The following is a 139,711-nucleotide window of genomic DNA, read 5'->3' as shown; positions in this document are numbered from 1 at the left end:
CCTTATTATACGTAATTGATATTCCATATATTAAATTTTATAAATTGGAATACTTTTACATAAAATGACCCATCACTTGGATGAGAGTTTTACTTAATTTAGCTTTTAAAAGATTAGCTATGATGCTTAAAATTTTTTAACTAATTTTAAGTATATATAAGTATAGACAATTATTTATTTTCTTAAGATGATGAATATGTTTTTTATTAACCATATGATAATAAGTGATTGAAATATTTTTCATACATTTTTTAATATTTTCTTTATAATATATATAGTATAGTAACTTAAGAATTAATAAGCATTTTACCACTTTATCCTTATATTATTTTTGACATTTTCTTTTCTACTTCTATTTAATGGATTGGTTACAACTTTAATATATATGGATTCATGAAAGCAATTGATGATTCATTTATTAGGTATAAAATACAAATGTAAAAGTAAATTTCTTAATACATTTTATAATAAAATGTTATCATTAATTATTATTTTTTATTTGCAAATACTTATTTAATATTACATATATGATTTAATTAAATACAACATATTATCTATATCAATTAGTTGGTCATGGACTGTTTTCGTGTTATTATTGATCGAAAATAAGTTAGGTGAAAAAACTTAATTTTTACCTAAATTGTGCCATGATACGTTAATGTTCTTATTCAAAACATGTTTTATACCACCACAAAGAAATGTTGTTGTGCAGCTGGAGATTCAAAATAGTCAAAAGTGGTATCCATTCTTTGAGGTAGTTGTTATACAAATTAGTAAAATTACATTTGATTTCTTTATATTATAATTTCATCATTTTGAATTACTCCTCATAATTGTATCGGAGTTATAAACGGAACACATGTGCCTGTTTGTGTCCCTGAAGAAAAAGAGTTTCTTATTTTGATCAAAATACTGATATTACACAATATGTACTCGCTACTTGCTCACACAATATGATATTTACTTATGTCATGACAAGTTAGGAAGGTTCAGCATATGACTCGAGAATTTTTTGCTGAGGCTGTAACGCTAGCGTTATTTCCCCATCCTGTAGGCGGTGAGTATGGGCTAACTAATTTCAGAATATCCTAACAAGTTTTAAAATTATTACGTAATTAATTGTAATTATTATTATTTTTGCGTAACAATATTACGTAGTCGATGCAAGATTTCTCAATATTCCCGGATATTTGGCACCATACAAGGGGAAACGGTATCATTGAAGTGATTTCGGTCTCAAAAATCCTCCGACAACAAAGAATGAGTTATTCAAATACCGGCACTCATCTGTTCGTAATGTTATTGAACGGCATTTTGGTATTTTAAAGAATAGATTTGCAATATTGAGATTTGCCAAATTTTCACATACAAAACCATGGACGAATTGCCCTTGTTTGCTTTATCTTATCTTGCATAATTTTATTCGACTTAATTTTTACCACGATAGTTTGTTTGAAGAGTACGGAGATGCTTGGGTAGAGCATGATGAAAGACGAAATCCTCCTCAACAACTAAGAATACGAATTGAAGTTGATATGAACAACACTGAAATGAATGAAGTACGAGACCATATTATAAATCGATTATGGCGGGTGGAAACAAGACCCTAGTGAGCTGGACTTTGTATTTGAAATTTGTATTAGCAATTTATTTTAAAGTACATGCAATTAACGTACACATCTGTTACACTTTGACTCCAAAATAGAAAAGAGAAGGTGCAAAGAGAGTTATTTGTCTTTTAATGGTTGGAGTGGGAATAGAATGTAATTTTTTGAATTTCACTCTATTGCCAAACACAACCACCTTCAATATTCACAACTTTCCTTTTGTATCCTTAATATTCATGAGAAGAATTGATTCATTTATTAGAGATAAAATACAAATATAAAAGTTAACTTTTCTAACCCATGTTTATAATAAAATGTTATTATTCATCATTTTGAATTTGCAAATACTTATTTAATATTACTATTTGAGAGAATCAAGATAATAATTGATTTGATATTTTTGGAGATTATGATTTTAGGAGATTGTGATATTTGGAGATCGTGTAGAATCTTCGATATCTCTGTATTACATCTATAAATAAGAGAACTATCTACATTATTAAGTGTATGAGACAATATAAAAAAATATCGAAATTTTACACTATCACCTAAAATCACAATCTCTTAAAATCATAATCTCATAAAATGATATCAAATCAAATATTATCTTGATTCTCTCCAATAATTACATATGTATATATATAATTTAATTAAAAAACATATTATCTATATGAAATAGTAGGTCATAGACATGTATCGCCTTGTTATTGATTGAAAATAAGTTAGGCAAAGAGTACTTAATTTTTACCTAGATAGGACAATGATACATTAATGCTCTTATTCAAAACATGTTTTATACCACCACAATAAGGTAGTTAGGTTCTTTTCATATGTAAAATTATGTTTGACTATTTTAATTGTCCTTTAATATTCACGACTAATTACCTTTCCTTTTATATCCTTAATATTCATGAGAAGAATTGATTCATTTATTAGAGATAAAATACAAATACAAAAGTCAATTTTTCTAACACATGTTTATGATAAAATGTTATTATCCAAAATTTTTTTAATCCATTATTGTTTTAATTTGCAAATACTTATTCGATATTACATATATAAATTAATTAAATAAAACATATTATTTGTATCAAATGGCAGGGACATGTATCGTGTTATTATTGATAGAAAATAAGTTAGGCGAAAAAACTTATATCTAAATAGTACCATATAATATTACCGGTGTTATTAATATCGGACAGGACTGGCCGATTGAACTGGTTAGATTGGGAACTGGCACCTTGTCTGGTCCAATTCTGCTGGAGGAACCAATATGCATGTAAACCCATACAACCCACCAGTTTTTAGGCGAACTCATCGAATCCAAACAAACTAGACCGGTTCTATGGCTTCTCTTTATTAGAAAAAAGCTTGAGGAACCAATACGCATGTTTGGACCGGCAAACACATAGAACCAGCCGGTTCTATGGTTTTTCTTTTCTATGGTTTTTGTTTATTAGAAAAAATGAAATGACTTGAACACAACACCTTAGCATCCGTCAACTACAATCCTGATGCCATAAACCATTTATGCTAAACCTGATCCTTGTTTGTCTTTGTTCATATTTTAACTTTTGCAGTGAGATATACAATTGACCAACCAATTACAGAGGAGAGAAAGGGAATTGGTGAATTTTTTTTATTAGCTAAGAATAATTATTTAAATAATTGTGTATTTTTTTATTCACCGTATCTTTTAATAATTATGTATTATTTAAGTTTTAATTAAACGGGCAGTTGGACCCGTCGAATCCCTTGTTGGACTCGTAAATCTGTGAATCCATACCTTGGCCGGTTCAGTGTCATGTCCAGTTTTAATAACACTAATTATTACCCTTATTAAAACATGTTGTGGACCACCGCGTAAAGGTAATTAGGTTTTCTTCATATGCAAATATTTTTTTTGACTATTGTAAATGTCCATTAATATTCGTGATCAATTATGTTTCTTTTTATATCCTTAATATTCATGAGAAAAATTTATTCATTTATTTGAGATAACACACAAATATAAAATTAACTTTTTCGAAGACATGTTTGAAATAAATTGGTATTATTCATTATTTTTTAATTTGAAAATACTTATTTAATATGACAAATATAGTTTACTAAAAAGTAAACTATATAATCTATGATGAATAGTCCGGCAGAAGCATTTGTTGTGTTATTAGTGATTGAATATATAAGTTAGGCGCAAAAACTAAATTTTTACCTAAATAGTACCATGTAAAATTGGTAATCTCATTTAGAAGAACAGGTTTTGTGCCACACGTATAGATAATTAGGTTTTTTTATTTAAATAAAAGATTTTGTTTCAATCAGGATAAATGATGACATATTGAACATTTAGTTCATGATTTAGCACACATCTTTCATTCTTTTATTTTATTTTAAATGCAATTTTTCTTGTTTGACTATTTAAAATAATGCCCTTTAATTCTGTACCATTTTATATCCTTAATATTCTGAGAGAAATTGATTCATTATTAGAGATAAAATACAACTATAAAAATTGATTTCTCTAATACACTTCTAAAAATTTTAAATAATGTTACTATTCTTTTTTAATTGAAAATTACTTATTCAACATTACTTATATAGTTCAATAAAAACAAAACAATTATTTATAGTAGGAGATGAGTATTCATCATATTATTATTGATTGAAAATAAGTTACGTAAAAAACACTTAATTTTTACCCAAAATAATGCCATGACACGTCAGAACTCTTATTCAAAACAACTTTTTCAATCAAAAGATGACGTAACATAGTAGCACATGCCCTCGCCTGGTAATAAAGATATTTCAAATATATATACAGTCTACTTGTGTCCCTTTATTAGTTATTAGGATTTATATTTCATTATACTACACCCAAGAGCCTCTATTGTGACCGAAAAATAACTTTTTCACCACCACAAAAAAGATAATTTGATTTTGTCATATGTAGTTGTACATTTTTTTGTTAATAATTTAGTACAAATCTTTCATAATTAAATTATCAAAATTTTATATTTCATAGAAAATAAAAATAAAAATAAATCTGCGATGGAGTGCATGACCTTCCACTAGTTTTTTTTTTCGATGTGTATCATGGTATTCGGAAGCCGAATAAGCGCCCGATTAATCCAGTCGAGCTAGGTCGACTCATTAAGGAATAAAACTCTGTCAGCGTAGATTTTTTCAATTTACAAGACTCGAACACGAGACTTTTTTTAAGGAAAGTTTTGAACAGTTTAAACCAACTCACGTTGATTCCACTAGTTTATTTTAAATAAGTGGATAAATTTCTAATAGCACAATATATGTTAAGATATTTTATTTCATTTTAATTTTTGGTTTGTAGAGATGTTTTGAGTTTTTTTTTCTCTTTTTTGGTAAAACACGGGCAGAGATGCTATAATACTTATTCTTTTACTACATGTGCGTTGCACGAGTTCTTTATATATATATATATATATATATATTTCTCAATTAGTGTGCAATTGTATATTTATTTAATTGTTTGTATAATCTCGATTATACATTTTTTTAATTATGAAAGACACGACATATTTATTCAAATATTTAATTTTTATTTTACATTATTATAATTTTATATATTATAATGATTCTAATCTTATAATAGATATTACGCTAATAGTTTATCCTTTTAAAAGATTATTTTAACAATTTTTTTTATGATGGATTGTTTATTACGATAAGAGTCAATTTTACTTATAAATATTTGAAAAAAAAAGAAGAAGAAAGCATATAACAGGACGTGGACAAAAATGCAAAATACAGAGGGCCGCAGAGGAGGCGGCCGCGAGGTGGTTGAGAATTGCATGTTTGATGAAGAGTTGAGGGTATATTGGTACTTTGAGTTTCTATTACATGTGCGTAATTCCAACTACATATTTTGTAGTAGAGTATGGGAATCAGTCATCTGTAATAAATACGTAATCGCGATTACAGATACCGACGAAAAGTAAACTAATCGATATTATGCACATATTACAATCTTAATGTGATCGCAATTACAGCAAACTAAACACCAACACTAACCGCCAAATCTTCATTTCTATTTTCTTGCCTTACTTGTTCGCGAAAATATTGGATGAGTAACATACAGTCAAGTAGTTGTGTAAAATTTCATATTCGAATGACACATGTAAAGGAAGAAAGAGCGAGAATTGTTCAATAGGACACTTATCATTTGGAGATGAAATTTTACATAGTCACTTGACTGTTTATTACTCACTCAATATTTTCCGTCATCTCCAATCTAGCCATTGCACCACTGGTAAAGTGGCAAGATCAAATGTGGGGATCTAATTGCTTACGGGCAATTACACTCCTCTCGACAAACCTTGCCAAATGACTAATCCCTCATCTTTCTCATCTTTCTTTCTTGCTGGCCATGTAAATGTAAGTTACTAACCTCAATATGATTTATAGCAATTTTCTTTTTTCCACTGCAGTCAAGTCATCAACTGTTTTTCCATCATAATAGATCAGTTTGTACTTTTGGTTTAATTTCTAATTTATCGACCATTTCATGCTATTTAGCACTATCCTGTGGTTGATTTACTTTTTCCGTTCAGAGTGGGTTTGTGAAATTTCCTATCCATATTTTTTGACCATTCGGGAAAGTGGCTCAAGCAACATATCCATCTTTCTCAGATCCTATTTCGTGTTTCACTTGTTCAATTTCCCTGTTGATTATAAGTTTGCTCGTCTCTTTCCAGTAACAAATTTTTTGGGGTTTTAGGCGGTAGTAGAGAAAGAAAACCTGCGCTTCATAGCAGGATAACAACTTTAATTAGATATTATTTGAATCAATTAAATACTGCTCAACTCTATGAATAAACTTATTTGTTTATTTAATATTAGAAAGTAATGTTATTGTTCCACTTTACGTGATTATATATTCATTTTTGTATTTGATGAATTATTCTTTCGAATTATTGACTATTTTTCATAAACCATATAATAATGTGCATGAGTTATGAAATCCTACGCACTGAATTATATTAAAAATATATATTTAAATTTCAAGGAATTTCAATTTAAATACTTAGCTTTACTGAACAACACTTTGGAATTAATTGACTATAATATAGAGTTTTTAATAGCCGAGTTCACTTTGGTCAATGTTCTAGTTGCTACTAGATTTCCTGCTTTATATGTGGATTGGATTCGAGTTTCCATAACCTCCCCTTGGTTTTCTGTTGTTGTTAATGGCTCACGAGCCGGGTATTTCAAAGGTGGAAAAGGTGTGAGACAGGGAGACTCATTGTCTCCGTACTTATTTGTTCTTGCAATGGAGGTATTCTCCCAACTCTTGAACGATGCTGCTGCCACAAGGAAAATGGGATATCATCCGTGTTGTAAGGGTGTTCAACTTACTCATCTATGTTTCAATGACGATCTCCTTGTATTCACAGATGGTTCTATTTCTTCTTTTGAAGCTCTGATGCAAGTTCTAGGGAACTTCTATTCTTTGTCCGGTTTGAGGTTAAATGTTGAATTGAAAAAACCAAGTTATTTTGCGCTGGTTTTAGCGAATCTCAAGTCTCCTTCTATTGATGACATGATTCTAAAAAGGCACCCTCCCAGTAAGATATTTCGGTCTTCCCCTTATTTCTGGACACCTCTATGCTAAAGACTGTGAGTCATTAACTGATAAGATTACTAGCAAAATCAGAAGTTGGTCCTCCAGATATTTGTCATACTTCGGGCGTCTCCAACTCATCAACTCCGTTTTTTTTTTCAGTATGGCGAACTTTTGGTGTGCTAACTTTATTCTTTTCAAGAAAGTAATCAAAATGGTACAGCAAAAGTGTTGTGCTTTTCTCTGGAAAGGTACTGAAGGTTCCGGAATAGGTGCAAACGTAAGCTAGCTTGACGTTTGCCTTCCTAAATCTGAGGGTGGCTTAAAGAGTTAGAACTTTGGAACCCTGTTTGCGTTTTGGGAAATATTTGGTTGATCCTTATAAGTTCTGGTTCACTTTGGGTTACTTGGGTATAGAAGTCTCTTTTGAAAAAGAGAAACATATGGTCTGTTAATCCCTCTAGCACTAGCTCTTGGAGTTGGAGGAAGATCTTGAAACTTCGTGAATTTGCCAGATCTTTTATAAGCCACCAAGTAGGGGATGGACAAAATATATATTTCTGGTTTGATAAATGGATGTTTGTTGGCCCACTTATTGATTTTTGCAATAGAGGTGCCCAATCTTTTCCCTCTATTGGCATTTTCAAGAAAGTCAATCATATTTTCAAAGAGGGCGTATGGAGTTGGCCGAGATCCTGTGGTTCCCAAGCTGGAGCTTTACAAAACTTAACTTCTCAAGCTGTTCAATATGTTAGCTCTGATATTGTGCTTTGGAATTCTCATCCTCATTTTGTTACGACTCAAGCTTGGCATGATTTAAGGCCGAGGAAGCCAAGAGTTCCTTGGTACAAACTGATATGGTTCTCAAGACATATCCCACAAGTATCTTTCATCTCTTGGCTTGCAATCTTAGATAGACTTGCTACAAAATCTAAATTGTTGTCTTGGGATGCTTGGAGGGATCATCTTTTTATGAATTATGTAATATTGAAGTGGAAACTCATAACCATCTTTTCTTCTCATGTACTATCACCGGAGAAGTTTGGGCTAGTGTCCAACATAAATTGGAGCTTGTTACTTCTTGAAAGGGAAGAACACTGGACATTATTATCAAAAAGTTATGTCGGACTTGTTACATTTATTTAATATGGAGAGAGAGGAATTCTAGGATTTTCAAAGGCAAGAAAATGGATCATAAAGCCTTGATTCTTCATATTATAGATGTGGTTTGCCAGAAAGCAATTTCACCACCTAACTTTACTCACAAAATCAAATTCTACTGTTTAGCCTCTAATTTGGGTTTTCATGACCTGATGTAATTAGTAAAGCACTTTGTTGACTTGTACTTTGCATATTCAAATCCTTGAAGTATTAATAAAATTGCAATTATTCAAAAAAGAAGAAGATTTGATTCGAAAAGAATAAATAAAAAACATAAATTTTTATGATAGAGTGGTCAAATACCATCGAGAATGATATATTCAAATTTTTATGTTCCTCGTAAAGATGAAATTATGAACGCTGATACTCATGCTACATCAAAACCTTATTTGATTAGCAAATATTTGATAATAGATGAGAGAATACAAATATTATAATAATTAGAAGATAATTACATTCTTTTGTATGATCGCATCTCTTTTACATTCTATCTCATTATTTCTTATTTTAAATGGACACCGATAAGATGATCTATCATGTAAAAAATAGTCAAAATGACGAGAAAAAATAGAAGGATTAAAAACTTAATAAAGAAAAAAACTAACAACCAAAGATAAGGGAGAAAGGTTAGTTCTGATCCACTATTTCACTATTTCGAGGTAAATTCATTTCAAACTATTTCAATTAAAATTTAAATAGCAACAATCAATGTGGTTTGGTTTGGATTGTTCAACAACTCTTTTCATAAGTAAGATTTCGAGTTCAAGTCTTTTAATGGAGAAAATCCACTAATGGGAAAGTTTCACTCGTTACTTGACTGCATCTCATACATGCAGATTTGTCGAGACCTGTTGAACTACCTTATACCAAAGAGCACATAGATAAAAAATTGAATAATGAGAAAAGGGACAAAAATTTTAAAAGTTAAAAATTTAAAATAAATAAATAGTTATATTTAGAAAAAAAAAAGAGTTTTTTTCGATGTGGACTTTAATATTCGGAAGTCTAATTGGGTCTTGACTAATCCAGTCGAGCTGGGTCGGCCCACTAAGGGATAAAACTCTCCTAGCTTGGATTTTCTACATCCACAATTATTCGAATCCGAGATCTTGTTCAAGCGAAACAAGTGCCAAACCATTTTAGTTTGAAAAAAAAAAGAGTTTGCGGTTGAGAAAAATTTCCCAATTCTCTACTTTTTGCCCATGGACCAAGTAGCGCATGGAGAAGAAAAAATTAAATAACGACAAAAGGGACAAAATTTAAAAAAAATAAAAAATAAATAAATAAAATATATTTTTTTAAAAGTAAAAAAAGAGTCTGCGGGATGGAAAAAAAACTTCCCAACTGTAATTATATTTATAAAAAGAAAAAAGAGTTTGCGGTTGAGAAAAATTTCTTAATTCTCTTTTTTTTCCCATGGACCAAATAGTTCATAGAGAAAAAAATTAAATAACGACAAAAGGGACAAAAATTTTAAATATATATATATATATTTTTTATTTTATTTTTGAAATAGAATAAAAGAAAAAGTCTGCGGATGCAAAAAACTTCCCAACTCTTTACGTTGTGTCAATGGACCTATTTTTATTTATTACTGTAATGTTATATATCTTTCCAAAGTCGTTAATTGGAGGTACGGGTCTAGAAATTTAATTTAAGAGGGGTAAAATTAAAAAGAAAACAAAGATATATCAAATCGTAAAGCTAAGAGGGTATAATATGCAATTTCATATAAAAAATGGCAAACTTGACGGGTGTATAAGAAATTCGTAGTTTTTTTTCCAATGGGGCGGCCGCCCTTAGATCCATGCCTGGTTACCTTGGCAAATTGGAAAATATATACTTGCTGAATTCAGTGACCAACGTGTCGATCGTATAATAATTTTTAATATTCGACCTCCCGAAATTGCGTGAGAAATTTTTCTTAACCAACAATAAAAACATCTGGCCCATGCTTGCATGCTTGCCACAGCCCAGCAGCTGTCTCTAGAATTCAGTGACCAAACATTTGGACCATGCATGCATGCCTGGTGCCGCAGCGCAGCAGCAGTCTCTTTCATTTAGAGCAATTGTAAGATAGGTGGCACCTGTAAATTATTACAGATTTATACTCTAAATTTACCCACGCATGCATGCTGGTATATGGAATATCTCTAGGTCATGTAAATGTCACTTTCATTTTTTTTTTTTTGTGTGAATTTTGATATCCGAAAGTCTAATTGAACTTCGATTAATTCAGTCAAGTCGGGTTGACTTACTAAGAGATAAAACTCTCCCATCGAAGATTTAATATCACTTTCGTTTTGATTCATCTTATAGTGAAAGAAAAACCGTCAAACAGAAACTAAATATTGCTCTACCGTGTTGTACTAACAAAGGCATGCGTATGTTTCAACCGAAAAAAAAAAAAAAAAAGGCATGCGGATGTTTACTTATAGAGTTCGAGCATGCAAACCGAGGATCGCAGCCATTTCACTCGGTCAATCGTTCGAGCTCTTTTTTTTTTTTTGAATCCTCATATTCGAAAGTTTAATTATGTCTTAATTAATTCAATCTAATCGAATTGGCTCACTAAAAGGTGAAACTCTCCAAGCGTAGATTTTATGCATTCATTAAAATTCAAACTCGAGATCTTACTTAAGTGAAATAAGTGTCGAGCCTCTCGAACTAACCCATTTTGGTCGTTCGAACTTTTTTAGATCCAGATGTTATCGACACCGAGATTCCCAGAATCGACAATAAAAAATACATTTGTTTTGACGAGGTACCAAATAAACAATCAATAAGTTATATATCTTTATGTGAGGAACTGATCCGAGTTAGTGCAATACCACAAGACGACAATACAAAATCAAGAGGTTCTGAATTCAATTTTTATTAGTGGGATTTACATATCTTATTATTTCTTTTTATTTTTTATTCTTATAGTAAGCCGTAAGCCTCCCTTAAGATCAAAAAAAATAGTACGTAAATTTATTTGTACTGCTATATAAAGAGAATATGGTGCATAGTTATTTTTGTTGTGATTTAACGAATTTACCCTCAATAACTCTCATTATAGTGAAAAATAATAATAATAACATATTGAATGAAAGGGCAGAATAATAAAACCCTTTATACTCATCACTCCTTACAAATGTTTTCCTTGGTTCCTCTTTTCTCGTCACGTATACATCCCACTTCCCCTTTCACCCTCCTCTCTCTGTTTCTACACGACTCACCCTCCATTTCCTTTGTTTTCCCTTTTCTTTTTCAGTTTCATTTTTAATGTATTTTCTTTTTTTTTTCTCGAAAGATTTTAATATATCTTTAATTAATTTCTATGCCACGCGTAGCAAGGACGGAAGCTCTACTCTAGATTATTCTATATGTGAAATGGAGGCTGTTTGTGTAATTTTCGTAATTCCAAAATTACCCATTAAAAATTAAAAAAAAATAGCAAATTTGTGAACCATTCGATTAAAAGATACTTGAGCATAAAAAGTTAAACTAACATAATTTCTATCTACCTTCTCTCGGGTGAATTTGAATAAAATAAATCTAAGAGAGTGTAGCAGTAGCACATTTCGTCGTCTCGTAACCGAGATATTTCAGGTTCGATGCTCGGTGGGACTACACGTGCCTTTTTATTAGTTATTAAGAATTCTATTTCATAATATTTGGTCCGTTGACTCCCTTATAATAAAAAAATTAATAAAATAATAATATTTTTTTATTTTTTTGGGTGAATATTTTCTTTAGTTTTTCCTCTCTAGTATTGCTGTTATTTAAAATTTAATTACTTTTAATTAAAAAAATTTCATCCTTGTAAAAAATAATTAATTTCATGTGTAAGACAGAGCAAGCTATGTCAATAATTTACAAATAAGATAAAATTACGTTTGACACCGTGCGTAACACAGGCTTTTCTCTAGTGTATATATAAAGGGAATGGGAAGTGTTCTCATGCAGCAGGACGAGAGAGGGGGGCGGAGAGAGCTCTGCCGGAAAGTGCTTTTCCAACGGCGGAGATCAAGGAAAAGTGGTATGGGAGCTTACTCTTAATTACTTTGGCATTTATTTATTTATTTTTCTTTTGGGATGCGATGAGGTCCTAAGCCTGGAATTACTTATGCGTGTGTTTTGATCATGTCATGTTCCTCTTCGTTTGTTTTTATAATTATCTCTAATTATTACATCATTAAGCCCATCTCAACTTCAAACAGGCAAAGTGGAAAGCACCTACTACTACACCCAAAACATGGGAGCTGATGGAACAATGTCTCCTGTCCTAACCAAAAGAAGGCCCGACCAAGAGATCAACAAACTCGACATAAAGCCTAACCATGAGGTCGACATTGCCCGAAGAGCCCCTCACTCGAAGCCGCCCTTCACCTTGAGCGACCTCCGGAGCGCAATCCCGCCGCACTGCTTCCACCGCTCGCTCCTCATGTCCTCATCGTACCTCATCCGCGACTTCGCCCTAGCCTTCCTCTTTTACCACTCTGCCGTCACTTACATCCCGCTCCTTCCGAAACCACTTGCCTGCATGGCTTGGCCGGTCTACTGGTTCTTGCAGGGATCGAACATGCTCGGCATCTGGGTCATTGCCCACGAGTGCGGCCACCAGGCTTTCAGCAATTACGGCTGGGTAAATGATGCAGTGGGCTTCTTCCTCCACACATCGCTCCTCGTCCCATACTTTCCATTTAAGTACAGCCACCGTCGCCACCACTCCAACACCAACTCCGTCGAGCATGACGAGGTATTTGTCCCGAGGCACAAGGATGGTGTCCAGTGGTATTACAGGTAAATTTGGCAACATTTTTACTTAGAATGATTATTCCAGCTGCCTATTTTAATTTATTCATTGTATTTTTGCTCGATATATCTAATAATAGTATTAATGATGATCGTCATGCTGTCAAGATCGCCTCTTTATCGATCTTAATATAGTTAAGTGAACCGGAAATGGTACTATCATCATATGTTAAATTTGTGAACCATTACATTTGCACAGGTTCTTCAACAACACCCCTGGCCGAGTTCTAACCCTAACGCTGACTCTACTGGTGGGCTGGCCATCATACCTGGCATTCAATGCGTCGGGTAGGCCCTATGATGGCTTCGCATCCCATTACAACCCCAATGCTCAGATATTCAACTTGAGAGAGCGGTTCTGGGTCCACGTCTCGAATATCGGGATTTTAGCCATCTACTACATCCTCTACCGGCTAGCCACCACGAAAGGCCTCCCATGGCTTCTCAGCATCTACGGAGTCCCAGTCCTCATATTAAATGCATTCGTGGTGTTAATAACCTTCCTTCAACACTCTCATCCTGCACTCCCCCACTACAACTCAGACGAATGGGACTGGCTGAGAGGGGCACTAGCCACAGTTGATCGAGATTACGGTTTTCTAAACGAGGTTTTCCACGACATAACAGACACTCACGTGATCCATCACCTCTTCCCAACAATGCCCCATTACAATGCCAAGGAGGCTACTGTGTCCATAAGGCCAATCTTGAAGGACTACTACAAGTTTGATAGGACGCCCATTTGGAGAGCATTGTGGAGGGAGGCCAAGGAGTGTTTGTACGTAGAAGCTGATGGCACTGGCAGCAAAGGGGTGCTATGGTTCAAGAGCAAGTTCTGAATGAGTGTTATTAGAATCGAACCTAATATCGAGCCAGTCGAGATATGAGTTCATAGGTTCAAGGGTCCAACTAAGGTTCAATGGATCAAACCGTATGTTTTTGTTAAAAATCAAATAAATAATTTATATTATTAAAAAATTATGAAAGATAATAGTAAGTAAACATATACAATAAATTCAAAAAATGGTATGATAATAATAAAATAAACTAGTGCACTTACCTGTGCATTGCGCGGGGCTTTTATATTTATAAATTTAAAGTAATTGTATAATATAAATTAGGGATATAATAAACTGATAGCTTTGTAGCAAGTTTGTTTCATTGTTCGATGAGATAGCTTTGTAACAAGTTTATTTCATCGTTCGATGAGGCTATTTGGATTTTCAAGAAATGAAAACCTGAGAAAATGTTAAATCATTTAATAAGCTCTAACTATCTATTAATAAGTGACATGAATTGGAGATTAATCACGAGCTAAGGGATTTTTTTTGGAAGCGCCTCATCGTTCAAATTGAAGGTTTTTGGAAACTCCTCATCGCTCGATCGAACAGGAAGCTCTGGTGAGAATATTTTAAATTATATATATAGATTATTTGCGCCCAACCCATCTGTCACGAAATTAACTATCTCGCTCTCCTCATCCATTTTATCAAAATATAAAGTGTGAACTTAATTCAACAAAGCAGCATTAATAGCCCAGTGGTCAATGTGTGTTCCTCGATATATGCATGTCTCCAGGTCCTGCGTTTGAGTCCTTATACTAACCTATTACTTTTGCTCATAAAAGGAAAAAAATAAATAATAAGTAATATACCCATTGAACCGGCCGATTTGTCCAGGTTCCATGCCAGTTCTCTTGGAAACCAGCCGATTTTATGGGTTGAGTGGCTAAATTATGCATATCGGGTCCTGAGACATAACGGAACCGATCATGGTGCCAATTCCTAATCAAGCCGATCAACCACTTGTTTCGGTTCTTAACAATGGTTTTAATGTACGCCATTAACCAATATTGTATCAATTGGAACGATTCCAACTGCTATACTAGCTAGGGTTAGACCGCGGTATTTTTCTAATTAGTTTCCAGAGTACCCGTACAAACAATATATAGAAGATGAGAGCTTTCTAATTTTTTTTTTCCATATTATGATGGGGTTGTACTCTTTGCTTAATTAATGGGTTTAACATCTATCTATCTATACTAAATAATTGGAGAGAAAATAGCTTAGTGGAACTTTCTTTTTCTAAAAGGTACCCATTGCAAAATAAACATTCTTAATTAAAAGTTATAAGATTAAGAATTCGTTTGGGAGTGCCGTGAGAACTTTCATAATCACTTTTCCTAAAAATTTTAAGCAAATTTGATGTTTTGTGGGAGTTTTTGAAACCACAATTTTGATCGAAATTGCGGTTGCAAATGTGATTTTCTCAAGCCATTTAATGGGTGCTTATGAAATCTGCTCTGCTTATTCCATTTCAAAAATTAATAATTATCTCTCTTACTTTCAGTAATTTTTCATTTTTTTTTCAAATATTTTAACTTATTCTAAAATCAGTACTTATTTTTCAGTAATTTTGTTTCATTACTTTTCCACCAACAATAACATTCCCAAATCAAGCCTAAGAAGAAGTTAAAAACTTAAAAGGGTATGATGGTAATTTTATTTTATCTTTTTCTTAATCACTCTTCCACTATTCTCTCACTCTCACTCTCCCCCTCCTTATCTCCTTCTCTCCTTCTCTCCCATTTCTCTTTCTTTCTTCCTTCCTTCTTCAATTCAATTATACCAATTATTTTTATTATTTTATCCAAAAAATTACTTTTATTACAATTTAAAAACTCCTTTTCAATTCTGTGTAAAAATTCTTGTCAATTTGAAAAATGGTAACAAATTAATTTTACTTATACCAAAAATATCAAAATAAGGTGCATTTCATAATAAGTTAATATTTAAGATAACGTACGTCTCGCCTGGTGACCAAGAAGTGATAGGTTCAATACTCAGTGAAATTACCATTACCCATTTATTAGATATTTAGAATTTTCATTTAAATGTACTAGGCACATATGCATTCCTTATAATCGAAAAAGAAAATATTTAAAATAAACATGGAAAAAGTATTTCTATAATATGTCACGTAGTGTGGATACGATCTGGTGATATATAATTAATGATCTAATGCTTTTGAGTACTTCCTTTCTATATCAATAAATATTTTAATGCATATGTCATCATGCTGCATGCGTAATTTCATGATGGACCGGACTTAGAACGGCTATGAACATAGCATGAGGTAGATATCTTAAATTTACATATGCGAACAATGATATCCCGAGCCTTTCCATTTGAGTGAGCTCTTATCTCAAACTATACTATTGGTCATTGAAAGATATTTTTATAAAAAAAATTTATGTCAACATTGCATAAGAACATCATGGAAAATTCTACACAATGGTAGTGGTTTCGTACCCCTGGATCAAGGTGCAAAACTTTTATTTTCAAAGTAGTAGTTTTCTTAACCTTCTCAATTTAAACTCCCAAAGAAAGAAAGAACTACCTACTAGACTCCGATACTATTAGAAGAAATGACGCCCTGCGAAATAAAATTCACACGATGATATTACAAAAGAAAAATCATGAAATTACAGGGATTGTTCTATGAACCCGAGATCTCATAGAGATAGTGTTCCTTCCTTCATTATCATGCCTGCCTCAACCTCTCGTACTCATTAGAGTAGAAAGAGAAAGTAACAAATTCAAGATTTGGATTTGCCCTCGAGGAAGACCTCCTCAAATTCACTCTGTTTTAGAGTCAATTTCTCTATATTCCAAAAGGGCTTTTCTATCTTCTCATATAGTTGTTCTACCTTGGCATTTGAATCAATTAACTGATCCGCTATAGAATTGAGTAATCCAATAACTGGATCCCTGCTTCTCCATGGTTTGGATGTGGGCACGAGAGATTAGGATAGGGTTCCGACTATCAGAATTCTCAAAGTATTGTGCCCAAGCACCAAACCTTTCAATTTTCTTCAATGGAGCCTCTCAATAGTTAGTTGAACACGGTGCAATCTATTCTTAGAAATACATCTTGCCCGACCAACCTTATCTATATACTATTAGATTTCAATTTCCCCTTAGGGGTATTCAACGTAGATAGGGTCCCACAGTACATCATTCAACTCTTCCACAATACTTTGATAAAGAATAATTCCCGTCACTCGAACCAGGTTAGAGGGCATAAATGATTTCATATTGTTTATAAACATTACCTTAAAAGTTTCAGAGTCCACTAAGCTTCCGCCTCTACTTCAGGCTAGTTACCGGCTATTGTGAAGGTTCTTTTGTGCTATGGCTGCCTCGCTCGCTCGCTTTCTCTGGACAACACGACTTGCTAAGAGCACTCCTCGCATTCTTAGACCGTTTTGACAATAGGGAGAGAAAGGATTTGAAACACACTTCGCTCTGCCTCCTCGAACTTGCCAAGAGAGAGCCTCCATTTAAACAAGAGTTGGTGCCTCTAGTGCCGTTTGGCCAGCTTAGCACACTTATTACGCCACGACATAAGCTAAAAATAAGCTTAAAGTTACATGTCCTCCATTTCTACTATAGTTAGATTATCAGATGTTCTCACACTGATTGCACCCCACACACTAGGCATTATTAATGCTCCGATAAAGTCTAGCACTGTTGTCTCTCTCTAGCAGAGAATCTATTCCCTTGCATGTTGCATATTCTTGCTGATGTCATGCTGACATCTGGCCAGTCCATCAAGACTTCGGCTGTTGGGCCTTTTAGGCTTTCGCCTTTTGGACCGTCTCGAAGTGCTCGTCTTGGAATTTCGCGATTTTTTTCCAGAATTTGAAGTCTCGGGCCGGATCCTGGCTGTGTTCTCATACATGTAGGTTGCATCTCTAGCAGGGACTGAGACAATCAATGGTCCATCACTATTCACTGGATATAGAATACTCTCGCTGGTTGGAGAGTAAGTCTTCTAAGACAGCCTTTAGAAACTCAATCCGCATAGTGTTTTATTTAAGTTTATGGACTTGGTATGTGGTCCAGTAAGCCTCCGCAATATGTCTGAGTCTGACCATCATGGCATGAACAAGCCTATAGCTTTCATAGGGTTGAGATCCCAATACTGATATGATTTGTAGGTCTCCTCACCTTCTTGCTCCTTACTGGTAATGTATATCAAAGCGATGACCAACCTTAGGGGCTACTGCAAGCAACACAGCGAACTCCTAATCAAAGTAGGCAACTGGTTACATAACGTGTGGTCAGATCTGTCCATCTCCACTACATCTGTCAGGCTTGCCTCTATGAAAGGGAGACCTATTTTCATCGAGTAGCGACTAAATCTCGCTCTCTGCTATTCTCCTACTTCCCAATGAATGCATGATTCTGAAAGAAAGTTTCTTAGAATTGTGAATCTATGGGATCCACTTCCTTCGAGTGTTTTGCCCATTTTATTTCAAAGGGAATAAGACGTTTAACGTCTTCCATGATGTGTTGCCTCTGACTGTGTTTTCAAGTAATCGTTCCTCATCTAATTCACGATACTGAGACGTCCTTCCAAGGTCCAGATCCTATAAAGGGCTTCATTAATGAAGAAATTCATTTGTCCAAAATCCTTCTTTATCAGTCCTCCTCTCAGTCTAGTGTCGATCAGGTTGACTCTTTTAAAACAAAGAGCCCTTTGTAGTCGGGATCAAAGCAATATCCTCGATAGTCTTCTAGAATTTCTCCCCCGTGGCCTTTGTCATCAACCTTTCAGGTTTTTTGTGACTTTCGTCACCAACGAATTTTGATTTTTCGGGACTTCCATCCTCATATCCTCATCCTGTAGGAACTAGGGGTGTTGTCCGATAAAAGAAAGGAAGAGCATTATATTTGATGTAATGGTAAAATTTTTCGAATGGCTCTCCTAATAGTCCTCAAGTTTCTGCAGTATTGAGCATCATAGCATGATCCATTATATCATCAAGGAGGTTATACTCCTCAAGAATTTCTTCCCCAATTACCTCTTTCGAGGGATTAATCTGGTAAATCATGGTCTTATCATTATTGTCGTTGATGACGGTGGCATGAGACTCAAGTTCGTGTCCATTCTTAGGATGACACCGACGCGGGGGAGGAAGGAAAGGTAACCTATGACACCGGGAGTTGTGCTTTTTTTCTCGCCTTAGCTTCGCGAGTGGGAGGAGGGCGATCGACCGCTATCTGAAATAAGAGTTTAGTTCTTCTATCGAAAAAGGGCAAGGATATCTTCTTCTAAAAGTTCGGGTTAATTGGGTTTTCTTCGGCTTTTTTCTTCCTAGCCTTCTTGACTTCTGTGTTTGAGATAAGCCTTTCGGGTCTGCTGTCTCTATTCTTTATCTTCAGACAACCTGCTGCATAGCGTCCCAGTTTCAAACATTTACAATGTGGTGCTCCCAGCCCTCTATTCTCCTCTTCTTTTTAGGAAAATCTCGACACTACTAAAAAAAGGCCGATTATCTACGAAAATTATCGAAGGAATTTTCGTCGATAATTTTTCCTTGCAAAGTCTCCGGTAAGTCGCAGATAAGGCGCAACAAATTCTTTCCGGTGAGTCGTCGGCGAGTTACCTGCAGAAAAATCGAAGCTAAGTTACCAAGGAAATTTTCCTCGATTCTTCCTCGTTAACTATGCAAAAAAAGAGGGACATTTTCACTTTCCCAGTCAAAGCTGCTTTAATCAGGTCCTTTTCTCTCCTGGGTTTTGACCGTTAGCTAGCTAACGCATAGATCTGTCTCTCTCTTTCTCTCTACTGTTTCTCTCTTGCAAGCAGATCGATTTCTGACCACAGCAGTTCTTTCCTCAGCTCGCGACCACACTCTTTGAAGCAGCAGCGAACTGGAGCTCCGATCGACCGACCTTAAACTTGAGTTGGCTCAACCTTTGACCTCGCTCCATTTGTGTGTCGTCTGCCCTCTCTCTCTCTCTCCATGCATAGCACTGGCACTATGAAATGGGCTAGCAGCAACGCAAGGTTGCACAAACCAAATCAAAATCACAGAGAGCAGAGCGCCCAAGATCGAGAGAGCTAGCTGGTGTATCAATTAAAAGTTGTAATTTATTTGTAAATTTTGGATATAATTAAAATTGCTTAATTTTTCGATTAAAATTTTTAAATATATATTTACAAATTAATTTTGAATAATTATGAATCCTAAAATATTAAATTTGAAATTTAAAACTAATTTTTGATGGATAAATAATGTTGATTAATTACTGAATTTTTTACCAATTAATTTGTTGTTTTTATTATAGGTACGGTGACTAGTGGAATTCCCTCTCGAAGTGTACCTCATTCACCGTACGTATCAGTTATCGACAAAAAATTGTGAATGTTACATATAGCATATTAAATGTTTCAAGTAACATATCAGTAGATTGTGCATGTTGTACTCATGAATGACACATTTATATGATATCAATAAGTAATAAATTTTATTTAATTTTAATAGAATAATATGTAAACAAGTTTTTGTCGATAAACAAAAAAAGTGTTGAAAAATAATTCGACAGATTAATTGCATTGAAGAACATTAATAAATACAATTGAATGCATTAATTCATCACAAGGAAGCACATGGTGTGGTGGTAAAGGCCGGAGATGCCAAGGGGAGGCCCCGGTTTGAATCCCCCATTGCACATTAAGAGCCAATTAAATTGGGGGAAGGGGCGGGGCGCACGTGCGGTGTGGTGGTAAGGGGCGGAAAAAAGTCTGTGGACACCACCCAATAATTTCGAGGGCCTTTTTTGCGAGGAAATATTTTCCTCAATTATTCGCTGGAATACCACCGGAAAGCCTATGATTTCGACGGATTGGGTAGTAGATAATCAATAAGCTTTTAGTAGTGCGATGGGAATGTCCACTTTCTTGCACTCCTAGCATACCTTATTCTTTAGGTTGGTCTTGATTCCACCTGCAAGACTAGATAATTCACGAGAAAAGGAGCCAGTAATTATGTTTTTATCGGAAAGGATATATTCTATATTAAACTTATAATAATAGCTAAACCATTCCTAGAGCCTTAAGAGTTGAGTGCTATCAAAAATTCAAATATAGTACATTTTAAAAAAAGTAAACATCCATTTTTCAATATAATACCTCGATAGTTTGGAAACAATACATTAATAGCTCATATCTAAGTTTTGGTGCCATATCTTCTAGGAGTGTGCGGATCCAAATACCTGTTTTTTTATGATACCCGAACCTTACCATGTAAAGATCAGATTCCAAGATTTTGGAATCGAACCCAACCATATTAGAACTTGGAATCGAAAGCTACTCGGAATCAAAATTATATTACAGGTTTCAGGTACCCTATTGAAACCTGTAACTTTTTATTTTATTTTTTCTCTTCAAAAATAATAAATAAAATTGAAAAGATCTTATTCACAATCACGCAAAATAGATAAATGTCGACATAGATTAATCAGATGTCATCCATTCATCCGTCCATAAAACTAAAGGATTATGTAGGTCTCCTCAAAATTATGTAGTAGGCAAGGCAAATAAGTAATTAAAAGATTATGTGGCTATTTAGTAAAAAAAAATGATGATGTTACTCTCTTTAATAGACAAAGCAAATAAATTATTCTTAGGATTCTATAGATACTGACGTCGCACATAAAGGATTATGTAAATATAACATTTTTTTTTCAAAAAAACATATAGGTTTCGAATACCAATTCCATGGATACCTTGTACGTTGGAACTAGAACCGAAATCTATTTTTACAAGTCCCTTAAATTACTACTAGTATCCTACCCCATTCTCAATTGAAGTTACCTGGACCCCACCCAAACAAATAGGTTTCAACTGGTTCTGGTTATACTTGGTATTCATACACACCCCTAATATCTTCTCATTCTAATAAAGTTAATAACATTCTATTATTTTATATGTCTAGATATCTATTGAAATATCTAAAATTTCTTCACCGAAGAAAATCCTAAAATTTAAGTTCTTGACACAAAAGAGAAAAATATAAATAATGATCACTTACCCATTTTTGAAAAAATATGTGGTGTTGGAAATCTCTTTATTCAAATTGAGAATAAATTAATATTGAGCCTCATAGACAATAATGAATTAGTTTGTGTTGCAACTTTATAAAAATTGAAAAATAAAACAATAATGAGTATTATGATATCATTCTTGAGATTGATATCGTATTCATTAAATAACATGGTATCAAATATAGAAAAATAGAAAAAGAAAAAAGTATCTATAATTATAAATTCTTCATGAAAAGCTATAAGGTAAAAATGAAGAAACAAAATTAAAGATTTCAATAGATACAAATTTTAAAGCATTACCTGATATTGTAAAATCTCATTGAAGGATCACGTCTTCATATTGGATAATTTAAAATAGATTAGATGCTTCTGTCACGGGCTCACTGTTTGATGCTCGTGCGGGCGTCCAGAGATACAAGTATCGAGGCTCCCCGGACCAGCCCTCCCCAGGATTAACTGGCTAACACAGATAACCGACCGATATAAAGTACAACACCCGAAGTACGTACCTGTGATAGAGCAGCTCATACCCACGTACATTGAAGGCAATCAGTATACAGTCATAGGAACTCCATTATCGCACTTGGGGAGGGACTAGGAAGTTGGCCCGTGACATTCTCCCCTACCCAATCCGCAAACGTCCTCGTTGCGGGCTTGTCCGTGTAGCAATCCTAACGCCTTACGTCGCCTTCACCCCACACCACAACCCTCGTGGTGTCAGTACCTCAGCAACAACACTGCCTTCACCCCACACCACGTCATAATGGTGTCAGTTCCTGAGCAGTTCGACTCCCACTACACAAACTCCCTCACGAACAAGGACATAAGGACACATCAGGCTCCATGACTGTTTACGCCTTCGCTAGTTGTTGTATTATGTGTCTTCCCTAGCCAGGTAACCATTGGATCGTCCCAATGAGACACCATGACCAGCTTACCTGCTGAACAAGGACCGGCGACTCTCGACACCCAAGCTTGGAGTCTCCACACTTTCCTCTCGTAGGAAAGCACTCCCCTGCCTGAGCCGAAACGTCACGATGCTTATCGTTGGATCCTTGTCGACCCTGCTTCATCATGGCTTACTCTCACCAAGACTAGCTCTGATACCACTTGTCACGGGCTCACTGTTTGATGCCTGTGCGGGCGTCCAGAGATACAAGCACCGAGGCTCCCCGGACCAGCCCTCCCCAGGAGTAACTGGCTAACACAGATAACCGACCGATATGAAGTACAACACCCGAAGTACGTACCTGTGATAGAGCAGTTCATATTAGCCCACGTACAATGAAGGCAATCAGTATACAGTCATAGGAACTCCATTATCGCACTTGGGGAGGGACTAGGAAGCTGGCCCGTGACACTTCGCTGTTAGAGCTATGACAGAGCTCCTAAAGAGGGACTGAGCTATTAAGTATTGGCTATGCTGATAGAATAGCTAGGCGGTCAATTCTTTTCCCATGCCTCGCAATTCTGTCGGTTCCTGCCTTTTGGAAAGAATGTCGAATTAGAGGAATTTAACCGAAAAGTAAGAACAATAAAGATGGGAATATATGTGGTAAAATCCTCACGATGAGAGAAACATCCACAGACAAGGCAAGAAAATTTCACTAGATAGATAACCGGAGATTACACACTTAAGATCACACTCGTGTTTTCCAACTTCCGTTACAAGATCCAACATAATTACAAGATTACGTGGTTTCCCAATCTCACACACATTATTGTCTTACAAGGCTCACCCCGTATTTATAGATACAACCTAAATATTCCGAATTATATCCGAGAATCCCCTAGAATATACTCACTTTAATGTAAGAAACAAGATACAAAATATCTCACCCGAAGATATCCTGAAATCTTGTTGTTTCAAGCTGGACCGACCTTGTGATTGCGGTTTGCCAATACCTAACTGCAATCACCACCCCCTCATCCATTGTAAATGTGAAATTGAAAGGAGAAAGACATATTTATAATCAATGGAAAAGAGATTCAAATTTAATAAGAAGAAACATAATATTTAAAATTTTAAACATATATAAAATTGAAATAAGAATATATGTATATATTCTTTTACAATTTATATATAATTCAAAATAGTTAAAAAGTATTTTAAATATAAAATTTACCATGATTAAATCCTATTGAGTGCTCAACATAATATTTACATTAAAGTGATAAGGTCTTGTAGCAAAAAAGGAAAAAAAAAACTGATTAAGTGGGTTTCGACTTTCGAGTGACAAATGTATATGTGTATAAATATTTCTCTTGGGTAAGAACTTTGTTCCTTTTCATTTCTCTTTTCAAAACACAGTTTTTCTATTATTTTTGTTATTTATATGTACGGTAAATATATAGAATTTATATACTGAATCTAACGATAGCTGAACGTATGAGAACTATGATTTTATGCTGACTGCGCATTCCATAGTGCTTGCTGAAACAAGTTGCAAATGAAATTGTTCTTTCGAATCTTTTTTTTCTTTTCCCCTTTCTTGTGATTAGACTTAATATTAGCTTATATTAAATTTGAAATATATGCGTTTAAAGGACAAATTGCTAAAGTCTATTATAATTAGACAAGAAACTCGAATAAATGAAATCCGCAAGTACGAGAGCTTGAGCGGACAATTCTTCATTGGACAGTAAGTTTAATCCAGGTGTTATACCAAACTATATAGTATGGCATGGAAGCTATATTGTATGAAGGTCATGCTAACCGAATTCATGATCGGTTGGAATAGCCAGCAAGTAGGGTAAAACAACCACATCAAGGTAAGATGATTGAGGCTCTCCTGCTGACCAGAACCCGGAACTGAAGACAATCAAAGTCAGTGTATCGTCCCCTCGGCGTACTCGCAATTGCAACTAGGTGCTAGCTTCTTAGGGAAGTCGTCGATTAATCGCAGGTTCCTAAATACGTAATTTTACAACAGATACCCTCCTTACTGAAGCATTCTTAAAATCAATTTTGCTGATGCCACCGCTGGATTATATTGCTTACCTTGGTTGCTAAGAACAGAGCTGTATTTGTTGCATAGACCAAGGGATCGAATTTCTAGCCTTTGATTCGGGTGAAAACGATCGGTTATTCAATTAACATGGTCTACCCAAAGGTATACCGTCAGTTCAGTATTCCTTACCATGCAATCAGAACGGCTCATTGCAGTGGGATGAAACACTCCATTAACTATTAGCCTTAACACTTCAAGTTCCTTAAAGAAGTCATCTGAACTTACAAAAAGTTTCCCACTCAAAAAATATCTGTCTATATAAATCTAATCTAACCTATAATGCAAAAAAGTAGAACACCGGAGAACAGAACAAAATTATTCTACTAAACCCGGCTCAAAAAAGCTTCTCGAACACTTGATTCTGCATAGTATCTCATCCTGAAGATGCATAGTATATTGTCAGCCGATATCCATCACAGTTCGAACTAAGCTGCCAAGACAAAGTGAAACATGACTATTACATCGTTTCATATAGAAACCGCATCGAACCAACTGAACTAAGGATTATAAGGTATATATATGAGAATCTGAACGCTTCCAGAAGTGTATTATAAGAATAATGCAAGTAGCTATTTAAAGATACGAATCTATTTAAGCAGGAGCTATAGAGCAAGAATGGCCGGTTCACTCAGAATGCATGAATCGAGAGCATACATCTTATTCACTTGCTGATCTAACCATTCTGAACTCAGTCGGCTATGTTTCAGGTTTCTGGTTGGAACAGTCAGTTCGACTCTTTAAACTACGCTCAACAACAATAATAAAAGGTTCACGCCATACCTTAAAAAGAGTATTCCTTCAAGTCGGCTTTCGAGTCGTCCAAGTCCAAATCAGCCAAGCACTCTTCTGCAGTAAGGGGAGGGAGGTTTCGAGCCTTTCTCTTAACATTGTGCTTGTGCCAGTCACTCTTGAAATGTTCTCTATATTGCTTCGAGTCACCCACGACTGTATTGCATGTGCTGCACTTGTTCTGCTTTACCTCGCCCTCGGTGCTTGCCCCCTTTCCGGAAGAGATAGTTTGTTTCTGCATTTTCTCTCTCAGCTTGAGCACAGAATCATCGGAATCAGGAATTTGTTGTGGGGCTTCTTCATGTTCATCATAGTGCTCCACTTGCGTGTCTCCCTCTGCATGGACAGAGTATGCTAGCACTTCCACTCTACCCTGCAGATTTCTCATCAAGGTTTCACAATCTCGATAGAAGCCTGGTTCTATTTCACATATCTGCAGGAGATGATGGATTGGAAATTGCAGCAGTCAATAAAACTTCCGTTGCAAAGTACAAAGAAGCTTCTCAGCAAGTAGGCATATATAGCTCAAATATTCAGCAGCATGGATATTATTAAGTTCCCACAATTAGATGTGCTATCTATCACATGGCACACTTAGTTCTGTTGAGAGTTGTAAACACATATCTAACAAGTATGCTCTTCAACACACTAGCAGGAAACAGCCCTCTTTAAATTTTAAATGTGAATGATCCCTGTTGTTGATTGGAAATTGAAACTGGTATTCAATAGAAACTACAACTTAATTACAGTACTGATTTCGAAATTGGATATTTTGCAGTAACCGCATTGCGTATTGTCCAACAAATTGTTTATCAATGACTGGAGAATATGAACTGTGAATTTATGATCGTCACAAATTGAATTATAATTAAATTGCTTTGGGTAGTCAAAAAGTTCATTACTGACTTTTTGTCACAGGATAAAAGGCCCAGACTACACAGACAGAGCAAATTAAGTAGATGGTAATTCCCCATTACTGGAGTTGAGGCGAAGCAAAGAATCACTCATATGACTGATTCAACTACAGCTCTTTTATGGCCAGGCAGCAAAACTAATCCCAGATATATGTATATTCACAAGAGAAGGTAGGAAAGATGGATATAAACTTACAAGAGATATTTGATTTCCATTTTCATCTTTTGAACTAATGCTGGCATTCCAAGTGTCGAGCTTTTCGAGGAGAGAAGAAAAATTATGTTCGGCCACTGTGAATCTTAGCCTCATAGGCGCTCTTTTTATTGGGAAGTGTTTCTGAAGCTCACGGATAACTTCTAGCGCCTGCAGAAAAACAGTGTCATGGTCAAAGGAACGACTGGCAGACAGCTGCAAAATTTGCACATATTTGCTACAGGTAATCAATCAGCTCCAATCTACAGTAAAACGTATGGGCCCTAGAAAATGTATATATACCAGGATTTGATACATCTATCCAATTTAAGAAATCGAAGTAATAGCACCAACACAACAGATATCATTTGGAGCTAAATGAACAAGTCAGTTTAGCTACTTAATCGACTTCATATAAAAGATGCAACAATATGTAAAGTACGAATAGCATCATTGCAATTATTAAGAACACTGCACTAGCAATTGCACTTCAAATGACATTAAATGAGAATAAAATACCTGCTTCTTTGAGTTGCTATTTGGATCAACAGCGAAATGAATCTCATGCATGAGACGCTCAATCATGCTAATCGTATAAGGGTGTTGAGTTTCAGGATTAATGGTTCTCTGCATAACAATTGTGGCAATATCCCTAAACTGACTAGCGAATTGGATCTCCCTTTCCTTTCCTGCAACTTGCAGCTCTCCCTTTTGCAAAATCTACATAGACAAAAGTTAATAATCGCAGTAAAATATATATCCCTGAAAAAAAGAAAAAACCCTAAGAGAAAAGTTTTTTTTTCCTTTTTCTTTTCTTGTTTCAAAGGCATCCATCGATGGATGACACTAACCTCCAAACAAATTCTTGTTTGATCATCAGTTCCAAATGCTTTCTTAAGATCCTTCGACTTCGCCAGAACTCCTTTTGACACGTTGGAATAAACTGTATGAGACTGCAAAACCTCATCTATATCCTTCTCCCTGTTCATAAGTTACCATCAAGATGTGGCCTTATAAGTAAATGATTCTCCACACACAATCAAGAGGCAGACGACAAGCAAAGGATCACCGACAACAGGAAATTCGACTGCCCCGAGGAACTAAGCTGTAGTTCAGCATTGATCTCCCAGGGTTTTCACAAATGGCTAGTGTTCAAATTACCCAAATTCAAAAACAAATACTTGTCTTCACCCTCCCCCAATCCACACAAGCATGCATTGTGGCATCTATAGCACGAGCACGAATTCTATACATGATCAAACTAATCATGTCTTCTTTACTTTACTCGAAGAACTGCAACACGGAGTATGAAGAACTCCAACACCAGCGACACCGCAACGGGTTCAAAAATGTTCTATCGGAAAGTGGCAAAGGCACCAAAAATACGAGTACCACGACACATCTTCTGAAAGCATGGAACTTTCGGAAGATACAGGAAATCGCAGCAGAATTTCGATTAGCCTCAGGAGAAACACGACGACTCCCCAAAATTAACCACAACAGTATACAAAACAGTTCGTACCAATGGCATCAATACTCAATCAAGACAGCCCGGGGGGTGGGGGGGAGGGAAGGTGGGGGATGAAGAGGGAGAGAGATAGGGGGGCTTACACTCCAGAGCGCCAGGAGAGGACCTTGTTCTTGTAGCAGGCTATCTCGAAGCGCATCCCATGCTTCTTGAGCCGAACAACCGCGACGTTCGTCAGCCTCTTCTGCCCTATGGGCTGCACCAGCGTCTTCGACATCTCTCCGTCTCGCCACGCTCGTGGATGAAATTGGCCACTCAAAATTCAATGACTGTCACACTGCCGGGTCGTGGAACAGACGAGGAGAACAACCTACGATCAGAAAAGTAAAGAGGTAGAGAGGAACGACGATTCCGTACAGAGGAAGAGAGGGTTCTTGGGGGTTCGAGCTCAGACAGGTCCGACGCCGCCTGGAAGCGGCAACAAGACTTTCTTTTGCTTTATGCGCTCCTGAAATTTTATGTAATTTCTATTTGGGTCCGAATCCTTAGGAATTGTTCTATCTCGCACCATTGTTTTCTCCGCTGTCCATGTTGCACCTTAAAGTTTTCGTATTCGTATTTTGCACCTCTCTTATTCTTCGAAGGTTATAAAGAAATCCAAAATTTTCATATTTTATCAATTTTGGCATGAAACTTTTTTCTTGGCCTAAAAATACACAAACTATCAATTTGATATCATTACTAGTACGCATCAACTTTTCTTTTAATTTAAATGGGATTGCTGGCCATCGCCAATCGATCAGGGTAGTCAACGGACCTACAGTGGCAGTGATAGCCTCCGGTGATGAGGAGACGATTTCTGCTGCGTGCATGAAGAATTATGATCAAGAGAAGCCCAAACTCCATAAGCACGAGAGGAAGAAGTTCGAGAATAAGAGGCCCAAGTCCAAGCCTACCTGTGGTGGCCCACATGTTCAGCCCAAAGGCCCAAATAAACTTATACGGTTGGGAGAAGAAGCCAGACATGGATTGAGAACAAAAGCTAGCTATTCATTTCTTACGAGAATTGATTCCAAAAGGGGTGTAACGAATTAGTTGGTTGTCATTTTGGTGCTCTAAAGTTCGGAATTAGGGAGAGGCATTTATTGTATCCATTTATTTTTAGTTTTCAAGGGAGAACTTATTATTTCTACTTGTTTTTCTGATATGGTTGCATTTAATGTGGGGATTCTTAGGTATGTCTATATATAATGATGTACTATGGAGTTAAAAATCAAAATGAATGAATATTTTGCTATCTTCTCTTTGAAGTCTTTCAATTACGAGCTTTGTGTCAAGTTCGTGCTCTTCTACTCTAAATACAGATTTAGGCTTGTTCGTGATCATCGCTGCATCATCCGGTGAGGCCCTCACATAGAATTTAAGATAATAAAGAAGTAATTTTGAGAAAGAATGGAAGAGTGGGGTCGGCAGTGGGTGCTTTATTGGAGGGCACAACCCCCAATCGAGGTCGTTGGCGACGTCTATCATTAAAAGGGACCCCAATTGGGGTTGGGTGGCCGCCGTTGAGGTCCCCACCGATTGAAAAGTTGTTAACGTGTTAACATTAATATCAAATAGATATTTTATGCATTTTTAGGTTAAGAAAAAGTTCATGTTAAAATTGATAAAATATAACAAGTTTGGGCTTCTTTTTAAGAAATTAACCCTAAGAGGAGGCCAGAGAGATTATCATGTACTAGCCCTAGTGAAACTATATAGATTTAGTCGAATTCATAGGAAAAATATATATATTTAGTCGAATCCATCCATTATTAGAATTTTCAAAATCCTATAATATTCAGATGGAAAATATGAGAATAGCCAATTAATAGGGAAAATTTTGGCTTTTTATTTTTTATAACCATTGTAACATCTTTTCAAGTTTCGATCATTCAAGATCAGAACTATCTCTACAAATTAATCATAATTAAAAAGAATGATATATTATCTTATCCTAGTAATGGAGCCCGTGCGTTACATGTAATAAAATGTTTTCTTCACTAATTTTATTATATAGAATATGTGTGAAATATTTTTTGTTGAGTATAAAATATGTGTTATAAAGTATTTAAAATAATGTTTTATAATTAATAACACTATACAATTAAATATATAAGAGTAGCGGTAATTTGATTGCACGAATAAGATAAGGAAAAAATGCATAAAAGGAGAGAGTCCAATATAATTCTTGAAAAATCCAAAACTGTCAAAATTATGCATAAAAAACAAAAAAAAAATGTAAGTTCCAACTATGGCAGGATGAACTTTTATCTTCAATATTGTCAAGATTCATATGTGTTATATCGTGCTTTATGTTAACTTCATACATAAAATTAGAGAATTCAAAAAATTTACAAAATTTATGAGTGAGAAAACGTAAAAAATAAAATAAAATGAAAAACTCACCTTCAAAAGTCTAGTTGTAGGCATACTAAAATAAACTCACGTGCATCATAAAAAATTAAAAAACTCTAGTGATAACAATATTTTTCAGAGCCGAATCAGTCATAATTTATGTATGGTACATTCGCTATTTAAAACTTATCATATAGAATATAATATACATAATATGTCATATCTATATTTATATAAAAAAAATTATCTGATTTGCCTTTTGAAAGCAAATATATAAAACATCATATCTATAAAAATATGATATGATATGAAAAGCAAATATGATCTTATATGATTTGTTTTATTTGGATCTTTTCATAAAATATTTATAATTTAAAAAATTCAAAAATGAGAAATAATGACTGACCCATAAATCTATATCTTAAAGTTTTAAAGAATTTTAAATTTTGTTTTTCAAAAAAAATATATTATTACGTAAAAAAAATACAAACATAAAATTCATTTGTAATTCATTAAACTTAAAGAATTATTAGAAAACCCATAAGTATTATAAAAAACTCAAAAATCATATAAAATTACAATAGGTAACTGATCGTTATGAGGCCATTTGGTTTGGACCCACCACAACTTTGTTTTGTATATAGATATATATGTATAGATAGATACAGATATATTTGTTATCTGTATACCATAAAAGGGGAAGGATGGCTTTCCTCTAAATTTTAATTTCCAAAAAACCCACAGTGAAATATCAAAAATCAATAATAACCACATAATTAAGGTCACAATGGTAACTGCATTTTAAATAACTACTCAATCAATATATCAATATATAATAATACATAAAAGCCGAAGCATAGAATGTAAGAGCTCTATTTGAGCACCTTCAACTCTTTATTCAATATTGTTAGTAATTAAAATGAGCCCGTTCGAAAACTCTCAGCTTATCGTTCATCGACTTATCATTTGCCTATTGAAGATAACTTGGCTCATAAGAAAAAGATAGTTATTCATCTCTGTCTCATCTCTCTCGATTAGCAAATAAAAAAAAATTATTAGCTTTAATAATTGTAGGTCAACCATATCTTCCCGCCGTATCGGACATAATTTTCCACAGTGAGGAGGGCCTTTAACAAAATATTTTTATTCACCCCAAGTTAGAAGAAATTAGGTCAAAATCCGCTCATTGTACAGGATATTTAGAGCTAAAAGTATAAATTATTTCCAGTAATGGTAAAATTGAATATATATATATATATATATATATAAAATACTGAATTATAATCTCTCCAATATATCATTTATATATATCATGCACGAATATATAAGTTTAATCCTGCTGTTTTATGTAATATATTGTATAAAATTACCACGATATATTGAGCAACCTGGCTTACATCATCCATAGGATGCAAAAAATAATGGAGAATATTACCATAGCATTTTTTTTTACGTAATATCACTTGTCATGATGGTTTTACTAATCATTGAAAACGAACATTCATCCAAAAGTTTTACTATCAGGCTTTGAAACATATTCTTCAAAATATTATATTTGACAAACATTGTACTTATTTCACAAATATTCTTCAAAATACCAAAGAGCATTCAAAAAAATACAATATATATATATATGTTTCTCCAATAAATAGATAATTACACATTTCATTTATGAAGTTGTATGGACAACGCGAAATTCCTCACCTAATAGCGGTAACGGTTACCAGAATTCAAATTCGAACATCTTTCCAGGTGCCAAAGGATAGAAAACGTTTATAAAGCCAAAGGATAGAAACCATTTATAAATATTCTACAAGTATATAATTTTCTGGACAATTCATTCGTTCATTCTAATTTCGATTACTAATTTAAGCATCGGAGAGAAAAATCGGGATTTCTTCCCGATATTCCCTTTCTTATAGGTTACTAAAGCATGGAGTCCTTCCCAACGATATCCGACACTCCCGTTCTCCGATCCACATCATTGGCTCTATTTGTGGGACTTGAGATGAAAAGGCCGAAATCCGGCAATCTTCCAAGAGATTTCCCAATTGTCAAATTCTTGATTCTACATGTTTGAGGCGGAGAAGGATATTGGGCTGATCATTGGGAGGAGAAATCTCAGAGATTCAGAGAGAATCTTGGTCGAAGGAGTCGAAGAGGATGGGAGAGAGCATGTTATATGTAGAGAGCAATTGACTTTTGCCATGGTCGACGAAATTAAGGCGAGTCTTCAAGATGGCCGCCACAGGCTTGCGAACGCCGACTAGAAATATGGAGCAATTTTGACGTGGGATTGATAGCCTCAAAAGGGGCTATTGCGTCTACAATCAACAACAACACGAGGGTCCCATGACCACAATCGATTATTGGCATGATGCACTTGCACATCAGTACACCCGATTGCACGATCATCTTGAGATCATTGTCGATGACCAAAGCAACAGGATTATGTTATACCCTACACTACACTTGCCGACACTTAGCGACTAGTGGGAGATATAGAGAAGGATGATGCCTTATAGCACAATGTTCAACGCCAAGCAATGCCCCGAATCTAGATAAGCTTTTTTTTTACATATCGGTTGAAATGGTTGCTTGGGAGCACAACTTTGCACCATTGAATTTGATTAAAAGAGATAAGATATTTCATTGATTTTGCCTCTAAAGCAATCGATACTGGGAAGATGGTTACAGTCAGGGATCGAAAAATTGACCTAACCCGACCGGTTCGACTTACCATTTTGGGTCCACCTTGATACACCCAAATTGGTAATTAAATCCTAGAAATGATATTTCTCTACTTATATCTATTGTGCATCTATTGATATCCTTGATATATCTCTAGATTGTTCTATCAATAATTTTATCAGATGTTGTACTATCTCTAACCATATATTTGGCAAATATATCTACTTGTATTGTACAACTGAATATGCGATACAAATTATGATATTCTATTGGAGATTTGCTACAATCTCTATAAATACCATTTCAGGTACCCCTAAACTCGAAGTTCAATCATTACTTTTATGTACACATTCTCATTTAAGCATGTGAGAGGGAGATCGAGACTCCCATCGATCCTCCCCTTTTACAGGTTGCTCGTAGAAGCTCGAGGCTTGTAACCTGCAAGACTCGTGACTTGCACGAGATCAAGACCCGATTTTTCACGACTCCAACATTGGTGTTGTCTATGGGAAATGGCACGAAAAGTCATATGCATTTGTTGTTTTCCACCACCACACCGAGAAGTAACGATTTTAATCACCGAAAGCAAAGCGAACCACAAGCTAGGAATGGGGGGCTGCATACCCCTCACAGCAAGGTGCATGGACCGGCGGTAGATTGCGCAACAAGGCTACCTCATGACGATCACGAATCTCCTCACGAAAGATATACAATTCTTCTATCCTAGAGATATCACAAGCTAAGTCATTTAAATCCAATTAGTTTTTTGAATTGAAATTTTGAATAAGATTGATTACATAATAGTTTGAACAATGAACGCATCCCCTTCAAGAAGCTAAGCCATCAAATTTCTAATTGAGCTTTGTATTTAGGATAATTGTGAATAAACATTCCCCGTTGACCAAATTCAATTGGAGAGGCTTTTATTTGAAGATTTTCTTTAAAGGTTCCTTGCAAGATCATGAAGTTACTTCTTAGTTTATCTGTGTGAGATAGAGTTGTAGGAGATTGTGAGGTCGGAGGCCTAATTTCAATCCGTGGCAAGTTTTGATTCTTTGATTGTAGTTTGCATGGGCATGTTGCTCCAGCTAGAAGCAAGAAAAGTCCGAAGCTAGTGAACATGCAAAGCGAGAGGCATGAGGTTTCTTGAAGTTAGGTACTTAGAATCCCTTGCATGTAAAGGCGACCAAGATGATTAAGATGCAGCTCTAGAGACCCTCGCCACAATAAAGTGAGGTGAGTCCACAATGCTGCATCGAATATGTGAAGCCCCCACCGTTGAAAAAGGATAAGTCTTTAGGTAGAAAAAGGATAAGTCTTTGGGTAATAATTTATATCGATATTGTAGATTTTACAAGGCTTTTGGCTATGATACTAAACATTGGCATGCGGTCAAATTTGAGAGATTGAGAAGCTAATCCGACAAGGACACCTCAAGTCCTTTATCCAAGGTGAACCCATTCATGATCGCGATCATAAGGATGTGCGCGAGGATACTCTAAAAGCGACACACTTGAACATCTCTCTTCTTTCTAGGACTATGCTTCTGGCAATGATAACTGGGGGCCTATGCTTCTGACAATGATCATGCCCGATAACTAAGGGTCAAACCTGATAACCAAGTGTCTTTATTGTGCCTAATAATGACAAGCAAAACCCAATAACCAAGGGTCTTGATTGAATCCGATAACCAATGACTATATCCCGATAACCAATGGATGAATAATATCCGATAACTAAGGATGGAGCGACGCTTGATAACCAAAGGCTAAGTTGAAATGAGTCCAATAACCAAAGACCATGTCCCGATAACCAAGGGACCAATAACGCTCAATAACTAAGAGCAGAGTCTTCCATCGCGGAAGCGAAAACACTTGGTAATCAAGAGTAGAGCCTTCCTTCGTAGAGGCAACAATGCTTGATAACCAAGAGCAAGGCTTTCCTTTGTGGGAGCAATAACGCTCGATAACCAAGAAAGGAGTCTTCCTTGCGGAAGTGACAACGCTTGATTACCAAGGGCGAATTTTCTTTTCAAAGATTGAAGGAGTGATAAAAAAATCTACCTTCACACCAAGCCATCGCTTGCGACGCAATAACAACAGTTGTGAATCGATCAACTTCCTATGACCTCTCGAGCTCACGAGAGTGGGGATTATGTTAGGGATCGAAAAATTGACTCGACTCATCTGGTTAGACTTACCATTCTGGGTCCACCTTGATACATCCAAATCGGTAATTAGATCCTAGAAAGGATATTTCTCTACGTATATCTCTTGTACATCTATTAATATCCTTGATATATCTCTAGAATGTTCTATCAATAACTTTATCAGATATTGTACTATCTCTAACCATATATTTGGAAAGTATATCTACTTATTATTACAACTGAATATTTGATACAGATTATGATATTATATAGGAGATTTGCTACAATCTCTATAAATATCTCTTCAAGTATCCCTTAACTCGAAATTCAATTCATTACTCTGCTACACATTCTCATTTAAGCATTGGAGAGGGAGATTGAGACTCCCCTCGATCCTTCCATTTTACAGATTGCTCGTGGAAGTTTGAGGCTCGTGATCTGCAAGGCTCATGGCTTGCACATGATCAAGACCCAATTTTTCATGACTCCAACAGTTACCTTATTTTATTCCCGCAATCAGTCTCTGTTTCATCACTTTTGCTCACCATTTTTATCTGATCATCCTGGCATTCTTGTGGTTGATTGTTTGAATCATGAGTCAAAGCATATCATCACTCTGTTTATTAAGCGGCTTTCCAAGATCATCTACTTTTTGCTTCAAATGATTGGTGTTTGTTTTTTACTAAACTAAATCTTCGAGATATGCCTTTATCTTTATATTTCACAAGTTGAAAATTAGATCCATGATATGCACAACTTGAGCCATTTTAGGTAATCATATACATGCATGACGATATTGAAATGAATAAAAATGGCGTCTAATAGCGAAGCAGTAAACGCCATAACATGTCAAGGACAAGTCTACGACACCAACTTGCGAAACACAATGGTGTTTAATAATGAGAACGATGAGGATCAAGAACGATGGTTGCAAGAGGTGAGGTGCGAGACTCCTAGGCAAGCGAGGTGTTGCATCGCCCAACATCATGTGGCAGCTAAGGGTCACAATCGAAAATTAGAATAGGCTTCAACAACAAAAATTTCTCCATTAAACTTGCCCTCCAGTCTTGAGTAAGATATGCTCTTGGAGAAGTGACACAAGAGTGCACTCAAGCCGAATGAGTGGGACAAAAAAAAAAGAGATAGCTTTGCATAATGGAGTAGCGAAGGAGATGGCGAAACATGACAAGCAAAGAAAAGGGTTTAATTGATTCTACAAAAAATTCTCTAAAAAGAACAACAAAAATTAGATGGAGAGGAAGAATATTGACAACATAGATGACGAGGGACAAGTTCCCCTTACGCAAATTCTATTTCAGATCAGTAGTCAACGTGGACAGGGCAACAACAACAATGATTAATAAATTATCATTGCCATCACGAGAGCATGGATTGTCAACACCACAAAAGCATGGAATGAGTAAGCGAATTCTATCAGAAGAACCGTCAAAGAAATTATATTGATTATTGAAGAATGATGATTTTGAGGAAGTTGAGGGGAATTATCTAAGAGGACAGAACTTCGGCTATTGATCATTTTGACCAACCTTTAAATTTGAAGTTGCTTGGCCACAGTGTGACGCCCATTAGAAAAGCCCCCTCATCGGCTTCGCGGCTTGTCTCTTGCGGTCTCTCTCTAATCGAGCCAAGCCCAAGGCTTGTATTACACATTAAACAGAGTTCGCCACTCATATCAAGTTGTCGATCCTATAGCTCTCACATCTGCAGAGCATACCATTCGCGTTGACTGGCAAATTCAACATTGACGCTAATCATATGAACTCACAGCCTTATGCAACCATCGACACTAGCAAAATACTTCCACAACTGAATAGGCTAAAGGAGACGATTTATGGATATTGAAGCTACGAATGTCTACAATAGGTTAATGGCTTCTTGAGAGCCATGGATGTCGAGAATTATAATTGTTCGACTAACTCCAAATACATAAGCTCGAGTCAACGCCAGGAGCAACATCAATTATGAGTGTCAAAAAAGATATGAAAGGGAGAAATGTTATCTATTAAATCAATGTGTTATTTACTAAATTCATGAGGTTGTCGAAGCCTACAAGGCTGTCAAAGTCATGAGGTTATCAAAGCCTACTAGCTGTTGAAGAAATGAGGCTGTCGAAGCCTATAAAAGGTCATGGTAAATCCCCGTAAATTGATAATGTTTACCAAGCATTAGGAGTTCACTTCTTTAAGTGATACTATAAGAATCATCCTCCCTAAATAGTATGTTGCGATATTGACATGACTAACCTAAAAACGTGGTTAGTGAAAAAGCCTCGCATTAGTAGGAGGTGACTTATAGGTGCGCCGGTACGAAAAGTGGGACGCGGATACAATGTATTTACGGGCTAAACTAGTGAAGCCCAGACATAGGAGTGACTGACGGGGACAAGCTCGATGAGGAAGTCTTGCAGCACACCCCACATCGAGGTGAACTCACGACCCAGGCCTAAGTCTATGATAAAGTGTATTAAAAGGAAATATAAGTGCATGAAACTTACCATAATACTTGTGGACACCTTCCTTTCTCCAAACCAAATTGACAAGTCAATCTTGCCTAAAGGCTTTATAGCAAAGCTCAAGCGAGGCGAAGGCTATGCTACTAGGCAAGGCAAAGGAATCAAATGGAAGATAAACTTGCGAAGCTACAACGCAAAGCACATAGTCTATGTGAAGTAAAGAGAAATAGTCATCAAAGCAGCCTTGAAAAATTCCAGAAACCAGTTCGTAAAGTATGCAGTAGTCAAAGTCGCTTAGAGAAATCGAATTGGTCTATGCAGTTTCGTGAAATCGAAGTGGTCAAAGCAGCTTGGAGAAATTGAAGTAGTTAAACTCGGAGTAGTCAAAGCAACTTTGAGAAATCGGAACAACCTTAGAGGCTTCGAGAGATCAAAGCAGCTTCAGGAAAAGCTTGGTGCCAAAGTAGCTTCGAGGTACCAAAGCAGCTCCGAGGTACCAAAGCAGCTTAGAGGAAAACGCAACACCGTTGCATTTTAGAAAACGAGAACTACGAAGTGACTCCAAATGCTGTAAATGTATCAGCTGAATGTCTTGCCGAGAAATAAATAAAGCACAACAAATGTGAAGCAAAATACAAGGCCAGTGCCAACAAATATATCGACAAGCATGCAACGCCAATGATGTGGCACGTCGAAGCATGAAGTGAATTTGAAGAACAACGCGGCAAATAGAATACTAGTGAAACAACACATGAAAAGTGAAGTAAAACAAAGAGCGAAAAGATAAGCAAAGTACTAGGCTTTTTACCTTCTACTGACAACTATAGATTTATTACACTGATGGGGCAATTATAGTGCTCTACAAAACATCCACAAGAATGCTCAGCATAAATGGAAGAAACATGTAGCCAGCCATATGTATGAGTATGCGCCTTCTCCCACCTTGCGAGAAAAGACGCTAGGGGGGCGAATGCTGGGTCGTGAAATACGGACTCTTAAAAGTCCATTTAAAAAAGGAGTCCATAAAGTCCAATATTGAAGCCCACAATCTAATGGCGGTAACGGTTACCAGAATTCAAATTCAAACCTCTTTCCAGTCAACCTCTAAGGGATAGAAAAAGTTTATAAATATTCTACAAGTATATAACTTTTTGGACAATTCATTGATTCATTCTAATTCGATTACTCATTTACGCATCGGAGAGGGAAATCGGGATTCCCTCCCGATATTCCCCTTCTTGTAGGTTATCGAAGCATGGAGTCATTCCTGACAATATCCGACACCCCCATTCTCCGATCCACATCAAAACCGAATTATATTTACCGCGTGTAGCATGGGTTTTAAATCTTTACAAGAAAAATGAGAAGCGAATGCTTCAAGTGAAATGGGCCGGGCCAGTATTGTTGAGCTGGTCCGGCCCAGTACTCTGAAGTACCCGATTCCATATAAAAAAACACGCTCAAGAAAACAATAAAAGGGAGAAGAAAAATTCGGACTGAGCTTCCTTCTTCCACAGTGTCTGAAAGTAAAGAGACCATCTCCGATGCTCGGAGGATCAGGACGTCCGTCTGCGACGCCGTAGCTCTCGCCGTTAATGGCCGTTCCCGGACTGATACATTCATTAACATGTACAACTACAAGCTAGCATGCTTTACTCTGGCATACACCATGTCGGCGCAGAGCTCTATCCCTCACAGCCTCAGAGGCGCGGGAAGCTCATTGCGGAGGTTCCTTTTCCTGCTCCCGTGCTCCGATGGGAGATTCTCTGTCGCAAAGCGATGCTTTTCGAGTTACGCGGTGGAGCAGTTCTCTGACGACGAGTACGAGTGCGACTTCGATGGGCATAAGGTAGGTCTGATTCTGTCTGAATTGGATTCAGCCATAGTTGATTTTGAAAGTTTGAAAATTTTACTGAATTAATCACCACATGTGTACCCAATTAATCGCCTTTTGCCTCATTTCCTCATGTATGAGAAATCTGCGGACAGCCAAAGCATTTCCCATAACAATTAATAATCCTAGTAATGTGGTATGGTTGATGCAATATTGGGGATAGGAAGAGGATGTGAATGCCCTGGTTTCAACCAAAGGGTGAAAGCTTATAGACTGGGATTATCCTATTATATGAAGTCTATATATGTGAATGTGATCAGTGTGAGATGTTATCCGATTGCTGATCGGAACTTGGCAATGGAGTCCGTATATATGGACAGTGAAAGGAATTATATTCGAGCAGACGTAGAGATTTGGTCTGGAAATTATACATTTTGAACCCATTGAAAATCGTTTTACTTTCTGCCTCTAACCTTGCTGTTTAGTTAATTCATATGCAACTGTAATATGTATTCCATAAGTATTATATCATCTAGGTTTCATTGAAACATTCTACATTAATTGACCTGATAGGCGTCGTCGTCTGTGGCCAACATCGATGAGTGGAAGTGGAAACTCAGTCTGCTTTTACGCAATGAAAAGGACCAAGAGATTGTGTCTCGAGATAAAAGGGATAGAAGGGATTATGAGCAAATTTCTAACCTTGCAAAAGGAATGGGGCTTTACAGGTTTCTTATAATACCTACTTTGATTGTTCTAATTTTGTTGTTTCAGATTAGATTCACCTGGCGCATTTTTTGATGCTTTCGCAGTGAGATATATGGGAAAGTGGTGGTTGCTAGTAAGCTTCCTCTCCCAAATTACAGGCCAGATCTTGATGATAAACGGCCTCAAAGGGAGGTAATGCTTGTCATTCTGAGTTCTGACTATGCACAGGTGGGGCTATGTTTCTGAAATTAGAACCTTAACGTGAGGCATTTGCTTTAGGTTGTTGTCCCTTTGAGTTTGCAAAGAAGGGTAGAAGGTTTACTCCAGGAACATCTTGATAGAATTCATTTAGCTGCTGGGAAAGAGGGTGAGAGTCCAGATGCCGTGAAGCCCATTGATCCAGCTGAAGATGGCAATTTAGATGAAAATCTGAATTCTTTCCTAGATGGCTCTGTCATGGAAAAAGTTCTTCAAAGGAGGAGCTTGCGAATGCGTAATATGCAAAGAACTTGGCAGGTGTTGGGTGAACCGTGATCTGCCTTTTCTTCTTTCCATTTTCACTCATCTTTCTGCGTACTCAAAGTTTCACTATTCAATTGGCAGGAATCACCAGAAGGCAGGAAAATGATGGAGTTTCGGAAGTCTCTACCCGCATTCAAGGAGAAGGATCGGTTATTACAAGCAATAGCAAGAAACCAGGTTTCACAGCATAACGACGAGCCCCTTGTCTAAGTTTTCTTGCTGTGGATTTTGTGTGAAAAAATAGCTCTCATCCTTCAAAATATAACTCATTTTGAAGGGGTAAATATTAAGTTCTCTTTGCCTATATATTTATTTGGGTCTTAAAATGATACTATGTTATTAAACTTTCTAAAGGGAGCTGATTTCTGGTACCTGGGAAATGTAAAGCTTGCAGACGCATAAAACCTACTGTACTTCTTAGGAACTGCTACTTATTCATCAGATGAGTGTAGTAGATGAATATGTTAAAAGAAAAATATGGCAGTAATATACAATGCTTCAGCAAAGGGCAATATCCTAGATATGGGAATGGTATGTCTAGACATCTGTATTATGTTGCAAGTTTAATAGTGTATTGCCCAGTTGCACATCGGTCATTGTCACACTAATTACATTTATGAGAGAAATCACACTTGTTTGTGCCATGCTAGGTGGTTGTAATATCTGGGGAGACTGGATGTGGTAAGACCACCCAGCTGCCGCAGTATGTATTAGAGTCAGAAGTGGAATCTGGCCGAGGAGCATTCTGCAGCATAATTTGTACTCAGCCTCGGAGAATATCTGCTATGGCAGTTTCAGAAAGAGTGTCTGTAGAGAGAGGCGAGCCTCTTGGCGAAACGGTAAGACCTGCCTCAGTTCAAAAGAATTGTGGTTTTTCATTCTCTCCATAGTAATTATCGCTTCAGTTTTAAGTTCTGTATTTGTTCTGTTATACGACAACAGAGATTTCTTGCTAGGTTGGATATAAAGTTCGGCTTGAGGGAATGAAGGGGAAGAATACTCACCTGCTCTTTTGTACCAGTGGTATCCTCCTGCGGCGATTATTAAGTGACAGGAACTTGACTGGTATAACCCATGTATTTGTTGATGAGATTCATGAGCGAGGCATGAACGAAGGTGCTGATCATGGGCAACTTATACTCCCTTTTCCCCCATCTCCTGTTGAGGTAGCGACGAGAGTCTTACTCGCTATAAACTCTGTTTATGCCTTCTACAGACTTCCTATTGATTGTCTTGAAGGATCTTCTTCCACGTCGTCGGGATTTGAGATTAATTTTGATGAGTGCTACACTGAATGCTGAACTCTTCTCCAACTATTTTGGAGGAGCACCAACTATTCACATCCCGGTTAGTTATAGCCCATTCCTGATCAATAGTTTTGGTGCATTTAGTTTCTGTTGCATCATACTTCCCGTTTAGTTCTGGGGTAATTGCTGTTGCTGAAACAAGTGAATCACATTAATGTATTCCAGGGATTCACTTATCCTGTAAGAGCTCACTTCTTGGAAGATGTACTGGAAATTACTGGGTACAAGTTAACTTCTTTCAACCAAATTGATGATTATGGTCAAGAGAAGCTATGGAAAACGCAGAAGCAGCTAGCTCCAAGGAAGAAGAAAAACCAGATCACTGCTCTTGTAGAGGTATAACCTGCTCAGAATTTAATTATCGTCTAGGTTTTTGAATTTTAGAGAATAGCTGCTCCACATTCCAAGCTTTAGGACTATGAATTTCCAGAACTTTGGCATTCTCTTTGAGTTGTGGAATGTAATTTACTCGATGCCTCAAAAGTTAAAGCATGGTCTTTATCTTACCATTTGTTTTCAGGATGCTCTGAGTAAATCAAGCTTCGAGAAGTATGATTCTCGGGTCCGTGATTCTTTATCATGCTGGAATCCTGACTGCATAGGATTTAACCTTATTGAAGCAGTGTTGTGCCATATATGTCGGAAAGAAAGACCTGGTGCTGTGTTGGTTTTCATGACTGGTTGGGAGGATATTAGCTGCCTGAGAGACCAACTTAAATCTCATCCGCTCTTAGGGGATCCTAATAGGGTCTTTCTTTTAACTTGTCATGGTTCAATGGCGACATCTGAACAGGTAACCAAACTTCTATGATCTTCAGTCCGGCATTTGTCTCATTTTAATCTTATGTATTAATATAATCTCTGCTGCAGTATGATATCTGTGCAAATTATGCTTTTTGGGTAATCTGATCAGAATATATCATAAACCTTGTACCGGATGATTACTTTGGTCTGGATGTCCATATATATATTTTTGAGACTCTTCTTACAATATTTTCTGCAGAGACAAATATTTGATAGACCGCCTCCTAATGTGCGTAAAATAGTCCTTGCAACAAACATGGCAGAGGCGAGTATTACAATCAATGACATAGTGTTTGTAGTTGACTGCGGAAAAGCAAAAGAGACAACCTATGATGCATTGAATAATACACCTTGTCTTCTGCCTTCTTGGGTATCAAAAGCATCTGCTAGACAGGTATGTCTATTTAAACCATGTAATGTGTTCACTGAAGTGTTTGGGATTAGTTTCAGAAAATCAATCAACCTGAAAACATAACTGAATCAACAAGCAGGAAAGCTTGGCCAATCTTCAACTGTTGGTTCCATTCTCTCTCTTTTTTTTTTTTTTTTTTTTTTTTTGAAGTTTGTTTGAAGATATTATTATTATTATTATTATTATTGTTATTATCATCATCGTTATCATTATCATCATCATTGTTCTTATTAGCCCAACCAAGTAATTCTCCTTTTGAAATCAAAATGCAAATATACATCCATTTGTTTCCCTTTTCTTTTCCCTTTATTTTTTCCCCCCCTAATCAAGTCTTATTACCTGTTGATAGTAAAAATCCTCACACTGTGTTTTTCTAGGACCTGGGCCTCCTTTAGTCTTTGACCATGGGATGGGGTTTGGGCTACAAAAATATCCGAAGCCTGAATTTTCGTTTCTGCATTAAACTTCCCTCAGAACACCCTAAATGGGAAGCATATTTATGTTCGACACTTTCATCATCCAATTTTTAATCTTTTCTTCTGTATCCTGTATGACTATTCTTCATGTAAAACATTATGACCACGGCTGCGAATTGCAGAGAAAGGGTAGGGCTGGTCGTGTACAGCCAGGAGAATGCTACCATCTATACCCAAGATGTGTTTATGAAGCTTTTGCTGAATACCAGCTTCCAGAACTTCTGAGAACTCCTTTGAACTCCCTTTGCTTGCAAATAAAGAGTCTGCAGGTTGCAAGCATAGGGGAATTCCTTTCAGCTGCACTGCAGCCACCAGAAACCCTTGCTGTGAGTATTTTATTGGCTAAAGTCTCTCACTCTTTCTGATGGGATACCTTTCATATGAGTTTCCATGTCAGCTGACTGTTCAATCCTTCGGATGGAAGATCTCAACTATTAAACTAATGTTATGCTACGAATGGGAAAAAATGGAATAACTGCTGAAAGCCAATCCCTTCATGTCGTGGATATTGATATCTCTACTTCTTTCATTTCTTATATGCACTTCCAAAACCAATAATCAACAAAAGTTTGATGAGCATCGCATCATTCTTGTGATAGATTTTCGCTTGGTGATTCCACTCACATTTAGAAGAGTGGGCTACAAAAGCTTGTCCCAAGAAATTTCAATAGGATAGTTAGCATTCTATCATCACTGTTGCAAGTCTTACCTTCTTACTTTTGCCGTCTAAAAGGATAGATAGGGAAAAGGGTGGCGGAAAGAGTGCAGACGTAAAGCATTGATATGTTGCATAGATTGTACATGGGGAGTTCTTCAATATACGTACTACAACAGGATAAAAACGTTGCACCCAATATGATATGTGGTCTATATTTGAAATCAACTTTTTCTGTTTTGCATATTAACTTAAGAAAATTCATGACAGGTCCAAAATGCAGTTGAGTTTTTGAAAATGATTGGAGCCTTGGATGCGAGGGAAAATCTCACAAATCTTGGTAAGGGTGCCAAGAAATGAACTAGAGCAGTCCTCTTCTATAGGGTTTGTTTTATCAACTTTTACCTATTTTAAATATGCTCCCTCCTCCACTCCCTACCAGGAAAGTTCTTGTCAGTGCTGCCTGTGGATCCAAAGCTGGGGAAGATGCTAATTATGGGTGCCATTTTTCGTTGCTTCGATCCTATTCTGACAATTGTATCAGCACTTAGTGTGAGAGATCCTTTCCTCTTGCCTCAAGATAAAAAGGATGTAAGTGAATTAAGCACTGTCGTAAATATCCTATTGTTTCCTCTTTTCATTGGCATCTACTTTTGGAGCCATCTATCTAGGAAATTGAAGTAGTAAATTTTGGATGTAATATGATCCATACAATGCTTTTCAAGAAACTTCACAATCCTATATCTGTGATTTAATGTCCATGAAAACTTGCGTCTCTTCTGCACGTCTCCTCATGTTAACATTTTCTGATGAGAGAGACAATTCTCTAGTGTGACTCTTCACTAAAGGCATGAGAAACAATTCTCTAGTGTGACTCTTCACTAAAGTATGCCTATTATTGCTATTTGAGACTACCTGATGTATTATAGTGGCTATTCTAGTCTGTGAACTCTATCACCTGTCATTTAAAACATTATGACAATTTAAGTGCTTGAAGTTCCTTGGATATGTAAGTAATTTGTTCTTTGATACTGTCCTCTATTTTATTAAGTAATTTGTTCTTTGATACTGCTCTCTATTTTATTTAGTTGGCAGGGACAGCGAAGTCTAGATTCTCGGCAAAGGACTACAGTGATCATATGGCCCTTGTCCGTGCATATGAAGGATGGAAAGACGCAGAGAGAGAAGGCTCAGCATACGAGTACTGTTGGAGGAATTTCCTCTCTCCTCAGACCCTGCAAGCTATCCATTCTCTCAGGAAGCAGTTCAGCTTCATCCTAAAGGATGCGGGCCTAGTAGATGCGGAGACAAGCACTAATAACAGATTAAGTCATAATCAGTCACTTGTGCGTGCAATCATATGTTCAGGCCTCTTTCCTGGAATCTCCTCTGTTGTGGTAGGACTAACAAAAAGGAAATTTTCTTTCAGAAGATTATTGAAAACAGATTTGTCTATTAACATTCCTAATTTCCGCGATGGCTGCAGCACAGAGAGACATCAATGACGTTCAAGACCATGGATGATGGTCCTGTTCTACTTTACGCGGTAAGTGAATTTTATTTCTGATAGATGAATTTGTTTGCTGGGTTTACCAAAGACAAAACAAAGGATTTATTTAGTGCTTTTCTGTTGGGCAGGTATTGAAAACTTTTAATCTTGACCTGACTAAAATGTGGATCGACTCTTACTTTGAGAAATACTTGTTACTTGGACGTGTTATTAAATGAGGAACCGATCTCTTATTTTTCCTTTCGAAGTGTTCCTGAAAACTCAGTCATTGTCTGCAGAATTCTGTGAATGCACACTACCAGACAATCCCTTTTCCATGGCTGGTGTTTGGAGAGAAAATGAAAGTCAACACCGTCTTTCTACGTGATTCAACTGGTGTTTCTGACTCAATATTGATTCTGTTCGGTGGTGCTATAAACGTGGGAGTAGAGGTGACTCATAAAAATTATCCACGTTATTTTTTTCCCATCAAAGATGATTTTTTGGGCTGTGAAAAATGTTAAATTTGCATTAATTGCAGACGGGACATCTCAAAATGTTAGATGGGTACATTGATTTTTTCATGGATCCTAATCTGGCGGAGTGCTACTTAAAGCTGAAGGAGGAACTCAATAAGGTTATTCAGAAAAAGGTCAGTCCGAAACAACTCAAACTCTTATATATAGTGAGAAATTAGTTTAGATTACATGGACTAGGTGATTGAATTATATGTGAGCAGATTCATCAGCTCCTTTGTTTTTTATGTCAAAAGTAGTTCTACTGTGTAACTAAATGATATAACCCATTCAGAGTTTTCACTGTTCAACTTTCTCTTCGGTTGCGACTTATTCATAGTAGTTGAAGTCTTGCCTTTCTTGAGGATGTAGTGACAAGCTAGTTGGCTCATTACTATGCAGCTGCACGATCCCAGCATCGACATTCACAAGGAAGGGAAGTATCTAATGCTTGCAGTACAGGAGCTGGTATCGGGAGACCAGTGCGAGGGCAGGTTTGTATTTGGCCGCGAAAGCAAGAGGCCTAGGGATTCCGCCGACAGCGACAAGTTCACGAGGGATGGGACGAACCCCAAGAGCCTCCTGCAGACTCTGCTGATGAGGGCGGGGCATTCTCCTCCCAGGTACAAGACCAAGCACCTCAAATCAAATGAGTTCCGAGCGCTGGTGGAGTTCAAGGGGATGCAGTTCGTGGGGAAGCCCAAGAAGAACAAGCAGCTTGCTGAGAGGGATGCGGCCATAGAAGCACTAGCGTGGTTGACTCATACATCCGACAACAGCAATGCCCAAGATGAGGATCATGATTCACGGCTCGACGTCACAGACAACATGCTCAAACTTCTCGGTAAGCGAAGGAGATCCAAACGGAATCCCCGTTGATCCTCAGTGCTTTTTTTTTTTTTGGTGCGCTTCCCTCTTTGGGCAGATCCATTTTTTCCTTGATAGCCATGCATTCATTAGATATTAGGATAGGATTGGTAGCTGCGGATTGGTCTTATTGCGTGTGCGGTAGATGTTTCATGTTGTATATTTAGTAAGGCAAAAAATATATACGCAAGCTCATTGGTTAGTAGGATTCTCATCTGTAAATGTAATCAGGTAGACAGTTTGGGACAGGGTTGCCCAAACCTTTATTGCTGGAGAAAAGCAGCTTTTAATTTAAGCCTAATAATTTTTCATACTTTTGATTACGTCCCATGGAATTTATTTTCTTAAATTTTGCCCCGAATTAAGATGTAAGAGAAGAGAATTCACTCAATAATGATGCCATCTTTCTGTTTTTAACACGAAAACCTTAAATTCATTTACTTACCAACAAAAATCATAAAGTTTACGCAGATTATGTACGTAGTTAGAAGAGCTCCTGGGTATAAGACGGAGATGTGTTCTATTATTGATGTGAATTTGATTGTCTGATGAAATCAAATTCTTAATAGTTTGGGACGGGGGTTGACAAGGGCAAGGCACTTTGTGACGTGTCCCTTGTCTCATGACTCTTACATAATCCCGTGCTACGGAATGAATCTAGTCACCATCTGATTTACCTCTTTTAGTATGGACATGGCTTAAGGAAGCTCCAAGGACTTCCAAAAGTCGAGTAGTCGCAGAAGTAAGGTCTCAGACTTGCAGAAGAAAGTATCTTGAGGTTTTGCTGCTTTGAAACCGGGACATCGAGCAAAGAGCTCCAATGCCCATATTCGGAGCTGCAATCGGAAGTTTCGCATGGATGGCCTGTGGGGGATCTAGTAACAAGGGAGGTCTTCAATAGGTGGTGCAACCTTCTGCGTGAATGGGCTGTCCGAGGGTATGACAAAGTGTTACTGTCCTAATAGGGACCGTCAGGAATTGATCGTTGCTGAGTGTCGAGTTGTTTTAAGTGCGCTGGTCCCTTGGAGGAGGGACGTGACCACTGGTGCGATGAACAAGTTCATACCCTAATGGAGCGGAAAGAGTGGATGAGATGCCCTGGTTGCTAGTACTATGGGGAGCGTATAGGAGGGTTCATAGTAATCCTTTCTTTTCTCAGCGGTTTAGAAAGGAATAGATGAAAAGGAAGAGAAATATAAGGCTACGGAGGGAGTCCTGAGAATTGATTCAGTCATTCTCAATTAACCCGAATATTACAAGATTATGCTTTCTCATGGTACTTAATTTTCAATTTTTAATTTTAGTTTTTTTTTATCCGTTTGTGCAGACGTCAAACTAAGTTTTGCTACTACTGTGATTTTATTTTTTGTAAAATAACAACAGGTCACCAGGCCCGGTGGTAACGTAAATCGATTTTACGAGTTACAATCGCGATTTTGACCAGCTTGCTCTTAGCTCTAATTTGTCTCCCACGCGCCTTTGAGTTCAGTGTAGAAACCTAGTTTTGGCATAGGAGCTCAAATCCCCAGCAAGATTGCGATAAGAGACAACAAAGTTACTAGTTTACAATCGTAGGAGTTTACATAACAGTCTAAGGAGCAGGAAACAGTAGCAAACAGAAGAAAGCACAGACGCAAGAATGACCTAAGAAATTGATCAAGGCACAAGTGAGAGCAATTGGCGACCAATTTTTGTGCAATAGACTGAGATGGCAATTTTTGTGCAGTAGAGTGTGCCAAGAGATGCACTTTGGGATTTTATGGTACATATAACTCATCTCAATATGATTTACCAAAAGTTCGAGCTTAAAATAGTGGAAAATGAAATGGATAGCTTTTCTGTCTTGCATCTTTTAGCGAATTCGACGACCCTTATGGATCCAAAGACAAAAAAAAAAGAAATGTGGAAGTCAGGAGATCTATTTTTGTTTCACCAACTATTCCCTAGGTTAAATGGTGACATCAAATTAGCAATGTATGGATACCTCAGGCAAAAAATCGACGTTGTGATAGATTTAAAAATATCTATCAACATTAGGCTATATGGTGCAATATACCATAATATCTATACCATTTTTCATTACAAAAATGGAGAGAAAATTCCGTTTGTCTAATTTTCTATTTTCCAAATGACCATTAGAAGTACCAGATCGATGGCCCGGCTATGCACGATTCTTAATTTTTTATTTTTTACTGTCTCAACCATCTTTTTTTTTAAGATATTAATTTATTGAATAATGCAATATTTTAGTAAAAATATATATTCTGCAGTGAAATTCATGCATAAAAGGAATTGGGACTTTTTTTCATGTAGAAATGGAAATGTTGGATGGATATGTAGTTGACTGTCACGAAAAGAGGAGAGAGGATTGAAAGGAGGAAAATTTTCTTCACTTTTGAAATAGTATAGATTAGATACATCGGAAATTAATATCCACTAGACGAGGAGAAAGTTAAAAACAAATATGTAATTTTAATTTCTTTTTAACCACCTACTTATTTCTCTATCCTCACCACGCTATTTAATATATAATAATTTTTTTCCTTAAATACATTTTTTTTTATAAAACTTTAAAATCCATAGTATACACAAAGTTGATATATATGGTAACATGTCGTCCTAAGTATTATCCTTAAAATATAAAAACTATTTTACAGAACATTGAATTTAGCGTGGGTGTAATTTTTAAACTAAAATTTCGTTCAATTTTGCGCATAGCACGGATCATGCCATGATAAGTCCATAGTCTATTGTTTAAATCCTAGTCATTCGTGGGATGCATAAGAACAATACCTTTTAGATTTTATTAATGTTATATTGTAAAACTTGCACTAACTTAGAATAATTTTACTCTAAGTTGTGATCATAAAATACACATACATATCAAGAATATATATTTGAGAAATACAGTAAAATAATTGAAGCTATATGTACAGCGATCGTTCCTTCTCTCCATCTTTTCCGGACGTGAGACTGTCGAGATCAACAACGCAGTTCTTTCCTCCTGTGAATGCTCCAGCAGCAGGTGGGACACCAACGAGCCCTATATTTAATCTCATGCGATCGACGGAGGACCATTTGTCCCATACTGTCCCTAGTATGGTTTGCCTGAAAGAGGCCTCCATGACGAGCTGCAAGCCGACAGTGGCCACCGAGTTTTCTGATATCCGCTTCTGAACCTCCTGTGCAATTCCATCATTTGGTTGTTCGCAGAAGGAAGCAAACTCCGCCTCACACGACCTTGGAAGACTGCTGCAGCTCCGATAGCAGAATGCAACAGTCTCCAGTCCACAGAGCACACCAACCACCTGTTAACAACTCCGATACAGCACCTGAACCTCAAATGGACTGGATATTCATTCACACAGACGCTGCTTGGAGCAAAGATAAGGCCTGTGCTGCAGGACTTGCTCAGAACAACAAGACTATCATCTTGTTCTGGAATGCACCAATCAGCACAGCCACTGAGCTGCAGGCAGAAGCTCATGGAATCCTCCAAGTTTTGAAGTTGGCTTGGCAGAATGGATGGAAGCATGTTGTCCTCTATAGCGATTCTCTCTTACTAGTTGATATAATTTCCGATGCTAGATCATCCTCTTGGGATGTTAGGACCTCTTATTAGATACAAACTTATTACTTAAGGACTTCTTGAAATGGCGCTGTATTTGGATTCCCCTGACTGAAAATCGACTTGCACATGAACTTTGCGATCTCGATTTCATGGCCAATTTTGATGCTCTCTGTCTGTTCGAAGGATACCCATGTAAAAGTGCTCCTTAATTCAATAAAATCACGTATTATTCATAAAAAGAAAATCCTAAAATACTAAAAGAAACAAGAAAAAAATTGAATGAAACTGTATAGTTAGAACATACACCTAAGATGAATATGGTGAAATATAGATTGTTTCGCAAGTTGTCTTTTCATTGACTATGGCGACCAATGCAAAATGATAGACAAAGGGTAAACTGAGCGACCTAATATTCTCTTGTGATGACTTGTTAAGTAAATACCTTTTTTGTAGGGACATGACCACTAAGAATTTCGAGCAATACTATTAGGAAGAAAAATTTCAAAGGGAGAAGGGGCAAAATTTGAATAGTTTTTTATGCTCTTGAAAAACTGGAAGATATATAATAGGAGTAGATACAATTTCTAATAATTAATGTCTCTTTAGGCCAATCACATCATTTCACCGACCAATCACATACTTTTCAAATATGAAATATGAAATTATAATTTTCTTTATTCTATCATTTATGATGATTAAGTAAATGTATTCAATCATTATACGTGATTGTCTAATTACATTATAGTTTTCTTTTAATAACTTTTGTTTATAGTAAAATATATATTTCCAATAAATATAAAAAGCGAATTTTATTTAGCCGTAAACAGTGCAAGAGCCTCTTAAAAAATTACTTTCATTTGTATTTTTTGAGTAAAGACACATAAGTCATTAGCCAAAAGGTATTACAATTTTCTTTTAATATGTCATTTATGATGATTAATTACACTAATTTAATCGTTTTACATGATTTTTGGATAATATTATATTTTCTTTTACATTCTTTTATTTATACTAAAAGTATTTTTCCAATAAAATATAAAAAAGTGAAATGTGAATTTTATTTAGTCGTAAGTAGTGCAAGAGCCTCTCTAGAAATTGATTTCACTAGTATTTTTTGAGTGAAGGAACATCAGTCATTGGCCAAAAAGTATATGATTTAAAGAGTTACAACTGGTTATGTTAATTACGTATAAGGGTAAAATTGTAATATTATTATTTTAACTGACGGTAAAATAGGAAGAAAATTTGAAGAAACACTTTAAAATGATTCGTACTTTTATATATAGTATAGATTTATAAAAAATTATCACAATGACAATATATTTATTGAAAGAAGTCCACTCCAAAGAGTTTTTTGTGTATCTTTATCTATTTATTAAATTTTAAAGATAAATTGATATATCTATTACATTTCATAATCTCACACTTTGGCCTATGTTGTTGTGCAATACAAAGATCATCCTTACCCACCTTTTTCTTTGTTTCAAGAATGGTTTTATTACGCAATTAGTCAATATAACCCATTCCCAGTTTATATTTTAACTGTCTCTTCCTGTTCTGGTTTCTTTATGGCAGCAGTTTTGCCTTTCTCGGGTCGCCTCATTACTGTGACCAGTTGCACGATCCCGACATCAACATTCTCTACGATGGGAAGTATCTAATGATTGTAATACAGGAGCTGGTATCGGGGAACAAGCACCAGGGCAGATTAGCCTTTGGCTGCAAGAGCAAGAGGCCTCGCGATTCTGCCGACAGAGACAAGTTCACGAAGGATGGGACGAACCCCAAGAGCCTCCTGCAGACTCTACTCAGGGCATTCTCCACCCAGAAACAAAACCAGGCACCTTAAGTCAAATGGGTTCCGAGGATTCATGGAGTTCAACGGGATGCAATCTGTGGGATAAGCCAGCTCGCCAAGAGGAACACAGCCATAGAAGCATTAGCATTGTTGACTCATCATACATCCGATAACAGCAACGAGCAAGATGGTGATGATGATTCACGGCCACAGACAACATGCTGAAACTTCTTAAGAATCATAGGAGATCAAAACAGAATGCTCATTGATCCTGGCAGATTTGGTAGCTTCAGTTTTCTTGATGGCCATTCATGTGTTACACAGTAGGATAGACTTGGTATCTGCAGCTTTCTTGATGGCTTCGATGGCGGACTGGTCTCATTGTTCGCATATTTAGGAAGGCAAAAAGAAAAAATACCCGAGGTAATGGGTTTAGCGTTCTCTTTTGTACACACAATTACGCAGAAGTAGGAAAAAGGCTGCATAAACCGACTCATCAAAAAAAAAAAGGCTGCATAAACCAACATCAATATTCGTATATAAAAGCAGAGGAGCATATGATGCAACTGTCTTGTCTAATTCCACGGTTTAAAAGGTTCTGTCAAAATAAATCTTCTATTATCTGAAAAACTCGTCATTTGAAACGACAATGTCAGCTCTTGAACTAAATCTGTGCCCAAAACAACATTGTACTTATGTGGAAAGCCATCAATCATCAACAAAGCTCTGTTCAGAAAAATCGCCAGGCAATTCGTCCATTCCCGGAAAAGCCTTACATCCCTGTACTCAGACATAAGTACTTTGATGCTATGCCGATACAAGAGGCTTCCTGCTGCAGAACAACCTGCTAAGAAGCATGAATGGTACACCTTCTAGTCCTCTGTCCCGGTTAGTTTCACCGTCTACTTATAAAATGCCTCCTCGTGCAGTCTTGGTCGGTCTTTGGGTCCCCCAAACATGGTCCCTTAAATGCCCCAGGGTTAATCTTTTGGGACCACTTCTCAGATTCCTCAGGCCAATTTTTTTTTCCCTTTTGGTCTTTGGTGCCTCTTTATCAACAGGAGCAATGACATTTTAAAGAGGCACACAGCTGAACATTCTCATATAGATTGGACTATGTCACGTACTCCAAGCATCTCGATGAAGGGATCAAGTTAAGCACAATTACTTCGTGTCATAAGTTGTACCAAGGTATACATCGTAATGTCCACTTTTATGAAGAAGCTCAAAACAATAGTTCCAATTATTCCTTTGATTGGATCGTTGTCTAAAGCGAAATTTTCTAACGTATGGTATAGGACCTGAATAGGGTTTTCCTAGCCATATTATTGACCGTACTCAGCAATAACCTCAGGAACAGGACCCTTTCTCTCCTTCATGTATACTGTGATGGGCGTCCTAGTCGCGGAATAATTAAATAGCTTAAAAGACGGACAGAATCTACTGATTTTGAGGCATATAACATCGTTAAACTTGGACAGTATTCCATATGACAGAAAGGAACATGTAATGCTGTTTGGAAGGATCCTCCAAAAAGAGGTCTTATAAAAGTTCAGCAGGGAAAATCTAGAGAAGTTAATCATGGGCAAGAAAAAAGACCAAAGACTGCATTCCTACCGTAACATGTACATTAACATAAAAATCGGATCGATAAGATCTCGGATATGGACATATTGAATGGAACTAAATAAGAGGGAATTCAGACTCACAGGAGAACATGGGAGCACATAATAAGTTCTGGCTCTCCTCCCCACGTATCATGTTCTCGCATTTTTCCTACGTCTTTTTCAAAATCTCCTTCAAGAAACCTAACAAAAGAGCATCCGATCAGTATGCGAAGAGTAAGCAGATCCGAGGAATGATTTTGGAACTTCACAAATCCGAAGTGAGTACCATTCAACAGTTTCCGCCTTCCTCTTGACAAATTCTTTGGCAACCTATCAAAGCCATCCCAAATTTTCGGAAGGTTATTGAGATGAACTAACTTCGGCGGATATTACCGTACACATAACTACAAGAAGTTTAAACGACTACTACTCTCTGCTTGTATCAACTTCTATCCTTTGAGAGCAAAATTCCCGCATAATATATATATATATATATATATAGTTAATAAAAACGGCAGTGATGAAACTCTTTTCGTACTCTAGCTCTAAGCCGATCCGCAAGCTCCTCTTGAAGGCTTTCAGATGGAGATGGATTCCCTTCCCTAACGTGTACCACATGAGCCACAGAGCGGGAAAGACATCTTCCATCTCCCAGTGTTCCTGAACGCAACTGAAGCAATTCAGTAAATGTGATTTAGTATCGAAAACTCGATTGAAGTGGACACTGCATATCACATAAACTTGTAGCTCTTCTTCGGTTCTATTTACAGCACCGGTAAGGTGCAGTGCCCGTATTTGCTCAATACTATTCAATAACCTATAAGAAATATACATACAGAACCAAAATTTTTTGCAAGGTTTTAGATTATGGAACTGTCCTTGGACAGCTGTCGAGGGGGACCACAAACAGAACACGGGCAAAATCATCAACTTAGACCCAAGAACGACAGTGTGAGGCATCGCATAACATAGTACTCACGATAGACTTCTCCAACCGATCCAAATAATCCAAACTGAGCTTCAAAACGAATCACAAATGCATCCCCGCCATCCACATAGCATAAACAGCCCTTGAGATTTCAAGAAACACTGCAAGATCGATGGAGAATTACAGACGGAGAAAACTTACGAATCGTTTTACATTGGCACTTCGGCATTCCTGATGATCCTGAGGACAGCCGGACCAGCAGCAAAAAGTAAATCACCCTGGAGAATGTCTATCATCGCAAGGGATGGCTTTGAAGAATGGTGACGGGGCGGGGGGGGGGGGGGGGGGGGGGGGGGGGGGGGGGGGGGGGGGGGGGGGGGGGGGGGGGGGGGCGCGCAGGCCGTGTGGTTGGGATGGCGACTGCTGAAAGACGGAAAAGGACAGAGGGAGAGGGAGAGAGACGGAAGAAACTAATAGAAGGGAAGAGGCTGACTCGGTGACTAGGTGAGAGCTCGAGACAGAGAGGGACAAAAGCCGTTGTTGCAGTTGCTTTGGATGAAATCAATGACAAAGCCAAAGTATCGTACGGCGTCCGCCCCTTTCAATATTTACTCAATTTTCACCTTAAATTGTTGCTTTACCAGCAAGTAACCAAAAAAGAAAAAGAGTACTTGAAACACTGACACGGTCACACGGATTCATCTTGGGGTTGCAATTGCTCGAACTTCTCTCGAAGAATATAAACCGTATGAGCAGAGATGGAGATTTGAATACAAGTTCCATTAGTAGTTCAACATAATAAGGACTCAGTTTGTGAATTGTGTGAACATCAAGAAGAGCATGTTTCGACTTCAAATTATGTTGAAGCCAGAAATTGATCCTATAGTCCAAAGCAACAAAATGCATCAGAATCACGATGGAAAAAAAAGATACAGCTTGCCTGTCATAAATCGATCTAACATATCTATAATCACATAAATAATCCATCCCGAGAAAGTTCAGGTTGAAGAAAGGTCTCGTGATTATTCTCTTATACAGTAGAAGCAGATACATCATAACCTTTAAGAAACTCCTTAAGTTTTTCCAGTTTGCCTACTGCGGAGAGCCAATCAGTTAACACCTCCATGGTTATATAGTCGGGCTTACAAGCTTGCTCAGTCATCATATCCATCAACTCGAATGCCTTATTCAGCAAATTCTTCTCCCAAAGCCCCTTGAACAGGGCGTTGAACGTGTTGGTGTTCGGTTTCACTCCTCTTGCAATCATATCATCCATTAGAGAGGCTGCCCGCTCCACCTCGCCCTTCTTGCATAACGCGTCTATCAGGATATTATAAATCACGGTATTTGGTGGGATGCGTGAAGAAGATGACCTCATCTCTTCAAAGATCTTCATGGCTTCTTCGACTTCATCAATCAAGCAGTAGGCATGAATTAATGACCCACAGGTAACAACTGTGGGAGAAAGGCCCTCGCTCTTCATCTGCCCTATCAATTTACGGGCCCTCACGAAATCCTTGAGCTTGCTGGAGAATGCAATCAGAGTGTTGTAAGTGACGGCATCCCGTTTAACTCCTGCCTTCTCCATCTCATCGAATAACTCGTATGCCACAGTGGCTTTATTCCTCTTGCAGAAACCGCTAATAAGGGCATTGTAGCAGGCAATGTCGAGAGAGAAGCCCGCCTCCTTCAACTTCGATACCACCCTGCTCGCATCGTCCAGCCTCCCTGCCAAGGCCAAACCAGAGATCAACGCGTAGTAGACGATAGCATCTGGAGCAATTCCTGATTCATTAGACATCTCATCAAACAATTCCATCGCTTTAGCAAAATTGTTGACCCCACAGAAGGCACTAATCAGGGACGTGTAGGTCTTAGCATTAGGAGCCAAACCCCTCCCCTGCATCTCCCTTAGTAAGTTGACGGCGCTGTTGACCTGCCCGTGCCTGGACATCCCATCAACTAATATATTGAGACTGATCTTGTTTGGCCCCAGCCCTTCCTCGGCCATCTGATCAAAGAGCATACGGGCACGTTCAATCTCACCAGACTTACAGTAACCGTCCATCAGGCAGTTATAAGTGATTGTGGTGGGCGAGCAACCGGTCTGCTGCCTCATCTTCTCTAACAGCTCAAGAGCATCTCGTTGCCTCCCGACTTTACAGAGCCCATCGATCAGAGTGTTGTAAATGACCACATCAGGTTTGACTTGGAATGAGACGCCTCTGTCGCCTTTCCCCTGCATCTGTTCGAACACCTCAAATGCATCGTCGACCCTCCGGAACTTGCAGAGATTATTAATGATGATCCCGAAAGTCACGACATTGGGCTCGATATTCATTTCTTTCATCTTCACCAAGACTTCATTCATCCTCTTAACATCCTTAACCCGACCGTACCCCGTCAAGAGGGCATTGCAGGGCCCGGCCTCCACAGGTCCACCTAATCTGAAAACTTTCTGCAAGAAATCCCACGCCTTTTCCATCTTCCCGCTCTTAGACAGCCTCGTGATCAACTGCGAGAGCTTTACGGAGTTGGGGAAAATACCGTGCTGCCCTAACTTCAGCGCCAGCTCCGCAACCTCATTGTCGGTGACACTTTCTACAAATTCCCTCCTCAACAGCGCAGAGAAAACTATCTCCCCAGTGAGATCGGAGGGGGCGTGCTCGGAGTCTGGATCAAGCATTTCGTCGAGCACCTTCAGTGCTTCACGTGTTTGGCGAGACCGGAACAGCCCATCGATGTAAGCGTTGCAAACGTGCGTGTTCTTCACTTCCGGGTCAATTTCACGGAAGACTGAGTTCAGCTCGTCGACCATAAGGGCCCGACCAAACCGGCGGAGGAGATCGACAGCGGGCTTGACCGACAGAGGAATGCCCTTCTCCCTCATCGCCCTGTAGACGGCATACAGCTTCTCCTCCGAATGGGGTTCGCAGGCGGCGAGATCGAGGATCCGCTCGCACGTTGAGCGGACGAGTGAATGGACGTGCTCCGCGAGCGGCGTGGTCCTAACGAAGTTGAGGAATCCGAGTGTCTTCTCGGTGGACTGGAGGTGGCCCGCGATGTGACGGAGACGCTTGAGGGAGTCTTTGGGGAATTCATCGGCGGGGAAGAGCAGGGATGTGAGCTCGTCCCGGTCCCAGCTGTCCTCGGGGTGCTGGAGGAGTCGGAGAGCTCGGGTGGCTGCTGGGTCATCGTCCGGAAGTGGAGCCGGGGGCGCAGGAGGGTTGGTCTCGGCGGAGAAGTGGCGGCGGAGGACGAGGAGGAGGGACTTGTCGAGAAGGGTTCGGCGAGATGTGAGGGATGATCTGAGCAGTTCGGGCACTGCCGCCGCCGCCGACCGTAGCGGGGCCATCTTTGGGTGGAAAAAGACAGAGAGACGGCGGGTGAAATTTAATTGCCTTTCTTCGAGCTAATTGCATTTCCGCCACTGAAGTTTTCCGTTTCTCTCAATTTTCCCCCATATAGTTTCAATTTTTCCAAATTTAATTCTTAGGATTATAGAATTTATCTACTGGCCTAATCTATCTAATCTACATCAATATATAAATTATAATATATAAAAGCCGAAGCGCAAAATCTGAGAGCTCCATTTGAAAACTCTTAATTTCACATTGAATTGACGTTTCACTTTCAGTTCAACGAATTTGACTATATTTTTTTTAATCATATTCGACATATTTTGATTATTCGTCCATACTATTTACAATTAGTAATATATATAATTATTTTCTTCAAAAAATTAAAAAATATTTCTCGATAATTTGAAAGAAATCCTCGATATAAGTGATATTATTTAAAGTTCAATATACCAAATGCCCTATAAATACGAAATGAAAATTCTTATTTTTGCATCATCTTTTTATACACGTCAATTTTGCATACGCTTTAAATCCCCCATACTTTGTTGCATCAATGCAAATTATAAATTTATAATATATTTTTCTACGACAAGGAGTATTCGAGTTTCATCTGACTAATCTTGTAACCGCACAATGAATTCCAAGGAAACCCATGGGATAAGTCATCCAGCCACGCATGTTAACCTTCTGTTAATACTATAGGATTATTCACTCTCTATACACATGATCTTTGCATAATCATATGGCTTGATTACATATTTATTTACCATCGTGATATTTAGTTCTTTAATAAATAATTATATTTATATGGAATTGTAATGATTGTATTGTTGAATTATGAAAAACAGTGAGAAAAAATAATGAATAGTTGAGATAAAGTAATGATTATGTTGTTGCATTGAGAGAAAAGTAATGAATAGTTGACAAAGTTTAATATTAAAAATTGAATTGAATTGTAGTTAAGATAAAAAAAATATTGAAGAAAATGAGAAAAAGTAATAATTGTGTTATTGAATTGAAGATAAGTAGAATTAAATGGAATAGAGTAAAAAAAATTACTTCATTCCCAAACAAAGCCATAAAAAAATATATCACTCAACAAGCGGGTATCAACTAGTATTATGTAATTCGAACTACTCTCATTTAGGTTTTCTATTCGTGCGAGGATGAGCCGTCACGTAAGCCTTTTCGTGCGATGAACAACTGCCATGTAAACTATCTATCCTATTATATTAAGTCATCTTTGATTCTCTTCTTCCTCTGGCCCCTTTCCCACTAACTCTTTTCAATTTCCAAAAGTTCTTATTCATATTTATCTCCCATTTTTTCTCTGGCCATTAATTTATATGATTTTTGGATTTTTCTTTTGTTATTTTTCAAATAATCATTTTTTAGAAAAATGTAAATATATAATTTACTACGCAGAGCATGTAAAGTTTATCAATAGATTCTTGCTAAAATTATATAGAACTAGCTGACGATATTTCAGTAAAATTGACGTCCACGCAATGTGCGAATTACTCGACTAGCTTACATAAATATAGTCAATATTTGTCTATGGAATAGAAGGATGTGATCGTCTTGGAGTACTTCTTCAATCACTCCTCATGAACCGGTTCTGGCCATCTTATATACACTGAATCGACCTTTTGTGATATATGAAGTTGATCCAACAGTCAAAATGGACCGTTGCATTCACACTGTAAAGTTTCATAATCACCAAAGTATGGTAGTGAGTGCTTATGGAAAAATATAAAAGAAAAACCGATGAATACATTCATATGTTTTCCAAAACTCATTCGCCCTTAATGCAGTTTAAGTTTTTTGAATTAACGTGATTATCGATCTTTCGTGCACTAATTGAATTTTATGCAGAACTATGAAAGCAATAAAATATCTTAATAAATTGAAAGTTAAATATGATTATCTGTTTTAGTTTAATATATTAATATTAATAATACTAGAGGTAACATACTTGAACAGTTGCACTATACGCAAGAACTACATATAAAATAAATCAAGTATCCTGTCAATGAATAGTCATCGCTATATATATGTAAAATATATTTAATATTATAAACTTTAATACGGTAAATATAAGCCTATGACATAGATATTTATCTCTAATTCATAAGTAAAAGATTCATATAATATATGAAATATATATATATATATATATGAATATATATGAATATATTCTGTATGGCGCTCTTATTCAGTGTGTTTTGAATATCTTGTTTAACTCAAGGAAGAACACTTTGATATTTATATATGATCTCAGGCTGCAAATGCTATGCAAACTTACCCGAAGAAAATGATGCAGCCGCTTTTATTGCATTATTTCTTAATTTGAATATGCACGCGCGCGCACACACACATATATATCTAAATATGTATTCACATGCTAAATAATATGAAAAAAAAAGAACTTTTGAAAGAAAATGGTCGATGATAAATATTTTAATCATGGAAAAGTCCAAATTAACCATCTAGAAAAGCATTAAGCAAACCCAGCTCCCATTTCATCTTTTCCTCGTCTCTCCCTCTCTCTTTCTGTCAATGGCATGTGATCAGGAGGCTCCGGCAGGCCTCAAGAAGGGGGCCACGCAGCGGGCCACGCAGCTCCTGAAGCCCCTCCGAGCCTCCATCCTGGTGGCCTTCGATGGGCTGGTCAAGACTGCATGCCTCACCATCGGCGTTGGCGTCGTCTGGTCCGATAGGGCGGTCATGGCCCTAGCCACCTTGGCCGGATGCTTCTCTGGGGTCATCCTCAAGGCTGCTGTCGAGCTGGCCACCGTTTACTCCTAGTATGACGTGGAGTTAGCTTGGGCTAAGCGAGCTGGCTGGACCAGAGTGAAGAGGACCAGGCTGTCGCACCTCAGGGTGGTCGTGGCCTCCAAGGGGCTATACTATGCTGCCCGGGAGATCGCCGCCCTCGCCCTAGCCTTCTCCATCAATGTTTACCCTCCCCGGACGTGTGGCATGGTGCCTTAGACCCTAGCCGCCTTGGTTGGGATCGGGGTTCAGAGTGTGGTCCTAAAAGAAAATCATGTATTGGTCCAGGCAAATCCATTTTACTTTAAAGATAAATAAATCAAAATGTTTTTCATGCCGAGGTCTACGGCAAGGATGCTTTTGGTTGGTTCTGCTGCCACGGGGTTCAGCTTCGCATTCGCGAACTTCGTCGATCGGGTTAGCATCGTGTTTTGATCTCTATGTTTGATTGAAAATTTAGTCAAATATTATGTAATTTGCGATGACTGAGTTTGTTGTCTTTCTAAGTCGTATATTTTCTTTAATAATATGTTGAGGTTATATCACACCCTATTAAATGGGGGTAGAACCGTAAATGTTTAATAAATTAGTATGTCATATAAAAATTCAATAATATTACTTATTATTGTTATTAAGGAAAATATATCCAAAAAATATTAAAAAGAAATTCTAATCATTTATGGTTATTTTAAAAGCAATAGTTAATTTATTAGTAAACATATATAAATAATTTTAAAGACATTAAGAATTGTTAACTTTACTTAATTAATTTTAATAATCATTATTAGCTTTATAAAAATTAAATTAGGTAAATCTCTCATCGAACTGATTAGTCATTTTACAAAACTTAATAAATGAAATATGAGTGAGAAAAAGACAATTGCAAACACTTAATTAATGTTAAAATTGTATAGACACTATGATTTTCCATTAATAATAAAGTAGCAAAGATTTTTTTTATTTTATAACTATTTTCTTATAAATTGAATTGATAATTGGGATCATCTCTATGAAATATTTTATACGAATTATTTGCTTATGAGCTTTAATTAGTATTATCTAGCATGGGCATGAAATCAATCGTATTAAAGTTTATATAATGTAAAAACAAATTTTCTATTTTCTATATATTAATATAAATATAAATAATATTAATAGTTGTCTTAATATCTAATGTTTAATAATAAATTTTCTTTACAAAATTTGTGCAACGCACAGGTTTAATAGCCTAGTTATATATATATATAGATGACATTGAATCTGTCCAATTTTTGCTCTCTCATTTGCTTGCATTTCGTGAATGCAGGCAAAGTTTGCTCGTGACATAGAAGGTTTTAGGGTTTTAGATGGAAGAACTCGAAGGGAGGGACATGCGAATGCACTTATATTATTATTATGCTTTAAGCTTATTGTTGTGTTCGTTAGTCTTACTTTTGTGATTAGGAAAATGCCTGCGCGAGGCCGCAGATCAGAATTTTTTTTTCACAAATTTGTTGATTTGTTTAAGTAGTTTGTAATAATTAATGTATAGTATAATTGAAATTTCAATATTTCATTTACTGGAAAAAAAGATTTCAATAGTTCTAAATTATCATGATCGTCAATATGATAGGTCTAAGTGGTTTGCTAATTTTAGATAGACGAACTTTTTTATAGTAGGTTTGATATTTATTAAAAGTATGTCGTGACAAGGACCAACTTAATAACCAGACAAAAATTAGTCTTAGTCAATATGTTAGTCTAGAATTTCATTTCACCATAAAAATAAGGACATTTCTAGCACCACAAATTAAAAGAGATTATATAAGTAGGTGATGAATTAAAATAGGCTTTTTATCAATGCGAATTAGTTTTAGGTGAATAGGCTTCAAGTATGAATTTCAATATACTTTTTTTAATTAAAATTTTAAATTTAGATATGTTTTATATATTTATTTTTATAAAATGAAATCTCACTATAAAAGAAGAATTGGTGAGGTTGGTGAACTGTTGGATAGGTTTCATTTTTTTATATATTTTCTAATTTGGATATGTTTTATTTTTTATATATTTATTATTTTCATTTTGTGAAATGTTTATGAATTGTTAAACTGTGATGACATTTGGAGTTTAGGATTTTAAGTTATGCTTTATAATTTTATTAATCAATTCAGTTTGGTTGGCGGAAATGGAGTACAATTCATTTGGATGTTTTCTTTTTTCCTTTTAATACGGTTTTCAAATATGGTTCGCTAGATTTTTGTCCAAAGTATTTAAGATGATTGTAGTTCATATTGAAAAGTCATACCGGACGATCCCGTGCCCACTCCTAGTACTAGGGCCTTGCGAACGGCCACCTAGCACCCTAGATCGTCAAGAGCCTCCATATTAATAGATTTATCAAAAACTCGAAACACCGAAATCATAATAGACACACAATCTCAAGGAAAAGACTAAAGAAAATAAAAAAAGAATTAGGATGAAATTGAAAAGTTTAAGGATTGACACTTAATAAGATTGAGGTTATTAAGTCAAAGATGGTCAATGGGATGGAATGTCCATTTTTTTTGTCAAGAATGGGGTGGAGTGTCCATTTTCTTCAAGAATGGAGTGGAATGGCATTTAGCAAAATCCCAAAGGAGATTAGTGTCCTTTAGCCATTAATTTAATACGAACTTATAAAGTTCCAATTAATAGGTCATGTATGTTGCTCCAATTAATATGTCGTGCATGTTGCTCCATCGTCTAATTCGAAGTGCTAAAAAAGGCGGTTTCGATTAAAATGATGCAACGTGGCATATATCTTACCTGAGAATCAAGAGATTTCATATTTAATTATCGCAATGGAATTACCTATACCCCTTTATTCAACTTTTCATATTTTTTTCAGTGTATTCCTGGCATCCGGAAGCTCAATAGGTCACAACTAATTTAATTCGAGTTGATTGGTCCACTAACAAATAAAGTTTTCCTAATCAAGAATTTTCTTCACCCATAAGACTTGAACTCGTGACCTTGCTTATGGCGAGTAAGCGCCGAACCGTTTGAACCAACCATTGTTGGTGGCTTTTTAATTTTTTTTTTATACTAGACCTATCAACTTCCCACATAAAATATAAGGAAAAAAATTACGTAGTGATGTTTTGATCTCGATGTTATTTATCACTATGTTTTTTACACTAGGGAATGATGCCCTGAGCTTTGCCGTGGTGTCAGAAAATTGCATTGATAAATTCGCTACAAGATTATGAAGATATGATTATATAAATTGAACTATTGAATATCTTAGTGTTTTCTCGTTTTATTGTGAGAATATTGAATAATAAAAATAGAATTATAATCAGTTTATATAAATTGAACTATTCAACAAAATTACATTTGCATTTTCAAATCATATAATTGAAGTTTTAACCAATATCAAACATAAACAATGCATAAGTTTAAAAGAACTAAAATGATGCATGCATTGTATTGCAAAATCGTGTTGAATTCCGCAACTTAATTTAATTATGTTAATAATATTGTTCTAGGTTGACTTTTTAGTGGAATTTTTCTTTCGTGATTAATTCGCACTCGCCTATCTAATGCTTTCTTTTTTCTAATGGTATTGTCTTTTTCTAGTATGATATTAGAAATTTATACGTAGATTATGGTAAAAACTTCACTTTTATAGAAGATGGCATGTTAGTTAATTTTATTATCTCTAAAATATGTAATATTGAAATTCTTTGAGAGAATTTTCTAAAATAAAAGGTGGGACATTTGCTTTCTTTGGTTTAACTTTATATTTTACCGTATTAAGTTTAGGGTCTTCTTTGTAATCGAGCAAAAAAAAAAGGGAAGGGACAAAAACAAAAAAATCCATCAAAAATTTGTGGGCAAACCATAAAAATTAGAAAAGAAAAGGGCAACAAGAAGAAAAAAGAAAGGATGACATGCGTCGTGATGTACTTGTTTACTATAAAAATAATAATAATAATATAAAAAAGAAAAAATTTAATTGTTTGACAAGTGTACATAATGAACAAGAGTTTTAGTTATATAAGACTAGGAGCAAGGTCGTGCTTCGTTGCGACAGCGCAATTACAGTGTAGGAGTATATATTATATATTTATATTATTACTAGTATTATTATATTACATTGTTTTTGTTAAAGACCATCATTGTTTTTGTAAAAGACCATTATGTTGTGTTAAGCACAAAATATTCAATTTCCCTAGAACCAAAAGCTAATTCAACAGTTTCAATTAGTTTTATTATTTTATTGAATAAAACTTCCAATGATTGGATATAATACATGAAATATTAAAGATTTACATATATATATATGTATATTTATATATTAACAAAATTTGAATACTAAAAATATTATCAATTTGTTGTTTTTAAGTATTGGGTGGATATCTATTACCTTATTGAGAGGTGGAAGGATTTAAATAGAGAAAATATGTTAGAAAAAGGGAAAAGAGAAGGGAAAAAATGTAAATATTTTATATTAGTTGCAAATATTATATATATATATATATCGTTATTTCATATATCACAATACCATACGATAATGTTTTTGCGAAACATCTATGCTATAAAACAGCAAGTGTAATATGACGGAACCAAAATTTACTGCCACAATGCTAGTCCAAAATATATAGATACTTGAATTCATCAATAAATTTAATGAAATTAAAAAATTATATAAAAATATTTTTTTAGGGATGATTAGTAAAGATTTATAAATTTATTACTTATGATGTTATAAAAATATTTTACTTATGATGTAGAGATAGAAAGAAGGATCTAATGCTAATAAAGTTTCCTTAAAAAAAAGAAAAATAAAAGAAAGAATTGCGAGATCAGTGAGAGATCAAGATGTCATAATTGAAAACATTCTCCTCTAATTTTATGTAAACAAAAGTTACGCATGATATCATTTTGAGGAAAATAAATATGCACGTGAGTATCAAAATGATATTCCACTCTAGTTTTACAGGACTTGATATGTGTAGTTAAATCTAGATGTAGCTAAGATATGAACTTTGAAAATTTTTTGGTGGGTGTGAGAAGAAATCAAAAGAATGAATAAAGATGAAAAACATTTACAGTTTATTGGGAAAATGTTAAAAATAAGGAAAGAAAAGGGTAAAAATGGGAAAAAAAAAGGGAAATAAAGGACAAGGGTTCTGATTTCCTTGTAAAGTACAGTAAACAATAGATTTAGTATATTTAAGATAAGATAAAATATTTAAGATTAAGATAAGATTGCAACGCGAGATAGGTCTCAAATTTGTCATCGTACTGAAGTGTTTGGAACCAAAGTGACGCTAGTACCGTTCTCTTCTCCCATAATTCTTAACTTTTAAAGAAACTCACAACTGCAGTAAAATCCTTGCCCATAATATGGGGGTTAAAACCATCAGGCTCGAGGGCTCCATGTGCCTCAGAGAAACTAAGGTGCAATCACTATAAAAGTTGTATTATTCATGCAAATAAATACTTTAAACTATACTTAAACAGTTTAATTTTAAATGAACTACACCTCTGTCGAGTGAGTTATATGTATTTTAATAAAATAGTTTGGGCAGACTTTTAGTAAACTACTTATATTTGAAGTAAATTGCATGGATTTTGAAGAGACTTTACTTACATTGTTTGCAAATTACATGAATTTTGAGAGAATTAACTGGAATTTTTAGTATTCAGCAGACAAAAAAAACTTAAATGTTTAGTAAAATAGTGAAATATTTAAATGCATCATGCCATTATTTTTGGTGAAGTACAACCTCTAACATTAAGATCAGTTTAATTGGCATTAGCTGTCCCAACTTACCCAAGGGTCATCATACTGGTACAGATAGAACTTTCCGTAAAATATAGTTCAAAACCTACTCTCCCAGTACATCCAGAAACCTTCAAAACATATTTCCCTAACCCATCCAGAACCCGTCTCATGATTCGTCCATTATCAAACCGAACGTAGGACTGGAGGTGATTGACCGTGCATGGAACCAAATGTGGGGCGAGCTAGATGCGATTGACCGTGTTTAGAGAATTGTTTTACACCTTTTATGATTCGAATGTAATATACACGGGCCTTAATTGCCATCGTTCCAGCTCAGTTTTCCTAGCAAATGTTCTGATGAGTAACTATCATAGATCAACCTGGGATCACTCCAGGCATGAATCCCTTCGTGTTACTCCTGTTCTCGTTTGATCCGAAGCTTTGAAGTTCTTCAATCAGATATTGCCTTCTCATTCATTCAATCTCCGTCAGTGCACAAACAGTTTTTCTCTCCCTGTTATAGCATCCTAACAGGATGCAAATGCACAATGTACAATGTAGTGTAACAAAAACACACCCGCACAAAAGCATATGAATCCATCTAAATCTGATAACCAGTTATAACATTTTCAAACGCTCAACCGAAAAGAATGCAACTCCCATGCGGGAACAAAAAGTGCCAATCAGATTAACCTGTTCAACATTTTTTTCGCGATAAACATAAAGATCACGTTATCTGAAAATTCGTTCAGCATTTAACTCAAGAGCGATAACCTCGACAATTCTCATAACATGCCTAAACTTATGTACCAATCACAGATATAATCACTAAACTTCACATTAACAAGCCGCATGGCGGAAAGGTCCAACACTCTCATACTACGCTACTACAAAATGCCGATTCAGATTCTGAAGCCTATCTCGGGAAAGTAAAACATCCATGTTGATACAAGCTGCAAGAGATTTTGGAATGGAATGGGTGTTGAGAGTGAGCAGAAGGAAATGACCGTAACATGATAGTCTCCCCGTCACCGAGCTCGGATACAGAACCTGCCAAAGAAAAAAAGTAGCATAAACCCACAACTGTACATCACTGGAACTTTCAAATTGAAAGCCAAGATAAAACCTTTTATGAGAGAATCTCATCTGACTAGAAGATAACAAGACAAGCGGAGATAATATCTCCATGATAGCATATGATATCCATAGATTGAGCATACGATTCAATAGACAAGCAAAAGCAGAGAAGTTTCAAATACAGATAACTCCTTTTGAAAATCTGAAATGTTAATTAGCCAAACAACATTCTAAACCAGCAAGCAAGCTGCTCTGTGCAGCTTAGGACGAGCCTCCAGAGAATGTTACTATTTGACTAAAGATAAGATAGAGGAAGAGTCAATCTTCCATTGAGAAAGCTCGCAAAGGATACCCAACTGAAAGAGGTGAAAACCGAACTTGACCCACATGGTTAAACTAATCTATTTTAGGGATTGGAGGCAAAAGGAGGGGAGGGGAGTTGGACCTCTGAACTGAGGTTTGCTGTACAATAGCATGAAGCCTATCACCTAGTAAGTAAAGATACTTATTTAAACGTAGAGGGTAGAGCTATATCCTTCGAAACTCATGCTGAATATTAGTCTGAAGAAGAAGAACGACCACAGAAAATTCTTGTCCCCCCTCATATTTTGGCAAATGCAGAGGGTTGTTGTTCAGCATAAAACAACATTTTCCAAACATGGAAGTTAGTACAGCTGCATTTCAATGTCTATCATGTATAATATCAAGCTGCTTATTCTGAAAATGAACCATACCGAAGTCCAAGTTTACTAGAAGAGGAACTAGAGTCCGTTGCGCAGATATAGATCATGAGTTCATAGAAAGGTAATACTGTTATCATGTTGACTCCATATAACGAGAATCGACAAAAGTATGGCTACTTATTGAGTTTGGGAAAGCTCTTCCTAATCTGAAATGATCGCCATAAGATGTTCTGTGCAACTTGCAAGTCAAACATGACTCACATACAGAGCTGAAGCCCCTAGCAATATGAATCCTCTATTGCTACTTTCAATCGACTAGTTCAACTACTATCTTTGCAGCAACAATCTAGTACAATGCCAAGAATCCAAGAGAGGCTGCATCTCTTGTATGTGCTAATCACCAGACAAATACGCAAAACACCTCGGAAGCTTCTTAGTGCATAAAATGAAACTCATTGTTAACACCCAAAAGCATCCAATGGAGATACCGAAAGTTCAAAACTCACAAAAGTATCCCAGACATCATATCAGAAACAAGATAAACACAATTGATAATACGAATAAAGAGGTACAGCAGGGCGTACCAAGTTACTGCTGTGGAGGCTGCTGTTGAGCATTTGGTGGTGGCGGCATCCCTGGTCTTGGCGGGCCAAAAACTGGAACACCACCACCAGGTGGAGGTGGCATCCCAGGCCGTGGAGGTGGCGGTGCAGGCATCCCAGGCCGTGGGGGACCTGGTGGCCCTCTCATCATTGCTGCCTGAGGGGGCGGAACCATAGGTGGCCTCTGTCCATACTGCTGAGGTGGAACAGGGAACTGTGGAGGAGGTCCCGGCCTACCCGGGTACTGCCCAGGAGGTGGGACAGGACCAGGAGGGCCACGACCCATTGGCGGTGGACCCTGTCCAAAGTTCGGCGGCATCTGCGACGGAGGCCGGATCACGGGTGCCGCAGGGTAACTAACAGGCGGAGCAGAGAGCTGCGGCACCGGTGGACGGGACATCTGAGGCTGCATCATCCCTGGGGACGGGCCACCGACTCCGCGGACCGGGCCAGCAAGGCCAGGCTGAGCCTGCACGAGCGGAGCGGTAGGAACACCACGGCCGGCGGCACGGCCAATCCCGGGTCCGGCCATCGCAGCAGCGGAGACAGCCTTGGAGCGGGACTCATCGGGCGGAGGAGGGCCCTCGACGGTCATCGAGATGACCTCCTCGCCCCGGAGCAGAACAAGCCCTAGGGTCCTGCGCTCCTCCCGCTCCTCGTTCTTCTTCGCTCCCTTAGCGGGAGGGAGCTTGCGGAACTCCTCGCAGTCGCCGAGGACAAGGTTCATGTGCCGGTCGAAGGCCATGAACTTTCCGACCAGCTGACGGCCGTCCTGGATGATCACCCGCATCCGGTAATTGATGTACTGGAGCATCTTCGAGCTCTTTGACATCGACATTGTGGAAGAGCTCTCGGAACCTCACAGATCTATGGTTTCGTGAAGAATGGAGGGAAGAAGACAAGGTTCCGCTGGTGGTGGAGAGGCAATGGCTAGGGTTCGCAGCGGCGGACGACAGTCATCGACTAGGGTTTTGGGCAGGGCTTAGCAGAGAGAAAGAGACCGCGAGAGGAGGAGAGAGAGAATTGGTGGGAAGTCGAACTTTAATTGATGAAAACGGTGCGTTTTAATGGGTAAACGTTCAACTTTTCTCGCCGTCAACTTCTCCGTCCAATTCGAGACGTCAAGGAGAATTCTGAAATTTTCAGGAAATAAAGGGACCGAATTGGAATTTCCCCAAACTTCTTCTCCTTCTCCACCATTCGTCTCCACTGAGCTTTGGTCCGTATTATCCGGAAAATCTCCATTGTCGAGCTCGGGTCCTCTCCAGTCCTTCCATGGCGGCCTCTGCTTCCCCCCACCTCTATTCTCCTCTCCTTTCCCACAAGACTCACAGACTCGTCCCCTTTCACCTCCCTGTGCCACACATTTTCACGCGACAGTGTCACCGGTGCGGTGTCTCGGCCCCCTTTTCCCGCCAAAACGCCAACCACCTCAGGAAGGTGCAATTTCGACCGCCGATGGCAATGGCTGAAGCGCCTTCGAACAGAGAGCCCATGGTTCCTCCGTACAACGTCCTCATCACCGGTTCTACAAAGGGTCGGAAGAAGGAATTCATCTCTCTCAGTATATCTATTCTGGAATTGAGTGGAGTCGCTTGAACTAAAGTTTACATTTTTATCTCTTTGATTTGATGGATTCAGGCATCGGCCATGCATTGGCGAAGGAGTTTCTGAAAGCAGGAGACAATGTGCTGATCTGTTCAAGATCCGGTAATGACAAGGACCTCTGACATGATCTTCTCTTGCCCATAAGCTTTATAGTCTTCAAATTTTCTCCTTACTGGGTGGACTCAGTTCAGTTGCTTTACAGTAACTCGGTCAAGATATCAATAGCAAAAGCTCAATCATGTTTTGATAAGAATTTTGCAAATTATGATTCGATAAGTATGTCAGTGACTCTGCAGCATGGAGGCGTTTGGACTTGCTTTATGGATGAAAGATTTTTTGAAATTATGTCTTGAGGGGTGTAATAGGTCGAGTTTTCACGATTCAGCTCCCTTTAATGTATTGTTTGGTGTGGAATTTGCGGGCAAAGTCAACTGAATGAAGAAGCAACAGAGCTATTTAGCCACTTGGGGTTGATACAAATGGATGCTTCTGGAAATGGAAAAAATTTTAAGCTTGAGTGAACACGAACGAGGTCGTTCGCCTAAGAGGGTTGTACGGACTTTATGAAGAATAAACACGTGTTATTAGTAATGAAAGATATTAACTTAGAAAAAAGCGTGGTATTAACTTGTTTAAATCTCTGCAGCGGAGCGCATGGAATCTGCTGTTCAGGTTCTAAGAGATGAATTTGGAGAGCACCGTGTGTGGGTACCCTCTTCCTGACTTGTGTTTGCCTTAGAGCTTCTTCACTTAATTTTGCATGTTCTTCTTGCTCTCTACGTAGTCCTGGCATTAGCTGGTATCATTGTTCATCTCCTTTGAACAGGGTACAAAGTGCGATGTTAGCAAAGGCCAGGATGTGAAGAATTTAGTAGCATTTGCGCAGGAGAAGATGAAGCACATAGATATATGGGTAAATGACAATACATTCTTCAGTTATAATACTTATCTCTTTTCCAATATGTTAGTCTCCAAATTGTAACGTTTCTCAACAAACTCGAGATCATTTGATGTAAATGTAGGTAAAGCTTTTTTCCCCCCGTATCGGGGCTGAGAAAATATCTGTCCATTTATTATATACAAGGACTGTTGTTTACTTCCTTTTTAAGTGTCTGTGAAAGAGCTGTTTTTAACTCATTTTATCACTTTTTTCAGTTGTCCATACTATTCTTTAGTGCTCCTAAGTACTTATAAACTTCTTCTATGCTGCCAGACATGCTAATTTGTGTGCAATCCTCCCTTGTAATCATTGTTGATAAGTTATCATTGGTCCACATAAGCTTAACACTACTCTTGAAACACCCGCAGATTAATAATGCAGGATCAAATGCATATAGCTATAAACCACTGGCAGAAGCTTCAGATGACGACCTATTGTGAGCTTTTAATAAACTCTTCTCTGCCTATTCAGACCTGCTCATTTTGTAGATTTCCTTTACATATAGAAAATAATTCTCTATTTTTTTCTGCTATAATGCAGAGAAGTTGTTTCTACTAATACCCTTGGATTGATGCTGTGCTGTCGAGAGGTAAAAGCGGCATTATTTGGCTAAGTATATTGTTGCACTATTCCATATATTTCAAGCTTTTAGGCAATTAGACCGTCTTTTTGCCCTGAAGGCAATTAATATGATGCTGAAACAACCACGAGGCGGCCATATCTTCAACATGGATGGTGCTGGCTCAGATGGAAGACCAACACCCAGGTAAATTAGCTTGGCATCTTTCTGTATCAGCTAACTTATAATTTTTGCTTTATGATTTGTAATTGGTCTATGCTTAGGGTATTTAAACAAGTTGATCCGATTCATCTTTTATGCACTTGATACAGGTTTGCTGCATATGGAGCTACTAAAAGAAGCGTGGTACATTTGACGAAATCCTTACAGGTACGAGCTCTCTTTAGTTCTTGAACTCGTCTTTCTTTTTGTTGCACTTCCGAAGCTCACATGATACCATATGCCATTGTATGTGTTTTGGTTTTGTTGGGCATGTTTGAATTACACTGTATTTGATCGAAATTTTAGTGATATTTCTGGATCAGAATAACTTTCTGCATGCAGTTCAATTTCTTGCCTGCAAAAATATTGTAATTCAAACAGCATGCAGTTTCCCTAAGCATTTTTTATCTATGGATGGATGATGACTGGACTGATACTTTTGCAGGCAGAGCTGCAGATGCAAGACCTGAAAAATGTTCTTGTACATAATCTCTCAGTATGTTCTAATCCAGTTTCCGATTCTTCATATCAATCCTTTTTCAAATACTGACACATCCTGCAGATTTTCATTGCCTATTAGATTAACTGATTCCAATATAAACTTTGCAGCCGGGAATGGTCACCACTGATCTTCTCATGTCTGGTGCTACCACGAAGCAGGTTCCACCAGCTTCAAATTCTTCTTTCTTAATTTTGTCCTTTTGCTGCCTCAATTTTGTTATATCAAAGCATGTTTTGTATAATGCAGGCAAAGTTTTTCATCAATATTCTGGCGGAACCACCTGAAGTGGTAAAATTTTCTTACCATGAAGTAGAAATCTGCATTTTACTGTCCGGTCGATAAATCTTGTGTATCAAGTCAATCATTAGAAACAGTGTCTCATGGTTCAGTTGATGAACCATGAGTGACGGATGGAACCTTTTGATGATCTACCTAAGAAACTGGCCAGTATCAATTTTTTGACTCCGTTCTGTGTTCCATATGGTTCCTCAATCCACAGTTACTTCACTGTTCTGAGATTTCTTACTTTGCCTCATGTTACTTTATTCCTTTGGTGGAATCATTCGCAGGTCGCTGAATACCTTGTCCCGAGCATCCGATCTACACTGAGCAATGGATCGCAAAAACCAACTTATATCCGTTTCCTCACTGGGATCAAAGCCTACACCCAGATTTTTTCAGTTAAGTGAATGACCGATTCCTGTGGGAGGTGGGAGGGAAATGAGAGTTTTCAATTGTCGATCTTCTCATCATAGCCGAGCCAGATGAGTAATGTTCATGTTGCTTCATGCAGAGAATTGCTTTTGGAGCACGAAGAAATCGTTATTTGCTCGAAGACTGAAAGGCATCAATGTGGTTTTCAGACCGATTCTTTAGAATCTCCAGCAGCACTTGTATTATGGCCATTCCATTTTGTAGTTATCATGGATATTCTGTGTTATGGACTGGAACATTGCATCTTTCTTCTGAGGCATATTGAACATTTTCTATTCATATCGTCGGAAAAATTGTGACGAAGGAAGAGGAAATTCATCACATGGATGAAGAGAATAACAAAAGAAACAATACTTGTATTGTAGAAGTATCAACTATAATTTTAAATTCTTTAACGTAAACAATATATATAATGTACATTCAATGTACACTCAATGTACTTATGAAACTACAAATACTGCAAAGCTATAAGTTACAAACCCTAAAGTTTAACAAAGACTATCCTTCGGATAGCTAACACCGGAAAATCGGCAACAGAGAGATATGCCCATCTCGAGGTGCTGAAAGAATTACTATACCTTATCTTACAACCCAAACAAAAGACCCGAAAAAAAAAAAAAAAAAATTTCTCTCCTTGTCATCTCTGATGAGGTTCCAAGATTGGATTCATCTCTATTTCTATAGCTCCGTGACCTCTCAGATTCCCGAACTTCTCGGCCTCTCTTGCTATTTGAATATCACAGGGGAAGTAGTATTGGTAAATAAACTTTACAACAAAATGAGGGACGAGAGCTGCTATTACGATAATGAGCAAGCACCACCAAAATACTGGTGTACCCCCAATATGGAAGATGGCCCTGTCGATTGAAAAACCAAAGAATTTATCAGTGTCTATTTTATCCGTCACACAACCGGAAACTGAGATGAAGTTGCCCAGAAAATGAAATAGTTAGTGGACCAGTACTTAAGGCAGGAAGAACAAAGCTTCACGTACCAGTAACCAGGCATCATAGGAATGGCATCGATGCAAACCACACATATCCATGTGGCAACAATCGAGCCCCAGATGGCCGCATGGGTGATCCATGTCCACCTCACCACGTCCATTGCCAGATGCAAATTCACCAATATGACTGCCGCGAGGGTCCACAGATCCCCAATGCTCGGGGCATCGATCGTGCTGTTCCAGTATGCTAAAAGGGGGACGAAGAAAGCTACTACACTCTGCCACAAGGTGTCCACCATCGTGAGCCAAAAGAGCTTTGAGTTGTACGCCTCTTGCCTGTGGCCCGCTCCGTACAGCTGAGGGTGCTTCAAGAGGGTCCTCTTGCTGAGGTCCTTGTCGAGAATCCCGACCACTATCGTGGGGACAGAAGTATAAATGATGGAGTAGAGCATGCTGCTCCACTCATTGATTGCCGTCGTAAGAGTGAAGCAAGTGAAGAGCACGTACCTGCAAAAGAGCAAAATGTTACCATCTACTGATGAATTACGAGTAGACCATAATATATCTAATCAATGGGGGTTGTCAGTGAGCCAAGCTACTTTTTTATCGAGATCATTCAATTCTGACCTCTAATATACAATTACTAGTTAGAGGCTCACTAACCATATTGCGCTTCCCTTATATTATCAATTTTCAGATTCTAATATCACAAATAGAGCCAATTTCAATTAATTATATATCTCATATTCAACTTCCAATGGTCTCAAGCTTCGAGCTCAACAAGTCAAAGAGGAAAATCAGGCAGGCCAAGTCAAGCTCAAGTCTATCTAGTTTAACTTTGGACCAAGTTGCAAGCTTGAGGGCGGGACTCAATCCTATCAACGGTAAGGCTATTCAGCTCAACTAGAAAACTAGGTTATCAGCACGTTTCAAGAATAATTGCTGATTGTATTATTGTACTGAAGAATACGGCAGAATTGGTGGTGAGGGAAATGCTTACCAAAACAGGATGAGAACAAAAACTGCATTTCTGTAGAAGTTGTAGAGTATCATGTAGCCCATTCGCTGGTAATTCCAGTGACCATGTACCAGTAGAAGGGGAACCAAGAATCTGAACTGTCCCATTGCAAAGTCCGAGGCCATGACAGCCTGCCGACCCTCTTGCCCGGAAATGCCAACCCCAACATCAGCACATTGGATCATTGATACATCATTAGCACCTGCCAGGTGTCCAGTAGAAAAATCTAAGTTGAACCCAAAAAACAAAATTATGGAAAAACAATGACCTCACAGGTTATGAAATTTTTCTCCTCCATTTTTTCCCCACCATATTTTGACGGGTTTAATACCAGTACATGAATGCCCCACAAGCCCCATGGAATCAGGCAAAGTCTGAGCCTGTTCACGAAGCCCATATGGGTGGTCATTCTTTGTTTACATAGCCTCAGTCCGCCCATTTTAACCACTCGACCAACTCGCGGCGATTGTTAGTTAAAAGTTCTCAATTTTGCAAGTTTCTTTATCAAGAAAATCCAAAACGGAGGAAGGGCAAACACAGGCTGAGCTGCAGCTCAGGTAATTTTTGGTTTACTAAACACTTGTTAGTTTTCTTATGAACTACAACATAGAATGAAGAAGAATTTTTGGCACATGAAAACTGAAAATTGAAAAAGCTTTTCCTGTACCAAACAGGTCCTCTGCTCTCTTCTCCCAAATTTGGTCTCTAATAACAACCAATTCCACAGAATTGAATAGTTGAAAATTTACCGTCGCCAATGGCAAGAGTCATGTCCGAAGTCCTCTTCTTTACCAGGGCAACAATTCCTGCCTTTTGCAATGGAGCCACACGACAGCATAGCACAACAGAACACATACTGGCAAGCTTAAAGAGCTGCAAGTGACCATAACAGTCATCAGTGGAGAGAAAAACATTATTGGACAACAGAGAAGGACAACATATATCTTTCACAATGACACACCTGTTCTTCGAGTTCACTGTCAAGAACATACACAAGACTTGTGCCATCAATGATCAAGCCCACTGGGGTTATGACTGCCCCGGAGCTTCCTTCCATATTATGAGAGACAATGGACCCAGAAGTAAGCTTCTTGGCCATGACAATTGCATCATCCAAGCTCTTCCTGCAAGACTCCTTGGAGTTGCTGTTGATGACTATTTGGGTCATCTTGCTGGTAAGGAGCTTTGAGGAGTAACCAATCGAAATGGCAGTTTCTTGCTTGTCTCCAGTCAACACCCAAACCTTAATGTCTGCCATCCTAAGGGACTCTATAGCATCTGGAACCCCTTGCTGGAGCTTATCTTCGATGGCAGAGGCACCTAATACACGGAGATTGCTCTCGATATTGTTTGCGACTTTACGAAGCAGAGCAGCTCGGCCCATTAAAGCAGTGCTTGCATCCACAAAAGCAAAGTGCCACTGCTCAAACTCTGAATTGTTCAGCTCTCGCATCCCCACAACGAGAGTCCTCAGTCCCAATGAGGAGTAGGAATGGAGGTGGCCTTCGGTTGTCTGTATCACGCTCTTGTTCAAGGTTCTGTCGATGACAGAAAACATGGTTGTATCCGCACCTTTAACAAAGACCTTCACTGATTTGTCGGGACAGCCTAGAATGACCGACATCCTCTTACGATCGCTGTCAAACTCGTGCAATCCCAAAACATTGAACCTGCACTATCGGTGTTGGTTGTAACAGAAGAGAAAAAACAATTAGAAGAGAAGTCCTCTACAAGATATGAAATCAGTGAAAATCCAAGAACGATATATAAGAGAGAAACACAGAGAGAGAAATTCCAAATTACCTTTGCTTTTCTCCCCAAAAATCAATGATTATATGCCCGGATGTTCTCTCGATCAGCATAAATCCATATGCAGCTGCAGCATAAGCAAGGGCTTGCTCATCAGGAGACTCACCTTGGTAGTCAATAAGTTTCACAGAAGGGTCCGGAGTATCCACAACAAATGGCACAATCGTGTTGCAAGAAGCTAATGCAAGGAAGAAGTCATAAACATGTTTTCCTCGCTGTGACTCCCTTCCAACTTTTGCAAGTTGCAGAAGCTCGGGGTCAGTTCTGACAATCATCTTTGGCCGAAATATCATCCCATCCACTGACAGAAGGAAAGCAGAAATCAGCCAAAAAGTAGAAAAAGTAAACCTGATTAGCATCCTGAGGAAATTCTGAGGAAACAAGCATTTGTCTAACTGAAAGATACAAGGTTTTAAGCTCTCTCCAAAAAAAATACATCTAATGAGGTACAACCCAACAATAGTGACCATAGTTTGCTTGTTTGAAAGATAATGAAATGGGTTTAAACAATCAAAAGGACCCAGAATGCTCTAATAATCACACTTACAAGTCATTGCCTTATTTCTATTGCTATTCAATGATCTACCCTAGGGCCAATAAATAGCTCAAATGTATGCAAACGCAACTCACGGAACTAACACAAATATTCTTCTAAAAACTAGATAAGTGCAAAAGGTGCATTACCTTCAACTTCATGTGCAACTTGCTCACTCTGTAAATCGCCTTTACTTCCACTATAATCCACTCCCCAGATACTCGCACAACGGAACTCCATTTTGTTCTCAGTAAGTGTGCCAGTTTTGTCAGAGAACACATACTTGATCTGCCCAAGATCTTCATTAATGTTCAGTGCCCTGCATTGGAATCTCGAGTTGGAGGCCTCATCATACATTCCCCCGTCTCGGATCATGAAGTAAGCCTGACCCACACGAACAAGTTCCATTGATATGTAGAGCGAGATTGGGATCATGATTTGGAACACAATCACTGACATCAGGAATGTGAAGAATATCTCCCATCCCCAACCATAGTATTTGTAATTTTTTGGTTTTGCCTCAGAAAAGTCCTTCCTTCGGTAAAAAGGGAGGGTGTCCAAATCGTCCCTATGCCGTCTCAACCAAATGGCAGCAAACACGGAAACAATCGAACAGAGAGCTATGAGAAAAATTGACAGTATAATGATCTCCACGTTCATTCGCGTCTCAAGCCTGCTCCTTTTAGATGGGGCCCCCGAGCTATTAAGCATGGCCTTAGTCTCACGTCCTGCATGAACAGCGACCCCGATTGCCCAAGCAGTGTTTTTAAGCTCACACCCTCGAAGAATGATGTTAGAAGGCCCTAGGGACAGCCTCTTCCCATCAATCTCCATGTTTGCCTGAAACCCATATATGTTCCTGTTCGGCTTCTCACACTTGATGAAACCATTGACCTTCTCTTTCTCGGGAGTCTTTGAAAGTGTCTCCTGCTTCGCATATCGGGTCTTCAGGTTGGACTCTCCATCTAAATTAATGGTCTGGACATAGGCAATCCCAGTGGGGTCACTGGTTGAGAGGAGGACCATGTCACAAGGGAGAGTCTCGTTCGCATGAATCTTAATGATCTCTCCAACCTCTATATCCTTCCACTTCTTATCTCGAAACTCCCCGTTCACCAGAACCAAAGCCAACCTATTGTTCTCTATTCTATCAGACCGGTGCCGCCTATAGTCCTCATAGGCATCCTTAACTGCGGTGACCAGCAAGACAAATGCCAATGGCAATATTGAGGCTCCTCGCCCAAATACTGCGAGCTGGGGAAGCTGATTAAGAATAGCAATGACTAGAAAGTAAATGTATGCAACTCTATGAAACTGCTCAAATAAGTTCCTAGGCAAGAAGGTGAAGACAGAGTACTTCGCAGTCCGAATTGAGTTCCCCGCGTACTCGAACTTCTCATTCGTCCTCGCCGGGTCATTTATGTAAATCAGCCTGGCGTCCTCATCGCTGATTTCCTTCTGGGACACGCTGAAGCCCTGAGAATCCGCACCGCCCCGGGACCCATTCCGGAACTTCTTGGAGCCCGAATCGCCCAAGGTCACTTCCCGCAGTGAGTTGGGGCGGGAGAGCTTCGACTGGGCAGACGAGATGCTTCTCCGAGACGAGGAGCAGCTCGGGTAGGAGGACTCGGTCTCGTTGGGTGGGTTCGAGTCCATGGCATTGATTGCAGAGCAAGCACGAGCTGAGCTTGAGCTGGGCCCGATCGGATCAGGGGAAAAGGGCAATCAAGCGACTTCGAATGCAGGGAATATTGGGATCAAAGCAGAATCCGAAGATCTTGTGATCTCCACGACAAAAGATTGGAACTTTACAAAACTGATGCAAACCCAGAAAGCCAAAATCAATCAGTAGCCGAGACAAAACATTTACAGGGCACCCAGAAATGAATACGGTGAAGGGTCAAAACGATCAAAATCTCTCTCTTGATGGGCTTAAATCACAGCTTGTTCAATGATGCAGAGGCTTTGACAAAGAGAGAAGAGAGAGAGAGGGGTGATATCTAATGGCGGTTCAGGTACGCATTTCCTCCCTCGACGTGGTTGGGGGGGTTTCAGAATGCGTGTGCCCGGGAAGAGATTAGCAAGTCAACAATGGGAGGCAAGAGCATTTTAGAGAGAGAAAGCGAGAGAGAGAGAGGGGAGGAGGGGCGAAGAATGCAAGAAATCGGGAGGTTGGCGTAATGACGAGAGAGAAGAACATCAAAATTTCTTCTTTGCAGTAAAAATTCAACGATTCGTTGGTTGCTGGAAAAGTCTACCAATCTAGAAAGACGCAGACAGACAGCGGCAGTCTTGTGTTCGGTCTGGTTTTGAGATTGCCCTTCTAGAAGAAAAGACCGCCGGCAGCAGGGGAAGGGCGGGATTAGATTAGGAGTGGGCGAATCGAGTTGATTCTTCGGGTTCTTGTTATGTTTAATTAATTAATTAATTCGTGGGGGAGAGGTGGCTTGATTTGACTCAGAAGAAGAAAAGAGATTATGGGTGGGCCTTCAATGCTGCTTCTGCTTTGTAATATTTTCATGGCGATTTGGAGAGGGAAGACCATCATTGATCCGACGCCATTGTTGAACTGCTCGAGGTCTTAAACTTGTTCAGCGTTAATAATGGCGCTCTCCTCCACGAATCCAAGTGATATTAAAGAGATGGGACGACAATCAATTAGGTTGTTTTTTTATTTATTTAAAAAATAAAATACCGGAACTCCCTACAAAGATAAATTCAGTTCCTTGTCTTAATTTGTTAGATTGCTGTGAAGTATTTGTTAACCGGTCGATGGGGTCTGCCGTGTTACGAGCCTGCGGGTAACATAACTACTAGAATGGTCCTGATAATTTACACGTATATATTTAAATTATCACTAATGATGCGAATGATGATTAAAAAAACTCTTCAATTATATCTCATTATTAATATAAACTCGTGGTTTAATTGACTGCATAAACTCCATTATTCAGTTGCTAAAAGAAAAGGTTTTTCTTTATTTCGTGGTTCTTTTAGAAAAGCTTTGGCGGCAACTTTTCCTTAAATAAAGGAGTCTACTTTAAAATTATGTAGGGTTTTTGTGAAGTTTGGAACAATCCAACTTGATTTTGTTGATGGTAGTCCAAACAATAAATAAGTCGGAAGCCTTTACATGAAAAGGAAACTAATTATTCCTATATGGCTAATATCTATGAATACTATATATGTTGCCTATTATACATGGATACTATCCTTAATAGTTTCCATAACATCCGATGAAATGTGAATGTAAGTTCAAAACGATATAATGCATTGATTTTGTTGAGGGAAAACAAAGTAATTTTATTTTTCACGAACTCTCTCGAATGTGATCATAATTTTAAAACTTATAAATTACAAAAAAAAAAAAAAGAAGCACAAATTGAATATAGATTGATATGAGTATAAAAAGGTACATTTCTATGTGATCGTAATTTTAAAATTTATAAATTAAGAACAAAATGCACAATTTGAATATAGATTGATATGAGTATACAAGGTAGAGTAATGTAATAAAAACTCGGGATATTATTAGAATTATGCATTTTTAATTTATGATCATTTCTTTAAAAATCACGACAAGTTCTTTTTTCAGTGATAAGATATGTTCATAAGTTTAATATAATGAAATAGAAATCTTATTATCTAATAAATGAGTACGGATAGTTTTCTTTACGTATCGAACATGGAACCATAGGAAGTTCTAATTAATAAACATATCAAATTAGCCATACAAATGTAAATCTTGAAGCAGATGTGACTTATAAGATGAAAATCTTTTCGTATGAAACTAAAATTCCATTTTTCAACTCCAAATACCATAATAGGACGAGATCGAAAATATCAAAATCGAAATGGCGTGGAGCACGAATTTTGTACGATGAAAAATCACGGAAGAAATAAAAAATTCTAACAATTTTTTTTTTTCGCTGAGTAAGAATTCTCACCAAATTAGAAGTTAGAAACATTGGATCCCATATGTATTTATTTGATAAGTCTCTTTTGGCCCTTACTTTCCCATCTTTAATTAGACAGCTCCACCACATGCTGCAATAAATTCTACAACACTTCACTTAATATATATATTTTAAGGGTCATATCAAATCTTCAACATTTACTCCCATAGATTAATCAATTCCCTAGAGGGACGCAGTTGCTTCTGATTCAACAATTATAGCTGATAAGAATAATTTCGCAGAGAACATTTCAGATGTAAAAAAAAAACACTTCGTCTTTTTTTTTTTTGCTGGAAGCATTTCGTCTCTATTAAAAATTTGTCAAGCATCAAGAAGTAATTATTAAATTCACCACACCCACCACCCTTAAACAATAATTAGATAGTGATTTGCGCGCATTATGCGTATAATTCGAGAATAAATTAGTAAAATATCAAGTTTATGAAGAAAATTTCTATCAGTGAAGTTTATTTTATTTTTTTATTTAATTTATACTTGTCCTATTTTCCATTTAATGCAACGAGCTCCTCATAATAAAAGAATGACATATTAATATAATGGTAAAAAATAATAAATAGAAAAGCCTTCTTTAGAGAAAAAAGAATAGGAAAGAAACGTAAAGTAATACTGAAAAAAAGTATGCTTTTTTTTATGATAATAACAGATAATAGATGATTTATCAAAAGCTTCTCTTTTTTTTGTAACATGTTTCCTTGAGAAAATAATATAAGGGGCCTCTTGGCAAGAAAATTGGCATTCTAGAAACGTAATTGTGAAATGGTGACAATAGCAGCCCTCTTCTTCAATAATAATTGATTTTTTGAATTTTAGGTTTGACTGGCCTCGCCAACTTTTTTATAGAATTATTGCAATTTGTGATTGACTCCAATTCACACGGGAGAAAAAGGATCATTTGCATGTTAAAGTACTTTTGTCCCTCTGGGGTCAATTTCAGATTGATTAAGACAAAAATTAAGTTCCTCTAATTTATTTATAGGTCGAATGAATTTCGTTAGTTCAAGTGATTCGACATTTATTTTTCTTAAATAAGATCTCAAGTTGTTGAGTATTACAAAATTTCACATAGAAAAAATGAAAAAATAACCATAAATCTATATGAGACTTGAGTACCAATACTTATCAGTTTAAACTTTTAAGTGAAAATGGACTCTAGCTCGTATGACCCATGTAAATTCAATATGGTATAAGCTCAAGTTACGCGTATGCATGCCAACACGTTAATGCGCACCCATACCACGCTAGGCCAATACGTTCGAGTGCAGCCAAGAGTGCGCTCGTATTAGTTCTCCCTGGCCCAAGCACAGAAGATAAGCCCGACTCGAGGTCAGTTGTTGAGAGCGAGTGTTTAAGGGCGCACAATGACATGTAGGCAGAAAAAAAGAGCACACGTTACATGTGAGGGCGGGTGTTGAGAATTATAAAATTTCACGTAAAAATGAAAAAATAATCATGAGTTTATATGAAATTTGGGTATCAACATTTATTAGCTTGAACTTTTAAGTAAAAATGGGTCATAACCCGTATAAGCCATGGGAATTCAATACAAGTTCAAGTTTTGTGAATAGAGGAAATTCAAGCTGAAAGAACTTTACCCCTTAATGAGCCGACGCGTCTTAATTGGATTAGTCATGGGCTTAATTAAGTTTTCATATTGTACGGTTGATATCGAAAAAAATATTTATAAGTCGTATCTCCCACTCAGCAGAAATGATGGCTCGCATAAAAAGAAGCTCGAAAATCGGAGAAAAGTTAGAAAGAAAATATTTTTATTTAAGTCGAAACGATAGTTGGTTACTGTAACAGAGGATCAACTTTCCTGGTTAACGTGAAATGATATCTTGACGCCTGATTTGACCCTTAAGGCCGGCGGCCTCCTGTGAAGTTTCTAAAGTGGTGCCAACAATTAGAGGAATATTTCTTGGGATTAATCACATTACTATACGAAGATTATTATATTAGCCACATTTTAAATTTTATAAACCACACGTAATTACGTACATAATTGCCATATGTCGTAATTTTGTTAACTGCCAATTTGTCTTGGTGCGTCCTTTATGTCATAACCCGAATATATATATATATACACGTTTCTATATTTATATATATGTAGGGTCAAAGACCCTAAACTAATGTCATTGTATACGAATTGACCGAAGTTTCTCGAACCGTGCAATACCCTGAAATAATCGGTCAAATAATCATGCGGTCTAATGTTAATTTTTTTATGCGGGCAATATGGATCACGCGAAAATATAAGATGAACGTACTTAAAGATGATTTGCTGCAACGCACCGGAGTAGAGCCACTCTTTTATTTCAATCTCGAGCTGAGGTCGAGCTCCGATGTTCGCTGCTCAAGATCGAGTTCAGCTCATTTGTAGTTGTCCAATTGAGATTGAGCTCTCATAAACTTGGCCCAGTCACACTTATTCTGATAGTCATGTTCTATTATGGGGCGAACTGGTGAAATCACCAGTCTTGTGTCCAAATCTCGAAGGAACAGCTCATCCATGTACGTCGCAACCGATTTCGAGGATGACCTACTAGCTGTGGATGCTCTATGAGAAAAGAAGAGGAAAATTATAGCATTCAATCATCAATCAGCAGGGTGCGAAAGCACTTGAAGAACAATGATTTGCACAAGTGCAAGAACTTTTGCAGAAAGTTTCGTGCAAGCGCGAAAAGAACAACGTTTCGTGCAAGTGCAACAACTTACACCGAAGAATATTGTTTATTTTATATGAAATTTTTTTTTGCATAAGAATAATAATGTTTCATATAAGACAAAATCTTCTATACTAAAGAGTAAATTGATAAATTGGTCCCTTAGAAATTAGATGTACATCAAATTTACCTTGAGAAATTTTTTACATCAATTTATACCTTCACTTTATAATTTTACATCATATTCAACCTCCCGTCCAATTCCGTTAAAGGACCCATCCGACATTGACTCATTCAAATCCTTGGCTGAATATATCAATCCTCTTTTCTTTCCAAACACATGCACACACACACATATATAAAGGAAGGCAGAAGCAACACCGAGGTTTCTTCGATGCAGCTCCCAACAAAGCTGTAAATGGCTGAAGCAGCCAGACCACCACGGTTTCTTCGATGCAGCTCCCAGCGCCCACCAACTCTCTCTAGCCTGCTGCCTCGCGGCTCCTCTGTTACTCCTTGGTCAGATCTGGACGACTCCTCGCTAATCCTTCCAGATCTGATCTTGATGTAAGCAGGGTCGGATCCGACTCGGTTTATCGAGTTCGGTCAGATTGGACCCATCCTATTCGGGTCGGGTCCAATCAGTTTGTGGGTGTCTGAGGTGCTGAAGTCGTAATGTGTCGACCTCTCTCTCTTTTGTCCCTTTTGTTGCAGGTACCTTCCCCGTCTTGCCGTATTGGTTGGCTCTTGATTTGCTAGTGGCAGAGAGAGAGAGAGAGAGAGAGAAGTTGAGAGGCGTCTCAGTAGAGGCTTCCGTTTCGTTTCCGCAGGGCTGAAGCGGCGGGGTATCCGATTGGCAGAGCCGCAAATATAGTTTTGCATCTTTTTTCACTGTGATTGTGCTGAACATCTTTTGTCTGCCTTTTACATTCCACCCTTGTTTTTTTCCTCCTTTTTTCATTTCTGATAGAGTGATTAGTGGCTTCAGGGATTCCTTTTGATGCAGCTTACATTTCATCTGTGGGTGCTTGCCGTTCCTTTCATACCTGTGCTCTTTCTAGCTGACAAATTCCTCTTCTCCTGGGATCTCTGAAAATTTATTCTTTTACAGGTTGGTTAGATTGCCCAGCATTTGGTCAAGAGATAGACTGCTTCATTCCTTCTAAGGTTCCACTTGGTGAATCCTTTAATGACTGTATTCCTCCTGCAAAAAGATACTCGTTCAAGCAAGTGAATCCGATCTTGCCATTTCGCAGCTCAGCTTCGGCTTTTTTGATGATTTGATTTGAGCATTGAAAGTTTGGCGTTGGATTAATCTATGGGGGAATTGGGGTTTGCCCTTTTGAGTTTGGACTTTTGTGGAGGAATCAAATCTGAGCCATCTTCCGTTTCCAATTTCACGAGCTGTGGTGTGGGCTTTGGGCTCAGTTGCATTTTGCTTTGTTAGCTGGAAATCTTCTGATTAAGATATGCCATTTCCAGTTCTTAGCTCAAACACTACAGCACATGGAATCAGTGCTGCATGACTATTCTGCAGGAGACCTGTTTCATTCTCTGGAGGACCAATTCAATAGTTTACAGCTGTAGGAATGTTGGACATGTGTATAGGCACTTTTTTCAGTTGTAATGACAGAATTACTGTCATTTATGTTTCGGTTTCTGTGTAATGCAGTTTTGCAAATCTTTGCAGATGAGTTAATGAAATTAATGTGTTGTTCTCTGAACTTCCTCTGTTCTGTCCGATAATCATTATGTTCCACTGTTCTTTATCAAGTTTATTCCCTCTACCAAATAGCTTATTTGCTATATCCAACTGCCGGAATTTGCAGTACATGGACAAAAGCGCATTGTGAACCATCTGATCAAACAAGTAACGTTTTCATGAACCATCTGATCAGTACTAATCCATGAAATGTATTCATGAACCATCTGATCAGTACTAATCCATGAAACGTTTTCCCCTCAAGGACATTCATTGAATTCCCAAACCCCAAAAGCATGCAACTGATAACAATTCCATCAGGATGAAACTCAGTATACTGCATTTTGTGAAACAAGGAAATGCATTCCCTCATCTTCCCGACCCTTGCATCCCCAATCACTGATGTCCACGTGAATATATTCTGATCTACAACTTCACTGAAAGAACGATATGCCTCATCAGGGAATTAACACTTTGCATACATAGACAAAACTGAAGACCGAACAGCTAGAGAAGACCCATCTCTAATTGTCGCCATTAGACCATGCAAGCAACTACCCTCCACTAAATCTTTTCTCTTGACCTGATAGAAGCTGACATTTGTTCAACAAGATTGCTTCAACAAAATTAAGGAACTCGACAGCTATACACAGTACAATTATAGGAATCAGATAAGAAGTTTACTATGCATTGATGAAACTCAATAAACAATCGCATACGGAGGAACTCAATATACCATTGAAGTTTATATGAGATACATACTAGTCTTTACAAGCCTAAACAAAGAAACAAATCCCTTCCCCTAAATATAACAAATACCAAATCCATATAGGACTTGAATTTGGTACCTATTATACAAAAAATACAGTGCTTTCACAAGCTAACATGCATATCTGTATTTAACTCCCCAATATCGAGAAGCTTAGCGCCTAATATTAACACCTTTAGCTCCTTCCAACTTTACAAAAAGAATCAGAATATATACCTTAGATCACTTCTAACTTTACAAAAAGAACCAGAGTATATGCCTCATATCACTTCCAACTTTACAAAAACAAACACAATATATACCTCAGATCAAAAAGTTCAGATCTAGTCAAAAAATTACAAATGGCATTACCCAACATTTCTTTACTGTGAAGGGGGCTTTTGGTTGAGGTTGAGGTATCTAGCAAATCTTTTTGCAGTTGCAGGACCAACAGCATGCATGGTTTCCAATGACAGTGATTGTTGTCCCTTGAAAATGAACTGAGTTTGTACTGATTTGTTGATTTGCTGGTTCGGGGTACAGTCGATGGCCTCACAGGAGGGGTCCTGAATGCAGGCACTCCCCTCACAACACTTTGTCTATCTAGCATTGCCATAGTTGGTGTTACTCCAAAGCCAAACCTCCACTACAATGTCAAATACTTAACATCAACATACTCAAACGGCTAATACATATTCAATACTTCAAACACATTAATACATACCATAGATGAACTTGATGCAACTTGAGATGGCACTACTGAACTTGAAACAGTTACTCCTGAGCTTGAAGCATTCCTCAACTGGATAATAGAAATCTTTCATGCTAATAAACTCATTTGCAAGTTTACTTATAAGAAAAATAATACTACTTAATATATACCTGTGCTGATGGACTTGGCCTTTCAGGTGGAAAATCTCGACCTACCAGAGGAGTCCCCTGCATTGTGAGGAATTTCATTATTAGAAAAATAAAAGCACATCAAGTAAAGCATAATGAAAAATCTTTAAACATGTACCTGTGTTGAATTAGTACCATCAGCCGATGCAACTGTAGAATTAGTTCCAATAGGCACAACATTGGATTTCTTTGAGGAATTTTTCTCTTTTTTCTTTAAACTTGAAGCAATTGAAGGACCTTTGCAAGTCCTAATGTTGTGTTTACTACCTCCACACTTCCCACAAACTATGGGACCTAAGCTTCTTTTCAGCTTATATGGATCTTTTGGTTCCTCTGCTCCTTTCTTCCTTTGCTTCTTGGGACGACCAGGTGGCCTCTTTAACTTTGGAGGTTGGACAGGGTCCTCATTTGACTTTGTCCAATATTCCTCACCAGCAGTCGGTTTGATGAAAAAACCATAGAGCTGTTCATGTGTGCTCCTTGAATACCATGGATGCACAAAATCTTCAGGCTTCAGATTATTAAAGCCAATGCAAGCAACTGCATGCATACAAGGGATCCCAATAAGGTCCCATTCCCTGCAAGAACATGTATGCATCTGTAGGTCCACAGCACATTTGGAATTTGGAGGGCATGTGACCTCAAATTTAACCATATCAGGATCACCAGCCCAATGTGGAGTCCACGCAGCAGCTCTATTTTTCATGATCTCCAACTTAGTTTGAATTCTAGGACAGAGTGGACCTTTGTATTTGGCCATTTGCAGCTTGCTCCTTGTCATCTTTTTCATAATGTACATTCTGATTCCTTCAACCATGGTGATGATGGGCTTATTCCTAACTTTCATTATTTCAGAATTGAATTGCTCGCACATGTTATTTGTCAGTGAGTCATTCTTTGAGTATGTATCAAATGCTGACCTGGTCCATCTGTCAGGTGGTAATTTGCTCAGCCAAAGCCATCCTTCAAGACTGATTGTCTTCAAGTGATCCATCCTCAGTTGAAATTGCTGCTCAGTTGCTGCTCTAGCACAAGCCCAGAATGCATCCTTCAGCTCTTTACCTGGCCAATTCTTGTTGAAATTGGCCCATATATGTCTAGCACAAAACCTATGTTGTACTCCTGGGCAAATCTCCTTCAGTGCAGCATCTAGGCCCTATAAATATGAAGTAATTGGATTAGCAATAAGCAAAGGTGAATAAATAAGTAATGAATGGAATAAATTAAATTTAAATATACCTTTTGCATATCAGACATGAAGCTAAAACCATTGAGCACAGGATCCCCTAAGTCATCCACAAGATTTATGAGAAACCATCTCCAGTTTTCTTTGTTTTCCACATCAACTATTGCATATGCTATTACATAAAAGGCATTATTTCCATCTTGAGCAACAGCTGATAGAAGTTGGCCCCCAAAATATCCCTTCAGGAAACAACCATCTAGGCCAATAAGTGGCCTACCACAACTCAAAAATCCAGTCTTACAAGCCTCTAAGCATACATACATTCTCTGAAAATGATGTGAGACTGGAGCAACATTCAGTCCCACGCTCGACCCTGGATTGCTTTTTAGAAGTTCATTACAGTAATCTCTTAGCTTAGCATATTGTTCATTCTCTGAACCCTGACATGTCTTATGAGCAATACATAGAGCCCTGTAAATCATAGCATCTCCCACTTTCACTCTATATGAGTGCATCAGGTAATCATAAGCTTCTTGTCCAGTCATGCTTGGTTGGAACCTAACCCTCGGAACCAATTTACTTGCCACCCACTCCCTTGTGGCCAACTTATTCTGTAACTTTCTACAACATGTATGTTCACTCACGAAAGTTTTCACTTGATATGTGTTGTTCTTCTTGTTTAGTGAGCATAATATAACCCACTTACACTCTTTCTCCACACATTTCGCCCTTACCCTTGTGGACTCATTTTTCTTAAATCGAACTTCTCTTCCCCTACTAATATTATAATCCCTCACTGCATTCCTAAACACTTTTAGATTTGGAAATTCCATCCCAAGCTCTATTGTAATATGTTCAAACTCAACTGCTTCATTAAACACTGGTAGCTGCACAATCTCCCCATCATTCTCATTACCTTTAAGAGACTCTAGCTCATCTGTGTCATAAGCATCAGAGATGGCCAAATCCTCCACCACAACATTTATCTCTTGTTCTGCAAATATTCTCTCTTGCTCTACAAACAATCTCTCTCTTTCTTCAGTTGTTCTTTGCTTGAACCTGGTTTTTGTATTTTGCCTTTTTCTTTTAGCTTTCGACTTGTCTTGCATTTGAGCCTCTTCGATGCTATATCCACCAACACCAGCAACTTGCAGTCCAAATCCTCCAGCACCAGCATCATGCGATGTACTCCCTCCAGTAGCAATAAATTTAGGATCATCATCATACCAATCAAGATACAATTCAGGCCCCGCGTTATAGCCATTGTCCTCGACAAACTCCCATGCCATACTACAACAATCCAAAGAACAATAGGCATATTTAACATGAATTGAAGATCATCACCCAAGCATTGTTGAGTAAACATGCCGAGTGAAGAAAAAAATCCACTCAATGACAACAACTAGAATCAAGGATGGAAGCTTCAAATACTCTTATAGCAAAAACACTGAACATAAAACATAAATCTATATGGTCCTTTAAGATTCACATTGGATACTAACAAAACCGGTAGAAGTTATAAAATACAATGAGATTGCTAGGCCTTTTATCTCATTACATTGGGAGACAGCCCTAATATTTTCTTATGGTAAGACAACTCAAAGTAGCCACAATTTTTCAAAGCAGTCTAAAAAACATTATTCAAAAAAACATAAAAGAGTGTTTAATTTCAGCATCTGAAGATTTAATGAGTGGTTTGGTTGATGCCCGCTTCTTATGATCAAATGTCTCCCTTGAGCCATTTATTGCATTGGAAAATTTATTGGTTTCATGTCTACCATTGGCAGGGGAAATTGATCTATGCGGCACTGAAGATCCACCATTGTGCATGTAATTAGATACTTCAGTGCATGTTTTCAAGCCAGAAAGCATGTTTCTTACTATTAGGCAACTGCATAAAAAGATTCCCATTAATATCAAAGCAGCAAATAGGTATTTTACCGTATTTCAGAGTTCCACCTGAATGCCAAAAGGGTAAATGAATTCACGCTTGAAGTTTTAACATCACTTTTATAGAACACCACATACCATATGGTTGTCACCCTATGAATCTTCCACACCACCAATCTGCTTCATCAGAGACATTCTTCTAACATTGCAGCAATTTAACAAAGTTTGTTCTTTCAACAATAGTCATGCTACATAACTTACTGATGCAGCTACGCCACTATTCTATAGTAAACATAAAGATCCCATCCCAGCCCCACCCAAACACACACACTAAAAGGCCTCCAATTAGACTGTCAATTGCATCGCTCTTAAATGGGAGAGGCCACTAATGCAAGTCTTGCTCAATAATATCAATGTGTTCAGCTTTTCCCACTTTGTTTATTTGATCCTCAGTCTTTCTTTATTGTTCAATAATCACGATTAGAAATTCCTTGAAAGATCCAGCGTCTAAAGCTTATGCTCAGGATTTTGCTCCTCATGATGGTTGGGCTATTAGGAAAGCTGTAGCTACGGGAATGTATGCCCTCCCTACAAGAGCGCAGCTATCGAGGAAACTCAATGAAGATGGTGAGTCTGTAAAGTCGATGAATGTCTGATTTTCTGTTTATGAACAAGTTGGTTGACATTGGTGGGTGGCTTCCTTACTCTGTTTGCTTATTCCTCTATATATTAGCCTGTAACGTGCTAAACTTTAGACTGCTTTAGCCTTAACGTGCTACAATTTTTCACGCAAAAGATGGAAGCTACAGCTACAGCAAGAACTCCTACTTCCAGGCAACAATTGTTCTTCCGATTTATTCACTCATTTTACCTTAATTTTTCTTTGCTTTAACTTTGTGTTCCTCTGCTGATACTAACTTGTCATTCTTTAAACAGAGAGCAGCCACGCCCTGCCAACGAAAAGATGACGGAGAACAGTAGGGGACCACAGTTGGTTTTAAAAAAGAAAAAAAACAAACTTTATCATCATCTGGGCATAACAACGCTAAAGAGGAATAGAAGGGGACCACATTCATTACAAATAACAACACATCAGAGCAAGAAGAGAAGTAGGGGACCACAAAATCGACAATGCGAGCAATAAACACCATTGCCTACCTTCAGATTTACGAAGCTAGTAGCACACTGCATACACAGAACCGATTTTCTTCGAAATCCAAAAACCAAAATGCTTAACAACGCAAGACCGATCTTCTTCGAAATGCACGGAGACGATTCCTTTTCGTTTCCCGCCCTTTGCCACAGTTTTCTGAAACAGATGAGAGAGAGGAAGAGCAAGGGAGGAGACAGTAGAGAATAATAAAAAATTTAAAGACACAGTTCAATGAATTGACGAATTAGTCCTCTAGAAATTGACTATACATCACATTTACCTTCAAAAATTTTTTGCATCACTTTAACCCTCCAATATTTGGACGGAATTCGACGGAAGTGGACGGAAGGTTGAATGTAATGTAAAATTATAAAGTGAAGGTATAAATTGATGTAAAAAATTTCTCGAGGTAAATTTGATGTACATCTAATCTGTGAAGGACCTATTTGTGAATTTACTCTATACTAAATGAAAGAGTATCTGTCTGAAAAAATTTCGCACTTTATTTCCAAAGTTTCGTACTGAGAAACTCAGTACAAAACATTGTTCCCTCTGGTGTGAAATTTTAAGAACAATATTTCGTACACAACATTTTCTCTTTACGAAATGCTGTTTTCGCACAAGAAAAATAATGATTCGTACTAACTTTTTACACTCGTGTGAAACGTTATTTTTTAAGTGCAAAAACTTTTCGCAATTGTACGGGACTTTTACGAATTCTTTTATTTACTGGTTATATGAAACATCGTACTACAAGTACGAATAATTTTCCTGCTCAGGTAACTAAAATTTGAGCTGGCTAAATGCCAGAATTCCCGGAAAGGAAGATCACCCACATACAAGAAAAAGACGACATATGGAAGATATCGTGCGGATGAAAATGAAAAGGAAGTAAGAGATTGAGCACCAAACTGTGAAGATCAGAAAAGGAAGAGTACCCAAGAAGGCGTCGAAGACGTTTCCTTCTTCTTTGGAGTTTACATTTCTAAATTTATAAAACTCCCCCAATTACTTTATCTATGTCCGTTTTTGCTCCAAAAATTCATTGTCAGATGCCTTTCTTGATGCCTTTCTTATTCTTAATGCTTTTGCCAATGGCGAAACTGAGCCTCGACGAGGAAGGCTATCATTGCAAGCAAAGGATATGGTGCATAGCTATAAATGCAGCAGATGGCGTAATGTGGTTTCCTAGTTCAAAGCCACTCTGCATAATGTTGGAATTATGGCTCAGTACGACATCATTGGGGTTCACGGAGCTGCCATACTTGCAGGTTCCCTTCGCCTACGCCCCCCAGGTCGGAGTCGGTGTGGCTCTGCTTGTCGTCGGTACCTCTGTCGCTTGCTTCTTCTACCTCATAAGAAAGCGTAAAGGTCGGCCCTATTTGGCTTTAGAAATTTTTTTTAACTCAACCGAATTTATCTTCAATTCAACAACACGATTATTACTTTTTTTCTTTTTTTTTCAATTTTTTAACCATTTAATTCAATTTTTAATACTAAATTCTCTCAACTATTCATTACTTTGTCCACAATTCAATAACACAATCATTACTTAATCTCAACTATTTATTACTTTTTCACACCTTTTCTTATAATTCAACAACACAATCATTATAAACAAATTAAAATCAAAACTTAACTCAACTCAACTCTAATATCAAACACAACTTGATTTTTGGAGGTTTCGATGTCTTTTTTCAGGATGTTTGCTCTGTAGGCAAACTTATGTATCGCACCCCAAAGTTTAGCCTCTACACAATTATGCCCTTTTGAAATTTCTCCAAATTGTTCGTGATGAGAAAAAGGAAGTGGTTGAAATTGGAGGAAAAAAATTCAAGTTTTGGGGCGAAGCTGGGAAAATATGAACTTAAGGGTGCAAAGTGATGATATGAAAACGTAGGGTAAAAAGTTGATAAAACATGGATGCTCTCTACTTCAGGATGCTTGGACCCCAAGAAATTCAAGGAATTCAAGCTCATCAAGAAAACTCAGCTTAGCAGCAACACCGCAAAATTTCGATTTGCTCTTCCAACCCCCACTTCAGTGCTGGGACTTCCTGTGGGGGAACATGTAGTCTGCAGGTTCGGTTTTGTATTCGACGGAACTTCCATCTTAGTCTATCCATAAGATCTAATCATTGAACTTAAGCAGGGGAAAGGATGAACAAGGTAAGGAGATTATCAGACCATATACTCCGATCACCTTGGATTCTGACCTGGGTTACTTTGAGTTAGTCGTCAAGGTGCTTCCACAAGGATGTCAATTACCAATTTCTTTAATGTGCCTTCTTCCATGTCATTTAAATGTCCGACTTTATATATTCTAAATTTGATGTCTTTGTTACTAATTTATTTTCCCATATGAGCAGATGTATCCGAAAGGAAGGATGTCCCACCATTTCAGACACATGCGCATAGGTGATTACCTCCCCATTCGTGGACCTGTGGTAAGTGATCTGTTATCATCCTTTCCTCCATTTAGATTCGAATTGATATCTGAGCTCTTGGTACATCATCCTTCTGCTCTTGAAGGGAAGGTTCAGGTACTCACCAGGCCAAGCTCGTGCATTTGGTATGCTCGCTGGAGGCTCTGGGATAACCCCGATGTTTCAGGTATATCTGAAGATAAAAGGATTATGATTTAATGCCATTCTCCATTAGATTATATTTGATTTAGAGTTGAAGTAGGTTTCTTCTTTTCCTCCAGCTTATTCGAGCCATATTAGAGAACCCAAAAGACAAGACGAACATCCATCTTATTTACGCAAATACTACATATGAGGACATTCTCTTGAAGGTTGAATACTTCCTCTTCAGGTTCATACTGACGTACATGTATAGAACTCTTAACTATTTTCTGAGGTGCATGTCATGTGTGTTTTGTGATACTGCAGTTCTCTTTTTGGTGTTGTAAGACATTCAAAATGATTCAGGAACCTCTTCTCTCTTTCTTTGTCGCACTCAGATCTATCATCTCTGGCTTGATATTTTTGCTGGGGAACCCGATTAAATCGAATTTAAATCTGTTGCTTTGGCTGCATAATTAACAGAAGCATTTTGATTTTACTGAGGAAATCAAAACCTGTGCAGGAAGAAATGGATGACTTTGCAATGAAGTTCCCTGATAGCTTCAAAGTCTATTATGTCCTGAGTAAGGTACACTTACCTCCAGAGTTCTAGCAACCTAATTTAAGATTTTATTGAATCTGTCGCCTCTTCGTTAAATGCTTCTCACGCACTGATTCTCTTTCTTATTTCGGTTATTACTAGCCTCCTGAGGGTTGGAATGGAGGTGTCGGCCATATAATGAAGGAAATGATCCAAAGCCATTGTCCGCCTCCGGCTTTTGACATTCAGGTAACGTTTGGAATCTTTATTCACAGAACGTAAGAAAAGAAGATACAGCAAAAGAAAGAACAAGTTGTCATATGCTGGTTTATAAGGTGGGGCATACTATTGGTTCCGTGAAGGGGTACAATTCATCCTGTTCTATGGACTTGTAGAGTATTCATGAATGTACGAAGAGTGTCCGAAAGGAGAGAAAGAAAAAGATGTATAATTTTTATGTTCTAAAATATTTTGTTTCAAAAATTACAAGCTGCAGAACTCAATTTAGAATCAATTATGCTCTGATCTTGCAAGGTCATGATTTTTGCAGATACTAAGGTGTGGACCACCGGTCATGAACAAGGCAATGGCCGTTCACCTCAATGCACTTGGATACACATCACAAATGCAATTCGAGTTCTGATTGCAAAACTGCAGGAAGCTTGTACAGCAACATTCACACTGGCAGCTATCTTAGTGTTTGATTCATTTACTTATGCAGACGGAATTCTGTAAGAGGATTAAATTGAGGACACATTTCCAGAAATCTCCGAGCATTATACACGTGATTCTTGGACAACAAAAGAATTAATATATGTAGAGCATGTATGTACCCCATCCTGGATCATGTAATTTCTAGTGGCCTGTTAATTATATCCTGAAAAGAAAATATACGCTTAGCTTAGACTCACTAAGCCTTGATTTGTACAGTTCAATTTTTCAATGATTTACGTCAAACTCGTGATGGTGAGTCCAAGTCTGCAACCCAAAAAGCCCCTCCAAAGGTATTTTCGGCTTTTTGGCACAACTCACGCTGTTGTCATTTTGCAGAAGGCATCTACTAGAATATAAGAACGCCTCTGGGCATTATAAACTGTGCATGAGATCTCATTACTTTTTGCTGTTGGATTCTCAGCGGCCACCATAGCCCCCTTTTAGCAAGACAAAAACCCTGAGTTCAACTCTCTATAAAAGTAGCAACTGATGATTCGAATTCGTGATGATATGCCCAAATCCACAGCAATGAAAGGCCTGCCCCAGTTTCATCTGTTTAGTGCAGGTAACAGATGATTTGTCATCTGCAAAACGCATTTATAGGTTCACTGGACCGTCATTCCTTTTATTAAGTAGGATTCTCGGTACTTATTGTCAGCGTCTTCACGGGACAAGGGTCTAGAGTTAAGCCATTAAACAAGAGCACCAGCCGATGAGGTTGCACCCGTAATGGTATAAGCCAATGTCTGCAATACAAAACACATAGGCAAAAGGTTAGTGTCCATTTTGTGTATTAGGAAGACAAAATGGGGCGATAAATCGATAATGCTTAAATGATCGTGATATTTGATTGGGTTTCCAATTGATTTGAGGCTACTGACTAAGGTATTAAAGAACATCACTGAATAAAATCCCCAACTAATCCTCTTGTTTTTTTTTTTTGTTGATCCGGGGTGTCCAGATTTCGCTCAGCTAATTCCCGGAGCTCCATGAACCCCTGACGATGCATGGAGTGGATAATCACGCCAAATGCGCTCCGGTTGCTCCAGGGGGTTTCAAACCAGGGATTCGGATAAATATATGAGCTCATCTTTAGTCATTAGGCCAAACTCATTGCAGTTGAGTATTACTCATTCGCTTGGATACGTTAATACCTGATCAAAATCCTTATAAGTAGGACATTTGGCCCCATAAAAAGCCCACATATTTCCGCTTACAAGCATTTCAACTGATCGTTACTTATCTACAATGAATGAGTAACACTCGCTAAATATTTAGCCAATCGATTACGGTCTATGTGACCTCTTATATTAACTTTTTGTAACGAGATCCACATCATAAAAAGAGAGTAAACTATCAATTAAGTTCTTGAAGTTTGAGGCGGTCATTAATTTCATTCTCAACGCTTCTTTGCCATCAAAAACATCCCTGACAGTACACTTCCACCTATCACTTTAATGGCATTGAATAAAAAAAAAAGATAAAAAAACCAAGAAAAATATCCAGAAAAAAAAAAAAAACAAAAACCTAAGGACAAGAGAGAGGAAAGCGTGGGTTGGGGGTTGTAAATCTGAACCCCTGTCCCGGCAAACTCCCTCTGCCGGGGAGGTCGCCGGAGGCATCCCCACACCTACCTTCTCTCTCTCTCTCTCTTTCTTTCTTTCTTTTTTTTCCTTTTATTTTTTAATTTTTTTTCTTATTTTCATTACTTCTTTAATATTTTATTTAAACGCCACTAGAGGTTAGTTAACGTCAAGGACCAAAGTGATAGATGGAAGTGTAATGTCAGGGACGGTTTTGATAGCAATGAAACATTGAGGACGATATGGTTGCCTCAAACGTCACTGACCAAATTAATAGTTTATTCCTTAAAAATAAAATTTTTCTTTTTTCCTCCCGACGTGATGCTGAGGCGCCGGAGCGATCCCCTCAAATATTAGGAGCGGAAGACAGGGACATTTACTTAGACAATAAGCCGTCAGAGACAGAGGGCAAAGCAGACGAATCAGCTAAGGGAAACGTGGCATGGGCCATCGCCATCAATCTGGACATTCAAACATATGGCCCAAATTCCCCCATCAAACTTGGGCCCAATAGAATCTCAGCTTGAAAACTTCCATTCCCTGACAAAAACCAAATACTAAAAGCCAGAAATGGAAAATGTATATATATGTACGTATCTAGCCATGTCATTATTAGCTGCCTATATATTATTAATTTGGTTAATTGGGCAAAAGCATTTGGCGTGACATTATCCAGCTTTTGGTAATTGCCCAACAAAATAACGTTGTTCAGTAATTGTTTTGAATCATCACTCTCAGTTGGAGCAGATCCACCCTCCCCGATTGACTGTATATTTTCAAGATGCTAAAAATATAAGGAGAAATATCGTTGACGATTCTATCTCGTAATGTGACATAAGAAATCATCAATCAAATTTCAAAAAACGAAGAAAATAAGTATTAATCATTCGAGTAATTACCATAATTGATCTTAAATTTAATAAGTCGTTTAAGATTTTCTTCACATTAATTGTAAGTACCACCACGAGTCACTTGTCCCATGAGAGAAGTAAAGCTTAAGTTCGCGTTGACTAGTATTTGTCCCGTCGTCCCAAACCATCCGTCTTCTCCTGCAAAGAAAACCTCCACGTTTGGTTCATTTTCAGAGTTTATAATAACTTTCCATAACCCAAGTTCTTCAATTAATCTAATTATCCGACGGTATGAATGATTAAATGATCCACACCATCTAATCCCTTCATAACCGGTACACCCCAAGCAAACCCGTCCATAGAGTGCCGCCGTTTCTTTTCGAATTCGGCATGCCTAACCCTAACCCGGCTAGATCGAACTTACGGGGGTAATTGTAACCAAAAGAAAGGGCACTTTCCTCCTCGGGACGGGTAGATTCGGCACGCGAGGAATGGTAGAAAATTATTTGCCCCATCCATAGCCACACCTTTGATGAATGATGAAATAATATATTATCCCAACACGTTACCCAATAAAAAAAGGGGAGAAAGATAGCTATCCAAGACAATAGCTTGTTCTCCCGCCCACTCCCCTGCTTTCCCCATATATCTCACGTCCGGTCCATTCCCCTCCACAACTGCCGCCAATCCATCTGTATCTGTCTCACTCTCGCCATCGATTCAGTCTGCTTGCTCGCCCTCTGTCTCTCCCCCCCGGGGGTCTCGTTCGAGGTAATCACGCTCTCAATCCAACCTGCCATTTACTTTCGATTCCCCGTGCCCGAGTTATTGAACCCCGGTATCGATTTGTAGCGAGTATGACATTCATTTAGAGCTCCGTAGTAATGATAGTTGTTTATGTGAACGCGGATACGCGATACGGAAGGGGGTCCCTGTTCCGTGTTGCTGTACCCTGTCTAATTAATTTGGATTGTCGAGAACCAGATACGATTGGCCTGGTTGTGAAAGCCCGATACGATTGACGAAGATTCAAGTTCGAGTTACACTTAAGAGTTTACGCAGTAGAATACAGCAGTTCAAAAGTCTGTATATGTATAGATGGGGAATGATTGTCTAGCACAATCTTCTTTTGGATGAAAAGATTTAGTGCAACTACAAGAGCGGCATTTTCGTGCAATCGTTTTTTTCTCGAATGTCGTTGGAGGGATGGCTCACAGGCTCAGAATTTCCTTATGGAGTATTTTTTGATGCCTTAGCACTGACCGAGTTTGTACTGCTCTTTGGGCAGGTTCAGATTGAGACTCAACTCTCGGGACCGAGCTCGAATTGAATGCTGTTGACCACACTTTCCACGAACCAACTGCCGTTCTTCCTCTCGCGGCGGTACGGGTATAGCTCCAAGAGCATGGCACTGGCTGAAAAGACGCAGCAGCGTATCCCACAAGCAATGAGTGGTGGCAGCAGCAGCAACAAAAACAACAACGTTGGTTTCATTTCTAGTTGGAGACGGATGGTCGGGGCATGGGCTACCTCCAACAGCACTAACAGCACCGATACTAGTAACGAAGGTGGTCCCAGTGATGGCACTCAGTTGCTGAAGAAGGGGATAGCAGAGTTCTATGACGAATCATCGGGCATTTGGGAGGACATCTGGGGAGATCACATGCACCATGGCTTCTACGACGACTCCTCTCCTGTCTCCCTCTCCGATCACCGCCTTGCCCAGATCCGCATGATAGATGAGGCCCTCAGCTTTGCTTCTGTTCCTTCAGGTCAGGCTGAGACCCCCTTACCTCCCTCTCCCTGCCGGGGCTACCGTTCTTTCTCAATTGCTATATAGTGCCTTTTTCCTGCCCCTGGAATGTACTTATGTATTCATCTGGCTTCACAAATAATGCATCAGACTGGATGAACAAAACTGTTCTCTCGTTGATATTACCAATAAGAGTTGCTAGCTTGTTCAAAAAATGACATATAATGATATGGTACTCGCTCGTTCGCTTGATTGATTCGTGTTCATGCATTGCATGAGTGAACTGCAGAGGAGGAGGATCCCTCCAAGTCCAAGACACCAAAGAGGATAGTTGATGTTGGGTGTGGGATAGGGGGCAGCTCCAGATACCTCACTAGAAAATATGGAGCCGAATGCCGGGGCATCACCCTCAGTCCTGTCCAGGCTGAAAGGGCCAATGCGATTGCCTTATCGCAAGGTTTATCTGACCAGGTAGGCAATGTTAACTTACATGCTCACCTTAACTTAAGTCAGGACTCTACCCTCCCTTTGGTAATTTCTGAATCTCGTTCTACCTTCATGCTGCCGTAAGGCCGCATCTGAAAGACATAATATTTTTGAACAAATACGGGCAGAATGTAACAACGAATAATTTCTGGCAGGTTTCCTTTCTAGTTGCAGATGCTTTGGCGCAGCCATTTCCCGATGAGCAATTTGATTTGGTTTGGTCCATGGAGAGTGGAGAACACATGCCTGACAAACAGAAGGTCTCTTCCTCTCTACATAGTTACAGCAACTTTACCATTTTTTTTTTGTCTCTGATTTCCCGGTCTTTCTAAAACGGCTTCTGTTTTCGCTCTTATCCCCTTGCCATCCAATCTGAATGATCTTTCCTTTCTGCAAAATCACAGTTTGTCAATGAGTTAGTAAGAGTTGCAGCCCCAGGGGGCACAATTATCATTGTCACATGGTGCCATAGAGATCTCAAGGACGACGAGGAGTCTCTGCAGTCATGGGAGAAAGAGCTCCTGGACAAGATATGTAAAGATTATTTCCTCCCTTCTTGGTGTTCTGCCGCTGATTATGTCAAATTACTCCAGTCCCTTCCTGTCGAGGTAATTACGGGCAGGGAAAGATAATCTTTAAGGACATGGTTGTTAGGTGATTTTAGAAGTGACATCTGATAGATACTTGTCGACTCTTATGTCATATTTGAAATATGTAACCAGCACCAGCCGTTTGTGTGATGTGTAAATGCACTGCAAATTGTTGATCGGAGATGTGCTACTTGCAGGACATTAAGACAGCGGACTGGACTCGATATGTAGCCCCATTTTGGCCGGCAGTGCTACGCTCTGCGTTGACATGGAAGGGCCTCACTTCTCTGTTGAGAAGCGGTGAGTTTCCTTGTGCAGCCATTTTTAACATCAGGCATCTCATACCGGTCCCACTGTCAATTCAACTGGCAGAAAATGCAGGCTATTTTGCATTTAATCAACCCTCCAAATTGGAGGGCACTTAAGTTCGAGATTTCTCATTACCAAGAATTGTAATCTATCTGCCATAGTAGGTCCTCAGAGAATTGGTTTAACAGTCCAGTGACATGAATTGAACCCACTGGCCAGAAAGGAGAAACGACATGAATTTGCCTGCCCTTCCCATTTCTCCTATACCATCGCCACCCAAAACAGCTGTGGACAATTTCCGTTTCTTTTTTTCCTGCCATCCAGAACAGCTTATAGCTGATCTTGCTATGAGGAGCGCGATCTTGTGTTGATTACCAGCCTAAACGACCTGAGCTTTTCTGTAATGGCACTCGGCCTGATCATCGTAATGATGTGTTTATTCTTTTTGACCAGGGATGAAGACCATCAAGGGAGCGCTGGCAATGCCACTGATGATTGAAGGATACAAGAAAGGTGTCATCAAGTTTGCCATTATCGCATGCCAAAAGCCTAAATAAGCATCCCACCTAGTTCGCAGTGTAGCCCAATTTTAAAAGTATAATAATCTATTACGATTAAGAATTAGCAAGGGTGCTCAGTAGCTCCTCTTTCCATCTGCTGCTGCATCTGTCTCCCTCTCTGCAGATTAGTGATCTGCTATCCATTCCTATTACGTTGTCATTGTTACTGTTACTATCATTATTTTTGCTATCGTCTAAACTGGGTTCCGAACGGCACATCAAACTCAAATGTTATGACACCTTGAAGATGCCGCATCAAGTTGAATGCATCACTTTCCCGAAATCAGCAGCAGCCAAGCTCATATCTGAGCCGTCTGACTCTATTCTAAGAGCAGCCCATCACAGACAATGGGATAGACAGACAAAAGCACTCTAACAATAAAAGAGATTAAAAAGAGTACTTCAAAGCTGAGATTTAGTTCCAAATTAGTTGCAACATGTTTCGAAAAGCTACACTGTTGGGTCTAGAGCTTGGGGGAGAGAGTCAGTGAGCAGATGGGAAGCTCGGGATCTTTTGGGTCAGGAGCAATTGTCTTAGTTTCAGTCCAAGGAAGCTAGTCATTCTTTCTTGTGAGATTCTTATTCGAGAGTGTTACGAGACGAAGTCGTAACAGAATTAGGTGCAACTTTGGTTAATTTGGTTAACGAGGCTTTGTTTAAAAGATAAAGGGAAGAATGAGCATTTCCTACTGGAAGCATGAAGTGAAACTGTGAGAGATGGAAGTAAACATGGACAAGTTCTTATATTGTTCTCTTGTCTGTGCTGATTGAGCTGTTTATAATGATATGGAGTTTGCTTTCTGATACTGATAATCGCTGGTGGACATAAAGGGCAAAGCCGAGGAGACGGTAAATGCTAGCAGAGAAGATGAGGCAAAAACTCTTGTCTGGTTCATCTCAAGCTGGTGGAGCAAATGATGAAGAAACGGGTTAGAAAGAAGAAAATGCAAGATTGGTTGCTGAGTGTCGGTATCATATCTCCAGTTACAAAGGACTCAGCTGGTGCTCTGTGTCACCAATAACTCTCTTGGCAGGTCATCTTCTCTTCTTACTTTTTTGTTGTTGGACTGGTTTTCTCTGGGTAATTCGTTATCTCCAAAGTATGAGAACTGGAGGTGGTTCTGCTTCTGCTGCCTTTGGTTTCTGGAGACTGGATATGAAAGAGTTGTTAGACGATCAGCCACACGGTTTTATTGAAAGGCTAGCTTGCCTTCATCTATGGGCTCGTCAGGGTGTTCAAAGGCCCTAAGGTTGACTTAAGGAGTCAATTTAATCACGTGCAAACCACGAGATTCAAGTGACCTGCAAAAAGGGGAAGAACGGGAGGGATAATATACTTGCCTGATGTAGAATTAGATATAGGAAATATCTCGTTAAGATATAAAATATATATTAGTAGAATATTCAAGGGATAATATCAAAGATATTGATAGATATATGAGAGATAATTGTGGAGGAGATATATGTACAAGATATTGTTACCGATTTGGGCATATCAAGGTGGGCCCATGATGATAAGCCGGGTCGGCAAGTCGAGCCATTTCTGGTCCCTAACAGAAAGAAACAAAATTAGGTCTCTTTCATTGTTTCAAAACATTTTATTCAGCTGTCTTTATCTTCACTAATTTTGCCATGCAGTATCCAAAAGTTTTTAAGTTTTATTTTGTATTAAGAAACTGCATTGGCATAGTTGCAAGCTCTCTCTGCTTTACTATTGATTGGAGCAATGCAGTTTTCTCCTGAACTTTGTACTATCAACTATTGGATTCATTCTTTCGGCATTCATCTATGTTTGCTCTCTTAAATCAGAATGGTTTGTCATTCTCGAATCATAAGCTTCATTTAGAGAGCACCTCACAGAAAATTAGATATTGTTCAGTTTTGTTATGCCTAATGTTGGGATATGCCAGAATTTTGCGAGCAGCTTGACTGTCATATGAATTCTTGGGAATTATAATTGACTATACCGAATATTAATGTTTTTGAACTTTTTTAATCTGCTGATACTGATAGAACTCACAAAGAACCTAAGTTACAAATTTGTTTATGAAAATCTGATTAAGGGTTTTTCTGTGCCCAGTCTTTCTTAGCATCCATGACTCGCAAATGGTCAAACTATTAGATATCTATCCTTTTCTCCTTTCTGGTTAAGAGCAATGTCTTTTTATATGTTTTGCATTCAGCAAGCATGCCCTCATATTGTTCTGATTTCCTGTACAAGAATTTAATTAATCTTTTCTTCTCTTATTTTGCAGATTTTGTTAAAATTCCACTAGAGAGATCTGGGGCATTTATATACTGTCATTTCAATCGTGCTCAGGGCACAGGTACTGTTCAGTAGCAGCACTGCTGGTGATTGCTGAGAGTTTTTCCTATCTATCTATGTATATCTATATATCTATTTACCTTGAAAGCAAGGACGAGTCAGGCCAGATAGCCTTACAATGCTCGGTTTCCGAATGAAGTTTTCTTGATTTTTTGAGTTTTTAAAATTTTAAATTATTTTTGGTTAAAAATTATCAACAAAATCTTTCGAGATTATTTTCGATTATAATATTCCATTAAAAAGTGAAAAGGATGAGGTGGACCTAGTCAAATGGCTTAAGAATGCCTGATTTTTAATGGAATTTTCTCTGTTTTTTTTAGTTTTTTAAATCTAAAACTATTTTCAGTAATAAAATTATCAACCAAATCCTCCGAAATTATTTTCAGTTATAATATTCCATTTAAAGAAACTGAAAATATCAAGAAATCTTTTGGATATATGGTGTTCTCCAATTGAAGTTAATATGATCAAATTATTTTTGGTTATAAAATCTTCTGAAATCTTTTGGTACATTACTAATATCGCAGCTTGAGACGTTCAACCAACTGCACAACTTAAGACAATCAACCAACTTAAGCTCTTTAGGTTGCCGAGTTTCTTGACCAGGACTAAGGTATTCTCTGAATTTAGCTTTGGAAAAGTTTCTTGTCCAGTTTCAATTTTATCGTTTTTCTTTTTTGCTTTTGCCTAATTTGATGAGATTAGTGATGGGAGTTCAAATCTTTTTTTTTTTTTAAATTTCAAACCTTTTTTTATTTAACTCTTAATTATAATTCTTAACTACGGGCTTGCATGTTCTAATTTGCATCTTTGACATTTCAATATGTTTTTTGCTTTCTTAAAAAAGATTTTTATTTATGGTCTAATTTTTATTTTATTTTTTGTATTTCAGAATGTCTTATAATTTATTAAGAGAGCCATCACCGGAAAAAGATTCATGGAAAATAAAAGTCGAAGTGATCAAATTATGAGACATGAACACAAAAAGCATCGATTTAATTAGCATGGATATGATTCTTCTACATGAAAATGTAAAGTTTCTTATTAATTGTTATATCTATAATGAATGAGGAAAGTAAACTGTATTTCTAAAATGAATGAGGTGTCACCTTCTAGCAGTATCTTTTTCAATCATAAACTTATATATAATTTCTATTAAGCGATGCTGTTTCTCTTTCAAAATTTTATTCATAATTTCTTGATGAAGTTTCAGGAGATGTCACATAAGACAAAGCTAATCTCCCGTTGAGTGACCTCTTGATTGCGGACCGATGAAAATGCGACAAATTCCTGAATTATATTGTGCCACATCAACAGAGAAGTCTAAAACTCTAACTCTTCAGTTGATTATATTGTGGAAATACAAAGGTTTTTCATTAATTTTATAAACTTTAATAATTTGTCAGTTACGGAATACGAAATGACATTTTATACAATTCTATGTGTATTGTATCCATTTGCACATCATTTCAATATCATTTGTTATTTTAGAATCGAGCTAGAGGAGATGTTAATAAGTGAAGTTATCATAGTAGGATCTAGCTATGGCCTTCCGCTGGTTTCTCGTGATGGATCATTACAAGCAATAATAATTTAGCAAGAGCATTCGAAAATAGTAAAGAGCATATTCTTCTTCAATTGCGCTACCAGCTATAATAGCAAAGAGTGATGCGGTGGTAATGCCCTTGCTTCTGATCCTTCTGTTCTTGCTAGCAATGCCATTTGAGGGAAAAGGCTAGAAACCTTATTGAAACTGTCCATATACAGTTCATGCTTCTGGATCAAGGGGATTGACAGTTGCAATTATATAATGACTTCAAAACCGAAATGGCAGCTTTAATTGCATATAATGAAAATTTTTCACTTTTTGAGTTTTTAAAATTTAAGATTTTCTTCGATTATAAAATTATCAACAAAATCCTCTGAAATTTCTACAAGGGTGAGTGAAAAGGTAAAAACTTTCTCTGCCAAAATTCTATTCATAATTTCTTTTAAGATTGGTGGAATTATCCCATGCATTGCATGGACTTTACAACTAGTATATATAAAAGCCAGGACTAGGTGGGTCGGCCAGATGGCCTCAAAATGCTCGGTTTTCGAATGAAATTTTTTTTCTTTTTTTTGAGTTTTAAAATTTAAAATTATTTTTGGTTATAAAATTATCAACAAAACACTCCGAAATTATTTTTAGTTATAATATTTCATTTTAAAAAATCTAAAATACCAAAAAATCTTTTGGATACTTTAATGATCTCCAATTGAAAGCAATATGATCAAATTATTTTCAGATATAAAATCTTCCGAAATTATTAAAAGATTAGATTATATTTTGTATTGATTCTTTGTGGTACATTATAAATAGCACAGCCCGCGACGTTCAAACAACTTAAGTGCTTTAGGTTGCTGAGTCTCTTGACCAAGACTAAGGTATTCTCTGAATTTAGCTCTGAAAAATTTTCTTGATGAATTTCATTTTTTATCTTCTTCTCTTTTTTTTCAATTTTTGGTTTTGCCTTATCTGATGAGATTAGCGATGTGAGTTCAAAATTTTCTTTTTATTTCAAACCTTATTTATTTATTTATTAATTATAATTTTTAACTATAGGTTTGCTTGTCCTAATCTGCATCTTTGACTTCTCAATATGTTTTTTGCTTTCCTAAAAAATATTTTTATTTATGTACTAATTTGTTATTTTTGTTTCCCAGAATGTCTTATAATTTATTGAGATAGCTAGCACCTAGAAAAAGATTCATGGAAAATGAAAGTCAAAGTGATCAAATTATGGAATGCTGTGAACACAAAGAGTAACAATTTAATTGGCATGGATATGATTCTTCTAGATGACAACTTAAAGTTTCTTATTAATTGTTATATCTATAATGAATGATGAAAAATAAATTGTATTTTTAAAACGAATGACGTGTCTCCTTCTAGCAGAGTCCTTTTCAGTCCTGAACTGATATATAATTTCTATTAACCGATGCAATTTCTGTTTCAAAATTTCATTGATAATTTCTTTTAAGACTGTTGGAACTATCACGTGCAATGCACGAGTTCCACGACTTGTTATTTGATGTCAAATGGGTTAGAGGATGTCCATTTTCTTTTGTATTTTTCTTCTGTGAAATATTTTGAGAAGGATAATGTGATTCTCAAGGCAAGTGGAAAACGTTGGTGCACATGACAAGTACAATGCAGTCCTAAACTTGTCTTGATTGATGTCTTCAAATTCCTAATTAGTTGACTTTTATCTCTGTTTGGTCTGTCTTGCCATACCGAGCAAACACATTAAAATCCCTCAATGATCCTCCTCCCATAATAAACAAATAATTTTTTTTGAAAATGAGCCAACACCAAACCAAACCACTTTTTAATGTCAAAAACAAATGTTGGGATAACCTTCACCGCATAGACTTCAGTAACCAATCTTTTGTAAGCCATGTGCCTAGAAAGTGATGTATAAATTGCTCTCCGATTTATTCATAATGAGAATCACAAGCTGTAGAAAATAAATTTACAAAAGATTCCAAATTCATATTTATGAGACCACATTGGTCACTGAAGTCTATCGCTTTGTTAAGCGTCTAATCAAGTTCCACTAATCTATGCAAATTTATCTATTATAATATATAAAAGTTGAATCGCGAGAAGTGAAAGTTCTATTTGACAACTCTTTGCTCGTGGCATGAGTTGTGGGAGCTCCAATTACTAATTCTCTGCTCGTAGTTAAGAGTCTTCTTAACTATTAAGGTAATTAATTTTAATGAAAAGCAATTATGTATTTGAATATTTAAAATTTGATACAATCATAACAATTAACTTTTATTGAAATCGTGAATAAATATTAAAAAATTATAAAGTTAGAAAATATTCTCAATATAATTCAATAGATATATTAAAAATATTTCCTTAAAAAAATAATATGATCTGGATAACTTATTATATATATATATATATTAAATAATTATATGTTATTCATTTTTTTAAAGGACTCTATCTAAGTGTTTTTTTTTTTTTTTTAAATTTCTGACAAGAAAAGAACTCTATGGAGCTCAATGGAAGCAAGCAAAGTGTTGGAACTTGAAAGGAGGTGAGATGAATTATATAAGTGGAGATTCTCCACTACCGAGTGGAGAACTGTTCATCTGTTCTGCTTTTCTCTTTTTCCGATTTCAATGCCCAAAAATGTTCTGCCGAGTCAGCTTCAGCTCAATCCTTAACAAAGTCCACATCCTTCATTGTCATTGATTTGATTGATTGATGGCGACGCCTGATTCTGCTTGGGGGCTCCCCCAAGACTTGACGGTCGAGATCCTGTCGAGGCTCTCCGTCAAGACACTCGTCCGCTCCAAGTTCGTCTGCAAGTCGTGGCGCAGCTTGATCTAGTCCCCGAGCTTCATCTCCCATCACCTCAACCAGTCAGTCACTCTCAATGACGACAGGGGCCTCGACGGTGCACGGTCTCTCCTCGTCAAGCATTCCTGCCCTGCCACGGATAAGCGCCTCATCTCGCTGCTCTCCGGCGATAACCTTGAGCTGGTCGATATCCCTCTTCACATGCACTCGCCGAACTTAAAGGTCGTCGGGTCCTGCAACGGCCTCATTTGCTTGTCTCACGACTGCTTCTGCAATTTCGGGGCGCCCATATTCCTTTGGAACCCTGCCACTCGGGAATACCAGGCTCTGCCGCAATTCGTAATTTCTCTGGAAAATCTATGTCTGGCAAAAGCCCGTTTTCATTTTGCTCATGGGTTCAGGTACCGTCACGCTATAGATGAGTACGAGGTGGTGAGAATCGCATTCGAGTATTCTCGGAACAGGGCTTGCTTCAGAGCAGAGGTATTCTCTCTCATTGAAGGTTTGTGGAGGGAAGTACCTGCTTTACCTTGCCGAGTTTATGCCCCGAGTTGTGTTGTTTTGAACGGAATCCTATATTGGCTTGCTTATGACTGCAGCTCGGATGGTCTCATGCTCATCTTGTCATTTGATTTGCGGGACGAGGTGTTCGGTCGAGTTCACTTGCCTGATTTGGGTTATAGGTCGGACAGCTATAACATGAGGCTCGCAGTGTATGAGCAGTCGCTTTGCTTGATGGCCTACAAAGACGGAGGACGGGCTCAACGCTGGGATTTGTGGGTGATGTATGGAGGCGCTGGGGAGGAATCTTGGACGAAAAGATTGAGTATCGGACCCATCATTCATAGACCGTTAGCTTGTGGCGTAAATGGTGAGATTTTGGTGACAAAGAGTGATGGTACGCTGGCTATTTATGAATCAAGCAGCAAAACATTTAGAGATCTACCCATTAAAGTGTCTCCACATAGCTCAGATTTCCATTTCTATATGGAAAGTCTAGTCCCTGTCAGAAGATAAGTTCTGAAGCTGCTGCGGTCTTGCCCGACAGAGTCAAGATCGATGGGGTACGCAGGCAATGGTCATCAAGCTCTTCGGTTTGCGTCATAAACTTTCATTTTTGTTTTGTCATCTTCAAGGTTACAAGATAGTCCACTTTAAACAGTAATATGAAAATAAATTTACATAAAATCCGTTTTTTTGCTAGCTTTCGGCATTAATTTCGTCATTTAAAAACCCGTTTGTTTTATATTCTCTTAATCTCAATTATGTGATACAATCCTTCATAAAATAATAATAAAAAAAATAACTAAGGCCACAGTTTATTTGTTATGGAGAGAGAGAAGAGGGAGGGAGAGGGAAAGGAGGGAGAGTGGGTAGTTTTTTTATGTAAGATTACAATTATGCTCTTAATAATGGTCATTGCAACATAAAATATAAGGGTAAAACTGGAAACTGAAAATTAATTTTTTCTATATATAGAAGATAAAAAATGATTTTTGATAATAAATATATATGTATGTATATATATAGATGGGGAAAACAACTTAACTAACAAGAAAGAGAGGTAGGTGCCGGTTGGAGGTGGTGGTCACTGAAAAGGAACTCTAGTTTTTCCATTTGAACTTCTTGTTGATCTTTGATCGACTATATCATAGCTTCTTCCTAATTGTATAGAATTGCAGACTTTTATGAGATCCCTTTCGTGGGCAGATTACAGAGAATTCATTTGGCTTTTTTTCATGACTATGTTTCACTCGAGAGGTTTCAAATCCTGAAACAAAGATTCATAAATTATATTCCATCTCTCTCCATTATTGAAATAGAGTACTCTCGGACAAGAATATATTTTGACAGTTGTTAGTCGATTAATCAACATGGAAAACCTGATCAAATGGGACAAAAGCTTGACACCCACTGAGGAATGAGAAATAGGGGAAGAGATGGATAAGCATGTTGATGGTACATTATGTGTCGTACTTCGCCATTCTTGTGCTCCTTCCAAATGCCCACTCGGGAAAGCCATGTAGCAAAAAAGGAGAAGGGAAAGAAGAAGGCACACCTTTTCCAGTGGGAAGTAATCGTCAAAGGCGTGAAGAGTACTTTCTTTACCTTAATGTCCCCTTAATACCAAAAAGTTGTTGAGAGATCAACTAATACAATATTACATATGGGATATGATATGACCTTTGAGTTTTACAATCGCAAAGTATGAGAATCTCTCTTGAGACTTTTTGAAAAACTATTTTGGGGAAGAATTTCAGATAGGGAGGGGATTCAACTGCTTTTCTTCTTTTATTTTCATGTCTCTTGAAAAATTGCAAGATATATAAATAAGAACAAACACAACTCTTCGAGTAGTTATGCCCCGTTAGGGCACGAACACATCCTTTCATGAAACAATAATGTTCTATAAAAATAAAATAATACAAAATTATTTGTATTTAGTCCATCTATGATGATTAAATTGAATATTTATATATGTGAACGATTAAGGATTATTTCAGATTTTCTCTCAAAAAAATAACTTTAACGGTTTGATTATCCTTTTGTAATGAGCAATTATATATAAGTTCATTTCTTATAAACTCTTTGAAACATTTTGCATTTTCAATGGGTACAAGGGCTCTCTTTCATATGTCACAATTTGCTCGTAATTCTCATAACTCATACCCAAATATATGTGATATAAGTTATAATTGGCCATAGTGAGGTAAAGGTAAAGAAAACCGAGGTTGTAATTCTCTAAATAAGAGTGAATTGGTGCATGAGCGTGAACCAAGGGATACCAAAATATAAAATTGTAGGAGAAAGTGTATGACCAAAAGTCACGAGTCGAAAGAATATGAGAAAAAGTCATAAGGGTATAAGGGTATTTTTGAAATAATAAAAATTGGAGAAAATTCTCGTACTTTTGTATATATTATAGATATTACAATGAACTTATTAATATTTATTAAAAATTAATCAGGCTTCACATTTATTTAAAATATAACTTAATGCATTTTTTAAGTTCAAGTCATCACAGTTCACTACCTTTTTACCGTTGCTGTGCATGGCCTTTTATTTATTTATTGGGCTTCAGCCCATATCTTGTGGAAAAAAATATTAATTTATCAGAAAAATCTTCTAAGTTATGGATTTTTTTTAATTTAAAATTTATTCTAGAAACTTTTCATTTTTAAAGAGAGTCTACTTACAAAGTATAAAGGAGAAAAAATGGACAAATACATTGATCTATCACGAAGAACTAAATACTTTGAGAAGTCCAGAAGACAATCAACCGTGATCTGAGAGTTTTTAAATAGTTCGAGATCATTGAGAAGACAATCAACCGTGAGTTAGGAGTTTTCAAATAACGACTTCTCATTGGCACTTGTCAACTTTTATATATTATAATAGATAGATTGTATAAATAGTTTTTAAAAGTCTAAATTTTAGTTGAACTGTTTTCTTAATGTATGCTAAGTATCCATGAATGTCAGAAAATAAAGTATCAAATTCAATGAATTAGCTTAAGAAATGGACCGATACACGAATTTTTTTATTAAAAATTACTTTTCGAGCAGGTTAAGAGACAATTAACCATGAGCTAATTAAACATTATTTACAATAATTTAATATCATAAGGTGTTGAATTATGAAGAGATTATAGGCCAAACTATGTAGCTCATGACAGCTCTGATCAATTTACGGGTAAAATCAAAATTGTGAATTTCAATTGACGAACCTTTTTAAATTGTAAACTGTGATTTGCGTACATGTACATTATAAAATTACTTGGAAATCAATCCACGCCATTTAGATATTGTCTGGGAACACTCTGCACTAAAAAAATTCTTAACTGAATATAGTTAGAAAAGGAGACGCACTCCCGACGTGGTCATTAAACTAGTTATTTTTAAAAAGCAATTTGAAGATGATTTTTTTAAAATAAATTGTTATCTGTAATTTTTTCCTTGTGCTCTTTTTTTCAAATAATAATTATGCAATTATGGCACTTCAACACATAGCAATACGTGATAAAATTCACATGGAAACAAGGACACATGGCAATGTTTGGCGACACACGACGGAAGCTGGAGAGTCCAGCGATTATACGTGGCAGAAGTTAGTTAACTGTTTTAGATATTATATATTATTTTTAAATAGTAATTTGAAGATTTTTTTTAAATCAATTGTTATATGTATTTTTTTTTGCATGTGCTCCTTTCTTTTAAATAATAACTATGTAATTAAGGCACTTAAACATGTAGCAGCAGGTGGTGAAATTCATATGGGAACAAGGATACATGGCAATGTTTGGCGAAACATAACGTAAACTGAAGAGCCCAGCTATCACACGTGGCGGAAGCTAGTTAACTATTTCAGACATTATATATTATATATTGATTCATCTCAAAGCAAAGTCCATGAGAGTGAGCTAATTATGAATAAATAAATCATGGGGACATAATTAATGCAAATACTAATAAAATGGCGTCTCCGTGTGAAAGGCACCTACTAGCCTCGGATGTTGCATACTAGTCCCTCCTCTTTTGTTTTGCTCTCTCAGTGAGCCCTAATGTGATGTATAAATTTATAAAAAGGGTTCAATTAATTAAATCTTAATTACGAGGAGCATGGTATGCAACCCAAGGAAGAGGACAAAGGGCTATGAACTCAGACCGGAGAATTAGGGCTCAGTGAGAGAGCATAAACAGAGGAGGAGGAACCAGTATGCAAAATCCGAGGCTAATAGGTGCCTTTCACATGGAGGAGCCCTTTTATTAATTAATATTTGCATTAATTATTTCCCCATGACTTAATTATCAATAATTAGCTCCCTCTCTTGGACTTTGCTTTCAGATGAAATGCCCGGAACAGTTAATCAAATTTTGTCATGTGTAATCGTGGGGCTCTCTAGTTTCCGCCATGTGTCCCTAAATGTTGCCATGTGTCCATGTTCTCATGTAAATTTCGTCACGTGTTGCCATGTGTTGAAGCGTTTTAATTACATAGACATTATTCACAAAACAAAAAAGAGAACATGCAAAAAGATTTACATATAAAAATTGATTTTAAAAAAATTCATCTTCAAATTTCTATTTAAATATAATTATTAACCTTAATTACAATATTACTTACATAAAACCCTTGATTTTGAAAAAAGTCATCTTCCAACTCCTTGATACAAAAATAATTGATATTCTAAGAAATTTATTTCAATATATAATATATATAACGCTTGAAACAGTTAATCATGTTTTACCACGTGTAATCATTGCATTCTTCACCTGACGCAATGTGTCGCCAAACATTGCCACGTGTCCATGTTCCCAAGTGGATTTCGCCATGTATTGCCATGTGTTGAAGTGTCTTAATTACATAATTAATTAAATTCTAAACAATAGACTTCAGTAACCGATCTAGTCTACATAAATATGAATTTGAGTCGTTTATAAATTTAGTTCTGCTGCTTGTATAATTCTCAATACAAATAATTAATCAGAAAGAAATTTATACATCACATTTTAAGCACACAGCTTACAAAAAGATTATGTAGGTTACATGGGTTATTTAAGAATTTGTCTATGCAATTAAGCGCAGGTATTTCTAGTAATTGTTTATGAGGAGGGATAACTGTTAGGGACCAGAAAATCGACCCTATTCAGCTGGTCGGGTCCTCCTCAATATTCTCCTTTTTGGTAATATATTTCCACTCAAGAAATTTATATATAGATGTATCTTATGTTATCTAACAATATTCTATTGATATCTCCGTAGCATATTATATTATCTCTAATGAAATTTTTGGTATGAAAATCTATATGTTATTGGTAATCAAATCTATTGTGTAGATTGCAATATCCCGATACCGATATATCGGGATTCCTATAAATACCTGTGCGCACCCGAATTTCGTCTCGTCGGGGCACACGTGCGCGCGTCTATTCAACGCGGCTTGGGAGTGTCCACCTTCCCGGGGACGCGCGACGGATGCATGTGAGAAAGAGTCGACACTTGCCATTTTGCGACCCGAAAGTCGAGGGCCAGCAAGTTACCCGGGTCTAGGGGTACGGGGTACACCTAATTGCTAAAGCATATGGTCTGCGAAACCTGAGGTTCCGAATTCGGGAGTTCTGTTACATGCGAGTCTATATCTCGCAAGCCCTATCGGTACTCTAACTTGTCTAGGCTTACCATTTTAATTTAATTACCGCTTAATTGAGTTCCGCTCATCTTACGCATTTTGACATCCTAAATCAGAAGAAACACTCCGACCATCCACTCTCCGATCGGGATTCTTACATGAATAAATGTACAACATAAACCCTTACATTGTTCCCTCGAATAAATAAAATACAAATTACAACAACGGAATCCGGGTCGGTTCGCGTTCGATTATTATTCCACTCGTGCTCACCGTGTGGTTCGAGTGACCGAAATCGAAATTAAAGCAACGCGGGCTCAGAGAGCCGGGGGTCGGGTTCAACCAAACCAACGGATGGCGAAAGAGTCATGTGACTCTCTTGATAGTTGTGCGCACCCGAATTTCATCTCGTCGGGGCACGCGTGCGCGCGCCTAAGCAAACGCGGCTTGGGAGTGTCCACCTTCCCGGGGACGAGCGACGGACGCACATGAGAAGGAGTCGCCACTTGCCATTTTACGACCCGGAGGTCGAGGGCCGGCAAGTTACCCAGGTCTAGGGGTACGGGGTACACCTAATTGCTAAAGCATATGGTCTGCGAAACCCGAGGTTCCGAATTCGGGGGTTCTGTTACATGCGAGTCCATATCTCGCATGCCCTATAGGTACTCTAGCTTGTCTAGGCTTGCCATTTTAATTTAATTACCGCTTAATTAAGTTCCGCTCATCTTACGCGTTTTGACACCGTAAATTCGAAGGAACACTCCGACCGTCTACTCTCCGACCGGGATTCTTACATAAATGTACAATATAAATCCTTACATTGTCCTCTCAAATAAATAAAATACAAGTTACAACAACTGAATCCCGGTCGAATCGCGTTCGGTTATTATTTCACTCGTGCTCACCGTGTGGTTTGAAAAGATCGAAATTGAAATTAAGATGCGCGCTCAGTGTTAGGGGAATTGAACCCCGTGATCTACGATTTGGGGCGTTGGACCCCCTATGAATCGTGCCCTAAAGGATCGGGCTCGATCCGCATAACAAACAAGTGCAAGAATGTTAACAAGCGGACATAAATAAACAAACAATGGGATCTTGTTATTGCCGAATTTACGTGAATTAACCAATTATTAACCGAGGTATCTTGGCATACAAATCCTACCCTAAAGCAAACAAAGTAGGTACAAGGTGTGAATCGATCAAGGATCGCCTCGGGAAGGTATTTTGCATTTGGCATTATTTTTTGAGGACCTGACGTACGTGACGTCTGTTGTCAAGCCTTGTGTTTGTGGGTTATTTTTAGGATTGTTCTATGTTGTGACACTACAGTTGTTACAGGTTATTACCGAACATTGATTCCGCCTGTACATCCTAGAACCTAGTGCCTATCCCGCTATTGCCCATTTTGTTTTAGCCAAGTACGCAATTAGTCCGGTATTTGTATTTTGAGCCAATCCACCCGAGCTAACTACCCAAGACTATGCTAGAATAACAAAAACTCATCGATCGGATAGAGCGGGCTATGCAGTTGAAACTGCGCCTAGACAGGTAGCCCATCCCTACCCTGCTACCGCAGTGTTTCTATTATTCTAACCCTAGGGGTGTCGTTAAGTTACAAACAGACGATTTTGCCCTTGAGGTGAAAATTATTTTCAGAAAAGAGGGATTACGCGGTGCGGGCCGCCTCGGCCTGTGACCGGCGCTAACCGATCCCCTGGACCTTCCAGGGTTGTCAAGAACCCTAGAAAACCCAAAAGATCGGTTAATCTATCCGGAAGTGATCTAAGAAGAATTTCCACGCCCCGACCTGAGTTTCCTGAAATCAGGTGATGCCTCGAGTCAAGACGCGCAAATCCTTCCTAGACATCCATGTCACATCGAACCACGTGTCTCGAGTTTTATAAAAATTTTTGCAAGTTTTGGGAAGGGCACCAACACATGTTTGCAACCCATCGACGCGTGTTACCGGTTTATTACCGATTCGTATAAAATTACTAGGGCCAAGTGAATTAATTAATCGCATGAACGTCCCAATTACCCGTTAGTGGAATTGTTGATTAAATTAATTAATGTTTTTTTTTGCCAAATGTTCTGAATATGCGGGTTTCAGACCGTCGAACCGATCATTGATAGACCGTCCGATGCGAATCCTAATTCCCGACCACCTTGGGATTTAAAAGTTAATTTTAGGTCGAGTTTGCATGATTAAGCCAATTCATGTGAGGTTTCGATTAAAACGAGAGTAAAGCATTTAAGCACGGATCAAGAGCATATTACAACATCAAGCACGACGAACATACAAATTTACATAATCGGTGCCGCCATGGTCATGATAAACACATGCAAACATGCACACAAACATAATATTAACGGAATCGATAAAACGGCACCGACTCATGGAAGCAAAAAATAATGCAAAGAGCACGCATCATCACGTTGTATACAAATAATTACATGAACAAATATTTAAAGGGGGCACATACGTTGATCGGGGATCCAAGTAGGTAAGAGTTGGCTATTTTTTAGAAAATACCCAGGGACTAATTTGAACGACTTTAAAAGAGCAGGGACTGATTTGAAAATTCGGATAAAGTTTCGGGGATTGATTTGGAAATTCTGGAAAATTGGGGACTGTGTAAGAATTATTGAAAATGTCCCATGACTCCTTTGAAACGAATTTGAAAATTCAGGCTGATCTGAAAAGTGAAAAAAAATGCCCAAGGACTGAACTGAAACGACACGAAAAGTTCCGGAACTGATTTAGAAAATTCTGAAAATTTAGAGGACTGACCTGGAAGTATCAAAATGACCGGGACTTGAAAGGAAAATAATTTTAAAATTCGGGGCGGATCTGAAAAAGGCGAAAATGACCCCGGGACTAAACTGAAACAACTTGAAAAGTTTCTCGGGATGCTTGAAAAATTCTGAAGATTTCAAGGACTGATCTGGGAATATTAAAATGGCCGGGACTTGACTGAAAATAATTTTAACATTTGGGGCAGATCTGAAAAAAATAAAAATTCGTCCTCTGGACTGAAATGAGACAAAATGAAAAGTTCGTAAAATCGAGTTCGGGACGAATCCAATCACCCACACGACGCAATAACGCTCATTTCACATCATATTCATCCAAGCAAACCTAAACATTCAGGAATGGAGCCCTAAACATGCCACTAAGTCGATGATTTACCTAATTCTGGAAGTTGAGGGGCGATTCTGTAAATAAGAAAATATTTTAAAAAAAAATTTAAAAAAAAACGCCGGACGGGTTGGGCTGCTAGAGGGGTCGGATTGGGCCGAACTGGGCCTTTGGCTGCTGAACTGGGCCGATGGGGGAGGACTGGGCCGAACAGGCCGACGGGCCGCTGTTGGGCCTGACTGGACCGCGGCTAGTGGGCCGGACCGGACCGCAGTTGCTGGGTTGGGTTGGCGTGCGCGGGTCGAGCTGCTGGATGGCGTGCCTGTTCAACCCGAAAAAGAGAAATCGATCCGATTAGTGTGGAATCGGGGAGAAGAGATACGACCCGAATGACTGAGGGAGCGCGAGATTCCGAGAGATAGTCGGAGCTGAGGGCGAATGAGGGTGGGAGCTGAGGAAATCCGAGAAGAAAAAAAAGAAAAATCGAGCTGTGGGGACGGCTGTGTGGGGACGAGCTGCGAGTCCACGAGCTCGGGGGCGTCCGGACGAGCTAAGGGGATTCGAACTGAGAAGCATGGCTGTGAGGTGGGGAACGAGCTCCGGTTTTCTTGAGAGTTCGAGCTGCGTTCTTTTGGGAGAAAACCGCGAGCTCCGGGAGAATCGTCCGCTGAGGGGACCCGGTTCGAGTTCGAGCTCCGGGTTTTCGAGAGTGTGTGAGCTGAGAGATTTTTTTTTTTTTTTGAGCGAGCTCCGGAATCCTCCCCTTTTTTTTTTTTCGTTCCTGAGCTGCAGCTTTTGTTCGTAAAAGTCGAGAGAGAGAGATGGCGTGCACGATGATGTTGGCGTGTCCGAGAAGTTGGCGTGTGCAGAGGGGGCGGCAGGCTCGGGTCGCAGTCGGCAGCAGAGATCACAGGACGGGATCAAGCTGGGAAGATGAAGAAAAGAAAAAAGAAAAAAGAAAAAGAAAAGGAAAAGGAAAGAAAACAAGGAAGAAGAAGAACAGGGAAAACGTTAAAGAATGGTCAGAAGTCATCAGACTTCTGACCGTTTGACCTTCTTGTTTTTTTTTTTCGAAGAGCGTACAAAATTGAAAATTTCGTAAGAATTGGACGTCGAAAAAATAATTCGAGACCGCCATCATGCTCAGAAAAATTCGTTGATCGATATTATGCGATAAAATTATTTTCAATCTCGAATTTTGTCTTGAATTTTGAAAATTGACGTCGGTGTACGCGAAATTCAAAAATGTCCCGAATAGTATTATTTTTGAAAAAAATCATAAAATTGGTGTAAAATTAGGAAAATTTGCTATTTTTAAAAAGTCGTGAATAGTCGAGTAATTAATCGAAAATACTTCCCTCACGGGTGGCAAAAATGACGATTCTGCCCCTTTGGAGCCAGTGGACCAAAATTGGGTGCTGACAATAGTCGTAGGATTGTTCGAGCTCCCGGGTCATGTCCGGCCGCGACTTACTTTCCAGATCCGAGTCGTCTTCCACATAGACACTACTAGGAGGGAAGTAGTAAGTCGAAACAAGACCCGATTCCGTACTCGGGTTGCGCGCGCTAGGTGTGTGGGGGCGTTGGACCCCGTGATTGACAAGAGGGGGTGTTGGGCCCTGTGTATGTCGTATCCTAGGAATTCAGGCTCGACCCGCAATAAATAAACAGAAAACAGACAAAACAGCGAAAGCAGACAAAGTAAGTGAAATTCGATGAACGTGTGAATGCAAGAGAGTTGTGTCTTTTAATGCCGTGTTTACGTGATTAGCCGATTCATGCGGGATTACGATCGAAGCCTATCCGATTATTCACATGTGCACATGAGCAAGCAAAATCAGTCACGACAGAATTTAATTTTGTCAATTTTAAGTCCGAATAATTAATTAAACCAGTTTTGATGTAATTAATCGATTTAATTCCCATAAAGCCGAGTGAACATGAGATTAGTTCGTGTGAATTCGTTCTCGCTTCAAACAACCGGTTTTGATGTCGAATAATTAAAATATTTCAATTCGTGCTTTCGTTGGTTTAATAATTATTTTATTATTTTGGTCATTCTTTTTCTTTATTTTCATTTTTTTAATTCAATTTTTCGACACGACAATCACAAATTATCATTGCAATCATCAAATTTATTCACGAATTAAGACCTACGCATGCCACTAAGTCGGAATTATATACCTAATTTCGGTTTAAACCAGAAAACCAGGTGTTCGGACCGGACATGGCGGCCTCAACAGTGCAGACCGGCTGGAAGGGGCGCTGGGCCGGCGAGTTGGGCCGAGCGTGCGGAGGCCGGGTTGGATCGTTGAGGACTGGGCCGCGGGGAGCGTTGGGCCGCGCGTTCTGGGCCGAGTCTCGGGTGAGACGGAGCGGGTCGAACGTCGGATCGAGTCCGACTGTCTCTGCCGGACTGGACTGAGCCGAACGAGCTGGGCCGAATCGGCTGGGTTGGACCTGTGCAAACCAAAGAAAGATGGGCCGAGCTCGTGAGAGAGAGAGTGAGCAGAGAAGATGAAGTTGGGCGGAGGAGAGGAGTCCGGCAGGGGAGAGGTAGCGGTTCCCGCCTCTGGGAGCTGCGGCGACGGCGCGGGAGACGGCGGCGAGCACCGCCTGTTCTACGCTGTGCTCGGGAGGAGCGTCATGAGGCTTGGATTGGTTGGGATCGAGGAGAATTTCGGGTATTCGGTGAGGTTTTTGAGTTTTCCGGCGAGGGGTTTTCGGGCGTAATCGCTGGAAATCCGGGGGGAATTGAGAGGAGGAAATGGAGGGCTTTTGTTCAGGGTGAGATCGCGAATTTGTTTCCATGGAGGAATCGGAGCGGTACCGAGAGATTTCAAGCGTGAGCCGAGAGCCGAGAGTCGGGAGTCAAGAAAAAGAGAGCGAGATCGAGACTGTGAGGGAGAGATAGCAGCTGAGGGAATGTGCCGGGGAAGCGAGCGGTGGCGTGTCGGGTGAACATGTCAATGGTGGCAAGCGGTCGTGGTGGGTGGGCAACCGCGGCGTGTCGGAGATGGCAGAGGGACGTCAGTGAAAGAAGATGAGCAGAAGAGGGGGGAGAAGAGAAGAGAAGGAAAGAACGGCGGCGGCGGTTAGAAACTTTTGACCCGCGTCAGAAATTCTGACAGGCGTCAGACCGGTCTGATGCCGATATGACCGGTCTGACGCTGATCTGACCAGTCTGAGCGGGATTTTTTTAATAGATTTAAGAATTTGAATTAGACACGCATAAAAATTAAAATTATAATATTTTCAATTAGATATCAAAAAAATGATTCGAGACCGCCATTGAGTTCATAAAAATTCAGGGATTGATATTTTGTAGAAAATTATTTTTTTGGCCTCGATAGTGACAAATGACGATTTTGCCCTCCTTTTGTTAGGGTGGAACAAAATGGGGTGCTGACAATACCCTTTTGGGTATGCGTAGAGCCTAAGTTCAATTATCTTTACTTCATGTAGACACTCTCATTTAAGCATTGGAAAGGGAAATCGAGATTCCGTCTCGATTCTCTCCGTTTGCAGGTTGTTCGTGCAATGTTCATGGAAGCTCGAGACTCGTGGCTTGCATGCGATCAAGACCCAATTTTTCACTATCCCAGCAATAATGATGGTGGGTTTTGATTTGTTTAAGCAACTTGGACAAAGAAGCTATCGGATGAGTTGTACTTGCTTATATTATATTAAGATTAAGATGATATATGCGGGTTGAAATTAAATATAAAAATAAAAATGAAAAAGTAGATCTTGGGGCTAGTGAGAGGAAAGGGAATCAAGAGCAAGTTCTCAAACTCAGAGTATGCTCGTGCTTTGACGTTGGAGTTGGACGCTTAGGTTGATTTTTCAGTTCCTAGTAATTACAAAAGGTTTTCTTTGGTTTTAGGTCTTCATGTTCGTTGGGTTTTGTTTATCTTTGGATGAATGGGACTTTGTTTTGTATCTTTTGAGGCGAAATAAATAAAGAGCATCACTTATCAATAATAATAATAATAATAATAAGTAATGAATTAGCATGAATCTGAATCGCGAAGACGGGATCGACCTATTCTCCCCATTTCCTGCGGGACATAAAAAATAATATCCCATTTCCTTTCTCGTGGGAGAAAGAGATCCTGGACAAGTTTCATAAAGATTATCACTTCCCATTGGGATAAAAAATATTATCCCGTCATTTGTTTATGCCAAAAATGATTTGGTTTGGTGCGCGGCTTACCAAACAAGATTACGTAGATTACGTGGGTCATTTAAGAATTTGTCTATGCAATTTGATGAGTTGTACTCGCTTATATTATATTAGGATTAAGATGATATCTGTAAGTTGTAATTAAATATAAAAAAATAAAAATAAAAAAGTAGATCTTAGGGCTCACCATAATTAATGATATGCCAGTAGGTGATCGTAAAAGTGCAGAATCATCGTGATAATGTGTTAGTCTATCCGGATATATATATAGTCAATCACTTTACTCGTATGTAACCGAAGAAGTAGGTAGGTGATTGATGGAAAGAAGAAAATAATAAAAAGGCAAAATAGAAAAACAAACAAGGGAAAATAACTTTTTTCAGAAAAAAGAAAAGATTGTAAAGAATGCGTTCCTTCCCAGTCTAACCCATCATCGGAAGCTCCAGCTCCATTGGCTGGTTTGGTGATCGCCAACGAGTTCTCCCTGGGATATGGATGAGGAGAAATTTTTAGATAAGATCACATATATCACACAGACCTCAACCAGTGGATCCATGACTCCCTCTAGATAATCTAATCGCCCCCATCTTCTGTCTCTTGATTTTGCGAACTTGGTTACTTCCTTAGTTCCTCTTTGATGAGCCAGTGAGAGGAAAGGGAATCAAGAACAAGTTCTCAAACTCGGATTATGCGTGTGCTCTGAAGTTGGAGTTGGAGGCTTAGGTTGATTTTTCAGTTCCTCGTAATTGCAAAAGGTTTTTTTGGTTTTAGGCCTTCATGCTCGTTGGTTTTTGTTTATCTTTGGATGAATGGGACTTTGTTCTGTATCTTTTGAGGTGAAATAAATAAAGAGCATCACTTATCAATAATAATAATAAGTACTGAATTAGCATGAATCTGAAGCGCGAAATCGGGATCGGCCTACCGGACGGGGCGCAAACTTGTGGATATTCTCCCCATTTCCTTGCGGGACATAAAAAATAATATCCCATTTCCTTTCTCGTGGGAGAAAGAGATCCTGGACAAGTTTCATAAAAATTATCACCTCCCTTTGGGATAAAAAATATTATCCCATCATTTGTTTATGCCAAAAATGGTTTGGCTTGGTGCACGGCTTACCAAAAAGATTATGTAGATTACACGGGCCATGTAAGAATTTTTCTATGCAATTTGATGAGCTGTATCCACTTATATTATATTAAGATTAAGATGATACGTGCAAGTTGTAATCAAATATAAAAATATAAAAATAGATCTTAGGGCTCTCCTAATTAATGATAAGTCAGTAGATGACCGTAAAAGGATAGAATCATCGTGATATATATATATATATATATATCCAGATATAATGACACATATATATAATCAATCACTTTACTCGTTTGTAACCGAAAAAGTAAGTGATTGATGGAAAGAAGAAAATAATAAAAGGCAAAATAGGAAAACAAACAAGGGAAAGGAGTCTGAACAATATAGCTGTGGACAATTTCCCTTTCTTCTTTCGCCGCCACCTAAACGACCTGAGCTGTCCTGTAATGCCACTCTCTCTGATCATCGTAATAATGTGTTCATTTGTTTTGACCAGTGGAGGCATCCTAGGCATTGCCACTGGAGGTTGAACGACATTGCCAGAAAGGATTCTTCAAGTATTCGGTTAACACATGCCGAAAGCCTAAATAAGCATCCCGCTTAGTTCGCAGAGTAGCACGATTTAAAAGCTAAGCATAATAATGAACTATTACGATTACGAATAAGCGAGGGTGCTCCCCGCAGCTACTCTTTCCATCTGCTGCTGCTTCTGTCTCCTCTCTGCAGATCAGTGATCTGGCCTCCGTTCCTTTGACTAGAGTGTGCACTGGTACCGGGTTTACACGGAACCGGTAAGGATCTACTTGCTAAGGTAATAAATCTAGGAACCTGTAATAATAGATTTCGGTTCCAGTTCCTCTCTATAATAAATTGGAATCCGCACTCAGAACTAATGTCCTTTAATTTTTTAATATGTATCCCCCAATAATTGCTTTCTGTAGCTTCGTTCTTCCCCTATCTCAACCCCAATCATTTCTAAATTTTGCTCGTTTTCTTCTCTGCTAGGCTCTCATAATGGTTCATCATTTGCGTTGCATTTATATTCATATATATTACTATATTGATTTGATTATTATCTCGATCTTAATGAATAAATCAATTATGTAATTATTTATAGAATCCCTGTCTTAGAAGTGACAAAAAAAAAAGTTCCAAATGGATACCCAAAACTTATGAGATATTACATGTTCTAAATAGAGTCTAGTTGACAGCTCAATATGATAGGGTCGGGATCATCTAAATTTTTAGGAACTAGTCTTATATAGGATAGGGTCTAGGTGTGTTAAAAATACAGGGTATGCGAACCTGCACAACCCTACATTTTATGGTGGCATTTGCATTGTTACTGTCATGTTCATTGCTACTGGATATTTTGGGATCCAACCGCACATCAAACTCAATTGTTATGACGTTGTAGACGCCGCAACATGTTGAATGTATCATTTTCCCGAACTCAGCAGCCTGCTGAGCTCATATCTAAGCCATGTATTGCAAGAGCGGCCCATCTCAGAGGACGAGATAGACAGACGAAAGGAATTTGACTTTGAAGCGATAAATGGAGAAATAGTTCAGACCAGATTTAGTTCTAAGTTAGCTGCCGCACTTATATAAAAGCTAAACTATCGGGTGTAGAGCTTGGGAGAGAGAGTCAATGAGGAGACGAGCAGCTCATGATATGTTGGGTTGGGGCGCGCTGGGGAGGGTTCGATTTCGACCGGGGAAAAGGACGGTGGGTGAGGTCGGATGCTTAGGAAGGAGCAGGAGATTGGGGTAGCACTAATAAGAGTTTGCGTTCCTGAAGATTCATTCTGCTTATTTTCGAGGAGAAATACTTGGCAGAGATAATATCCTTCTTAATGAATCTTTTGATCATATTGCGAACCTTGAACATATTATTATAAATTCGATTTCATCAGACAATCAAATTCACATTAATAATAGAACACATCTCCGTCTTATACATCTGCGTATGATTTTTATAGGTAAGTAAATGAATTTATGATTTTCTGGTTAAAAACAGAAAGATGGCATCATTATTAAGTGAACTCTCTTCTCTTACATAATGTGGGGCAAAATTTAAGAAAATAAATTCCATGGACGTAATTAAAAGTATGCAAAATTATTAGGACTAAATTAAAAGCTGCTTTTCTCCAGCAATATAGGTTTGGGCAACCCTATCCCAAACTGCTGCCTGATTGCATTTACAGATGAGAATCCGACAAACCAATGACCTTGCGTATATACAAAACGAAACATTTGTCGTACCCACAATAAGACCAATCTGCAGAGCCAAAAAAAAAAGAAGAGATCCTGCGACGTGTAACCGTTGGCTCTCCAGCTTTCGCCGTGTGTCGCCAAATGTTGCCATGTGTTCGTGTTCTCATGTGAATTTCGTCACGTGTTACCATGTATTGAAGTGTCTTTATTACATAGTCACTATTTAAAAAAAGAGCACGTGCAAAAAAAAAAAACATATAACCATAGATTTTAAAAAATTCATCCTCAAATTGCTATTTAAAAATAATTATTGATCTTAATTACAATATTACTTGCATAAAACACTTGATTTTGAAAAATCATCTTTGAACTCCTTGTACAAAAATAATTGATATTCTGATAATATAATGCCATGAACAATTAATCGGATTGTGTCACGTGTAATCATTGCGCTCTCTAACTTCCGCCATGTGTCGTCAAACGTTGCCATGTATTCATGTTTCTGGGTGGATTTCGCCATGCATCGCCATGTATTAAAGTGTCTCAATTACATAATTAATTAAATGCTAAACGACAGGCTTTAGTAACTGATGTGATCTACATAAATATTCTTTTATAAATTTAGTTCTGTTGCTTGTACAATTCTCAATACTAATAATTAATCCGAAAGAATTCATACATCACATTTTAGGCGTACGGGTTACAAAAAGATTATGTAGATTACGTGGACTAATTAAGAATTTGTCTATGCAATTAAGCGCAGGTTATTGTCTAGTAATTGTTCATGAAAGAGAGATAATTGTTAGGGACCAGAAAATCGGCCCTATTTAGCGGGTTCGGTCCATCTCAATATTCTCCTTTTTGTAATATCTTTCCACTCGAGAAATACATATATAGATATATCTTATGTTATCTAATAATATTCTATTGATATCTCTGTGGCATATTACATTATCTCCAATGAAATTTTTGGTATGTAAATTTATATGTTATTATTATCAAATCTATAGTGTAGATTGCAATATCCGAATATCGATATCTTGGTACTCCTATAAATACCCTTTCGGGTATGCCTCTAGCCTAAGTTCAATTATCTTAACTTCCTGTACACACTCTCATTTAAGCATTGGAGAAGAAAATCGAGATTCCGTCTCGATTCTTCCTGTTTGCAAGTTGTTCGTGTAGTGTTCATGGAAGCATGAGACTCGTGGCTTTCACGTGATCAAGATCCAGTTTTTCGCGATCCCAACAATAATGATGGTGGGTTTTGATTTGTTTAAGCAACTTGGACAAAGAAGCTATTGGATGAGTTGTACCCGCTTATATTATATTAAGATTAAGATGATATATGCGGGTTGAAATTAAATATAAAAAACAAAAATAAAAAGTAGATATGATGGATCTCCATAATTAATGATATGTCAATAGGTGATCATAAAAGTGCAGAACTACCGTGATAATGAGTTAGTCTATCTGGATATATGTATATGTATATATAGTCAATCACTTACTTCTTTAAGTAACCTAAGAAGTAGGTGATTGATGGAAAGAAGAAAATAATAAAATGCCAAATAGAAAAACAAACAAGGGAAAATATTTTTTTTTTTGGAAAAAAGAAAAAGATTGTAAAGAATGTGTTCCTTCCCAGTCTAACCCACCATCGGCTGCACCAGCTCCCTTGGCTGGGCTGGTAATCGCCAACGAGTCCTCCCTGAGCTATGGATCAGGAGAAATTTTTAGATAAAATCACATATATCACACAGACCTCAACCAGTGGATCCATGACTCCCTCTATCTAATCTAATCGCCCCCATCTTCTCTCTCTTGATTTTGTGAACTTGGTTACTTCCTTATTTCCTCTTTGACGAGCTAGTGAGAGGAAAGGGAATCAAGAACAAGTTCTCAAACTCAGAAAACTTGGAGTTGGAGGCTTAGGTTGATTTTTCAGTTCCTTGTAATTACAAAAGGTTTTCTTTGGTTTTAGGCCTTCATGTTCGTTGGCTTTTGTTTTTCTTTGGATGAGTCGGACTTTGTTTTGCATATTTTGAGGTGAAATAAATAAAGAGCATCACTTATCAATAATAATAATAATAATAAGCAACTACTTAGCAGGAATCTGAAGTGTGAAGTCGGGATCGGGCGCCGCGCAAACTTGTCGGATATTATGCCCGTTTCCTTGTGGAACATAAAAAATATTATCCCATTATTTGTTTTTGGCAAAAATGTTTTGGTTTGGTTTGCAGGTATTGGCTCATTTTTAAAAATTTATCTTTTATTATGGGACGAGGATCATAGGAGGGATTATAAATTCCCCTCCAGTCCACAACTTATGCGGCCAATCCATCAGTAGCAGCTGCATACTATCGATCACTCTCGCCCCCCCTCTCGTTCGAGGTAACAGCGTTGTTTTCAATCCTCCCGCCATTTATCTCAGTCCGAGTTTTTTGATTTCTTGCACTGAAATAACGTAGCAGCTAGCGTATCCCATAAGCCATGGAAGGTGGCAGCAGCGACAACAAAAATAGCACTCTGACGGGGAAGAAGGGGATAGCAGAGCTCTATGACGAGTTCACGGTCATTTGGGAGGAGATGTGGGGAGAGCACATGCACCACGGCTTCTACGACCTCACCGACAACCGCCTTGCCCTGAGCCGCACGATAGATGAGGCTCTCCGCTCTGCCTCTGTTCCTTCAGGTCAGGCTCGGATCCTCTTACCTCCCTCTCCCTGCAGGCATTGCTATATATAATGCCTTTTCCCTGCCGGGCCCTGTGATGAATGTACTTACTTATGTATTATTCTGCCGACTTCACAAATTAATAATGCATCAGGCTGGACAAACAAAACTGTTTTCTCATTGATATATATTACCGATAAACAGTTGATAGTCTTGTTCAAAGAATGACATATAATTATTAATGATTTTGTACTCGCTTGTTTGCTTGATTGAATCGCGTTCATGCATTGCACGAGTAAACTGCAGAGAAGGAGGATCCATCCAAGTCCAAGACACCAAAGAGGATAGTTGATGTCGTTTGGGAGGTGTTCTGTGGAGATCACAGGGACCACAACGACTCCTCTCCTGTCTCCCTCTCCATCTCCCACGGCCGACTTGCCCAGGTCCGCATGATGGACGAGGCTCTTCGCTCTGCCTCTATTCCTTCAGGTCAGGCTCATACCCTCTTACCTCCCTCTACCTGCAGGCATTGCTATATATAATGTCTTTTCCCTGCCGCCCCCTGGAATGAATGTTGTACTTATGCATTAATCTGCTAACTTCACAAATAATGCATCAACTGGACGAACAGAACTGTCTTCTCATTGATATTACCGATAACAGTTGCTAGTTTGTTTAAATAATGAAATATATAAAATTAATGATTTGCTACTTGCTTGTTCGCTTGATTGAATCGTGTCCATGCACTGCATGAGTAAACTGCAGTGGAGGAGGATCCATCCAAGTCTAAGACACCATAGAGGATAGTTGATGTTGGGTGCGGGACAGGCGGCGAATCGGTATACCTTGCCAGAAAATATGGAGCCAAATGCTGGGGCATCACCCTCAGTCCCTTCCAGGTTGAGAAGGCCAATGCGCTTGCCTTATCGCGGGGTTTATCTGACCAGGTATGCATGTGAATTTATATGCTCACTTTAAGTCAGGAATCTGCCCTCCTCCTTTAGTAATTCCTAAGTCTCGTGTTTTACCTTCATACTGCCATAATGAAAGGCAACAGGCATGACGTAACAACGTCGTATAATTTCTGGCAGGTTTCCTTTCTAGTTGGAGATGCTTTAGCGCAGCCATTTCCTGATGGACAATTTGATTTGGTTTGGGCCATGGAGAGTGCAGAACACATGCCTGACAAAGAGAAGGTCTCTTCATCTATATAGTTGCTGCAAGTTTCCTTGCCTTGTCTCTTCGATTTTTCCAGTCTTTTTTTAATACACGGTCCTTGTTTCCCTCTTATCCCTGTTAATATTTTTCCTTTTTGCAAAATCTCAGTTTCTCAACGAGTTATTAAGAGTTGCAGCCCCAGGGGGCACAATTATCATTACCACATGGTGCCATAGAAATCTCAAGGCCGACGAAGCTTCCCTGCAGTCATGGGAGAAAGAGATCCTAAACAAGTTTCATAAAGATTATCACCTCCCTTTGTGTTCTAGAGATGATTATGTCAAATTACTCCAGTCCCTTCCTGTCGAGGTAATTATGGCAATCTCAATCTGACTGCAAAACCGCAAAAGTTTTAAGGGAAAGATAATCTTTAAGGACATGGTTGTTAGGTAATTGTAGATGTGACGTCCAATAGATACTTGTTGATTCTCATGTCATATTTGAATATGCTACGGCACAAACGGTTTGAGTGATGTGTAAATGCAGCGTACATTGTTGATCTGAGACGTGCTACTTGCAGGACATTAAGACGGCAGACTGGACTCAACATATTGCCCCGTTTTGGATGGGAGTGCGGCGTTCTGCATGGACATGGAGGGGCCTCATGACTCAGTTGAGAAGGGGTGAGTTTTCTTTTGCGGCCATTTTTAACATCGGGCATCTCATACCGATCCCACTATCAAATCCTCTAGCAGAATTTCCAGGCTAGTGCATTCACTCGACCCTCCATTTTTAACATCGATCAAGCATCCTCATACCAATCCCACTATGAATTCAAGATTTTCTCATTACCAAGAACTGTAATGTCATTGCCATAGGAGGTCCTGAGACTGAGAGGGACGGTTTGACAGTCCAATGACATGAATCGATCCCATCGTCCCCCTTTCCCTTTCCTCCAATACCCTCACCACCCAAAATAGCTGTGGACAATTTCCCTTTCTTTTTTCTGAGCCATCTAAACGACCTGAGCTTTCCCGTAATGCCACTCTATCTGATCATCGTAACAATATGTTCATTTATTTTGACCAGGGGTGGAGACCGTGGAGGCATCCTTGGCATTGCCACTGGAGATTGAACAACATTGCCTGAAAGATGTCTTCAAGTATTCGGTTATCACATGCCGGAAGCCTAAATAAGCGTCCCACTTAGTTCACAGACTAAGCAAGGGTGCTCCCCGCAGCTACTATTTCCGTCTGTTGCTCTGCTTCTGTATCCTCTCTGCAGATCAGTGATCTGCTCTCTGTTCCTTTTACTAGGGTGTGCACGGGTGCCGGGTTTACCCGGAACCGGTAAGGAACTACTTGTTAGGGTAACAAATCTAGTAATAATAGGTTTCGGTTCCGGTTCCTCTCTATAATGAATTGGAATGGGCACTCGAAACCAATGTCCTTTAATTATTTAATATGTATCCCCGAATAATTGTTTTCTGTTGCCTTGTTCTTCCCTTCTCCCAACACCAATCATTTCTAAATTTTGCTGCTTGTCTTCTTTGCTAGGCTCTTATAATGGTTCATCATTTGTCTTTTATTTATATTCATATATTACTACATTGATTTGACTGTTTTCTCGATCTAAATGAATAAACCCATTTGCAAATGTAATTATTTATAGAGTCGTTGTATAAGAAGTGACAAAACAAAGGTTCCAAATGGGTGCCCGGAACCTATGAGACATTAGAGGTTCTGGGTAGGGTCCAGTTTCACTGCTCAACATGATAGGGTCTGGATTATAAATTTAGGATTTGTTTTTTTATATAAGATAGGGTCTGGGTATCTTGAAAAATACAAGGTACTCGGATCCGCGCACCCCCCAGCATTTTACGTTGGCATTTGTGTTGTTACTGTTATTTTCATTGCTACCGGATATTTTGGGATCAAACGGACACATCAAACTCAATTGTTATGACACTATAGATGACGCATCATGTTGAATGCATACTTTTCCCAAACTCAGCAGGCAGCTCATATCTGAGCCATGTATTGCAAGAGCAGCCGGACAAGATAGACAAATGAAAGGAATATGAATTTGAAAGCGATAAATGCAAGAATAGTTCAGACCAGGTTTAGTTCTAAGTTGCAGCACTTTTCTAAAAGCTAAACTGTTGGGTGTAGAACTTGGGAGAGAGACTCAGCACGGGGACGGGGAGCTCATGATCTGTTGGGTCAAGTTAGCGCTCGGGAGGGTTCGATTTTGACAGGGGAAAGGATGGTGGGTGAGGTGGGATGCTTAGGAGGAAGCAGGAGATTTGGGTAGCATTGATAAGAGTTTCCGTTCATGAAGCTCCATTCTGCTTATTTCCTTAGAGACATACTTTACTGAGATAATATCGCTCTTAACGGGTATTTTCATATTACAAACCTTGAACATACTATTATGAATTAGACTTCATTAGACATCAAATTCACATTAATAGAACACATCTCCATCTTACACGGGAGCTCTTCTAACTCTGTACATATCCGCGTAAACTTTGTGATTTTCATTGGTAAGCTGTAAATTAGTCATTGTCAAGTTTTGTTATGCCTAATGTTGAGATATGTCAGAATTTTGCAATAAGCTTGACTGGCATTCGAATTTTTGGGAATTATACTTGATTATGGCGGATATTAATATTAAATTTTGATTGGTGACTTTTTAGGCTGCTGATAGAACTCACAAATTGAAGAACTAAAATTCGCAAGTTAGTTTATTGAAATCTTGGGAATTATACTTGATTATGACACGGGATTGGTAAAACTATTAGATATCTATACCTTTCTCCTCTCTGATTGAGAACAATATTGTCCTCTTTTTATATGCTTTGCATTCAACAAGATCGAGTGCTCTCATATGATTCTGATTTCGTGTACAAGAGTTTAACTAATCTTTTCATCTCTTAGTTAGCATATCGTGTTCGAATTCCGCTAGAGAGATCATCTGGGGGAGTGATCATCCTTATCGACATATATATACTGTCTTTTCAATTGTGCTTGGGACACAGGTAGTTGAAGTACTGTTGATGATTGGAGTTTTTCCTATTTATTAGAATGTAATTTTCTCACTCGATTTTCCTTTTCGCGTAGATTAATTGATCTCTCCAGAGGATTTGTGACAAGCATGTTCTCCTGGGGACAAATTTGATGTGTAAGTACGGCAATTTTAATCTACTAGGACTGACTGCAATTAATTTAAGGACCAACAAATATAGCAATCATATCTTTGGGGTTGACAGACTTTGTTTTTACTCTCTTCTCGCTCCAGTGATGGTTCGAAAGTTTGATAGTGGAGTCATTCAAAGGAAATCTCATAGAGATGAAGAGGTGGGTTGCCTTATAATTTTGTTCTTACAACAGTTGCATTTGATCTTCTATTCTATTATGCAACTGGGAAAAACAAAACATTCTGATTTCTCACCTTCGTTATGAAGCAATCCCTTTGGGAAAATCCGGATCATATCTAATTAATCGTTGGTCCCAATTCTTTAATTAGCAGTAACTAACTTTCGTTGCATATCTATATATATGTGTGTGTATAGAAGAATAGTTTATGGAAAAGGATAAATAAATAAGGTGGCATTTGGTATCAAAGTGGAGTTTAACTGCACCCACTCCAAATGTTACGATTAAATTCAATTGTTATTGAATATAATGCTATTTAAAAAATTAAGGCCGCTAGTTTCAAATGAATTGAATTGCGTCAAACTAATGATAAACAAACTAATAATTGCGTCATTGAATTGAGAGAAAAGTAATAAATAGTTTAGATAATTTAGTATTAAAAAATTACTTGTAATAACAATTCAAAAAAAGTATATGATATAATTTATCATTAAGTTGAAGAAAAATATTTTAAAAAAAGTGACGATTATGTTGTTAAATTGAGGGAAAAGTAAAATGAAGTTAAGTATAATCATTAGTACTTTGGAGGTGGTGGCGGGGCGTTCTCTTATGACTGATTTTAAGTTAAGATAAAATAAAATCTCTGACTTGCTGCTCGCTGGCAGGTCTAATGTGCCGTGACGTGAGCCCCATCGGGTTTCGGTTTTATATTGGACTGCTCCCTGAGATCAATACAGTAGATGATCTCTACTTGTAAGTAAACATTTACTCCCGCACACTTTGGCTTGCTAACGCATCTGTCAATTGGATCTTTTTCTCGACTTATCACAGTTTATCTAGGAATGACCGATGGGATCATATAATCATACCAACATATCTTGATTGAGAGTAGTACTTTTGTTGGTTGACTTAAATTAAAGTTAGAACGAACTTAAAAGCCTCAACTTCGTTAGATGATGAATATCTGTCATTTAAGAGGAAAACTGGGCATTATTTTCTATCCTTTGATAATCTTTTTTTTTTTTTGGTCTATAACATCTTTTAGGAACTAACAAATCTAGGGTAAATTGGTCATTTCAGACCGACATATAAACTCATCCCCCAAATGTTCACTAGGCAATTGATAATCCCGGATTAATTGTTCTATCCTATTCTGCTACATATCACATCGTGGATTACTAGCATCTTTTAGCTCTTCTTCTCTCCTTTTTTTTTTCCCTGACTAAATGAACTCATAAATACGAAAACTGCTCCAGGTTGGGATGAGGAACAAGATCTTAGATTCGAAACTTAGCATGGAGATGGAGGAGGTAATTTCAGGTATATATGAAATGCATGTCAAACATGAGACAAACGATTGTCTTCCTTTACAAAAAGTTTTGATTTCATAATAAGCAAAAATATTTGGGAATTAACAATTTGAAACTGCTGAAAGTAAAATTAATGCTTAAAATAGAGAATAAGTATAAGTAATTTTTATAACCACCTATCAACCTGCCGGAAAAAATCACATTTCCAACTACTAAAATAAACCAAATCCTGGTTCTGAAATAGTTTAACAAACTCCTTCTGCTTAATCATCAGTGATCCCATAGAGTATCAATTGCAATTCTTTTTTTCATTGTGTACCTTGATAACCGGAGGTCCAACAAGTTTTAATTAATCCAGTTCGAGCCGGGTCGGTCCATTTGAGGGTAAAACTCTACCAGTGTAGATTTCATCAATTCACAATATTCAAATTCAAAACATTGTTTAAGGGAAATAAGGGCCTAATTGTTTGAACCAACCCACTTTAGTATTGATTGTAATGCTTAAATGTGTAATTGGGACATTTGACAACTTCTAATTTTGGTATGGTTATAATTTGACTTCTAAACTTGACCTTAATTATATTTTTCCTACTGTAAGTTTTAGTTCAGACGGTCTAGCACTTGTTTCTCTTAAATAAGGTTTTGGATTCAAGTCTTCTGAATAGAAAAAATCCTTGATTGGGAGAGCTTTATCCCATAGTGGCTCGACCTAGCTCGAATTGAATTTGTTAGGGCATGTTGGCTCAGGATACTAGAGTACATACCAAAAAAATTAGAATTTTCCTTTTACAAATTGATAATTTAAAGTTAATTCCGACAGCATTACTCAACCTTTTTCCCCTTCATTCCAATGGTAATGGGCATTCGGAATACAAAACCCCGTTTTGGGTTTGTCTTTTGGTGGATCCCGAGTTGCCAGAAACCAGAGGCCCAAAAGCCTAGTACGAGATAGGGGAAAGAAAAATAAAAATGGGAATAATGAAAATTGAATATAGAATTTCTTAATTATTTTGTATTAAAGGCAATTTCACTGCATCAAAAATACTTTTATCCTATATAATTTAACACATGACCTTTGTAATTCAGACATTGTTTAATTATTTTGCTTCGAGGTACGGAGTAAGTTTTTCAACACCATAGCCAGGAAAAATCCATCGAATTGAATTTTGACCACAAACGAAAAGTATGATAAAAAAGGTAAATTACGAAATATAAGTTTGGTGAAAATTTTAGTAATTATTGCTAGGAATAGTTTTCATTGCTTGTCCTCGACCTCGTCAGGTCAAAAGAAAATTCCAAGAATGCCTAATAAATTTATCTTGTTGGGTGTAAATGCTAGCTACTAGATTCTATCCCGTGCGCGTTGGTTCATTTTCATATATTCATATATAATTTCTTAATGTAATTATTTAAATTTTAATCATTTTTTATTAAAATTAATAATAAATTTCAATTATTAATTATAATTTCAAATATCTATCTTAACATTTCTTGATAAAATTTAGAGTGATCTAATTATTTTTTTGCAACATAGTAACTGAATTATTATAATAATATTTTGAAACTATTTATGTCAATTGATATGCACATATTTTTGTTAATTATCAATATAGATTGACATATTTAGAAATTAGAATAAAACTTCATTTCAATAGAGTGAAGTGGAGAAATTTATTATTACAAATTGAAGAAGAAGATAAACAAATTACTGATTCTGTTGTTGAAGTGAGGAAAAAATAATGAATAATTGTGATAATTTAGTATTAAAAAATTATTTATAATAATAGTTAAGAAAAATATGTGAGATGATTTATTATTAAGTTGAAGAGAAACATTATAAAAAAGTAACGATTGTATTGTTGAATTGAATGAAAAGTAAAATGAAGTTAAGTGGAGTATAATCATAAATACTTTGGAGGTGGTGGCGGGGTGTTCTCTCATGACTGATTTTAAGTTAAGATAAAATAAAATTTCTGACTTGTTGCTCGCTGGCAGGTCTAGTGTGCCGTGACGTGAGCCCCGACGGGTTTCGGTTTTATATCAGACTGCTTCCTGAGGTCAATACTGTAGATGATCTCTACTTGTAAGTAAACATTTACTCTCACACTCTTTGGCTTGCTAGCGCATCTGTCAATTGGATCTTTTTCTCGACTTATCACAGTTTATCTAGGAATGACCGATGGGATCATATAGTCATACCAACATATCTTGATTGAGAGTAGTACTTTTGTTGGTCGACTTAAATTAAAGTTAGGCCTAATTTTTCCCTATCCCAACAATAATGATGGTGGGTTTTGATTTGTTTAAGCAACTCAGACAAAGAAACTATTTGATGAGCTGTACCCGCTTATATTATATTAAGATTAAGATGATTTACAATTAAATGTAAAAAAATAAGAATGAAAAAGTAGATCTTAGGGCTCCCATAATTAATATATGCTAGGAGGTGATCGTAAAAGTGCATAATCACCATGATAATGCGTTAGTGTATCCGGTAATCGCCAAGGAGTCCTCCCTGGGCTATGGATTAGCTCGATCGATAGGCGGTGTTGGGAAAATTTTTAGATAAGATCAGATATATCACAGAGATCTCAACCAGTGCAAGGAAAGGGAGCTAGCAAACTAATCGCCCCCATCTGTTCTCAATTGATTTTGCGAACTTCGTTACTTCCTCTTTGAAGAGCTAGTGAGAGGAAAAGGAGCTAGCAAAGGAGTCAGTGGATCCCAGAGTGAAACTCCTATCTCTCCCGGGAATCAAGAACAAATTTGCAAACTCGATGATTGGAGTATGCTTGTGCTTTGAAGTTGGAGATGTAGGCTTAGGTAGATTTTTCCAGTTCTTAGTAATTACGAAAGGTTTTCTTTGGTTTTAGGCGTTCATCGTTTGTTGGCTTTTGCTTATCTTTGGATGAGCGGGACATTTTTTGTTTTTTTTTTTTCTTTTTTTGTGAACCCTGGTATTCGGAAGTCCATTTGGGTCTCGATTAATTCAGTCGAGCCGGGTCGGCCCATTAAAGGATAAAGCTCTCATAGCGTGAATTTTCTGCATTCACAAGAGCTCGAAGCGGAACAAGCGTTGAATTGCTTGAACCAACTTACGTTGGTGGATGAGTGGGACTTTGTTTTGTATAATTTGAGTTGAAATAAATTAGGAGCATCACTTATCGAAAAAAAAATGTAATGAAGTAGATAGCAAGAATCTAAAGCGCGAATTTGGGATTGGCCTCTTCGGATAAAAAAATTTTATTCTACTCAACTCAACTCAATTCTTCCACAAATTCAACGCTATAATCATTACTACTTTGTTTTTCTCCATTTAATAATAATTTTTCACTCATACTATTTTTGTAATAATTTTTATAATCAAATTTTAACCCAAATTCTACGGTGCATAATTTTGGTTTTTACACATCATACAAAACCAATTGAACCCTTAAATCCCCTCATTTAATATGGACGGTCCATTTTACATAATTTTTTTAAGTATTTCCATTATTTACTTTCTTATTTTCATTTCACAAACCTTCAATAATATTACAAATTAACATTGAAGAGTCCTTATCGTCTGCTTCCCTCACAAGAAGAAGCATGACAAAGGCGTATAGTATTTCATCTTACCCTGAACAACATAATCCCAAACAATCTCAAAGAATTCTTCTACAATAGAGTCAAGCTCGACCTCGTACTTCATAAACCATTGGGAGTAATCCCTTTTCATCTCAAACACCTTAAATCGGGTCGTCTAAGAGTCATAGATTTTGAAGAAGTGTAGGTGCCCGTTAGATTGTCCAGAATACCTGAACCTCTTGGTTCTAGAATGGGAATGCTTGGCATTGCCCTGAGTTGTTCCTTGTCGACATCAAAGTAAAGGGAGAAACTTGACGGGCTAATCCAATGAACCGCCCCATTCCAGAACAGTCCGTTATCGAAGACCATATCACATTTTATATAACAAATGGTTCATATTGTGATTTTCCTGGGGTATTTTTAAAATTTTAAAACTTATAAAAATGAGGGTCTAGATTAATCTGAGGGGAATATAAGGGATCAAATTAGTTATGTATGTTGTGGAAAAACAAAAACTATACTTTGAGGAATTAGTCATTTTTTAATATAAATTCTTCATCTACTTTCATATCTACATATACATACATATATTTTTTCATACATCCATATATTTATTAAAAAAATATATAGAAGTTTTAATGGAAAGATAATCTTTAAGGACATGGCGGTCAGGTAAGATGTGACATCCAATAGGTACTTAATAATTCTCATGCCGTATATTTGTCAAAAAAATATGCAAAAGTTTTAAGGGAAAGATAATCTTTAAGGACATGGTGGCTAGGTAATATTAGATGTGACATCCAATAGGTACTTGTGATTGCCATATATCTGCCAAAAAAATATGCAAAAGTTTTAAGGGAAAGATAATCTTTAAGGACATGGTGACTAGCTAATTTTAGATGTGACATCCAATAGGTACTTGTTGATTCTCATGTCATATTTGAATATGCTACGGCACAAACGGTTTGAGTGACGTGTAAATGCACTGTACATTGTTGATCTGAGACGTGCTACTTGCAGGACATTAAGACGGCAGACTGGACTCAACATATTGCCCCGTTTTGGTCACTGTCAAGTTTTGTTACGCCTAATGTTGAGATATGTCAGAATTTTGCAATAAACTTGACTGGCATTCGAATTCTTGGGAATTATACTTGATTATGGCGGTTATTGATGTTAAATTTTGATTGGGGACTTTTTTAGGCTGCTGATAGAACTCACCAATTGAAGAACTAAAATTCACAAGTTAGTTTATTGAAAT

At 37.8% G+C, this 139,711-nt stretch overlaps 10 protein-coding genes, 1 long non-coding RNA gene and 2 pseudogenes across 15 annotated transcripts; 8 read left to right on the top strand and 5 right to left on the bottom strand.

The window, feature by feature from the left end:
* The first annotated feature begins 12,258 nt into the window (after positions 1 to 12,258).
* On the top strand, positions 12,259 to 14,155 carry LOC116194326 (bifunctional fatty acid conjugase/Delta(12)-oleate desaturase). The gene is made up of 3 exons (XM_031523115.1): positions 12,259 to 12,388; positions 12,570 to 13,152; positions 13,364 to 14,155. Exons 1-3 carry the CDS (start codon positions 12,295 to 12,297, stop codon positions 14,001 to 14,003), a joined length of 1,317 nt encoding a protein of 438 aa, XP_031378975.1. The 5' UTR covers positions 12,259 to 12,294; the 3' UTR covers positions 14,004 to 14,155.
* Positions 14,156 to 25,221: 11,066 nt separating this feature from the next.
* LOC116197632 (ribosome maturation protein SBDS) lies at positions 25,222 to 28,925 on the bottom strand. 2 transcript variants are annotated; one of them, XM_031527814.1, is made up of 6 exons: positions 28,580 to 28,925; positions 27,820 to 27,949; positions 27,488 to 27,688; positions 26,972 to 27,139; positions 25,853 to 26,294; positions 25,222 to 25,450 (listed from the first exon to the last, which is right to left on the bottom strand). In XM_031527814.1, the coding sequence occupies exons 1-5, from the start codon at positions 28,711 to 28,713 to the stop codon at positions 25,854 to 25,856; spliced, it is 1,074 nt and encodes a 357-aa protein (XP_031383674.1). In that variant the 5' UTR covers positions 28,714 to 28,925; the 3' UTR covers positions 25,222 to 25,450; position 25,853. The 2 variants fall into 2 exon arrangements, with proteins under 2 accessions (XP_031383674.1, XP_031383673.1); XM_031527813.1 differs by having other exon boundaries at positions 25,222 to 25,502; positions 28,580 to 28,924.
* Positions 28,926 to 39,629: 10,704 nt separating this feature from the next.
* On the top strand, positions 39,630 to 48,058 carry LOC116196163 (DExH-box ATP-dependent RNA helicase DExH3). Of its 2 annotated transcripts, XM_031525750.1 has the most exons (19): positions 39,630 to 39,995; positions 40,554 to 40,708; positions 40,793 to 40,880; positions 40,968 to 41,204; positions 41,292 to 41,387; positions 41,861 to 42,049; positions 42,167 to 42,326; positions 42,427 to 42,557; positions 42,683 to 42,853; positions 43,038 to 43,310; positions 43,521 to 43,715; positions 44,332 to 44,535; positions 45,135 to 45,204; positions 45,307 to 45,455; positions 45,953 to 46,261; positions 46,351 to 46,410; positions 46,653 to 46,805; positions 46,895 to 47,005; positions 47,271 to 48,058. In XM_031525750.1, exons 1-19 carry the CDS (start codon positions 39,774 to 39,776, stop codon positions 47,745 to 47,747), a joined length of 3,450 nt encoding a protein of 1,149 aa, XP_031381610.1. In that variant the 5' UTR covers positions 39,630 to 39,773; the 3' UTR covers positions 47,748 to 48,058. The 2 variants fall into 2 exon arrangements, with proteins under 2 accessions (XP_031381610.1, XP_031381611.1); XM_031525751.1 differs by lacking the exons at positions 46,653 to 46,805; positions 46,895 to 47,005; positions 47,271 to 48,058 and adding an exon at positions 46,503 to 46,645.
* Positions 48,059 to 53,629: 5,571 nt separating this feature from the next.
* LOC116197574 (OVARIAN TUMOR DOMAIN-containing deubiquitinating enzyme 4-like) lies at positions 53,630 to 55,969 on the bottom strand. Its single transcript, XM_031527750.1, has 4 exons — positions 55,841 to 55,969; positions 55,250 to 55,371; positions 54,998 to 55,041; positions 53,630 to 54,912 (listed from the first exon to the last, which is right to left on the bottom strand). Exons 1-4 carry the CDS (start codon positions 55,866 to 55,868, stop codon positions 54,810 to 54,812), a joined length of 297 nt encoding a protein of 98 aa, XP_031383610.1. The 5' UTR covers positions 55,869 to 55,969; the 3' UTR covers positions 53,630 to 54,809.
* A 499-nt stretch (positions 55,970 to 56,468) lies between these two features.
* Positions 56,469 to 59,018, bottom strand: LOC116196576 (pentatricopeptide repeat-containing protein At5g28460-like). Its single transcript, XM_031526366.1, has one exon. It carries the CDS (start codon positions 58,992 to 58,994, stop codon positions 56,670 to 56,672), a length of 2,325 nt encoding a protein of 774 aa, XP_031382226.1. The 5' UTR covers positions 58,995 to 59,018; the 3' UTR covers positions 56,469 to 56,669.
* Positions 59,019 to 68,177: 9,159 nt separating this feature from the next.
* Positions 68,178 to 70,925, bottom strand: LOC116198035 (small nuclear ribonucleoprotein-associated protein B'). Its single transcript, XM_031528342.1, has 2 exons — positions 69,876 to 70,925; positions 68,178 to 68,581 (listed from the first exon to the last, which is right to left on the bottom strand). Exon 1 carries the CDS (start codon positions 70,729 to 70,731, stop codon positions 69,880 to 69,882), a length of 852 nt encoding a protein of 283 aa, XP_031384202.1. The 5' UTR covers positions 70,732 to 70,925; the 3' UTR covers positions 68,178 to 68,581; positions 69,876 to 69,879.
* A 175-nt stretch (positions 70,926 to 71,100) lies between these two features.
* On the top strand, positions 71,101 to 74,828 carry LOC116198033 (chlorophyll(ide) b reductase NOL, chloroplastic). Its single transcript, XM_031528341.1, has 13 exons — positions 71,101 to 71,430; positions 71,535 to 71,603; positions 72,148 to 72,209; positions 72,328 to 72,414; positions 72,810 to 72,877; positions 72,982 to 73,030; positions 73,122 to 73,207; positions 73,333 to 73,390; positions 73,668 to 73,718; positions 73,832 to 73,882; positions 73,971 to 74,012; positions 74,294 to 74,405; positions 74,518 to 74,828. The coding sequence occupies exons 1-13, from the start codon at positions 71,169 to 71,171 to the stop codon at positions 74,598 to 74,600; spliced, it is 1,080 nt and encodes a 359-aa protein (XP_031384201.1). The 5' UTR covers positions 71,101 to 71,168; the 3' UTR covers positions 74,601 to 74,828.
* Positions 74,819 to 81,107, bottom strand: LOC116198032 (phospholipid-transporting ATPase 1). 2 transcript variants are annotated; one of them, XM_031528340.1, is made up of 8 exons: positions 80,104 to 80,243; positions 78,896 to 80,009; positions 78,206 to 78,512; positions 77,364 to 78,072; positions 77,152 to 77,275; positions 76,385 to 76,604; positions 75,433 to 75,891; positions 74,819 to 75,295 (listed from the first exon to the last, which is right to left on the bottom strand). In XM_031528340.1, exons 2-8 carry the CDS (start codon positions 79,770 to 79,772, stop codon positions 75,076 to 75,078), a joined length of 2,916 nt encoding a protein of 971 aa, XP_031384200.1. In that variant the 5' UTR covers positions 79,773 to 80,009; positions 80,104 to 80,243; the 3' UTR covers positions 74,819 to 75,075. The 2 variants fall into 2 exon arrangements, with proteins under 2 accessions (XP_031384200.1, XP_031384199.1); XM_031528339.1 differs by having other exon boundaries at positions 78,896 to 81,107.
* A 4,657-nt stretch (positions 81,108 to 85,764) lies between these two features.
* Positions 85,765 to 87,114, top strand: LOC116195296. The gene is made up of 2 exons (XR_004154617.1): positions 85,765 to 86,100; positions 86,498 to 87,114. It is a non-coding gene; the product is annotated as an uncharacterized LOC116195296 (long non-coding RNA).
* Positions 87,115 to 94,167: 7,053 nt separating this feature from the next.
* Positions 94,168 to 97,042, top strand: LOC116195036 (NADH--cytochrome b5 reductase 1-like). 2 transcript variants are annotated; one of them, XM_031523992.1, is made up of 9 exons: positions 94,168 to 94,330; positions 94,905 to 95,046; positions 95,117 to 95,207; positions 95,334 to 95,411; positions 95,497 to 95,577; positions 95,672 to 95,761; positions 96,055 to 96,120; positions 96,235 to 96,321; positions 96,623 to 97,042. In XM_031523992.1, the coding sequence occupies exons 1-9, from the start codon at positions 94,177 to 94,179 to the stop codon at positions 96,713 to 96,715; spliced, it is 882 nt and encodes a 293-aa protein (XP_031379852.1). In that variant the 5' UTR covers positions 94,168 to 94,176; the 3' UTR covers positions 96,716 to 97,042. The 2 variants fall into 2 exon arrangements, with proteins under 2 accessions (XP_031379852.1, XP_031379850.1); XM_031523990.1 differs by having other exon boundaries at positions 94,168 to 94,336.
* A 2,750-nt stretch (positions 97,043 to 99,792) lies between these two features.
* On the top strand, positions 99,793 to 103,173 carry LOC116196880 (tocopherol O-methyltransferase, chloroplastic). Its single transcript, XM_031526804.1, has 7 exons — positions 99,793 to 99,991; positions 100,509 to 100,992; positions 101,263 to 101,444; positions 101,615 to 101,719; positions 101,864 to 102,067; positions 102,247 to 102,349; positions 102,812 to 103,173. Exons 2-7 carry the CDS (start codon positions 100,551 to 100,553, stop codon positions 102,913 to 102,915), a joined length of 1,140 nt encoding a protein of 379 aa, XP_031382664.1. The 5' UTR covers positions 99,793 to 99,991; positions 100,509 to 100,550; the 3' UTR covers positions 102,916 to 103,173.
* Positions 103,174 to 109,216: 6,043 nt separating this feature from the next.
* LOC116194576 lies at positions 109,217 to 110,804 on the top strand (annotated as a pseudogene).
* A 17,958-nt stretch (positions 110,805 to 128,762) lies between these two features.
* LOC116194726 lies at positions 128,763 to 131,727 on the top strand (annotated as a pseudogene).
* Positions 131,728 to 139,711: the final 7,984 nt, after the last annotated feature.

The sequence above is a fragment of the Punica granatum genome, chromosome 2 (genome assembly GCF_007655135.1).
Source record: "Punica granatum isolate Tunisia-2019 chromosome 2, ASM765513v2, whole genome shotgun sequence".
Taxonomy (NCBI): domain Eukaryota; kingdom Viridiplantae; phylum Streptophyta; class Magnoliopsida; order Myrtales; family Lythraceae; genus Punica; species Punica granatum.
The sequence above is the reverse complement of the archived record's forward strand: the minus strand, read 5'-3'. Positions and strand labels throughout refer to the sequence as shown.

Excerpts from the sequence above, each read along its gene's own strand:
- LOC116198032 (XM_031528339.1), bottom strand. The coding sequence starts at position 80,402 with ATGGACTCGAACCCACCCAACGAGACCGAGTCCTCCTACCCGAGCTGC. Across the intron at positions 78,073-78,205 it reads TTTTGGGGAGAAAAGCAAAG|GTTCAATGTTTTGGGATTGC; the intron begins GTAATTTGGAAT and ends CCGATAGTGCAG. Across the intron at positions 75,892-76,384 it reads TTTGTTCTCATCCTGTTTTG|GTACGTGCTCTTCACTTGCT; the intron begins GTAAGCATTTCC and ends GCTCTTTTGCAG.
- LOC116195036 (XM_031523990.1), top strand. The coding sequence starts at position 94,177 with ATGTTGGAATTATGGCTCAGTACGACATCATTGGGGTTCACGGAGCTG. Across the intron at positions 95,208-95,333 it reads ACTTTGAGTTAGTCGTCAAG|ATGTATCCGAAAGGAAGGAT; the intron begins GTGCTTCCACAA and ends CCATATGAGCAG. Across the intron at positions 95,762-96,054 it reads ATGAGGACATTCTCTTGAAG|GAAGAAATGGATGACTTTGC; the intron begins GTTGAATACTTC and ends AAACCTGTGCAG.
- LOC116197632 (XM_031527814.1), bottom strand. The coding sequence starts at position 28,713 with ATGTCGAAGACGCTGGTGCAGCCCATAGGGCAGAAGAGGCTGACGAAC. Across the intron at positions 27,950-28,579 it reads CTCTCCTGGCGCTCTGGAGT|GGAGAAGGATATAGATGAGG; the intron begins GTAAGCCCCCCT and ends ACTTATGAACAG. Across the intron at positions 26,295-26,971 it reads ATGGAAATCAAATATCTCTT|ATATGTGAAATAGAACCAGG; the intron begins GTAAGTTTATAT and ends CATCTCCTGCAG.
- LOC116198033 (XM_031528341.1), top strand. The coding sequence starts at position 71,169 with ATGGCGGCCTCTGCTTCCCCCCACCTCTATTCTCCTCTCCTTTCCCAC. Across the intron at positions 71,431-71,534 it reads CATCACCGGTTCTACAAAGG|GCATCGGCCATGCATTGGCG; the intron begins GTCGGAAGAAGG and ends TGATGGATTCAG. Across the intron at positions 74,406-74,517 it reads CTACACCCAGATTTTTTCAG|AGAATTGCTTTTGGAGCACG; the intron begins TTAAGTGAATGA and ends TGCTTCATGCAG.
- LOC116196576 (XM_031526366.1), bottom strand. The coding sequence starts at position 58,994 with ATGGCCCCGCTACGGTCGGCGGCGGCGGCAGTGCCCGAACTGCTCAGA.
- LOC116194326 (XM_031523115.1), top strand. The coding sequence starts at position 12,295 with ATGGGAAGTGTTCTCATGCAGCAGGACGAGAGAGGGGGGCGGAGAGAG. Across the intron at positions 12,389-12,569 it reads GCGGAGATCAAGGAAAAGTG|GCAAAGTGGAAAGCACCTAC; the intron begins GTATGGGAGCTT and ends AACTTCAAACAG. Across the intron at positions 13,153-13,363 it reads GGTGTCCAGTGGTATTACAG|GTTCTTCAACAACACCCCTG; the intron begins GTAAATTTGGCA and ends ACATTTGCACAG.
- LOC116196880 (XM_031526804.1), top strand. The coding sequence starts at position 100,551 with ATGCTGTTGACCACACTTTCCACGAACCAACTGCCGTTCTTCCTCTCG. Across the intron at positions 101,445-101,614 it reads CGCAAGGTTTATCTGACCAG|GTTTCCTTTCTAGTTGCAGA; the intron begins GTAGGCAATGTT and ends AATTTCTGGCAG. Across the intron at positions 102,350-102,811 it reads CACTTCTCTGTTGAGAAGCG|GGATGAAGACCATCAAGGGA; the intron begins GTGAGTTTCCTT and ends CTTTTTGACCAG.
- LOC116198035 (XM_031528342.1), bottom strand. The coding sequence starts at position 70,731 with ATGTCGATGTCAAAGAGCTCGAAGATGCTCCAGTACATCAATTACCGG.
- LOC116197574 (XM_031527750.1), bottom strand. The coding sequence starts at position 55,868 with ATGCCGAAGTGCCAATGTAAAACGATTC. Across the intron at positions 55,372-55,840 it reads GTGCCAATGTAAAACGATTC|GAACACTGGGAGATGGAAGA; the intron begins GTAAGTTTTCTC and ends AGTTGCGTTCAG. Across the intron at positions 54,913-54,997 it reads AAGGCGGAAACTGTTGAATG|GTTTCTTGAAGGAGATTTTG; the intron begins GTACTCACTTCG and ends CTCTTTTGTTAG.
- LOC116196163 (XM_031525750.1), top strand. The coding sequence starts at position 39,774 with ATGTACAACTACAAGCTAGCATGCTTTACTCTGGCATACACCATGTCG. Across the intron at positions 42,854-43,037 it reads AGATCACTGCTCTTGTAGAG|GATGCTCTGAGTAAATCAAG; the intron begins GTATAACCTGCT and ends ATTTGTTTTCAG. Across the intron at positions 46,806-46,894 it reads CTATAAACGTGGGAGTAGAG|ACGGGACATCTCAAAATGTT; the intron begins GTGACTCATAAA and ends CATTAATTGCAG.